This window comes from Orcinus orca, chromosome 7, assembly GCF_937001465.1.
Source record: "Orcinus orca chromosome 7, mOrcOrc1.1, whole genome shotgun sequence".
Lineage (NCBI taxonomy): Eukaryota > Metazoa > Chordata > Mammalia > Artiodactyla > Delphinidae > Orcinus > Orcinus orca.
The window spans coordinates 12,164,813-12,308,991 of NC_064565.1; the positions used below are offsets into that span (position 1 = coordinate 12,164,813).

The window sequence follows — 144,179 nt, forward strand, 5'->3', positions numbered from 1 at the left end:
AATAGACTTTAAAACAAAGACTATTAGAGGAGACAAAGAAGGACACTACATAATGATCAAGGGATTGATCCAAGAAGAAGATATAACAATTGTAAATATTTATGCACCCAACATAGGAGCACCTCAATACATATGGCAAATACTAACAGTCATGAGAGGGGAAATCGACAGTAACACATTCATAGTAGGGGACTTTAACACCCCACTTTCACCAATGGACAGATCATCCAAAATGAAAATAAATAAGGACACACAAGCTTTAAATGATACCTTAAACAAGATGGACTTAATTGATATTTATAGGACATTCCATCCAAAAACAACAGAATACACATTTATCTCAAGAGCTCATGGAACATTCTCCAGGATAGATCATATCTTGGGTCACAAATCAAGCCTTGGTAAATTTAAGAAAATTGAAATTGTATCAAGTATCTTTTCTGACCACAACACTATGAGACTAGATATCAATTACAGGAAAAGATCTGTAAAAAATACAAACACATGGAGGCTAAACAATACACTACTTAATAACGAAGTGATCACTGAAGGAATCAAAGAGGAAATAAAAAAATACTTAGAAACAAATGACAATGGAGACACGACGACCCAAAACCTATGGGATGCAGCAAAAGCAGTTTTAAGGGGGAAGTTTATAGCAATACAATCCTACCTTAAGAAACAAGAAACATCCCAAATAAACAACCTAACCTTATACCTAAAGCAATTAGAGAAAGAAGAACAAAAAATCCCCAAAGTTAGCAGAAGGGAAGAAATCATAAAAATCAGATCAGAAATAAATGAAAAAGAAATGAAGGAAATGATAGCAAAGATCAATAAAACTAAAAGCTGGTTCTTTGAGAAGATAAACAAAATTGATAAACCATTAGTCAGACTCATCAAGAAAAAAAGGGAGAAGACTCAAATCAATAGAATTAGAAATGAAAAAGGAAAAGTAACAACTGACACTGCAGAAATACAAAAGATAACGAGAGATTACTCCAAGCAACTCTATGCCAATAAAATAGAAAACCTGGAAGAAATGGACAAATTCTTAGAAATGCACAACCTGCCAAGACTGAATCAGGAAGAAATAGAAAATATGAACAGACCAATCACAAGCACTGAAATTGAAACTGTGATTAAAAATCTTCCAACAAACAAAAGCCCAGGACCAGATGGCTTCACAGGTGAATTCTATCAAACATTTAGAGAAGAGCTAACCCCTATCCTTCTCAAGCTGTTCCAAAATATAGCAGAGGGAGGAACACTCCCAAACTCATTCTACGAGGCTACCATCACCTTGATACCAAAACCAGACAAGGATGTCACAACGAAAGAAAACTACAGGCCAATATCACTGAAGAACATACATGCAAAAATCCTCAACAAAATACTAGCAAACAGAATCCAACAGCACATTAAAAGGATCATACACCATGATCAAGTGGGGTTTATTCCAGGAATGCAAGGATTCTTGCATAGGCAAGACATATTCTTGCATAGGCATAGACATAATCAATGTGATAAACCATATTAACAAATTGAAGGAGAAAAACCATATGATCATCTCAATAGATGCAGAGAAAGCTTTCGACAAAATTCAACACCCATATACAATAAAAACCCTGCAGAAAGTAGGCATAGAGGGAACTTTCCTTAACATAATAAAGGCCATATATGACAAACCGACAGCCAACATTGTCCTCAATGGTGAAAAACTGAAAGCATTTCCACTAAGATCAGGAAGAAGACAAGGTTTCCCACTCTCACCACTCTTATTCAACATAGTTTTGGAAGTTTTAGCCACAGCAATCAGAGAAGAAGAGGAAATAAAAGGAATCCAAATCGGAAAAGAAGAAGTAAAGCTGTCACTGTTTGCAGATGACATGACACTATACATAGAGAATCCTAAAGATGCTACCAGAAAACTACTAGATCTAATCAATGAATTTGGTAAAGTAACAGGATACAAAATTAATGCACAGAAATCTCTGGCATTCCTATACACTAATGATGAAAAATCTGAAAGTGAAATCAAGAAAACACTCCCATTTACCATTGCAACAAAAAGAATAAAATATCAAGGAATAAACCTACCTAAGGAGACAAAAGACCTGTATGCAGAAAATTATAAGACACTGATGAAAGAAATTAAAGATGATACAAATAGATGGTAGAAATAGATGGAGAGCTGTACCATGTTCTTGTATGGGAAGAATCAACATTGTGAAAATGACTCTACTACCCAAAGCAATCTACAGATTCAATGCAATCCCTATCAAACTACCACTGGCATTTTTCACAGAACTAGAACAAAAAATTTCACAATTTGTATGGAAGCACAAAAGATCCCGAATAGCAAAAGCAATCTTGAGAAAGAAAAACAGAGCTGGAGTAATCAGGCTCCCTGACTTCAGACTATACTACAAAGCTACAGTAATCAAGATAGTATGGTGCTGGCACAAAAACAGAAAGATAGATCAATGGAATAGGATAGAAAGCCCAGAGATAAACCCACACACATATAGTCACCTTATCTTTGATAAAGGAGGCAGGAATACACAGTGGAGAAAGGACAGCCTCTTCAATAGTGGTGCTGGGAAAACTGGACAGGTACATGTAAAAGTATGGGATTAGATCACTCCCTAACACCATACACAAAAATAAGGTCAAAATGGATTAAAGACCTAAATGTAAGGCCAGAAACTATCAAACTCTTAGAGGAAAACATAGGCAGAACACTCTATGACATAAATCACAGCAAGATCCTTTTTGACCCACTCCTAGAGAAATGGAAATAAAAATAAACAAATGGGACCTAGTCAAACTTCAAAACTTTTGCACAGCAAAGAAAACCATAAACAAGACCAAAAGACAACCCTCAGAATGGGAGAAAATATTTGCAAATGAAGCAACCGACAAAGGATTAATCTCCAAAATTTACAAGCAGCCCATGCAGCTCAATAACAAAAAAACAAACAACCCAATCCAAAAATGGGCAGAAAACCTGAATAGACACTTCTCCAAAGAAGATATACAGACTGCCAACAAACACATGAAAGAATGCTCAACATCATTAATCATTAGAGAAATGCAAATCAAAACTACAATGAGGTATCACCTCACACTGGTCAGAATGGCCATCATCAAAAAATCTAGAAAGAATAAATGCTGGAGAGGGTGTGGAGAAAAGGGAACACTCTTGAACTGCTGGCGGGAATGTGAATTGGTACAGCCACTATGGAGAAAAGTACGGAGGTTCCTTAAAAAACTACAAATAGAACTACCATATGACACAGCAATCCCACTACTGGGCGTATACCCTGAGACAACCATAATTCAAAAAGAGTCATGTTCCAAAATGTTCATTGCAGCTCTGTTTACAATAGCCCGGAGATGGAAACAACCTAAGTGTCCATCATTGGATGAATGGATAAAGAAGATGTGGCACATATATACAATGGAATATTACTCAGCCATAAAAAGAAACGAAATTGAGCTATTTGTAATGAGGTGGATAGACCTAGAGTCTGCCATACAGAGTGAAGTAAGTCAGAAAGAGAAAGACAAATACCGTATGCTAACACATATGTATATTCAATTTAAGAAAAAAAATGTAATGAAGAACTTAGGCGTAAGACAGGAATAAAGACACAGACCTACTAGAGAATAGACTTGAGGATATGGGGAGGGGAAAGGGTAAGCTGTGACAAAGCGAGAGAGAGGCATAGACATATATACACTACCAAATGTAAGGTAGATAGCTAGTGGGAAGCAGCCACATAGCACAGGGAGATCAATTCGGTGCTTTCTGACCGCCTGGATGGGTGGGATAGGGAGGGTGGGAGGGAGGGAGACGCAAGAGGGAAGAGATATGGGAACATGTATATGTATAATTGATTCACTTTGTTTTAAAGCAGAAACTAACACACCATTGTAAAGCAATTGTACTCTAATAAAGATTTTTTTAAAAAAAGAAAAGACAGTAGTGTACTGGCACTGCAACAGAAATATAGATCCTTGGAACAGGATAGAAAGCCCAGAGATAAACCCACGCACATATGGTCACCTTACCTTTGATAAAGTAGGCAAGAATATGCAATGGAGAAAAGACTGCCTCCTCAATAAGTGGTGCTGGGAAAACTGGACAGCTACATGTAGAAGAATGAAATTAGAACAATCCTTGACACCATACACAAAAATAAACTCAAAATGGATTAAAGACCTAAATGTAAGGCCAGACACTATAACACTCTTAGAAAAAAACATAGGCAGAGCACTCTTTGACATAAGTCACAGCAAGATCCTTTCTGATCCACTTCCTAGAATAATGAAAATTAGAACAAAAATAAACAAATGGGATCTAATTAAACTTAAAAGCTTTTGCACAGCAAAGGAAACCATAAACAAAACAAAGAAAGCCCTCAGAATGTGAGAAAATGATTGCAAATGAAGCAACTGACAAGGAATTAATCTCCAAAATATACAAATACCTCATGCAGCTCGATATATAAAAAAAATGAACAACCCAGTCAAAAAATGGGCAGAAGACCTAAACAGACATTTCTCCATAGAACATATACAGATGGCCAAGAAACGCATGAAAAGCTGTTCAACATCACTAATTATTAGAGAAATGCAAATCAAAACTACAATGAGGTATCACCTCACACTGAAACTTTTAAGATAATTGTAGATTTACATGTAGCTTTAGAGGTAATATTGAGAGATCCATGGACCCTTTACCCAGTTTGTTGTAAGGTAGCCCCTTGGAAAACTACAGTACAATATCCTAACCAGGACATTGGCATTGATACAATCCACAAGTCTTAATTAGATTTCCCCAGTTCTAGTTGTACCCGTGTGTGTATGTATGTGTGTGTGCATGTGCATTGATAACACAATGTTATCTCATGCAAAGGTTCATATAGCCACCACCTGAGTTGAGGTATAGAACAAGTTCCAACAGCACAAGGATCTCCTGTGTTGCCCTCTAAAAAAACAGTTTATTGAGGTGAAATTCACAGAAAATAAAATTAATGCACTGGGAGTTTGGGGTTAGTAGATGCAAACTATTACATATAGAATGGATAAACAACAATGTCCTACTGTATAGCACAGGGAACTATATTCAATATCCTGAGATAAACCATAATGGAAAAGAATATAAAAAATGTATATATGTGTATGACTGAGTCACTTTTCTGTACAGCAGAAATTAACACAACATTTTAAATCAACTACACTTCAATAAAAAATGAGAAAAAGTAAAATAACCATTTTAAATTGGATAGTTCAGTGGCATTTAATGCATTTACAATGTTGTATAACCTCCACCTCTATAAAAACAATTCCATCATTCCAAAGTCAAATTTCTTGCCCATTAAGCAGTTTCTTCTTACACCTTCTCCTTAGATACTGGCAAGAATCAATACGTCTTCTGTCTCTATGGATGTATTTATTCTGGATACTTACATAAAGAGAATCACACAATATATGACATTTTGTGTCTGGCTTCTTTCCCTTACCATTATGTTTTCAAGATTCATCAACATTGTAGCATTTGTCAATATTCTATTCATTTTTATGACTGAATACTATTCCATTTTATCTATAGATCACAATTTGTTTACCTATTCATCTGTTGATGGACATTTGAACCTATATGAATAATGGTGTTATGAATATGCTTATATATGTAACAGTATTTGTTTTCAGTTCTTTGGGGGCACGTATATACCTAGGAATGGAATTTTGGATGATATGGTAATTTAATGTTTAAAGTTTTTAGGAAAGGCCAGACCATTTTCCACAGTGGCTGAACCATTTTACATTCCCACCAGAAATGTGTGAAGGTTCCAATTTTTCCACATCTTTGGCAACACTTTGGGAGATTGTTTTTCAATCTTATTTACTTGTTACAGGTTGTATTAATCTGCTGGGTCTTCAACACACGTATTTTGAGGGGGGACAAAATTCAGTCCATAACCAGCATCTATTCAGATTTTTAATTTCTTCTTGAGTCACTTTTGGTAGTTTACATATTTCTAGGAATTTGTCTATTCATCTAAGTTATCTAATTTGTTGGTGTATATTATTCATGGTATTTTCTTATAGTCCTTTTAATTTCCGTAAGGTTGGAAATAAAGTCCCCACTTGAATTTCTGATTTTAGTTATTTGTGTCTTCTCTCTTTTTTCTTTGTCAGTCTACCTACATGTTTGTCAATTTTGCTGATCTTTTCCAAGAACCCACTTTTGGTTTCATGGATTCTATTGTTCTTCTGTCCTCTATTTCATTGACCTCTGGAGGAGGTAGTCAGGAATGTTCCCAAAGGTGATGGCACCTGGTTAAGTCCAGAGTGAAATGGGGGGGGGAGGGACAGTTCTCTACCCACAAGGAGGTCCCAGGCTGGTGGGGAAGACACAGTGCAAATCTGGAACAACGTGAGGAGGTTAGCGTCCTGATCTCAGCCTGAGGCCCCGTGGCCCATGCAGCAGCCTCTGTGCACTCTCTTGAGTAGAGATGTGGTCTGTTGACCTTCACAGCTGGCGGTATCCCATTGTAGGACCAGACACAGTTTACATATCCAGGCTCCTGTGACAAAAATGTGGTTGTTCTAAGTTTGGAGGTACTACAGACAGTGCTGGAATGACCACATCTGAAAATGTCCTTTGGTGCATGTATGCACACATATCTGTTAGGAATATGCCTATAAGTGGACTGGATATGTTCAGCTTGAGGAGATACAATCTTCCAAAAGAGGTATGGATTTATTTATTGGTGAATCAACCTAACTTCCTCAGTGCTCTAACTGGAATTGTGGCAAAGCCCTCAATCCACTAGCGGTCTTGGTGAAGCTTTTTACCAGTCCCCAGATCAGCCCAGTGGGCATGTGAAGGCCATGTGACTTATTGGAAGGAACATGAAAGGGATTTGGAGCCAGAAATATCTGGGATTGACTCCTGCCTCTGTCACTGACTAGCTGTGGGGCCCTGAGCAAGTCACACAACTGTCCCAAGTCTACTTCCTCATGATGAAGCCCAATAGCATTCAGCTGTTGAAAGGAGTTAAATGAAATTGTGTGAACAGTGGGCCTGGTGAAGGACCTAGCTCATGGTGAGTGGGCGATAAATGGCCACTGTCAGTCATGTTGTAAATGCTTTTTGCAGGTGGTGACCCAGGAGGTGAGAAGGGCTTCAAGTTAAAATCACAGGTGTGCAAGTGGCCAAAGCTGCTCTCATAAAGGCCATGCACCAAAACCCAGGCAATTGAGCTTGGAAAGGCTCTGAAGTTCTCCTTCAAAGCCCAGTCCTTCCTATTTTACACCAAGTCCTAAGAAGTTTCTATTTCTTTCATCCCCAGTTCACAGCTGATTAGTAGAAGGCATGATGACAGTGGTGGAGGTCATTATGGGGAGGGGTTTGCCACCCACAGACATTCAGACAACAGTGGGCAACTTTAGCTGAGGGTCGGAAAAAAGGAACTGGCCAAAAAAAAAAGGAAAGAAAAGAAAAGAAAACCCCTATGCCCATGGGCACGGCCATGCCTCTGCTCCTTTGAATATACTCAGCACATCCACATTGGCTGGAGCAGGAAATCTTAAAATGCTGCTGCAGCCCCTTGGCCTCAGGGCATCCTTGGGCTGGCTGTTTGTCTGCCTCAGTGGTTCTTCCAGTGTTTTTGCCCATCAGACTCCATCTTACATCCCACCTGCATTTCCCCACAATTTTGTCTTGTACCAGGCTCTGAATTCACGTTCCTTTTGTACAACACTTTGAGGTTTGCCCTTCAGCTCTACTCACCATAAGTAAGAATCTCCTGGTGCAACCCTACCTCTAGGCTTCCCTGGTTCTCCAGGTAGTGCCAGCTACCAGACAGCCTGCTGAAAAAGGTAACAGTCAGTCATCCCTTTAGCGGGTCAAAGGTGCCCCTCACTGCCCCCCAAAATGTCCAGGAAGAGCACAGCACCATTGTGGTAACTCAGAAAAATGACCCTTAGTCACAAAGATGTGTGAAGTTGTGTGTAGGATGTAAAAAGGCAGGGTGGTGTGGGGATATTTCCACCCACAAAAGTAAAAGAGAGAAGAAGTTTTGAATCATCAAGAAATCATTTTTTATTATTTGGCTTCTACTTGGCCATATCTTACTTTACAGAAGGTATTATGGTCTCCATTTGCAATATCAGAACCTGTGGACTTCTTAAGGGTCTGGGACATGCAGGATGTCACAGAGCTGGTCCTCGTGGCTGGAGCCCAGAGCTGACCCCCAGTCCAGGGAACCACACTGCTGAGCAGAGCTGTCCTCTGACCTGTATCATACTCTGAGTGTGTGTGCACATGTGTGTATGTGAGGTAGCCGGTCTTTGGGAGTCCCAGTGCTGCAGGGTCCTAGGAACCCAAAGGAGCAAGACCTGGATATCCCAGGAGATGCAACAGGAGATGACAGATGAACACAGGACTGGGGAGGGGTTGGCAAGAAGTCCTTTATGAGCATCCACCCTAGGGCACAGTCTGGGAGGAGACAAGCTGTAAACTACAGAAGCCCAAGGCTCAGTCATTAACCATATTCAATACCCACTGGCCAAAGGTGATGTGCATTTTCAGAGAGGTGAACAAATTCATCAAAGGAGTGGAGTTTTGCTCTGTTGTATCATAGGGGACACCGTGTCAGTATAAACAGCACTGGCTGGAGGAGACGGGCAGAATTACAAAGGTAGGTGAGCCTTCCCAGGGGCCCCACTCCTAGGAAGCCTCCAGGCGTTTGCTGCCTGTGCCCTCTTCAGGCACAGATGCTCTGCTTTTCCACTGTGACTGGTATTTGGTATTACCTGTACTCAGCACGTCTCTGTTACTGAAATACCCACAGCCCAGCGCCAGCACACTCATGTGAGGGGGAGCTCCAGCTGGGATTGGGGCCCCAGACTTTGTAGCTTTTGAGGGGACCAGTGAAAAATGGATGGATTGAAAGGATTTCCAACTCTTAATTTTGCCAAATTAAGACTTTAAAAAAAGTTGACTATTTCACATTCTTTTCCCATTTAGATTATTACAGAATACTAAGTAGAGTTCCCCGTGCTATACAGTAGGTCCTTATTTGAAAAAGAATAGATATATGTATATGTATAAGTGAATCACTTTGCTATACACCTGAAACTAACACAACATTGTAACTCAACTATACTCCAATATAAAATAAAATTTAAAAAAAATTGCCTATTACTAACTATAGCTAATCATTTCTCCAAGGGCATTTTGGCACTAAGAGAAAGAAAATAATATTTCAAAATAAAGGACAATCTTTTATGTTAACTAAATAGGCTAAATTTATATTTTCTTTCTTCCTTTTTTCTCATTTCTCCAGGGTCAGTGGATAGTTCACCATGAAACAGGACAGCTAAGAGGACTTCAGGCTGCCCCAGATTCAAACCCCTAGCCTCAGAGAATGTACCTTCACCGGGCACAGTACTTTCACTGTATTTTACTTCTCTGAGCGCAATAGTCAGGATTCTCCAGAGAAACAGAACCAACAGGGTGTGTGTGTGTGTGTGTGTGTGTGTGTGTGTGTGTATTCCAAAGGAAATTGGCTGGCAGTATTCCCTCTTGCTTGGAATTTCATCTTTGTTCTCTTATGCCCTTCAACTGATTCACCTGCATTGTGGAGGGCAACCTGTGTTACTCAAAATCCACCAATTAAAATGTTAATCACAACCAAAAAACACCTTCACAGAAACACCTAGAATAATGTTTGATCAAATGTCTGTGCACCGTGGCCTAGCTGAGTTGACACGTAGCCTTAAGCATCACACTGAGCTCAGTTTTCCTGAGTTAAAAATAAAAATAATAATCCGTGTAAATTGGTTAAAAGGACTTCATACAGGCTGTGCCGGAAAGCCTGCCTAGCTTCAGAGGCCTGGCTACACGAGCTGTCCTTCCTCCAGGCTCCGCAGACCCCTGCAGACAGTCAGTGGACCCTAAGCTCCTGAGGATTCTAAGCTCTGAGCTGTTTCTTCCTTCTTTTTTTTTTTTTTTTTGAGGTACACGGGCCTCTCACTGTTGTGGCCTCTCCCGTTGCGGAGCACAGGCTCCGGACGCGCAGGCCCAGTGGCCATGGCTCACGGGCCCAGCGGCTCTGCGGCATGTGGGATCCTCCTGGCCCGGGGCACGAACTTGTGTCCCCTGTATCGGCAGGCGGACTCTCAACCATTGCGCCACTAGGGAAGCCCTATTTCTTCCTTCTGATCAACCCTCCAGGGTTTGGCCCCAGGGGCCTCTGCAAGGTCTGTGCTTGACTCTTCACAACTCTCCTGTGTTGCGTGATTGGCCCACTTCCCTCATCCAATGATGCTTATTTGTGCAGTCAGAGCCCAGCACAGACCCTGACACCCAGTGCGTATGTGTAGAATGACTTAAGACCTGGATGAATGAGGGGATTTTAGGTGGAATTTTGCTCCTCCATCAACTGCTTTTGAAAAGCTAGACTTCCTTTGCACCAGCCTGTTTCTTCCTTCTCCTGCCCTCACAGTGGGACTTGTGTTCTGTGTTCTGAGCAATCACACTTGCCTCTCCCAGGCCCCCTCCCCCTGGGTCCCACGGAAGCCTCTGTCACTTAAAGGCACCAGGTATATTCCCTGTTTACCTTCTGTAGCACCTCACAACTTCAGGAGTCCTGTCCGACCCTGCAGAGCTGCTAAGGTCCATCTACACCGGGTGCTGTCACTCCTTGGGGCCTCACGGACACACAGCGTCCTGATTCGTCTTGGACACCTACCCCCTGCTCCCCAGACCCTCCAGGCACCTCTTCATGATCCAAGATGACCGCTTTGTGTTGGCCGATAACTTGGTTTCCTGCTTTGCTGGGACTCCTGCTTTCTGGCTAGTTTCTCCTGCTGGCACCATAAACTTTCTCACCATCTTCACCAAGCGTTTAGAACTCACTGGGAAGATGGAGAGATGATATCTCGCCTCTCAGTCTCTCTCTTAGGACCCTAAATGTCAGTGAGTGCTTACTGTCGTTTCTCCCACCCCTCCAACTCGGAACAAGCAATTTAAGGCGATCCCCATGCCCTCTCACCCCACCTGAGCCCTTGCTGTCTTGCTGAGCATGATGTGATGAAAAAGAATAGGATAAAGCAAGTTCTCTGGGACTTTGGATGAATTACTTCACCTCTTTGAGCCCCAGAGTCCTTGTCTTCCATCCCTACTATCCAGTGGAGTCACTGCTAGGAAGACATGAGTCACTGGACATTCAGGTGCCTGGCACAGGGCTTGGCACAGAGAAGAGGTACAAGGAAAGACAGTTTCCATTACTAACCATGCCTCCAAAAATGCATAGTGCCCCTTCCATCGTGCCCCCACTGGTGTGGAAATGAACCTTGGTGCCCAGTTCATGTGCATCTTACCCCATACCTGCCATAGAGGCTGAGCATGGGATGGAGCTGTCTTCCTTCTCCCAAAGCAGGGCAAGGTTGGGATGGGACTGTGGTGGTGTGAAGAACAAGGGTCTTGTCTTTCTCTTGGAAGTGGTGTTGATGGAAGGATGCCAGCCCGGCCCCCGGCCCCTCTGCTCACTGCAGCCGCTGCCCACCCTCCTGATTCCTCTAGCATACTGAGGTGGGACCTTGCTCCCTTGGGGTGAATTTAGCCTTTGCAGCGGCCTCTCATGACTCACACAAGCAAGCCTTCCCAAAGGTGGCCTGGTTTTACCCTGTAAACCTCCCATCCTGTTCCTGGGGCCCTTCCAAACCAGCTCTGCTCTTCCACACGAGGTTCTGCGCTGCCGGCTGAGGTGCGTATTGGTGAGGACTCCCCTGGTGGCCATTCAGCTCTGACCTCGTGGCCCAGCAGCAGCTGGCCAGTGGAGGGCAGAGGACTGCACAGAGGACCACCGCATCCCTGCCCACCCCCAATGTTCCCATCGTGCACTTTTATTGAACTATTAAGACTACATTATGAAAGAGAACTAATTAGAGGAGAGACAGCCTTGAACAGGGAAAAAATAGAGACAGCCAGAGAGGCAGAGCCGACTTGATTTTGATTATTTATTCAGTGGTGGAAGAAAAAACGTGTGCAGTTAAGCACTTACTGGACATTAGGGGCTCGCCATTAGAGCTTCTGCTTCAAGCGGAGAGTGTGTTGCAGGCTTTGGGGTATATTAATGCCATCTGCAGAGAAGGCCTGGGGTGCTGGTGGAGAATGCCTACTAGGCCCTCAGAGCCAACAGCCCAAGTCCACCTCATTTCTGTGGATGGGGAAATGAGGTCCAGAAGGGGGCGGGCCCAATGCCTCTGCCTCTGGGGAACCCCACCTTGTCACTGTAGCTTTTGTTCACAGCAGTTGTAGAGCGTATCACATGCAGTTGCATTACTTGTCTGCAAGTCTGTGACAGCTTGTGTCCTGGGCGCCCAGCACTGGGACTGCCATGTAGTAGACCCCCGCTCAGTAGTCATCTTTTAGTTGACAAAGACCATCTTGAGATGGCTGATTGACTTTTGTATCTCCATTTCCTGACTGGCAGCTCTTGGAGGCAGGGACTGAATCATAGTCACCCCAATGTTCCCAGCCTGGCACATGGCTGGGATCCAATAAGTTGCTCTTATTATAATGTCTCCATAGCTCTTGCGGGGAGAGAAGACTGAATCCCGCCAGCTATGGAGCAGACAACCCACAGGTGTGAACTGTTCACGTGGAGGCTGGAGGAGCCCAAGGCTCCCTGGGCATCAAGGAGCAGACTGAGCTGCAGCTTTTCTGGCAAAACACATGGCAGTTCCCATCTGGGATTGGGGTGTGCACGCTGACACCTGCTAGGGTGGGATGGAGCTCTCATGATTTTTATGTTTGTTTTTTTATTTTTTTGCGGTACGCGGGCCTCTCACTGTTGTGGCCTCTCCCGTTGCAGAGCATAGGCTCCGGAGGCGCAGGCTCAGCAGCCATGGCTCATGGGCCCAGCCGCTCCGCAGCATGTGGGATCTTCCCGGACCGGGGCACGGACCCGCGTCCCCTGCATCGGCAGGCGGACTCTCAACCACTGCGCCACCAGGGAAGCCCATGTTTTTGTTTTTTAATGGAAGTAAAGTTGATTTACAATATTATATTAGTTTCAGGTATACAACATAGTGATTCAATATTTTTATAGATTATACTCAATTTGTAGTTACTATAAAATAGTGGTTATGTTTCTTATGCTCTACATTATCTCCTTGTGTCTTATTTACTTTATATCTAGTAGTTTTTACCTCTTAATTCCCTTCCTCTATCCTGCTTCTCCCCCCACAGCTCTCCCCACTGGTAACCACTAGGTTGTTCTCTGTTTCTGTTTTATTTGTTTATTTGTTTTAGTTTTTAGTTCCACAGACAGGTGAAAACATACAGTATTTGTCCTTCCTTGTATGACTCACTTCACTAGGCATAATACCCTCCAGGTACATCCATGTTGCTGCAGGTAGCATTACTTCATTCTTCTTCTTTTTTTTTTTTAATCGAGGAGTAATATTCCATTGTACACATATACCACATCTTCTTTATCCATTCATCTGTTGATGGACCTTAGATTGCTTCCATATCTTGGTTATTGTAAATAGTGCTGCTAAAAATACTGGGGTACATGTATATTTTCAAAAATAGGGTTTCTAGGAATTCCCTGGTGACGCAGTGGTTGAGAGTCCATCTGCCGATGCAGGGGACACGGGTTCGTGCCCCGGTCTGGGAGGATCCCACGTGCCGTGGAGCAGCTGGACCCGTGAGCTGTGGCCACTGAGCCTGCGCGTTCAGAGCCTGTGCTCCACAATGGGAGAGGCCACAGCAGTGAGAGGCCCGTGTACCACAAAAAAAAAAAAAAAAAAAAAAAGGGGGTTTCTGTTTTCTTCAGATATATACCCAGAAGTGGAATTGCTAAATCATACAGTAATTCTATTTTTAGTTTTTTTTTTTTTTTTTTTTTTTTTTTCGGTACGCGGGCCTCTCACTGTTGTGGTCTCTCCCGTTGCGGAGCACAGGCTCCGGACGCGCAGGCTCAGCGGCCATGGCTCACGGGCCCAGCCGCTCCGCGGCATGGGATCTTCCCGGACCGGGGCACGAACCCGTGTCCCCTGCATCGGCAGACGGACTCTCAACCACTGTGCCACCAGGGGAGCCCCTATTTTTAGTTTTTTGAGGAACTTCCATAGTCTTTTCATAGTGGCTGTACCAGTTTGCATTCCCACCAACAGTGCACTAGGGTTCTCTTTTCTCCACATCCTCACCAACATTTGTTATTTGTTGTCTTTCTGACAAGACCATTTTGACAGGTGTGAGGTAATATTTCATTGTGGTTTTGATTTGCATTTCCTCATGGTTAGTGATGTTGAGTATCTATTCCTGTGCTTGTTTTCTATCTGTATGTCTGCTTTGGAAAAATGTCTTCTGCCCATGTTTTGATTAGGTTGTTTTTTTTTATATTGAGCTGTATGAACTCTCTCTATATTTTGGATATTAACGTTTTATCAGACATACCATTTGCAAATATTTTCTCCCATTCAGTAGGTTTTTTCGGTTTGTCAATGATTTCCTTCACTGTGCAAAAGCTTGTAATTTTACCTAGGTCCCATTTGTTTATTTTTTCTTTTATTTTCCTTGCCTGAGGAGACAGATCCCCAAAAATATCCCTAAGACTTATCTCGAAGGTTGTACTGCCTATGTTTTCTTCTGGGAGTTTTATGGTTTCCGGTCTTACATTTAGGTCTTTAATCCTTTTTGAGGTTACTTTTGTATGTGGTGTGAGAGAATTTTTGAATTCACTCTTTTACGTGTAGCTGTCCAGTTTTCCTAGCACCAGTTATTGAAGAGATTACCTTTTCCCCACTGCATATTTCTGCCTCCTTCTTCATAGATTAATTGACCATATGTGCCATGGGTTTATTTCTGGGTTCTCTGTTCTGTTCCACTTATCTATGTATCTGTTTCTGTGCCAGTTACCATACTGTTTTGATTACTCTAGCAACCTTGTGACAATTTTGGAACAACTATAACATCTACAAGGCCATAAAAACCATTGACTTTGCTTGGTGTGAGTTTATGGCTGTCACCATGAATGGGCTTTGGAGGAACTTTTTTGTTTTGTTTTGTTTTTGTTTTTGTTTTTGTTTTGCGGTATGCGGGTCTCTCACTGTTGTGGCCTCTCCTGTTGCGGAGCACAGGCTCCGGACGCGCAGGCTCAGCGGCCATGGCTCACGGGCCCAGCCGCTCTGCGGCATGTGGGATCTTCCTGGACTGGGGCACGAACCCGTGTCCCCTGCATCGGCAGGCGGACTCTCAACCACTGCGCCACCAGGGAAGCCCCGGAAGAACTTTTGCATGCAGTTTGTTCATGATTTTTGTGGATTTGAGAAGGTGGATGAGGAGTCCAAAGAGGCTTCAGCAACTTAGTGACCCTCAGCAAGAAGCTGGATCTAGATCCGCAAGAAGACAATTTCATTGAACTCCTTGCTGTGCAACACGAGGAGCTTACTAATGAAGACCTGCTGGAATTGGAGGCCCAGAGGAAGGACGAAGAGTGACAAGAAGAAGAAGAAGTAACTGAAGAACCAAAGAGATTCACAACACAGGAAATGGCATGGGTGTTTTCTTTATTTGAGGAGGTACTGTTAGTTTTTGAGGCACAGGACCCAAACACAGAACGATACACAAAGGTTACAGCAGCTGTTCAGAGTGCAATCCAGTGCTACTGTGTCATCTATGATGAGAAAAAAAGAGCTACTACCCAGATATCATTGGATCATTTCTTCAAGAGGGTAGATAGAATTGAATCCAGCAAGGAACCAGAACCTGTGCCATCAGCGTCAGGCATGAGTGACATTGCATCTTGCCCTCCGTCTCCTATTGCTGGGGATCCTTCAGCTCTACCATCTCCCACCTCCTCTCCCTCCTCCAGTCAGTAACTCTTCCTGCCTGTTCACTTGATTCCAGCCCCTGGATGCCAGCAGTTGTACTGTACTACCACACTTTCCAAGGTACTGTACTGTAAGATTAAAAATGTTCTCTTTATTATTACTTTGTGTTTGTTTCTTACATATTATTTGTGTGAAAAGTGTTATAAACCCATTACAGAACAGTACTATATAGCTGATTGTGTTAGTTGGGTACCTAGGCTAACTTTGTTGGACTTACGAACAAATTGGACTTAAGGACGGGCTCTCAGAATGGAACTTGTTCGTATGTAGGGGACTTACTGTAGAGTAGTCTTGGTTGTAGGTGTTTCCCTTTCAGGACTTGAATCTATCATGCCACTCCTTTCTGGCCTGCAATATTTCTGCAGAAAATCAGCTGATAGCCTTATGGGCTTGTATATGACTCTTTGTTTTTTTCTTGCTGCCTTTAGAATTCTCCCTTTAACTTTTGCCATTTGAAGTATGATATGTCTTGCTGTGGGACTCTTGGGTTCATCTTGTTTGGCATCTTTTGTGTTTTCTGTACCTGAAAATCTGTTTCCTTCTTCAGGCTTAGGAAATATTTTCAGCCATAATTTCATCAAATACATTTTTACCCCTTTCTCTCTCTCTCCACCTTCTGAGACCCCTATAATGTGAATATTAGTACACCTGATGTTGTCCCAGTGGTCCCTTAAACTATCCTTATTTTTTAAAATTTGGATTTGTTTTCATTGTTCTAAATGGGCAATTTCCATTATTCTATCTTCCAGATCACTTATGCATTTTTCTGTACCACTTAATCTGGTGTTAATTCCTTCTAGTGTATATTTCATTTTAGTTATTTTATTCTTCATCTCTGTTTTTTAAATTATTTTCTAGTGGTTTATTAAAATTGTCACTGTGTTCATCTATTCTTTTCCCCAGTTCAGTTAGCATTCTTCTTCTTCTTATCGCTTTGAGCTCTTTATCAGGTTAATTTTTTATCTCTGTTTCGCTAGGGATTTTTTTTTTCAGGTCTGTTTTCTTGTTCTTTCATTTGAAACGTATTCTTCTATATTATTTTGTTTAACTCTCCCTGTCTCTATGAAATTAGGTGAAACAGTCACCTTTCCTGGTCTTGCATGTGTGTCCTTGTGTGGGAGCATCCCTGTGTGGTCTGCACGTGACCAGTGGCTTTGAAGGGAGAGCTGGGTCTGAAGTGGGCACAGCATGTATCTTCCCTTGGGGTGTGCTTGTAGTCACTACCTTGGTGGGAGGTAAGGCTGGACTTAGAGGGGCTAGAGCCAGATGCAGGTGTGAGCTGGGCTTCTGCTATGCTCAGTGGCTGTGATTACCCTATCGGGGGTGGGGTCAGGACCCAAGGCATTGCAGCAGGAGCCCTGAGGGAGTTGATTTTCTGCTGAGTGTGATGACAGTCTCTGCCTTGGTTTGGGTTATGGCCAGGGCCTGAGGGCTTGGGACTGCACTTCTACATTGGTTTCACTTTTTTAGTTGGTGTATGTGCCTTGGTTAGAGGCTGGGTCAGGGCTGGAGAGGTTGGGGCCACACTATTGAGCTGGTTTCACTCCTGCCAGTGATGTCAGTCTCTGCGCTGGAGCTAGTTTCCTTCCTCCCAGAGGTGGGCAGGGACATGTGCACTGGCGATGGCTGTCTCCACCCTGGTCAGAGGCTGGGGTCCAAGCTGGCTCTGTTCCCTCCAAATGGGCACACTCTTATTGGCGATGGCAGCCTTTGCCCTAGCAGAGAGCAGCTCCGGAGCTAGAGGGGCTGGAACAGGAGGCTGGTATGGGCTGGGGGGTGCACTGGGGTGATACTGGCAAGCCAGCCAGAGCCCCAGGCAGTTTTTCATCTGCTGCCTCCATGCCATGACTGGAAGTGATCAAGTCTATGTGTGTGCTCTTCAAGAGCTGAGTCTCAGTTTCTTACAGTTTCTTTTCAAACCAGCTAAGGAGCTTATCTTGCCAGTGTTAAACCCTGGGCTGGGGTGCCTTATATGTGGCTCAGACCCCTCACTCCCCAGGGAGGATCCCAGCACCAGTGGTATCCTCTCCTCTTCTGGGTCCCTCACCAGGGTTATGCTTCTCCACCCTTCCTACCAGCTTTCATGTGGATCCTTTTTTTTTTTTTTTTTTTGCGGTACGCGGGCCGCTCACTGTTGTGGTCTCTCCCATTGTGGAGCACAGGTTCCGGACATGCAGGCCCAGCGGCCATGGCTCACGGGCCCAGCCTGCTCTGCGGCATGTGGGATCCTCCCGGACCGGGGCACGAACCTGCGTCCCCTGCATCGGCAGGCGGACTCTCAACCGCTGCGCCACCAGGGAAGCCCCATGTGGATCTTTATATATAGGCTTGGTTGTAGAAGAGTTGTCTTGCTAAGTGTCATGTTGATTTCAGTGAGAGTTATTTTACATGTAGTTGTATTTTTGATGTGTTTGTGACGGGGAGGTGAGCTCATCCTCCTCTCCCACCACCCTGATTTCTCTGGAGTGCTCCTATTTCAAGCCCACAACCCAGCGTGCCACCGCCACTGTGATGCTCATTTGAAAACTCAATACAGTAAGTCCCCTACACATGAACGTGTTCTATTCCGAGAGTGCATTCATAAGTCCAACAAAGTTAGCCTAGGTACCCAACTAACACAATCGGCTATATAGTTCTGTACTGTAATAGTACATATCACACAAATGATATGTAAGAAACAAACACAAAAAATAAAGAAAATATTTTTAATCTTACAGTATCTTTAAAAGTACAACAGTATAGTACAGCAGCTGGCATACAGGGCCTGGCATTGGGTAAACAGGCAAGAAGGCGCTACTGACTGGAGGAGGGAGAGGAGGTGGGAGATGGTGGAGCTGAAAGATCGTCAGCCAGAGGAGATGGAGGGCAAGCTGCAATGTCACTCCTGCCTGACGTGGATGGAATGCACATTCGCACCTTTGAAAGTTCGCAACTTGAAGGTTCGTATACAGGGGACTTACTATAGTGTCTTTTTCTAGATGCAGTGGCCGCTGATGGCTAAGCAGGCCCCATGTGTTTTATGATGTTAACCCTGGTAACACTCTCTGCTAGCCCCCCTCCTCCTGCAGAGAAACGATCTCCCCAAGGGCAATGAGGGAGAGTCAGGGCTGGATCCCAGAAACGGCCCACCCAAGCCAGATCTCAGTTCAGCTGATGTCCACTCATCCCTCCTGTTCTAGTCCAGCCACCAGGAAGGACCACTGAGCCTGAGTGGGTGTGCCACATGCCCTAACATCCCTCAGCCCTGTCATTTCTTCCTGCCTTCCCAGCCTCTCATCTCTGAGCCTGAATATTTGGTCCCTGTGCATCTAGGGAAGCTCTCAGGCCTTCTAGCCTTGAGCCTGGGTCTTTAGATTCCTGTGTTGTTGGGTTTTTCTGCTCTGGCCATGAGCACTTCCCTAGTGTGCTAGTCCATCTCTAGTGGGTTTCAAACTGGAGCTGCCTCAAAATTACCCAGAGGTTCGGATTCAAGAGGTCTGGAGAGGGTCCTTGTACTTTACCATGGATGCTGGTGCTGGTGATGCAGGAGTGGGGGAGGGGGAGAGCCAGGGCCTGGCTCCACAGTTCCCTAACTGTGTGATCTTGCATAAGAGCCAGAAGCTCTCTGGGCTCACTCTCCGCGTGTGTAAAGTGGGGATGCCCACACCTGTCTCATGCCGTTGTTTCTGGAGGAGGCAGCGGTGATGGGGACTTCCCTTTGGTCCTCGGGCAGGTGCACCCTCTCTGTCTGGGTCTTCAGGTCTCCGCGGTGTCCACGTCCCCAAGATGGGCTATAAATGCCCCTGGCGCTCCTCACGGGGTCACACTGTCTTCAGGAAAAGGGGAGGAAAAGAGACGTGAGGATAAGAAAATTCTTCCACCCATAGCCTGACTTTCCCGTGATGAGAAAATCTAACACCAAACCTAACCAACAGACAAATCATACAAATAACAGCAGCTACCGATCCATCTCACCTAGCAGGAGGCACTGCTGTAAGTCTATGTTTCGTCACTAATCCTCATAACCCTATGATGTGTGTATTTTTATCTCCTCCAGCTTTCCAGGGTGCTGTCTTGAGCCCAAGACCATGTGGTGAAGCCAGAAATGGCAGCCAGATGGCCTCTTTTGGGGCCTGGGGTGACCACACCCCTCACTGCCTCAAGCTGGGGCTCCTAGACGTGCTCATGGCTACTGTCCTCCCTGTCCTTCCTCCTGAGATGGTCCTTCTGGGAGGACTCAGCACACAGCAGCACACCCTCCTCCGGCCCTGCCCACTCCCTTTCCTGTGACCTCAGACACCCTGCTTGTTCCATGTGGGTCTGAATTAGGCATTTCCCCCCAGGGATGTCAGTTTTAAATTCTATTTGACCAAACTGAGTCCCCTGGCATGCTGGCTTGGTGGCATCCCCAGCCGTTTTTCACCTTTCTTCTCCCAGGAAGGGTCAGTCTAGGACCCATTTTTGGACCCAGCTTCTCCTGGAATCCGTAATGGATGGCTCATAGGAAGAGAATGAGACAGCTCACAGGAGCTCCTAGATTATAACTTCTCCTTGCCCCTTGACTCTGAAATTGCAATAATGGCTACCTAGATGCTGTGCTTGTATTCATATATCTAAATCTGTTATTTTACAAGTGAAGAAACCCAGGAACAGAGATGTTGTGTAACTTACCCAAGGTCACACAGCTAGTAAGTGGCAGTGCTGGGTCTGGCTTGAGAGACCAGAGTCTCAACCAGCATCTGTCCTGCCCCATGCTTGGCCCCTGCTGGCAAAATGCCTTGTCAGTCTTCCATTTTTCTTGGGAGGGAAAGTTTAGAAGGCAAGTCCTTCCTGGGGTGGGCTGTCTGACTCTTCCTTCCTGGCTCCTCCATCACCCTCCCAGCTCTCATAGTGCAAGGCACTGTGTCCAGGTCCCCCAGCTTCTCTGCTAAGGGGCTCTGTGTGAGTTTCTGCTCACCCTGGGGTTGGGTTGGGGTTGGGGTGGAGGGTTTGGAGCAGCAGTCGAGGATACAGGCATGATTTTGAACATTGCGAGTTCTACGAAAGGTCTCCCCATTGACAGTCTCTGTACTTTTCACAGATGTCCTGCGATTCCCCTCTCTGACTCCACTTCATCCTGTTGAATCCCGTGGCTCTCAAGGGAAAGAAAACTCTTTACTCAAGAAACTCACTTTAGATCCTTTGTAGAACAAAGCTTTTCTGGCCTTAATGGAAAAAGGGAAGCAAAACCAGCACCCAGAGCAAGGGTTTCTTATTAGCCATGCGCTTAATGGGACCTGTTTAGAATCATGCACTGTTTCCAATGTCTGCATTTTTGGAAGTGCCCCCTCCAGATGGCAGTGCATGCTGGGCTTCTAGAACTGGTCCATGCTGGCCACTTTCACTGAGGGTCTGGGCCGTGTGTGTCTTCTGGGCTTCTCAGATGGGTGGGGCTCTGGGGCAGGAGAGTAAACCCTGCTTTGCAGAAGAAAAGATGAGGCAGGAAGGGTAGCTGAGACCAGGGTTGGGCCAGGATGGGAGGAACTGGTGACATCTGAGGACCCCTCAGCTCCTAGCTCTCTAAGACATGACCTCATCCAACTCTGACAACACCCTGTTCTGGAAGTGAGGAAAATATGCCTCAGAGAGGTTTAGCAGCTCTCCCAAGGTGGTTTGGCCAGTGAGGAACAGTCTTTCTGACTCCACGGCCAGATGTTCAGGGCTTTGCATGCCAGCTATCTCCAGGTGGGTGTCGGCTTTCTCTCCCTGGAGAGTTTTGCTTTTCTCTTCACTGGTGAAAGGCTTTGTATGTGAATTCAAAGAACAAAGTGAGCGTCAGAGGAAGAGGATATTTTCTCTGGAAAAGGCAGAAAACCCCAGCTTGGAGTCAGCAGCCAAGAGCTGTCAGTTCTGACAAGACAGTGGTCACGATTTCCCCTCCGTAGTCTCAGGACCCAGGAGAGCCTTGGCAACTTTACAAGAATAAATGATGGAGAGAACCAATGGCTCTCTCCACCTCTGCTGCTCTTTCCTGCCCCTCAGCCTCATGCCCGCTTAGGGAAACAAAACGGCACCAGCAGTGACAATAGAGGCACACACGCATGCACATGCACGCATGCACACACACATGCACGCAGTTGCACACATATGTACACACATTCTTGCACACACATGCGCACACAGATGTGCACACACATACTTTACAGGACATGGAGGGTCTTGTGGTTTGGAAACAAAAGAGGAGGAACTGGGAAGATCTCAGTGGAGAGGACCCTGAATGCTTGACCTCCAGGAGTTGGTCACCCTTGGTTCCCATCAGACGTTGCTTCTTCCGTAAGCTCATCTTGTGCCCCTAAATATAAGATCCATGAGAGCAGAGACCACTATTCACTGCTGCATCCGTGAGGCCCAGAAGAGGGCTTGACATCACGTGGCATTTTTAGAAAACAAATGTTTTTTTCACTGACCATAGCTGTCTGCAGGGACCTTGTGTGGGAACCAGGACCTGGGGATCGGGTGTCGGGGCTACAGGTTTCTCCTGAGATGAGCTGGCAGAGAGCTGAGATGAGCTGTTCAGGTGCACAGAGGCTGCCTCAAGCTCAGAAGCACAAGGGTGGGCAGAATAGAATGGGGTGGCTGCCTGTGGGCCTGGCGGGTTGATGCCCAGGAGGATGGAGAGATTGGAGCAGGGCATGAGGTGACGGGAGGTGGGGGTGAGGTGGGTGTCACTCTCCTGCTGCCCGCCCACCCCCCCGCTCCTCTCCTCATGCATGCCCCCACCCTTGTTGAATGTACCCAAGGCTTGCAACCCCTTCCTCTTTCTCCTGAACTCTTTGGGCTGTTGGTGGGATGCCCTCCCCCCATTAGAGGTGGGAGAAGCCAGGGAGGTGACCCAGTTCTGCCCCCCTTGAGTCCACTGCACTGTAGAGACACTGCCTCCTACCTCCCAACCTCTTCAGCTTTACTTGTTTGCTGGATTTTTTTTGCACCTTATAGTGGAAAATTTTTAAACATTTACAAAAATAGAGAGAAAGTATAATGAACCCCCTATGCCCATCAATGATTTTTTTCATGATTCTTGATATTTGCCAACCCTGTTTCATGTCTTTCACATTTTTCCTGGATGGTTGTAAAGCAGACCCCAGACATTAAGTCATTTCACTTGTAAACATGTGAATAGGCATATTTTGTTGATAAGGACATTTTCTTTTTAAACATAAAGTCAGTCACCCTACCCTCATCTGGCTGGGAATGTCTCTTCAAAGCTGGACACCAACAATCCCTCCCGTTTCTACCCCATTCCTCAGGAGTGTGAAGGCTGGGCCCCATCCCTCGAATCTCGGCCAGGCTTGTGACCTGCTTTAACCAATATAACGTGATGGAAGGAACACCACGTAATGTCCAAACCCAGGTTAACAGGCCTTGCAGTCTCTGCGTTTTCCTTCTTGGGACCCAGTTGCCATGTAGTGAATCTTGGTCTGGAGTATAAATGCTGAGATTCCATGAACAGAGGGAGCCAGATGGCTACAAGAGCCCCAGCCACCTCTGCAGAGGCATCAGACATGTGGATGAAGTCGTCTAGAATGTTCCTGCCCACCTGGGCTCCCAGCTGAGTGGAGCCACATGAATGACCCCAGCCAGGACCACACTCAGTGAAGAACCCCTCAGGTAAGCCAAGCTTCACTTTGCAGAATAAACGGTTATCCTGCTTGAAGCTCGACAGTTAGGGTGCGTGGCCCAGCCCATGATGTGAGCTGTTCACAGCAGCCCCTTCTTTGCTAAGGGAGGGATTCTAGGCTGTGGGGAGGCCGTGGTGAGGAGGTAGCTCTTCAACCAGGCAGGAAAGGGTCTGGAGAGGGTGCATCTCCCTCCCAGGGAGTCCTGACTGGGCCAGGCAGGCTCTGGCTCCTGCAGAGGAGGTGCAGGGTCCTTGCAGCCTGGCCCCCAGGGATCCCCCTGCCAGCACTGGCTGAGTGCTCTTGGGCCGGCCACTTCACTACTGTTAATCACAGTTACCTCATCTCCAAAACTGAGGAAACATGGCTTGAGTCCTGGGTCTGCAATGAAGATGAGACAAGGACACAGATGAGGGAGCGGCAGTTCCTACCCTGAGTAACCTTCCCATGTTGTGACCTTCTAGGGAGCTGGGATCCAGGAGACCAACAAACCAGCTGAGATGTGACTTGGGCTCTTACTGAGTCCAAGCTCACTCTGCTTGCTGCACGACATGTCAATAAATTGGGAGATGAGGTGTTGAGGCAAGGAATAATGATTTTATTCGGAAAGATGGCAGACGGAGAAGATGGCAGATGGAGAAGATGGTAGACTAGTGTCCCCAAAACCCATCTGATTGGAGGCTGGATGCCAGTTTCTCTTATAGAACAGAGAGGGAGAGGTGGTGAGGAAGTAAAGTAAAAGGCCATTAGTCTTGTAAGATATCTCCTTTCTTGGCCCTCATCAGGGAGGGGATGTGTTAGTCTCTTCTTTTCTGCAGCCATTCATAGTTGGGCAGGGTTCCCTGTGACAGGTCATTATGTATGCTTACAGCTATAGACAGCATCCTTTTAGTGATTTATAATAACAAAAACAACATAAAGCAAAGGTTAAAGTAAAAGAAACAGATCCAACATGGAGTCAGATTTCCCTCTTCCCTGCTACAATTCCCTACTGTCAATGTCCATTCCACAATCTTGTGGGGAAAAGGGACGATGACCACTCTTGGTTACTTCCTGCTGTGTAGGGGTAATGAGGGGTGATTGTAGAATGCAACTGATCAGCCTTGGGCAGGGGATAATTCTTAGAATTGTTAATGCAAGTTCATGTGCTGGACACGCAGTGAGGCCAAACAAACTGAAACATCAGAGTTTGGAGCAGAGAAAGGTTTATTGCAAGACCATGCAAGGATAAAAAGTGGCTCATGCCTTAAAAAGCCTTGAGCTCCCTGAAGGGTTTCAGCAAAGCATTTTTAAAAGCCAGGTCGAGGGGGTGATCAGATCGTGAACAATTCTCTGATTGGCTGATGGTAAGGCAGCAGGGTGGTGTCAAAGGGGTTAACTTTATCAGTCTTTAGGCTCCAGGAAGCCTGGGGGTTATGTGCTTCTGGTCATCAAGTAGTTAATATCTTCCATTTGGTGAGGGGTTTTCACATCTGCAAAACAACTCAGGAAATTTGCATCAAATACTATTATCTATGTACTTCAGAGAGCAGCTAAAGCAGGGGACGTGGGGGAAGGTCTGTCCCAGGAAGGCCCCGTAGGGTCCTGCTCAGTTACATAATTTTTAGTAAATAGTACAACTCTCAATTATTTGAACCTGATGCTCTGTTGTTCAGTAGAACAGGATTAAACAAGTAGATTGACCCACCCTTCTCAAGCTGTAAAGAAACTGCAGTCTCAACACCTATCGTTTTTGAAGAGCAACCTTAGGTCTTCTAAAGGTTCACAAACCCACTGCTCTCCAAGCCTCTCAGGAGTTGCGTCATTTTAGATGATGGTGGTGCAGGTTTAATGCAAGTGTGATGAATCCAAGGCTTTATCCCAGCCGATCTGACAGATGAATGCATGGTGAGTAATACCATGTGTGGTCCTGTCCACCTTGCAGTCAGCTGGTGCCCAGGCCTTTGTTCTCTCCAGGTTTTAAGGAGGACTTGATCTCCGGGTCAGAAATGATGTAGGGTACTTCAGTTGGATAGGCAGATCTGCTGGAAGCAAACTCATGAGCAGAGGTTAGCATAGTGCCTGAAGCTTTAACATAATTAGAAACAGCTGGGTCTTTCAGAGCATTTACAGATTCCCCTGTCCAGGCAGACACCTGGAATGGCCTGCCATACAATATTTCAAAGGGGCTTAATTTAAGCCTGCTTCTGGGAGCCACTCTGATCCATAGCAGGGCAACTGGCAATGCCTTATCCCAAGTTAAATTAGCTTCTTGCCATGTTTTAGCAACGCTCCTTTTCAATGTATGATGCATTTTCTCACTTTTTCCTGTTGATTGTGGTCTCCAGGGTGAATGTGACTTCTAATCAATTTGCAGCACTTTACACGCTTTTGGAGTTATGCTAGAGAAAAGAGCAGGTCCATTATCACTCTGAAGGGTGTTAGGCAGTCCAAACCGGGGAATAATTTCCTTAAGGAGGACTTTAACCAGTTTGGAGGCTTTTTCTGTTTGTGTGGGATATGCTTCCACCCATCCTGAAAAAGTGTCCACACACCGGCAGGTATCTGAAGTTTCCTGCAACTCGAGGCATTTGAGTAAAGTCTATTTGCCAGTCCTCGGTGGGGCAGGTCCCTTTGTGCTGGGTCCCCATCTGGGAAGGTCTGACAGAAGCTTTGGGGTTATTTTTAGCACAAATCATGCAATTCCGTGTGACTCACTGGATGGTCTTTTGTAGGTGAGGTCCAAGTATATACTTTGGAATCCATTGCAGGCATCTCTCCCGTAATGTGTACTGTCATGAATGTGCTTCAGCACAGTGTCCAAGAGGGCCTCAGGAATCAAAACAGTTCCTTGTGCATTACATTTCCAGCCAGGTGAGTTATGGCCGAAGTGAAACCCCACTCTTTGGTCCTCTCCTTGTCCTTTTCTGAATACACTGGCTGATATTTTGACAAGTCGACCTGTGGGAGAAGTGACCCAGTCATGGCTTGATAATCACCTTCCTTTGCGGCTTTCTTTGCAGCTTGGTCTGCTAATCAATTGCCTTTTATTATATGAGTCTCGCCCTTCTGGTGGCATGGGCAGGGCATTACAGCCATTTGTGAGGGCTTATGGACTGCTTCTAATAGTGACAGGATTTCAGAAGCATGTTTTATGTCTTTATTGTTTGAAGTGAGAAGCCCCATTTCTTTCCAGATCACTCCCTGAGCATGCACCAAAGAGAATGCATAGTGGGAATCTGTGTATATATTTACTCACTTCCCTTTAGCAAGGAGCAGGGCTCTTGCCAGAGCAATGATTTCTGACTTCTGAGCTGAGCTTCCTGGGGGCAGGGCTTTTGCTTCAACGATCCTTTTAAGCGTTACCACTGCGTACCCGGCACGTTGCCTACCTTGGTCCATGAAGCTGCTTCCGTCGGTGAGCAATTACATATCTGGCTCAGCCCAGGGTTGGTCCGTTGTGTCCGGTCTGCTGGAATACAGTAGCTCGATGATGTATAGGAGTCAGGCTGTGAGGATTGTACAGCAGCCATCGGGAGCAATGTGGCTGGATTTAGGGCTGAAGTGACTTGAAGTCTTATGTTGGGATTGTCCAGGAGAATGGCTTGGTACTTTCCCATTCTCCAGGAAGTCAGCTGATAGCCGGCTTTCTGTTCCAGCAAAGAAAGGACACGTGAGGAACATACACAGTGTTCGCAGTGGTGGTTTGCCCCAGGGTAAACTTCTCACCTTCCTGAAGTATATCCCAAGTAGCTGCTACAGCTCGAAGGAAAGGAGGCCACCCCTTAACAGTCTGTTACAGTTGTTTTGAGAAGTAGGCAGTGGGTGGAAGGATATTCCCCAGAGTTTGAATTAACACCCCAAGGCTTATGCCTTGTCTCTCATGGACACACACTTTGAATGGTGTCTTTAAGTCCGGTAGTCCCAAAGCCCGTGATGAGACTAACTTCTTTTTTATTGTTTCAAAGGTTGTTTGGCACTCTAGCCTGCAATTACCTGCTTTCTGTCAGGCAAAAGATCCCGCTATCCTTGGGAGAGGACAAAGCCCAGATAAGAGATTTGCTGTTTGCCTATCTAGGTCTTTTTCTGGGGACATTATATCCACAATTAGCTAAATAATTCAGGGTTCTGATGGTATTTTGTAGACATTTATCATATGTAGGGCTCGCTATGAGCAAGTCATCCACATAGTGGAGCAAGAGTCCTTCGTCCAATATTAAGTTTCTAAGGTCTTGAGCCAACATCTCCCCAAACAAGGTGCAGGAATACTTGCTTATTTAGGATCTTTATTGGAGTATAATTGTTTTACAATATTGTGTTACTTTCTGCTGTATATAAAAGTGAATAAACTATATATATATATATATATATATATATATATATATATATATCCCCATGTCCCCTCCCTCTTGTGTCTCCCTCCCACTCTCCTTATCCCACCCCTCTAGGTGGTCACAAAGCACCAAGCTGATCTCTCTGTGCTATGCGGCTGCTTCCCACTAGCTATCTGTTTTACATTTGGTAGGGTATATATGTCCATGCCACTCTCTCACTTCATCCCAGCTTACACTTCCCCCTCCCTGTGTCCTCAGGTCCATTCTCTACATCTGCGTCTTTATTCCTGTCCTGCCCTTACGTTCATTAGAACCATTCTTTTTCTTTTTTAATATTCCATATATATGTGTTAGCATACGGTATTTGTTTTTCTCTTTCTGACTTACTTCACTCTGTATGACAGACTCTAGGTCCATCCACCTCACTACAAATAACTCAATTTCATTTCTTTTTATGGCTGAGTAATATTCCATTGTATATATGTGCCACATCTTCTTTATCCATTCATCTGAAGATGAACACTTAGGTTGTTTCCATGTCCTGGCTACTGTAAATAGAGCTGCAATGAGCACTGTGGTACATGACTCTTTTTGAATTATGGTTTTCTCAGGGTATATGACCAGTAGTAGGATTGCTGGGTCATATGGTAGTTCTATTTCTGGTTTTTTAAAGAACCTCCATACTGTTCTCTATAGTAGCTGTATCAGTTTACATTCCCACCAACAGCGAAAGAGGGTTCCCTTTTCTCCACACCCTCTCCAGCATTTACTGTTTGTAGATTTCTTGATGATGGCCATTCTGACCAGTGTGAGGTGATACCTCATTGTAGTTTTGACTTGCATTTCCCTAATGATTAGTGATGTTGCCCATCCTTTCCTGTGGTTGTTGGCAATCCATATATCTTCTTTGGAGAAATGTCTATTTAGGTCTTCTGCCCATTTTTGGATTGGGCTTTTTGTGTTTTTGATATTGAATTGCATGAGCTGCTTGTGTATTTTAGAGATTAATCTGTTGTCAGTTGCTTCGTTTGCAAATATTTTCTCCCAGTCTGAGGGTTGTCTTTTCATCTTGTTTATGGTTTCCTTTGCTGTGCAACAGCTTTTAAGTTTAATTAGATCCCATTTGTTTATTTTTGATTTTATTTCCATTTCTGTAGGAGGTGGGTCAAAGAGGATCCTCCTGTGATTTATGTCAAAGAGCGTTCTTCCCATGTTTTCCTCTAAGAGTTTTAGAATATCTGGCCTTACAATTAGGTCTTTAATCCATTTTGAGTGTATTTTTGTGTATGGTGTTAGGAAGTGTGTGCACTTCATTCTATTACATGTAGCTGTCCAGTTTTCCCAGCACCACTTATTGAAGAGGCTGTCTTTTCTCCATTGTATATTCTTGCCTCCTTTATCAAAGGTAAGGTGACCATATGTGCATAAGATTATCTCTGGGCTTTCTATCCTGTTCCATTGATCTATATTTCTGTTTTTCTGCCAGTACCATACTGCCTTGATTACTGTAGCTTTGTATTATAGTCTGAAGTCCAGGAGCCTGATTCCTCCAGCTCTGTTTTTCTTTCTCAGTATTGCTGTAGCTATTCAGGGTCTTTTGTGTTTCCATACAGATTGTGAAATTTGTTGTTCTAGTTCTGTGAAAAATGCCATTGGTAGTTTGATAGGGATTGCACTGAATCTGTAGATTGCTTTGTGTAGTACAGTCATTTTCACAATGTTGAATCTTCCAGTCCAAGATCATGGTATATCTCTCCATCTCTTTGTATCATCTTTAATTTCTTTCATCAGTGTCTTATAGTTTTCTGCATACAGGTCTTTTGTCTCCTTACTTAGGTTTATCCCTAGGTATTTTATTCTTTTTGTTGCAGTGGTAAATGGGAGTGTCTCCTTAATTTCTCTTTCAGATTATTCATCATTAGTGCATAAGAATGGAAGAGATTTCTGTGCATTAATTTTGTATCCTGCTACTTTACCAAATCATTCATTAGCTCTAGTAGTTTTCTGGTAGCATCTTTAGGATTCTCTATGTATAGTATCATGTCATTTGCAAACAGTGACAGCTTTACTTCTTCTTTTTTGATTTGGGTTACTTTTATTTCCTTTTCTTCTCTGATTGCTGTGGCTAAAACTTCCAAAACTATGTTGAATAATAGTGGTGATAGTGGGAAACCTTGTCTTGTTCCTGATCTTAGTGGAAATGTTTTCAGTTTTTCACCATTGAGGACAATGTTAGCTGTGGGTTTGTCATATGTGGCCTTTATTATGTTGAGGAAATTTCCCTCTATGCCTACTTTCTGCAGGGTTTTTATCATAAATTGGTGTTGAATTTTGTCAAATGCTTTCTCTTCATCTATTGAGATGATCATATGGTTTTTCTCCTTCAATTTTTTAATATGGTGTACCATATTGATTGGTTTGTATATATTGAAGAATCCTTGCATTCCTGGGATAATCCCCACTTGATCACAGTGTATAATCCTTTTAATGTGCTGTTGGATTCTGTTTGCTAGTATTTTGTTGAGGATTTTTGCATCTATGTTCTTCAGTGATATTGGCCTGTAGTTTTCTTTTTGTGTGACATCTTTGTCTGGTTTTGGTATCAGGGTGATGGTGGCTTCATAGAATGAGTCTGAGAGTGTGCCTTCCTCTGCTATACTTTGGAAGAGTTTGAGAAGGATAGATGTTAGCTCTTCTCTAAATGTTTGATAGAATTCGCCTGTGAAGCCATCTGGTGCTGGGCTTTTGTTTGTTGGAAGATTTTTAATCACAGTTTCAATTTCAGTGCTTGTGATTGGTCTGCTCATATTTTCTATTTCTTCCTGGTTCAACCTCGGAAGTTTGTGCATTTCTAAGAATTTTTCCATTTCTTTCAGGTTGTCCATTTTATTGGCATATAGTTGCTTGTAGTAATCTCTCATGGTCCTTTGTATTTCTGCAGTGTCAGTTGTTACTTCCCCTTTTTCATTTCTAATTCTATTGATTTGAGTCTTCTCCCTTTTTTTCTTGATGAGTCTGGCTAATGGTTTACCAATTTTGTTTATCTTCTCAAAGAAGCAGCTTTTAGCTTTATTGAGCTTTGCTATCATTTCCTTCATTTCTTTTTGTTTTATTTCTGATCTGATCTTTATGATTCTTTCCTTATGCTAACTTTGGGTTTTTTGTTCTTCTTTCTCTAATTGCTTTAGATATAAGGTTAGGTTGTTTATTTGGGATATTTCTTCTTTCTTAAGGTAGGATTGTATTGCTATAAACTTCCCTCTTAGAACTGCTTTGCTGCATCCCATAGGTTTTGGGTCACCGTGTTTTCATTGTCATTCATTTCTAGGTATTTTTTGATTTCCTCTTTGATTTCTTCAGTGATCTCTTCGTTATTAAGTAGTGTATTGTTTAGCCTCCATGTGTTGTATTTTTTACAGATTTTTTCCTGTAATTGATATCTAGTCTCATAACATTGTGGTCAGAAAAGATATTGATACAGTTTCAATTTTCTTAAATTTACCCAGGCTTGATTTGTGACCCAAAAAATGATCTATCCTGGAGAACATTCCATGAGCACTTGAGAAGAAAGTGTATGCTGTTGTTTTTGGACAGAATGTCCTATAAATACCAGTTAAGTCCATCTTGTCTAATGTGTCATTTAAAGCTCGTGTTTCTTTATTTTGTTTCATTTTGGATGAGCTGTCCATTTGTAAACGTGAGTATTAAATTCCCCTACTATTATTGTGTTACTGTCCATTTCCCTTTTATGGCTGTTAGCATTTGCCTTATGTATTGAGGAGCTCCTATATTCGGTGCATAAATATTTACAATTGTTATGTCTTTTTGGATTGATCCTTTGATCATTATGTGGTGTCCTTCTTTGTGTCTCTTAACATTCTTTATTTTAAAGTTTATTTTATCTGATATGAGTATTGCTACTCCAGCTTTCTTTTGATTTCCATTTGCATGTAATATCTTTTTCCATCCCCTCACTTTGAGTCTGTATATGTCTGTATTTCTGAAGTGGGTCTCTTGTAGACAGCATATATATGGGTCTTGTTTTTGTATCCATTCAGCCAGTCTATGTCTTATGGTTGGGGCATTTAATCCATCTATATTTTAGGTAGTTTTCAATATGTATGTTCCTACTACCATTTTCTTAATTGTTTAGGGTTTGTTATTGTAGGTCTGTTCTTTCTCCTGTGTTTCCTGCCTAGAGAATTTCCTTTAGCATTTGTTGTAAAGCTGGTTTGGTGGTGCTGAATTTTCTTAACTTTTGCTTGTCTGTAATTGTTTTAATTTCTCTGTCGAATCTGCAAGAGATCCTTGCAGTGTAGAGTAATCTTGTTTGTAGGTTTTTCTCTTTCATCACTTTAAATATGTCTTGCCACTTGCTTCCGGCTTGTAGAGTTTCTGCTGAAAGATCAGCTGTTAACCTTATGGGGATTCCCTTGTATTATATTTGCTGCTTTTCCATTGTTGCTTTTAATATTTTTTCTTTGTATCTAATTTTTGATAGTGTGATTAATATGTGTCTTGGCATGTTTCTCCTTGGATTTACCCTGCATGGGACTGTCTGTGCTTACTGGTCTGGATTGATTATTGTCTTTCCCGTGTTAGGGATTTTTTCAACTATAATCTCTTCAAATATTTTCTCAGATCCTTTCTTTTTCTTTTCTTCTTCTGGGACCCCTATAATTCAAATGTTGGTGGGTTTAATGTTGTCCCAGATGTCTCTGAGGCTGTCCTAATTTTTTTCATTCTTTTTCCTTTATTCTGCTCTGTGGTTGTTATTTCCACTATTTTGTCTTCCAGGTCACTTATCCATTCTTCACCTCAGTTGTTCTGCCATTGATTCCTTGTAATGAATTTTTAATTTCATTTAGTGCTTTGTTCATCATTGTTTGTTTGCTCTTTAGTTCTTCTAGGTCCTTGTTAAATGTTTCTTGTATTTTCTCCATTCCATTTCCAAGACTTAGGATCATCTTTTCTATCATTACTCTGAATTCTTTTTCAGGTAGACTGCCTATTTCCTCTTCATTTGTTTGGTCTGTTGGGTTTGTACCTTGCTCCTTCATCTGCTGCTTATTTCTCTGTCTTCTCATTTTGCTTAACTTACTGTGTTTGGGGTCTCCTTTTCACAGGCTACAGGTTCATAGTTCCCATTTCTTTTTTTGGTGTCTGCCCCCAGTGGGTAAGTTTGGTTCATTAGCTTTTGTAGGCTTCCTGGTGGAGGGCCTGGTGCCTGTGTTCTGGTGGGTGGGGCTGAATATTGTCTTTCTGGTGGGCAGGGCCATGTCCAGTAATGTGTTTTGGGGTGTTTGTGAACTTATTATGATTTTAGGCAGCCTCTCTGCTAATGGGTGGGGTTGTGTTCCTGTCTTGCTAGTTTTTTGACATGGGTCATACAGCACTGGAGCTTGCTGGCTGTTGGGTGGAGCTGGGTCTTGTTGTTGAGACAGAGATCTCTGGGAGAGCTCTCGCTGATTGATATTACCTGGAACTGGGAGGCCTCTGCTTGTCTAATGTCATGAACTTGGCTCTCTCACCTCAGAGGCTCAGGCCTTACACCAGGCCAGAGCATCAAGACCCTGTCAGCCGCACGGCTCCAAAGAAAAGGGAGAAAAAAATAAAGAAATAAAAAAATAATAATAAATTTAAAAACTTATAAAAAAATAATAATAAAAAAGAGAGCAACGAAACCCATAAACAAATCCACAAATGATCACAAGCTCTAAAAACTATACTAAGGTAAGCATAAAAAGCAGAAACAAATCAGTTGCAGGCGGCAAACCCCAAGTCCACCGTGTCAATTTTGGGATGATTCATTGTCTATTCAAGTATTCCACAGATGCAGAGTACACCAAGTTGATTGTGGGGAATTAATCCACTGCTCCTGAGGCTGCTGGGAGAGATTTCCCTTTCTGTTCTTTGTTCGCACAGCTCCTGGTGTTCAGCTTTGGTTTTGGCCCCACCTCTGCGTGTAGGTCACCCTCAGGCATCTTTTCCTGCCCAGAGAGGACAGGGTTAAAGCATCAGCTTATTAGCTGGCTCTGGCTCACTTATGCAGGTGGGTGAGAGGGGAATGGTAGTTATAATTGGAATTCAGGGGAGTGTGTGGCGGCAGAGCCTGGCATGATGTTGCAGCAGCCTGAGGCACACCATGTGTTCTCCCAGGGAACTTGTCCCTGGGTCACGGAACCCTGGCAGTGGTGGGTTGCACAGGCTCCTGTGGGGTGTGGATAATGACCTGCGCTTGCACACAGGATTATTGGTGGCTGCATCAGCATCGTTAGGTTTCATGCCCGTCTCTGGGATCCAAGCTGATAGCCATGGCTCGTGCCTGTCTTTGGAGATGTTTAGGCGGTGCTCTGCCTTCTGTGGGCAGACGAGGAAGGAATACCCTCCCCTTGTGCATCCCGAAACAATGGTCTCTTGCCTCTTAGGCAGGTCCAGACCTTTTCCTGGACTCTGTCCCAGCTAGATGTGGTGCACTAGCCCCCTTCAGGCTGTGTTCATGCAGCCAACCCCAGTTCTCTCCTGGGATCTGAACTCTGAAGCCCAAGCCTCAGCTCCCAGACCCCACCTGCCCTGGCGGGTGAGCAGACAAGCCTCTCAAGCTCGTGAGTGCTGGTTGGTACTGATCCTTTGTGCAGGAATCTCTCTGGTTTGCCCTCTGCACCCCTGTTGCTGCACTCTCCTGTGTGGCTCTGAAGCTTCCTCCCTGCCACACCCCTGTCTCCACCAGTGAAGGGGCTTCCTAGTGTTTGGAAACTTTTCCTCCTTCACAGCTCCCTCCCAGAGGTGCAGGTCCCTTCCCTATTCTTTTGTCTCTGTGTTTCCTTTTTTCTTTTGCCCTACCCAAGTACGTGGATAGTTTCTTGCCTTTGGGGAAGTCTGAAGTCTTATGTCAGCGTTCATTAGGTGTTCTGTAGGAATTATTCCACATGTAGATGTATTTTTGATGTATTTGTGGGGAGGAAGGCGATCTCCACATCTTACTCCTCTGCCATCTTGAAGGTCCCCGCTCAAAGTAGGGGAATCCTTAAATCCTTGAGGCAGGACTGTCCAACAATACTGTTGGGCTACCTGTGTTTTTGGGTCCTGTCATTCAAAAGCAAAAGGTTGCTGTGATTAGTCTGCAGTAGGAATGCAGAAAATAGCATCTTTCAAGTCCAGGACTAAGAACCAGCCATATGTTCCCAGAATAGCTGTGAGCAGTGTGTGGATTAGGCACCACAGGGTGTAAGTCTTGGATTACTTCATTAATAGCCCTCAAATGTTGGACAAAGTGATACTCTGCTGAGTTTGACTTTTTGACTGGGAGGATAGGGTTTTTATAGGAGGACCTGCGAGGTTTAATCAGTCCTGTTTTCAAAAACTTCTACAGAATTGTCTGAATTCCCTTGCGGGTCTCTTGTCTCAGAGGATATTGTTTTAGATTAGGTGTCCCACGGGATTTGTATTGGTCTTGCGTTTTTGGCCTTCCCTGGAGTGCCATCAGCCCCCACTTCTTGCCTTACCTTTTTGTAAACCTCAGGGGGAAAGAGCTCTGTCTCCTTTTCTAGGGTTTCCATGAGTGCCATTTGTAGGTTAAAAGCATGCTCCAGTGGGACCCTGATATTAAGCTGTTCTGGTGGAAATGTTACTTGAACATTTAATTTACAAAGGAGATCTTGACCCAAAAGGCGGATTGGACACTCTGGCGTATATAAGAAGCTATGTTTCAGGGTGAGGTCCCCTAGTTGACATTCTAGAGATTTTAAGGATGAACGGTTTTGTACTTCTCCAGAAACTCTGGTGACCAGACTGAGATGTTCTCTGTGCCACCTTGGTTTTTACCAGAGAACATCCCCACCAGAGCCCTACCCGGTTATGGCCCCTCCAGTTCAGTGGCAGCCTTTCTGCCCTCAGGGTAAGAAGCAGTTAATCTGACCTAGTCCTGCTGCAGCCCTGAGCCAGGAGGACACGGAGGGGTTTCCATGGGCACTCCCGGGGCCCATGCGAGCTGCACTTGCCTCCTTACCCAGGCTTCCTCCTAGCAGCTAGGAACTTGACTGCAGTGGCTGCCCCTTGTCATCAAAAAAGAAAAAATGCAACGCTTAGTTTTGCTAAGGTGTGAAGGTTTTGACATGTTAATACCTGGCCAAAAAGGTCTCAACTTTGTAAAAGTGAAACCCCACAACCCAGATTGGGACTTGAACCCACTGTCTTTTAATTGAGATCACACACCTGGTCTCAGGACTTAATGAAGCGCAGGTTCTTTTGTGTCTGTACACAGAAAGAATTCAGTGAGAGACAAAGTGATAGAAGTAGAAGTAGATTTATTTAGAGAGATACACATCCCACAGACAGAGCGTGGACCATCTCAGAAGGCGAGAGGCACCGACATATAGGGTGGTTAGTGTTTATGAGTTGGATAACTTTATAAGCTAATGAGTGGCAAGATTATTCCAACTATTTCAGGGAAGGGGCAGGGATTTCCAGGAATGGGCCACCATCCCACTTTTTGACCTCTTCTGGTCTGCCTCGGAACTGTCATGGCAACTGTATGTCATTTAGATGCTGATGTTTACAATAAGCATATAATGAGGTTCAAGGTCGACTAGAAGTTGAATCTTTCACCATCTCGGACCTAGTTTTTCCTAACCAGTTTATGCCATATCCTCAAGGGCTACGTAATTCTTTTAAAGGTTGTGCCCTGCTCCCTCCCCTCCTGTTTCAAAAGGGCTAGGAGACCAGTCAACTGGAGCCAGAGTGTGGGCCTGTCCTCCTCCCTTCCCTCCCCCGCTCCTTTCTTCCTCTCTTTCCGCTCAAACCTACATAGCATGTCAAGTCTCCAGCAGCCTCTGTATTAATCTCTGGGGATTTAAAAGTGAATAAAAACATGTCCCTGCCCTTACATTGTGGGAGACAGACATTTATCTGAACAATAGTCTTCTGAATAATAACGCAGAATGCCTATAGTGGTAGAGAAATCCTCAGTCCTCTGACAGCATAAAGGCAGGAGTGAGGTGGTTTGGGTGGGCCAGGGAAGTTTTCAGGGTGGGAAGGAGCTCCTGTGGGTGTCATAGGAAGAGCAGGTGTCAGGCATGTGGGCCAGAGAAGTGTGATTCCTGGTAGAGGATCCAGCCACACAAAGGCAGCCCCGGGCTCATATCTGTGGTATCAGGCATTATTATGATTGGCTTGGAAACCCTCATCCTTCACGACTCATCCCCAGGCTGCCTTTGTGTGAAGTTTCCTGTGATTTCCCTCGAGGCCCCAGAGTACCAGTGCACACATCATGCACAGAATGGAACAAAACCGGAGCTCCCAGGGGAGGTGGCCACTTCCTGTTGGCCTCAGTTCTCAGCCCACACAGAATGCATTTCCACACGGGGTAGGTTTGCCCTGTAGGGTCAGATTACAGTGAGATCCAATAAGGAGCTCAAGTTTGGGCTTTTTCTTGTGGGAAATAGGAAGTTGCTATAGGAGATTATGTGCAAAAGGGATGTAAGCAGAGAGGGTAGGGGGTCCCTGGAGAAAGAGAACCAGGCATGGCTTCCTTGACATAAGAGAAGTCATTTTGGCCTGAGCCATTTGGGGATCTAAGCCTGGAAACAACATGTGTCCTTGAACAGGTCTCAGTAATCCGTGGTCTTAAGGAAAGTGAGGGAATGCAGGAACAAAGGAAAAGCAGTCAAGAAACAATAGTTCAATGATAAAACAGAGTCCTAGTTCCTCCTCGAGGCATATCCCTCAAAATCTGATACAGTCTTTGAGTTCTGCAGGAACCAAGGTCCCCACTCAGGTGGAGGATGGAAAGATGATGTTGACCCTCCTGACTTCAGTCAACTAAAGCTTAGACTCTGTCGACCTTTGCCCCAATTCTATGCTGAGTTCTCCTCTGCTCAAGCCCCTTCATGAACGTGCACGTACCCTTAGCTTAAAAGGTCCCCAATTTTGCTGTCTGGGGAGACGCTGCTTTGGGAAAGATCCCCAGTGCTCTCCTTACTTGCTGCAAGTAATAAATGCTTCCTTCTAGTCTTTGTCTGGGTTGTGTCTTTTGACTCAACACCCACCAGAAGGTTAACCAGTTTTTGGGTTAACAGGGACATTGTCAGATTTTATGTTACAGTGATTTTTTTTGGAGGGGGGCACGTTACGCCGGAGGCTTGGATCGCTGGGCTGGCTCTTACCTCCTTCTCTGATCTGACACTTTGTGTCCTGAGCCTTTGTGACGGGCAGGAAGGGACAAGGGAGGGATTGGGCCTCATCTCAGGGAGGGAGGAGCAGGGAACAAAGGCCAGGAGGATGAATCTGAAGACACATATTAAAAAAAAAAATCTCTCAGGATGCTTTGGGCTGAAAGCAAGGAGCTCCGGCTGCAAATGGCTTTAAGAAGAAGGACTTACACCATATGCTGAGGCAGAAGCAGAGCCACGAGTGGTCTCAGAGTTTGTGCACTGGCTCCAGACATCCTCGGAGACCCAGGCATATTCCATCGTTCCCCTCAGTTATCCTCTCCCCACCAGGGATGTTTCCCCAGTGGTTGTGTTAGGGGAACCACTGACTGAAACCGCCCATCCTGGCCAGGCCCGATAGCAACCACTTGCATGAGTTCTCTTACAACAGGAGGTCCTGGTGAGGAATGTGGAACTAACGAGCTACCACCAACCACAAGAATTCGGCAAAGGTCAAAAGGAGAGAGGAGATGCCAGTCCATACCTCCTACCAACATCCCAGAATCCTCCTGGCTGGAATTCATCTCAGCTGAATTATGTGTGCGCCACCAGGAAGGAGCCTGAGTCAGAATGATTGGTCAGAGACAACCCGGAAACTAACCCCATCACCATAAAACCTGAGACTGTGAGTCACGTGGCAGAGCAGTTCTCCTGGGTTCCCTTACTCTCTTGCTCTCCACTTGGGCTCCCTTTCCCAATAAAGTCTCTTACTTGGTCAGCACATGTGTCTCCTCGGACAATTCATTTCCGAGTGTTAGACAAGAGCTCACTCTTGGACCCTGAAAGGGGTCCCCCTTCCTGCAACAGTTGAGGGAAGACAGCAGAAGAGAGGGAACCTTCTCAGCCACTCTTTATAGTAGAGAAAACCTCCTTCCCCAGGAGGCCCCAGCAGAAGTCCCAACATGTTGTCATTGGCCAAGTCTGGCTCCAGCGCCCAGAACTCCCCAGGCAGCATGGGAAGGTGGGGTGTGCCATTCTCCGCCACTGGAGCCAAGTGGGCTGTGCACGTGGAGAGCAAGGTGGGGAGGGGTGGCCCTCAGTCACATCCCACACACCAGCAATCCTGCAGGGTTCATTTCTGTGTCTCCCCATTGGGATTCACAATGGAATTCTCACAACAATGGGGAGAATCCTTTTAAAGGAATAGGGGTGCCGAGGAGTCAGCATCCTCCATCCCAGCTAGACTCCGTGGGTCTCAGGAACAAACCACTGAGTGTCTGGTCCACGGTCCACTGAGCTGGAGAAGGCTGCTGATCCTATGGGAGGAAGAAAGGGGGCCCCCAGGTGCTTCCCTGGGATCGTGAGTGAATCAGGGGCTTAATCAGCCACGAAGCAACATTCTCAAGTGGCAGTGCTGAGCCATTAGGCGCAACTAATAGCTGCCTGTTTTTGAAAGATGCTAGGAACCAGACAGTGAGGGAGTTCTTTGCATGCATTCCTGCTAATCCTGATTGTGCACACGTTACCCCTACGCCTGACTTGCCAAAAAGGACTAAAGGTTTCCTGTCACCTGTTGACCACCAGCTCCTTCTCTGTTCTCTCTAGCCGCCACCCCCAGTTTCTCCGTGTGACTGAATTTGTACAGGTGCCTGATTTCTCAGGAGGGAGTTGCTCTTATTTTAGGCTCTCCCTGGTCTAGGAGCTCAGCCTGGAGCTGCACAGGTATCCTTGCTGGTGTTTTGTTTTGTTTTTCACTATTGTTGGTGTTTTCTGTGAGCGTTCAGGTGGTCTTTAGCAGCCGGCCCAGTGCCCATGGAGTACGGGACCCCTTATGTGAGGAAGGGGGGGGTGTGCTAGAACTGCAGTCACTCTGTGGGGTGCTGTTGAGAATCCCCAGAGACCAACCTGGCCAACTCTTGTCCCCTTTCTCTGGCGTGTGGCCTTGTCTGTTGGTCACCTTTGCTGCCCTCTGGGCACTCTGACCACCGCCCTACCCTTCCCTCCCTGAGCACGGACACAGGCCCCTCCCTTGTGTCCCCAAAGCACAACTAATACCATGCTGGGGCAGCTTACAAGACTCCTCTGAGGCTTGGGCATGGCCTGGGAGATGACATACAGAGGAGGGGAGGGCCACGCTGATTCTCAGGCACATGAGCAGAATATCTAAGGAAGAACCTTGTTGGGTGCCATGTGGACTAACGGGGGATGAGGCTGAAAGTGAGAGTTGCTTTTTGGTGTAAACTTTCTGAATTTTGCACTTAAAATTTTTAACCATGCGTATCTATTCCTTTTTCCAGCTCACTCAATCAGTTAAACAACCAATAAACAAACAGGCACTACTGTGTCCAGAAGCCCTTCCCAAGGGTCTTCTTCTACGTCAGCCTGCGACCCTGAGATCCCCTGCTGAGTCTCCAGGGCCCCAACACAATGTCAGGAAGAAAAGCCACAGCACCCTGTCCTGACCTCCTGCCCTGGCTCCTCTCATACATGTCCTTGGTGTCCCCTAAGATGTTCTTGACCCCTGGGCAGATGGCCTCTTACACAACTATGCAGTATACCTCTCGTTGGTTCATCTCTTCTTTCCTAGGAGAAGATTTAGGCTTTATGGCAAAACTAAAAGTTCCACTGAAAAGTCTGCCTCTGTTTGGAGAGGCCCAGTGGCCAAAAGACAACTGAGAAAGTGCTGGCAGCCCCAAGACTGCAGTTTTTTACATTTCACATGGGGTCCTGGAGCTGAGGGACCCGGGAGGTCTCAGAGTGCAGCCAGCCCACTGTACTGATGAAGACATTGTGAGTCACAGGGAAGATAGGGCTGGAACTTGAATTCCACTCCGCCCCGCCCCCCCCCCCCAACTGGAAAACCCTGGTGGCCCTGTCATGGGCTGGGCTCTGGGCCCTGACATCCCGTGCGCTCTGGTTCCACCTCCAGGCTCCCCCGGGGGCCGCGTAACAGCCTGGAGTGGGCTCCAGGGCGGAGTATTTCTGGAGTGGGTGGGAAGGGATGAGAGATCCAAGTCTGACCTGGGCAGAGGTTTGACAACTGGAAGGTACTGCATGTAGCCCTGCAGACCTTCCCCACAGGGAAGCTGCGGCGGCGTTTTCGGTGGGTGCCAGCTCTGAGGGGGCAGAAGCAGGAGCTCTTTGAGGTGGGAGCCGGCCGGCCCTACAGGCTCGTCCACAGCAGCTCTCAGACGGAGGCTGCACGTCTGCAAGAAACCAGGTTCAGCCAGGGAGTGTGGAAGGCACCCCAGCGGTGCTTGCTGAGGCTGAAACAGCGCACAGTCAGGCGTGGGTCCAGGTGACACTGAGAGTCAAGAGTGCTAAGCACCGGGACTGCATCCTGCCATGTCCTCCATCTGCTTCCTTTTCGGCCTTTCCATGTTTCTTCAGGGCAGTGCTTCTTAATTATGGGTGATGTCAGAATCACTAGCGGGGTTATTTTCCCCAAAATTGACCTGCCAAAGCCCACTTCAGGGATTCTGATGTTGGAGTCTGAGGTGACAATTTTGAAATTCCCCCTGGGTAATTCAGGTGAATGAGCCCATGGTCCTCAAACTCTGCCTCTTTCACACAAGGCGGGGCGGGGGGTAGAGGAAGGGGGCAGGGTTGAGTGGGCAGAGCACCGGCTCAGGGCTCAGGATGCGAATCTCCGCCTTCGTCCCCTTATCTCTGCCCGGAGTGCCAGCTGCTCTCAAGGTCCTACCTGAGCCTGTGCAGTTCACCTGGAACACACTCTGCTCATTTCCATGTTCACCCCTTTGCTGCCAACATTCTTGCAGCTGCAAAGTCTGATGCTCTTCCTCCTTAGGAAACCTCCCTGCTAACTTCCCTCCAACCCCCTGACTTCCTACTACATTCACAAACTACACCCCTGGGGGGATATTCGCTACGCCCACTTCACAGTTTAAAGTCAGGGGGCTCTTGCCTCTTACTAGGTCCTGTTTCCATTTCCTAGAACATCTAGCTAAGGGCTATACTTATTGAGCAAATGGAATAAGAAGAAATGAATGTCCATGGGAATGAAATGTAGGTAGAAAGAGCAAATGAATCAAGAATGAATAAGTGATTGCAGACTCTCCCCAACCTCTGCTGAAAATAGACCAAACCTGGTCACTCTCTCATATTCTTTCCCAAACCTCTTCCCTCTTCGTAAGGTGGTTGAGGTTGGGGGTGACAATTTTTTTAAAAAATTTATTTTATTTTTGAAGTATAGTTGATTTACAATGTTGTGTTAGTTTCTGTCATACAGCAGAGTGATTCAGTTTTTTATATATATATATATATATATATATATATATATATATATACTTTTCATGTTCTTTTCCATTATGTTATTACAAGATATTGAATATATTTCCCTCTACTATACAGTAGGTCTATTTTATATATGGTCTATTTTATATATGGTCTATTTTATATATGGTCTATTTTATATACGGTAGTGTGCATCTGTTAGTCCCAAACTCCTAATTTGTCCCTTCCCCCACCTTTCCCTTCTGGTAACTATGAATTTGTTTTCTATGTCTGTGAGTCTCTTTCTGTTTTGTTAATAAGTTCGTTTGTATCATTTTTTAGATTCTACATATAAGTGATATCATATGATATTTGTCTTTCTCTGTCTGACTTACTTCACTTATTATGATAATCTCTAGGTCCATCCATGTTGCTGCAAATGACATTATTTCATTCTTTTTTACGACTGAGAAATATTCCATTATATATATATATATATTCCATTATATATATATATTTTATATATATATATATACATATATATATATATATATATCACATCTTCTTTATCCATTCATCTGTCGATGGACATTTAGGTTGCTTCCACATCTTGGCTGTTGTAAATAGTGCTGCAATGAACCTTGGGATGCTTTTCGAATTAGAGTTTTTTCTAGATATATGCCTAGGAGTGGGATTGCTGGATCATATGGTAGCTCTATTTTTAGTATTTTAAGGAACCTCCATACTGTTTTCCATAGTGGAGGCTCCAATTTACATTCCCACCAACAGTGTAGGAGGGTTTCCTTTTCTTCACACCCATTTCACCATTTGTTATTAGTAGACTTTTTAATGATTATTTTGACTGGTGTGAAGTGGTACCTCACTGTAGTTTTAATTTGAATTTCTCTGACAATTAGCAATGTTGAGCATCTCTTCACGTACATATCAGCCATCTGTATGTCTTGGAGAAATGTCTATTTCGGTGTTCTGCCCATTTTTTTTTTTTAATTGGGTTGTTTGTTTTTCCTTATTGAGTTGTATGAGCTATTTGTATATTTTGGAAATTAATCCCTTGTCTGTTGCGTCATTTGCAAATATTTTCTCCCAGTTCGTAAGTCGTCTTTCTGTTTTGTTTATGGTTTCTTTTTTTTTTTTTCTTTTTCTTTTTTTTTGCGGCACGTGGGCCTCTCACTGCTGTGGCCTCTCCCGTTGCGGAGCACAGGCTCCGGACGCGCAGGCTCAGCAGCCATGGCTCACGGGCCCAGCCGCTTGGCGTCATGTGGGATCTTCCCGGACCGGGGCACGAATCCGCGTCCCCTGCATCGGCAGGCGGGCTCTCAACCACTGCGCCACCAGGGAAGCCCTATGGTTTCTTTTGTTGTGCAAACTTATAAGTGTGATTAGGTCCCATTTGCTCATTTTCATTTTTATTTCTGTCGCCTTGGGAGACTGACCTAAGAAAACATTGCTATGATTTATGTCAGAGAACATTTTACCTATGTTCTCTTCTAGGAGCTTTATAGTGTCATGTCTTATATTCAAGTTTTTAAGCCATTTGAGTTTATTGTTGGGTATGGTGTGAGGGTGTGTTCTAACTTTATTGATTTACATGTGACTGTCCAACTTTCCCAACACCACTTGCCAAAAAGACTGTCTTTTCTCCATTGCATATTCTGGTGTTCTTTGTCAAAGATTAATTGACCGTAGGTGTGGGGGCTGGATTAATTTGATCTGATTTGATCTGTTTAGTACTTACTGACTGAATCTAACCAGCTCAGATAGGCCCCTTGAAGCCCCCCATTTGGTCATATGTGCCCCCTTCTGTTGCTCAGCAGTCGGCCTCGTTGTGTATCTGGGCATTGTCTGCTCTTAGGTCGTTTGGGGTGACATTCTCAGGCCTGAGATTCCACCAGCAGATTACCAACCTCTTCTGCTTGCTTATTCCGGCTGGCTGTTACCAGTGCTGGCTGAGCTATTTATACTTTGTTGGTCAGCTGCCTTGGAACAATGCACAGTGAGCAGTTTTATCCTTTGGCTGACTTCTCTATACTCTGTGTGATGGAAGGAAGCTTGAGAGGAGTGGGGTGGATGGAGCCCCCGAGTTGGCACCCAGATCTGTAATGCTGCAGATTGTCCAGCACCTCACTATCTGGAAAATCGTAGGTTTTTCACACCTCAATGCTGTGTATTCCTTGACCAATACATCCTGAGTCTTTTCAAGTGTACTAAAGGATTGAAGTGGTCACCAAAAGCCTTAGAATTGGGGATACTACTAGGTTATCTCAACGGGGTAGTGACAGGTAGAAACCTGTGGGAGATAACCAGGTGGCTCTTCCAGCTCAAAGACCTGAGGTTAGATGCAAGAGTCTAAGTGTGATGCCATCACCTTTATCCTTCCATCCCCATCCCTACTGCCTCTCTGCTGCCATCAGACACCACGATCACCACTATCAGAACCCATCCTAACCCCAAGACTCTCACCATCACCAGTGCCACCACCATCATGAATACCCCCTCCCAACCCCAAGACTTCCACCATCACCACTGCCACCAACACCATCAATACCCCCTCCCAACTCCAAGACTCCCACCATCACCACTGCCACCACCACCATCAACATCCCATCCCAATCCCAAGACTCCCTCCAACACCACTGCCACCACCACCAACACTCCATCGCAATCCCAAGACTCCCACCGTCACCAGTGCCACCACCATCATGAATACCCCCTCCCACCCCCAAGACTTCCACCATCGCCACTGTCACCACCACCATCAGCATCCCATGCCAACCGCAAGACTCCCATCATCACCACTGCCACCACCAACACTCCAACCCAACCCCAATACTCCCACTATCACTGTTGCTTCCACCAACATCAATACCCCATCCCAACCCCAAGACTCCCACCATCACCACTGCCACCACCATCATCAATACCCCCTCCCAACCCCAAGTTGGGCAAGTCACCACCCTGCCATCATCGGCAGCGGCAGCACCCACCCCAATACCAAGGCTATTGCCACTACCATAACCATCAGCAGCCCTGCCCCCACCTCAACCCCAAGACTGCATCATCACCACCACTCCCATTTCCATGGTCACCTCAGCTGTCTTTACCATAATGCCTGTGGCCGAAGAGCTGGAGGGCCTTTCCCATACCACATACCTTCCTAGGCTTCACTTCTCTTTCTGCATTTCCCTGGAGGTGTTTGTAAAGCCAACTGCATTTGTACAGTGGGAGTGTGTGGGATCATGAGGTAGATGGGGCTGGATGATAACACTGGTAATTCCTACTGGCCCTAGACAGCACAGTACCTTGAATTCTGTACTCGTCAGTGTGAACTTGATGTCCAGGTTAGTTTTTTGAGTTCAGAGAGCTTCCTGAGCAGAAAGTTACATTAAAATCCCAAGAACCACAGGGGATTGAAAGTCAAGGGTTATTTAACCAATGGACACTCACTGGACACCTGTAAAGGAGTGATCTGAGGGAGGTGGGCAGGGGAAGGCAGGAACAATGAGCAGGGCAGACTGCGAGGAGGTGACCTTTGAGTGGGAAGGAACCAGTCATTTGTAGATTGTGCGAAGAGTGTTCCCAAAAGAAGTGTTAACAGGTGCAAAGGCCCTGAAGTGGCTCAGAGCTTAGCTTTCTTGAGGAATAGAGAGGCACTGATGGCCACCGTGGGCTTGTGCCTTCTCATTTACTAAAGAGTGACATAAGACGTTGCAAGGGTTGAATAAGTAATATGTCCTCAGCGCATGCTATCTTACTGAGCACACACTATGTACATGGAAACATCGAGACCCGCTGTTATTACACTTCTTTGCCTTTTAGAAACCTTTACCTCTCTTCCTCTTCTGCCTTCTTCTGGCAGTTCATGATGGTTTGGGGGGTGGTCGTGACTTTTATGAAGTAGTTGAGTGGGACTGGGAAGGCACAGGATAGTAGGTGAAAAGCAAATTAGTACATTCCATTCGTTTAGAAATGGTGAGAAGTCATATTGAGGTGGGCAGGCCAACACTGCTCGATAAATAAGACGTACGAATCTGTATTCATGTCCTACCAGATCCTACTAGTGAAAACATACCTCTGGGATATTTACTAACTGTTTCCTGAGATATTATGGTTCTACCTCTTAGAGACTTTTTTCCTGTGTTCTCAGAACAGGGAATTAGACATTGCTGGCCACACACCTCCAAGGCACACAAAGCAGGATACTTATCTGTCATAAAAAAATCCTTGTGTTTTAATTCTCCGTATGTAAAATATAGATCCCAGAGTCCACCTTCTGTAAAAAATACAGAATTCCCTGCTTTGGGTACTAACTGCTGACCTTGAGTTTGAATTATTGGTGGCCAGGATAATGGATATCCTAGAACAGCTCTTGCAGGACCAAACACTCAGCAGGGCCAAGCCAGCATCACATTTAGTGACCTGGGTAGAATATAAGAGCTGACAACTATTCACTTCACAATGACATCTTCACCTATATTCTTTTGGCACAGACTTTTTTGCTTGTTAATCATGTAGGATCAATCTTTCCTTCCACAAAGTGGCACGCTCTCTCCCAAACTTCTTGAAATGCACGGACCTCCTGGTCTAGCTCTTTATCTTCCACAAGAAACAGTGGAGAGGCAGTGATAAATGGCAGGTGACAAGGGTGTCAGGGAGGGAAGTGATGGGGAGAGGGAAAGCTGGGGTCAGACAGGAGAATGAACCACCTAAAGCAGGCAGCCGTTGCTTGCTTCTGGCAAGTCAGGAGAGACAAACGGCCAGAGTTTCTGGCTGTTCTAATTTTCCAAGGGAATCCAAAAATCCAGATATTTTCTGGTATGTCCCCTGAGTTTTAAATATGGGCAAGTAATTCGAAGTTTTACGAAACCCTGTGCAGGGCTGAATCGAGAGGTCCACAGTTGAATGTGGAACTCTTTTCTGGAGGGTGAGAGAGGAAGGATTGCCAAGTGCCTCTCATCACTTTTCCATGTGCTATCCACAAGGACAGAGCCTGTGCCACCTATATTTGTGGGTCAGCTTACCCCGGTCCTCCACAGAATTTCACTTATAAAACAGATTCCATGAACTTGGTGGAGGGTCCCATGTGAATCATAGAGGAGGTGGGCGGGGCCTATCCTTGAAGAAGGGGTTGGGTGCTGGGCTGGGAGGGCCTGGAAAATCCTTGATGGCAAGAAACAGAGGGACTCTGCCCGTCATGATCTGAGTGCTGCGTCCTTCCAAAATTCATATGTTGAAGCCGTAACACCCTGTGTGGTGGTATTTGGAAAGGGGGCTATTGGGAGGTAATTAGGGTTAGATGAAGCTATAGGGGAAGAAGGATTTTGCCTCTATTCTCCTGGGTTTGATAGCTGGGTCTACAAAATAAACTTTCAACAGTCAGAAAAGGTATGCACATTTATTAATTTTTAATGTCATGTGCCTAGAACATCACATGAAAAAAAGTGAATACTCAAAAGAATGGTGAGATTTGAGAGCTTATGTAGTATTTTAATAGGGGAAGGGGAGGAGGGGTGGAAGCCACTTGGAGGAGAGTAAGTGATTTTCAGGAAAGAAGAATGGGGCCCTAGAAGCATTGATGGGAGGTGTGATGGTTTGTGACTGTCTGTCTCGATGTGATGTAACTTCCGGTCAATTCCCCTATAAGGAGTCAATTCTCCCTGGTTGATAAACACCCAAGGAGGAGATCTGTGACAATTGCGTTCCTTTTGGAGGAGGCTTGGTCTTTAGACAGATTAAGGGAATTCAGAGAAAGCCTCTCTCTGCATTTGCTATTTTTCAAATGTCTTCAGCTCAAAATATTCAATATGCCAAAGGGGCATCTTTTGGGGTGGCACGTTCTGAACACTCCTTCAAGGACATAAGAGTGAGGCCCTCATAATAGGATGAGCACCCTTATAGGACACCCTCACCCTCTCTAGCTCTCTTGCTCTCCCCCCACTGGGGGATTAATGCCAGAGACCTGGGGTTTGGGTTCTATAACTGGCAGCACTGACCATCGAAACTGATGTCTTTTGCTTGCTTTGCTAACTCAGTGCTGCTTTGGAGCAAACGTGGTATTATTGGCTGTTGTGCTAATGATCCCTTTGTGGAGATGACATCAGCAGCTTCCAAGAACACAGGACTTGGAGGAACCGTATCTGACAGTGATGAGTGCTTTGATTGACCAGTCTCTGGTGAGGTCTTTACCTTTGCTGGAGCAAAGCCCAGGCTTTCATTCAATCCCAGTTTCCTGGGGTCAGTCTCAACATTGAATGGGAAGAGACGGTGTTTCTTGGTCACACATCAAGACTGCAGCTCCTCACCCAGACCTCTGGGTCCTGGTAATGTGCCCCCAGCAGGTTGGTGTCCCAGGGCCTTCCACGTGCCTGGAAAAGGCAAAGGCTGAGGGAGGTGGTGAGTGCTGGGAGCTGAGCTCCCCAGTTTCTGGGGGAAGAATTCCATGCAGGTTCAGGTCACCCTGGGGAGGGTAACCTTGTGAGGCTGTGGTTGGGACTCTGCAAACCGCATTTCTGCTTAGCCAGCTATTCCTTGTTAGGATCTGTCCATCTTGGGCACTGCAGTTCAACTGCGTGGCTGGAGGGGGAGAAGGGGCTGCCTCCTTATCTCCTGTGGTCCCCCGGTTCCTGGGAGCATCACTTGGCAATGCTTCTTTGCCAGAGTGGCGACAGTTCCCTCCTGTGGCAGCAGCCGCAGCCAGTTTGCAGTTTCCACCCCCTTCAGAACCACCCTAGTCTTGCCTTCAGATTCTACAGCACCATGGAGAGCGGCACCTCCTTAGGTCCCAGATAGCAGGAGCCCTCCGATGGGCTCAGAGACCCCAGCACCAATGGCCAAGATTAGGAAGTCCCGATAAAGATCAAGATGTATGGAAAATGCATTTTTTATTTCCTCAAAAGTCCAGCTTTTCTCAAACAAGAGCAATGTTAGTTCTGTCATAAATTAGGATTCTTGTATGTGTGGGTCTGTTACTTGGTTCCCTCTCCTTTCCATTTGTCTTTTCACCTCCCCCTGTACCAATACCTCATGGCCTAATTACTGGAGATAAAGAATAATTCTTAATATCCTATGATCAGTTAAGTCTTCTCGCCTAATTTTACTTCTTCAGGACTATCTTGGTTATTCTTACTCTTTCCACTTCTATGCAAATATTACTGATAGAAACATATATTAGAAACAGATCAAGTTACACAACCACAAATCCAACAGAACACAACAACAACAACAACAAAACACACATCTCAACCGCTTCTGTGTTTTGATTGGAGTGCGTCAAAGACACACATCACTGAGGTTTTTTAATGTCTTTTAATTAAGTTTCTAATTTTGTCCATATAGGTCATCTACTTCCTCTCTTAGATTTTTTCCTATGGACTTCACATTCTCAGGACAATTTTCAATGATACTTGTAAAAGTAAACTTTTTAAACATTTGTTGTTAGTATAAAGAAATGCAATTTTAGAAACTGACCTTTAATTCAGTAATCTTGCTAAACTCTCTTATTAATGCAATGATTCATCTGTAAATTCTTGGGGTTTTCTGTATTATCAGTCATGTTGTCTGCAAGTAATGACTGTTTTGGTTCTTCTTGTCCAATGCTGACATTTCCCCCCTTGCCTTTCTCTGCCCTCTGGTACCTCCAGTACGATGTTCAGTGTAGGTGATGATAGTGAGCCTTTCTCTATTCCTAATCTTAAGGAAACACTGTTATAAGTTCGCATTATCAGGTTGAGTAAATTTCCTTCTATTTCTACCTTGCTAAGAGTTTTTATAATGAATACATGCTAAATTTTATGAAATGCTTTTTCTGCACCTTATAGATAAGCCTATGACTTTTTTTCCTTTGATCTGTTAATGGATGGCTTTCATCTGTTGATTTTTTAAAGTGTTAAATGAACCTCACACTCCTAGAATAAACTCAATGTGGTCAAGATAGATAAGCTTTCATATGTTTTGCTGAATTTAGTTTGCTAATATGTGTTTAGGAATTTCTTTTTTTTTCTTTAATAGTGATCTTGGGGTCTTCTTATTTATTTATTTTTATTTTATTTTTATCTTTGGCTGTATTGGGTCTTCGTTTCTGTGTGAGGGCTTTCTCTAGTTGCCGTAAGCGGGGGCCACTCTTCATCGCGGTGCGCGGGCCTCTCACTTTCGCGGCCTCTCTTGTTGCGGAGCACAGGCTCCAGACGCGCAGGCTCAGTAGTTGTGGCTCATGGGCCTAGCTGCTCCACGGCATGTGGGATCCTCCCAGACCAGGGCTCGAACCCGTGTCCCCTGCATTAGCAGGCGGATTCTCAACCACTGCGCCACGAGGGAAGCCCTTTAAGAATTTCTTACATCTACATTCACGAAAAAAAGATTGTCTGTAATTTAATTTTCATATACTTCTGTGGTTGGATTCTGGTATCCGGTTTACACCAGCCTCATAAAATGAGTCTACTGCCTTTTCTCTGGAAGAGTCAATAAATTTAGGATTGTGTATCTCTTGGATACTTGGTATAGCTCTGGTGGTCTCTCTGTGGGAAGGTTTTAACTGTTGGTTCAGTTTCTGTAATGGTTATAAGACCACTCAGATTTTCTGTTTTCCCTTTTTCCTTGGTATTGGTAAGTTACATTTTTAAGATTTTGCACATTTCATATAAATTTTTAACTTTATTGGTATAATGTTGCTCATAATGTCCTTGTATTGCCTTTTTAATATCTGCAGCATTTAAAGTTATGTTTTCTGTTTTACTCCTAAATTACTTATTCATGCCTTTTCTCATGTGTTTCTTGATTACTTTTGCCTGAAGTTTTAAAATTGACCTTTTCAAAAGAACCAGTTTTTGACATTATTTTTCTCTCTATTGTATGTGCTTATTTTTCATTAATTTTTGCTTTTGCCTTTGTATACTCTTCTTTCCACCCTCTTTGGGTATCTTTTATTGTTCTTTCAAGTCTGGTGCTCGGTTCATTAAATTATACTTTCTTGTTCCTAATATTAATATTTACTATTTTATCTCTATGTCAAATTAACATTTCATTACATTTTGATATATAGCCTTTTATTATCTTTCAGTTTTAAATGTTTTCTAATATTCATATGATTTCTTATTTGACAGGTGTTATTCAAAAGTATGCTGTTGAATTTACATGTTTGTTATTGATTTCTAACTTAATTACATTGTGGCCAGAGAATGTAGTTTGTAAGATACTAGGATACCAATCATTTAAAAGCAGTTGAGACTTTTCTCTCTCTCTTTTTTTGTCTTAATATGTGGACAATTTTTGTAAATATACCATGTGCACTTGAAGAAAATGTGCATTTCTCAACTGTTGAATGCCATGAATATTAATTGATTATCTACCTGTCAACTATCTATCATCTCCCTCCACCTACCTACCTAGTTACCTATAACTATCCATCTATCTGTCTATCTATCTCTTATCTATCTATCTATCTATCTATCTATCATCTATATTTATCATCTTCTATCTAATCTCTGTTATATCAAGATTGGTGTGTTTTTCAAATCTTTTATATCTCTGTTTTATGAAAAATTTTGTTGCTTATTTAATCTTGTTATTCCCAGAACAGTGTGTCAATATCTCCTAAAATACTGGGTTAGCCAAAAAGTTCGTTTGGTTTTTTCTGTAAGAATGAACATTTTGGCCAACCCAATAATTCTGGATTTGTCTATTTCTCCTTGCAGTTCTATTATTGCTTTATATATTTTAAAACTGTATTTTCATATGCATTCAAGTTTATAAGTGCTGTAGTGGTTTTGGGGGGAATCAATATTTGCATGATTTATTTTTTACTGTTTTATCCTCTCTGTGTCAATATGTTTTAGACTTATTTCTTGTAAACAACATCTATTTACTTTTCTATTTTGATAATATGTTCTTTTAAATGGAGAATGTAATAAATTACATTTATTGTAGTTCTGATATAGGGTTGTGTTTTTTTTTTAATTTTTGACCATGTGGCTTGTGGGATCTTAGTACCCTGACCAAGGATCGAACCTGTGCCCTCAGCAGTCCTAACCACTGGACCACCAGGGAAATCCCTATATTTCTGATACAATTGAATTGGTTTCCAATAACCTACTTTGTATTTTCTGTCTGATCTTCTCTATGTTTATTTTTCTTGCTTTCTTTTGAATTGATTGAATATTTTTCTCACTTCATTTTTGCCTCTAATGTAGAATTTATACATTTTTTTTCTGTTATTTTACTACTATTTGTGTTTAACTTACCAAAATCAAAATTTAATTAATATTATTGTCATTTTCCTAAACAATACAAAACCCAAGTATATTTTAATTTTAACTCTCCTTTCTAAATATGGTGTTGATGTCCATTATTTCAGTTTTACTCTACTTCTAAGCACATAAGAGATTATTATTATTGTTTTGTAAATTTAGCTTTTGTTTAGATTTACTTATATATTTACCACATTTTTTGCTTATCATTTCATCTTGCATCTTACACTTCCCATTTGGATTCTTTCCTCTTCCTGATGTATTTTAAAATTTCCTTTAGTGAAAGTTTCCTGTTTGTCTGAAAATGTCTTTCTTTCTTTATATTCTTGAAAGATAGTTTTGATAAGTATGTAACTCCAGGTTGACAGTTTTCTCTTTCTCATTTAAAATATTATTTCTTTTTTCAAATGGTTTCCTTCTTTTTTTTGTTGAGGAGGGTTTTTTTTTGTCAAAATAATTCTTCATACTTTTAAATTTAATCTATATTTTCTCTCTCATTGCTTCTGATTGTCTTCGCTGTTAGCAATTTGACTACAATGTGCCTAGGTGTGGGTTCTTTGTATTTATCCTCCTTGGGAATCTTTGGTATTCCTGTACTCTGAAGATCGGTGTCTTTTACTGATTCTGGAAAATTCCCACCTACCTATTGCCTCTTTCCATTTCTCTTCTCCCCTTTTAGAAATCTGATGAAATGTACATTAGCTCTCCTTACTCAATCCTCCAGTTATCTTTTGTCTCTTGACTTCTCTTTCTATCTTTTTGTTTCTATTTGTCACTTCCTGGATAATTTTTGCTCAGCACATTGTAGATAATTCATTGCCTTCTGACTTCCTTTGCTGCTGTTAAGAAGTCAACCACTAGCCCAGTTGTTATCCCTTTGGAGGCAATCTCTCTTTTCTCTGATTTTTCTGTGGCTTTGCTAGGATATGTCAAAAGGTGAACTTAATTTTGCTCGTGCTTCATGGTGCTCAGAGGGCCGGTGTTCTCCAAAGGTCTTGCTTTCTGAACTATGGGTCTCCCTTCCCAGGTGAATACCTTTACTTTCTCTTACCCAGCCAGAGCTATTTCCTAGCAAACAAGCCAGTCCCTCTCTGAATCTCTGATTTTTTTCTGACGCCACAGAAATGTTTTCCTTGCTTTCTCCCTTCTGTGCTTTATGTCTTATTACCATATGTTTAGAATAGTTTATGCATCTAAAGAGGGAAATTGTACCATCTCAACTGGAGCGTTACTTCTAAAATTATCTATCTAAAAGCATATAAAAATGATATTAAAAATAAAATAAGGGGCTTCCCTGGTGGCACAGTGGTTGAGAATCTGCCTGCTAATGCAGGGGACATGAGTTCGAGCCCTGGTCTGGGAGGATCCCACATGCTGCGGAGCAACTAGGCCCGTGAGCCACAACCACTGAGCCTGCGCATCTGGAACCCGTGCTCGGCAACAAGAGGCCGCGATAGTGAGAGGCCCGTGCACCGCGATGAAGAGTGGCCCCTGCTTGCTGCAACTGGAGAAAGCCCTTGCACAGAAACGAAGACCCAACACAGCCAAAAATAAATAAATAAATTAATAAACTCCTACCCCCAACATCTAAAATAAATAAATAAATAAAAAATAAAATAAAATAAAATAAATGACCTTTCCTATGCTTTGTGAGCTTGGGGCCAGGATTTTCCTTGTCACCTAATCTGAGAAAGGGATGCAGGCTCATGTGCTATAGGCGTTTTTGTGTTGGTGGGAGCTAAAGTATTAGTAGGTGAGTGGTAAGGAATTACCCAGGGAGATAAGGTGATATACCCAGGGAAGGTATTTGCATGCTGTTAACTCCTTTTCCAGAGATAGTGTATTCTTCTCAGTTAGAGACTTTATAAAGTGGTGGGGATTTCCATCACTTTGGCCTGAGGAGGGGGATGATTCTATCTAGTCCATCTCCCCAAATCAGATTAGGCCCGTCCCTGCTCAGAATTCTCAAGCAAGTCCCATTGGTGGCAGAGTGAAAAGCACCCTTCATAGCTTGATATTCAAGGCTATTAGTGAGGTTTCTCCTTGCATTCTCCAGGACCCTGGGCATGCCAGACCCATTTATGTCTACTCACCCGTCTCTATCTGAAATTTCTTTTTCTTAATTCAATTAACCAGTAACTCAGTAATTCCTACTTACCTTTTCAGACTGACAAGCAGAATTCTTCCTCCAAGAAGCTTTACTTGACCAACCCCTCTCTTCCTTTCTGCCCACACCACAATTTCTTTCCCTTTCCTTCTATTTTCTCCTCCTCATCCCGCTGGACACGTAAGGAAACATCCTGTGGTCCCCTCTCTCTATTTAGCAATATGTGTTGCTTTGGCGTTCCTTTCTATCAATGTCTCTGTCTGTGTGATCTGCTTGAGAGCAGACCTTCGTCTCTGTAGACCCAGTGCACACACAGGGCCAGGCACATAGGAGGTTCTCTGCACATGCTCTGTTACTCCTACCATGGTGGCAGGTGGCACTCTGCCCTCTCAGAGCCCCACAGGTCCTGCTTTGCCAAAGCCAATGAACAAAGATCTCTGACTTGCCTCCTGGGCAACACCATCCCTCAGGGTTTCCCACTACCATGAGAACTGAGTGTCTGCATCTAGGTAGGATGTTTCTGGAAGGCAGTGCCTTCCCCTCCTCCTTTGCCTCCTCCCATACAAACACCCCTGGGAAAGCAGGGAAACTGTAAAGGAAAAGATGTCTTATGGTATCTGAGAATGTACTTGCCTGGCCTCTGAGAGTTTACTTGGGAAGGCACTTACATCAGTCAGAATAAATACCAGCTCAGCAGATAGGAAGCCAGCTCAGCAGATAGGAAGGCTGACGTGGCTGCCTTGGGGTGCAGATGAGCTCACTCACCTCATGTTAGACAGGGAAGGTCTCTGGGTACTCTTAGAGCAATTCTCCTGCAAGCCCACAAACCTCAGCTTCCCAGAAACTCACTGGAGCTCTTCCATATCAGATCATCAGTTTCTAAAAAACCATGCAGTGCATGGGCTGAAGCCTGGGTTCCAATCCTGGCTCTGCCACCTTATGCTATGCAATCTGGATGAGGTTCCTCATGTGTCTCTGTCTCAGTTTCCTCATCCATAAAGTGGAGAGAAAATAATAACACTTACCTCAAAGGATCGTTGTGAGCATTCAGGGAGTGAATAGGTAATACCTAGTATGTAGGTATGTCGTCACTCACCTTCAGTGCATTGTGTTGTATCAGACAAGCCTTTATCCCATCTCTCTCGGTCTCCCCACCAAGGACTAGATCACTTTCGCCTGGCCTTGATTATAGTTTGGGTGATACTCATGTACCGTTTCTCTGCTTGGTTCTAAAGACCCCTCCTGGGTAGACAATCTTCACTGGGGGGATTCACACAGGGACTCACAGGGAGGACTCAGCGGGAGGGGTGGGCTGTAAAATACTCTGCATCTATGAAAATGCCGCTTCTTGGATGAGGTTCATTTAGCTTATGCTGCTTTTTTTTCTGATTATATATTTTTGGTAGAAGACTTAGAAAGTTTATGTGATGGGAGGGAAATATCCAAAAACAGTGATTCCTACTTATTCCTGTTTGTGAAGAAGCTCTGCTTCAGAAGCCGAGGTCCTTGCAGAGCTCTGGGATGGAGGGAGATGCCTGGTGTGCAGACTCCCAGGGACCGTATGGGCCTTGAAGTACTGCATGTGACCCCTTTGACAGCAGGTAGACAGCAAGTGGAGGGGTCCATCCTGAGGGCAAAGAGACAAGAGGTCACAGGGAAGATCCACATTCCAAAGGGAGAGGTGTCTCAGAAGAGCTTCCTTGAGTTCTTTGGAAACGTCTCTCATTGGTCTTAACCTGAGCAGTTACTGTTAATGTGCAGGTGAGTTTTCCCATCTTTTCTGTGCCTTTTTAGTGTGCTTGTGTTTGCACTGGGTATGTTGTGTATTTTAATGTTTTTCACGTAATGTCACATCACGAACATTTCCCCAACTTATTAAACATTCTCTGCAACACCATATCATCACTGCAGAATATCTAATTGCAAGTCTACATCATAATTATCTTAACATTCCCCTAATGATAAACACTTAAACTGTTCTATTTTTTTCCTTACTGTAAATAGAGTTATTATGGGCCTTTTTAAACTGAAATCTTGGCCTGTATTTCAGGGTATTTTCTCAGAACAGACTTTTAGAGGTAGAGTTTCTGGGACAAAGAATGTGAACGTTTACAAGATTCTTGGTGCACTGCCAAAGGCATTGCCAGAGAAGTGATGGGCAGGTCTGCACTCACCAGCGTGTGCCCATTGGATGCTTAGTGGCTTTGGGTAAGCTTCTTTTAGGTAATCTCTGTCTTAGTTAATAAGATAAAATGTGATATATATGCGTATGTATGTAAACGTGTGTGTATATTATATATATATATATCTTTGATTAGTAATGCAGCTGCACATTTTTTTTCCCTCTTACAATCATTTTTTAATGGCAGGTGATTAGTAGTGGGTAGAATAAACAAGTTAGAGAGCTTACTTCTCCTTCCCTGGGGGGTAGCTGCTGTTAGCTACCAAGAATTCCAACTCAGCTTGGCTGTTTAAACTCTCCAGCTTTTTTTTTTTTAATCAAACTTGTCTGTAGGGGGAAAATCTCTCTGTATAAGCAACCAAAAATAACTTTGTGATGGCACATTTCAACAGGCTGTTGACAGGGGTGAAAAGACCTTCTCTTCATCCTGAGCATCTCCATGTCCCAGGGCACTGGCTCCTTCTAACAGTTTCATGAAGAAGGGATGGTAGGACTCTTCATCCCCTTTTAACTAATGAGGAAATCAAGGCTCCAAAAGGGGAGCCTCCTGAATCTGCCCCATGTCATCTCCCAGGAACCAGCTCCTCTTCTGCAGTTAGTAACAATCAACTGAAAGACCCAACGGGTCCCTTCCATTGTCAGACCATGGCTGGATGTAGGGAGCGGGGCAGGGTGGGGAAGCCCAGTCTGGCTTCAGTGGGAGAGTGTCATCCTCAACTGGCAATGCCTGCCAGGGACACAGGTGTGGGAGGACTTTCACAAGTACCCAGTGCTGCCTAGATGCCCAGTACCACCCAGGTGCCCAGTAGCTGCCCAGGTGCCCAGGGCCGCCCAGGTGCTGGTATTTATAACATAGGTGGAGCCTGCCCCTCTTGTGTCTCTAGGATCCCATTTTTTCTTCTAGCAGAGAAATTAGAAGGTTGGACCTAAGTACCCCTATTGGTTTCTGTGACCTTATCTGGACCATGTCCGGTCATTTTGCCTGACTTCAAGCACAGCCTCTTTTCTGTATCCTAGTCCTATGTGGCCAAGATGGTGTTCTGAACTGAGAAGGGTGTAAGAGCTGAGCCTTTGCAAATTAATGAAATGAGAGACATCTCCCTTCTGTGCCCTCTTGTCTCCACCGTGCCCTCCACCACACAAATATACCTCATCACCTTGTGCTGCTCTCCTGCCTCCAGGCTCTGGTGCCCTGAGTCCCCCACACAGGGAAGAGGGGATGTGTACAGCCTCGCCTTCCCCTGTTTCCCCCATGCCAGAAAGGGTACGTGTGGCAGAGACATTTGCAATGTTTCTTCCTAAAGAATAAAACTTGAATTATGGCATTTCTGACTTCCTTGGGATTGAAAGTTTGGGTAGAAGCCCTTCTGTGGGCATCTCCAATGCTGTATAGACAGGCTTTAAGAGGTAGCCCTTCTGAATCCTTTGTTTTTATTTCCCCTCTGGGGTTCTAGCTAGGTATCTTTTGTCCCAGCGGAATTGCAAACATGTCTTTAGGAAGCTGAAGACCTTGGTTCTTTCTGTGCAGATTTTAGTGACAAAGGTGGATGAAGAGTCTTCATCCATAAACCCAACGCATATCTTTTGAATTTTTGTTCTGGGGTCCATAGTGTTCTGTACACGTGGCAACCTACAAAGCAATGCAGAGACAGGTAGATTCATAGTTGTGTCCAAAGAGGATTTTGCTTCCATCCTGAGGGATCTGTTATAATGTGCTTCTCCTTATTCAAGCCTCGACAATTTCTAGGCCATCTTTCTCCTCACAGTACACCTCTAATTCACCTCAACATTGGCCACCAAAGTGTTCTGCAAACCAGACCATATCCACACCCTGTTCCCTCCCGTAAGTACCTCCGAGGGCTTTCCACCACCTTTGGGGCAATAACCAGACTCCATAGTACGGCAGCCAGGCCCCTCATTACCTGGTTCTTTGCAGTCTCCGGGTCCAGCCTCATCCCTGGTCACTTCCACACATGCCTCAGCCTCCAAAAATAACAGCTCACTTGAAGTTTCTGGAACTCACCTCTATTTCTCTGTATCTTTCATCTCTGCATTTGGCTGACTCTTTCAGAAGCAGGCTCAGAAGTCCTCCTTCAAGAATCCTTCTCTCAGGGACTTCCCTGGTGGTCCAGTGGTTAGGACTCTGAGCTTCCACTGCAGGGGGCATGCGTTTGATCCCTTTCGGGGAAGTAAGATCACGCAAGCTGCGTGGTGAGCCAAAAAAAACCAGAATCCTTCTCTGACCTCCCACAGGCCTTTTATTTTCTAATTGAAGTATAGTTGATTTACAATGTTTTGTTAGTTTCAGGTGTATAGCGAAGTGATTTAGTTATATACATATATATATATATATATATATATATATATATTCTTTTTCAGATATTTTTCCCTTATAGGTTACTACAATATACTGAATATAGTTCCCTGTGCTATACAGTAGGTCCTTGTTGTTTATCTATTTTATATATAGTAGTGTGTATGTGTTAATCCCAAACTCCTAGTTTATCCCATCCCCCCTTTCCCCTTTGGTAACCATAAATTTGTTTTCTAGGTCTGTGGGTCTATTTCTTTTGGTAGCCTTCCACTGTGGCCCTTCACAACTTGAGCCGATTCAACACGCTTCCTGTGGTGGTGGGCGTCCTCCAGAGCCGTGGAGTCCTGATAGCCTCAAAATCTCTGGCATTGTACCCGCAGCGTAGTATAAACTCAGAGAACATTTGTGGAATGAATGAAGGTGTTTCCCTCCCTGGATGGTGGGGTCTGGGTGCTCACCATCATTTTGTCCTAACATCTCCACTTGTCACCCTTAGAAAACAGTATCTGATGAACAACGGCCGTGGACTAAACGGTCCTTCCCTAGATCACAGTGTATTTGCCTCTGAGGCATCGAAGGGGCCCACAGGGTGCATTCTCTTGACAGGGTGAATGCAGAACTCTTCCCTAAGTCCTTTTGAGAGAAAAAGAAGAATTCCAGCTAGTTGAAAAATAAGAGTTGGCTGAAGGGTTTGGCTCGAAGTTAGAGACGGGAAGGTCTGTATATCTTAAGCATCCTTGGAGATCTAGCATGTTGGCAAGAGAGACCTCTCCATCACAGGACGACCTCAGAAATAGAAGCTGGCAAATTTCATCCAAGTTCATTGCCAGGGCTTTGGATTTATGAATTCACCCATGAACTAAGACTTCCCACCGTGTCTGCCTCTATTTGTGATAGCAAAGCAGCGAAAGCAATCACCCCCTCAGCCATCTCCCTCATACACTAACAAAGAGGGGCAGAAAAGTCTTCTACTTTAAACTCCCTCATGTGTCTCAAGAAGCAGAAGATGCTTTCTGGGAATCCCCTGGTGGTCTGGTGGTTGGGACTCCATCATGCTTTCACTGTTGTGCCCGGGTTTGATCCCTGGTTGGGGAACTAAGATCCCACCAGCCACACAGCACGGCTTGGGGGGGAAAGAAAAAGAAGCGGAAGTTGCTTTCTGATTTGCTGCTGAGAAGGCAGCAGTCCAGCGGTTATTTAGCTCGTTGCTAGGGGGTCATGCATGTGCACACTTATTCACAGGTGTTTACGGAGCACCCTCAGTCCCAGGCACGGGGTTAGGCAGTGCTTACCATGTTGAGAGACAGTTCTCCATGGGTCTCTCTCATCCCTCACATCGTGTCAGTGAGGCACAGGCTGTCCTTTGTTCTGGACCATCTTTGCAAGGATGTTTGTGGAACAAGTGGTCTTGGAGGATGGAGACAGTGCTTCCCTCCAGAGCGGAGGGTGGGCATGCTTACTTCCCATTATAATGGACTCAACTTCTCCTAGCCAGCACTTGCTTCCAGAACTTAACCCACTCATGTGGACATGCAGCCATCTGGGACCATTCACATTGCCATGTGGGATTTGGGGACAAAGAGAACTGATGAAAAGATGCTGGTATTCATGTCCCGGTTGTGCCATGAGTGAGGAAGCCCTCGGTCTCTGAACAAGGACTCCTGTGCCTTCTGTCCACACCCCTGGAAGTGTTACAGAATGACCTGTTAACTCGAAAGCAGGTAAAATCTCAGCGCCTTCACCGTTCCCGACAAGCTTATTGCCATATTGAATTTTATATTCAAAACACTGTAAAATTAAAATATTTTTATCTTCACTTTGTTCTTTCGAACTGAAACAGAGAAGTTAAGTAACTCTTCCTGGGTCGCAGAGCTAGTTTGTGTCACAGGGGAGATTTTTGTTCAACTCTCTCTGATTCCAGAACCACTCTCTCTCCGTAACATGTGGAGCTGTTACACTGAAAGCATTAAAGTGCCTGTAGGTTCATTGTGGCCCTGGGCCAGTTAAAATCCTCTTGGTCCCTTAAAGCATCCCTGTTGCCATGATGATAAAAAATACTCAGCGAGGAGCGGCAAACAGTTGAGCAGCCTCTCCTCCAAAGGAACGTAAACAAGATAAAATCATCATGAGTTCCTTCCATGGCAGAAAAAGTTCTCTAATATTTACATAACGATTGGCTCGAAGCCCTGACCTACTGCCCTTTCTTCTGGTGAGAGGACGAGATCCATTTCCCACCCAGCAGCATGGGTTGAGTCATGTGAAATTCAGACTAAACAACAGCGTCGCCGGAGTGAAGGGGGTGCTCAGGGTGACGGACATCTCGGACCCTGGGCCGCATCCAGACCTTGATCTGCCCTTAGAACCCTTGTACATTTCCACGGTGCATTGCCACATCCTTATGATGGAGCCTGACCTGTTCCTTCAGTGGCTCCTTGTTGCCCATGGGACAAAGGCCACGGTCCATCTCTGGTCTACAGTGCAACTCACTCAAGCCTTGCTTTCCCTCTGAAGCCTTTCCTAAGTCCATGCCATCCCCCAAGTGGAACTGGCCCCTCCCCACTTGGTGTCCACATTATCTATATCATTTCTCTTACAGCATCAGTAACACTTTTCCATGTACACTTATGTGCTTATCTCCTCCACAAAGCCACGCACCCTTAGAGCCAGGGCCTGTTATATTCAGCTGTGTCACCCTCACACTTAGATAGGTACCTGTCTGTGGGTTGCAGCTATACACTCTGACACATACAGACATATATGATCCATCTGTTTCTGGGTCTGAAATGTCATCATGAAATATGCTTATTTTTGAATTGAATACTTTTTAAAAGCACAGATCACCCAATAAGGGCATGTATGAATGACATGATGTCATCTAGTTGGTCATTTTCCTCTTGATAAGAGTGACCTGGGTGGCAAACTTCGGGGATGCTTGAGGTGTGGGTGAGGTATGATGGACCTGAAAACACTTACTGTCTCTGTCTTGCTAATCGTCCTGCCCAGGGCCAGCTCCCATGGCTCTGAGCTGCCTCCGTCCTTGGCCAGTCCTCAGTGGGAATGGGGATGCTGGCACGGGAGCCCAGGCCGTGGCTGGCCGGGCCTGCTGGACGGCAGAGAGCGGGCCTGGGTGCCCTGGCCCCGTGGCCTCCCTGAGTCCTGCTGCCACCTGCTCTGCTCCCAGGAAGAACTCCCGCTGATTCACCTCAGCCTGTGGAGGGCAGGAGGCTCCCTTCCCCAGTCTACTGGCCAGACAGGCCTGCGTTCAGATGCTCCCTTGGCCTTTAGAAGCTGTGTGACCTCCAGCAAGTCCTTCCATCTTTCTGAACCTCAGCTTCTACAGGTCTAAAGGGAGGATGAGGCAGTCCTCCTGGGAGGTTATGGTGAGGATGACGGAGGACCATGTGCAAAGAAGCTGGGGTTCACATAAGAGTGTCCCCTCTTCTTCCAGCCCTCCCCCCTTCTATCCCCCCTCTCTTCCTTCCCCCTCCACTTCCCTCCTTCTCCCTGAACAGCCCTTGGAGACTCGAGGTGTGCATACTTGTTCTTATTTGTCCTGATTACCATCTGTTGCAGGCCCGCTGCATGGAAGCTCCAGTGCCTTGTTGGGGGATGGATCAGAGATAAAGTAAGCATTCTCCCTGCCCAGTGGGAACATTATTTATTTGCACATCCGTGTGTACTGGTTGCTGCGTGCACGTGTCCGTGTCCATGCACTCACTAAGTTGCTCTGCTCCTTGGTATGGCAGCCTCACCTATGCAGTCAGCCTGTGACCTCTCCCTCCTGGGTGGCGTCTGCACTGAGCCTCCTTGGCCAACCCGGCCTTGCAGCTTCCATGTCACTGAAACAGGAGGGAAGGGGGCAGGGCACAACCTCTAAAAGAATGACATAGCCCTTGAGGACACGACCTAAACTGGTTAGAACCAATTAGGTCCAAGATGGCAGAAGATTTGACTTCCAGTGGACCTTGAGACTCATTTTACGCTCATTGTAATACATCAGCATCTAAATGACACACCCACAGGAGCCATGACAGTTCTGATGCCGACCATAAAGGGCCAAAAAGTGGGTGGTGGCCCAGTTCCTGAAAATCTCCACCCCTTCTCCAAAATAGTTGGAATGCCCCTCCCACTTATTAGCCTATGAAATTACCCAGCCCATAAAAACTAACCCGCCCCCCCATATTTTGGGGCCTCTCGCCTTCTGAGACAGACTTCACTCTGTCTGTGGAGTGTGTTTCTTCCAAGGCTGTTCTCGCCTTTTGAGATGAATCACATTCTGTATGCGGAATGTATATCTCTCTAAATAAATCTACTTCTTACTTATCATTTTGTCTCTCACTGAATTCTTTCTGTGATGAGACATAAAGAACCTGAGCTTCATTAAGTCCTGAGACCAGGTGTGTGATTTCAATTAAAAGACAGTGGGTGTAAGTCCCAATCTGAGCTGTGCAGTTTCATCACCACTGCATCTTATTCTGGCTGGGCCTGGGACCCAGTGGGCTGGGGAGCAGGCTGTGCTTCCATAAAGTTTTCCAGGACACTGGGTAGGCCAGGGGGATGAGGCTGAGGGGAGGGGAGGGAAGAAGTGAGGTGCCAGGGAGCCCAGCTTCTGTGCGCCAGTTCTCAGACTGCAGTCAGTACAGTCAGACCTGGGGCTGTGGAGGGAGGGAGGGAGGGAGGGGTGACCAGTATTCCTCTTCCCACACAGGTACCAACCCTCAGGGAGGCCCAGGGGCTCATCCTCTCCCTGGAGCCTTTTTAAAGGAAGGCACTTCTGAAACAGCAGGACCCTGTGGGGCTCCTGGGCATGGAAGCCTTTCTGTGTCCCCCATTTCTTTTTGGTAGGGAATAGATTCCAGCCTCCATGACCTTCCCTGAGTTCCAAACGGGAGTTTCAAACAGCTGCTAATCAGGGAAGGGAGGGGATGCAGAGACAAGGGAGGAGCAGGTAAGAAACAACAGTGCAGCCCTGGGGCAGGGTCCTGGTTCTGCCTCATGGGATACACACAACAATATCTTTGAGCTGTTCTGCAGAACTAAAACCCCCAACAAATGGAAGATGCTAACAACTTGATGAAGCATTCTTCATTCCAGAGAGAAGGTCACAGTTTGATATCCTTGAGAACCACAGAAGCTCATCAGGAGACCACCTGAGGCCAGATTAAAGGAGCGCAGGCCCTGCACACACCCTGATCCTGATCAGCAACCCTGGCCTTGAACCATTGCTGGAAAACTCCTCACCAAATCCTGCCACCACCCCCAGGTTGGGGCACACAATTTTTGAGGGCAGGAGCCCTCTGTGTCCCCCTCTGCCTGGCAAAGCAATACAGCTATTCTTTTCTACCTCACCCAGAACTCTGTCTCCGAGATTTGATAGGGCACCGGTGTACAGAGACCGGGTTTCCAGCACCACTTCTGTGTGTGGGCTCTGGGTGTTCCCTCTGTGCCCACTGGACAGTGATCTGTGTTCAAACTCCTTGCAGACGAGGCCACGTGCCCACGTATTCTCAAAAACCTAAAGTGACGTCACAACAGAAAGGAATGTTAGAAGTCATTTAGTGTTTCCTAAATGTGGGGGACTCTCGGCCCACAGCTTGCAACAGGTATTCTGGGAAGAAATGGAGTCTTCGCCAAATACATTTCGGTAGCGCTGTCTGACTCTCCCTGCCCTGCCATACACACACTGGGATACCGGAGATGCTGAGGAGACTTGGCATTAGTTTAACTTCCCTTAATAGGCCGTTTTCCAAACTTATTTGCACAGGGAACACCTTTTTGGTTTGGGCTGTTTATCGCCACTTTGCCAAACTGGTGTTCTATAGCATTTTGGGACATGGATACAGCCAAACCTTTTATTTTATAGATGAGAAAGCGGAGGGCCAGTGAGCTTGGTCCTCTCACCCCCACTCCGGGGAAAGGCCTCAGCTTCTGAACACGTCTCTTCCATCTCTGCTTCTTTCCTTCCCTCTGCTTCTCTCCCTGTGACTTCCAGCTCCCTTAGTTGGCAGCCATCCCTGCCTGAGCTTGGATCCCATTAGTTCTCTAAGGAGAGTCATAGGAGACCTTTTTGCTGACTCCTTGTATAGATGGCTCCGCCTCAAGAAACCTGAGCCCTGAGAAGTTCCTGGCCACCTGGGCTGCAGTCTTTAATCTTGGAACTGCTGGTCTCCAGGTGAGGGATCGCTGAGCTGCTGGGAGTCTTAGAAAGACTCTCATGCAAGAGGATGGTCAGTAAGTTCACTTTAACTCACGGTTGCTCCTGAGGAAGTGTTTAAATATGACTCACTGACAACATTTCATTGACTGATAACATACCCACTATACATCCAACACCAGTTATTGACATCCGAAGACAATTAATGCGGAGCACACGACACATTTGTTCCTGCCATCAACCCTGGGAGTTGGCCAGGGAGGTCAAGCGAGTTGCCCAAGATTCCAGGACCAGGACAGGGGGAGCCAGGGCCCAAGCCCAGGGAGCAGGGCCCTGCAGTCTGCACTCCAGCCTCTGGGAGCCATTATCACTAATGTTATCATGGGAAGGATGGGGTGATGCTGTGATTCATAAGAAATATATATTTGCTCATTCAGATGACCAAAATATATTTCTCATATGTATTTATTTGGTCTTTGTAGACTGTTCCTGGCTCATAGCTTCCAAAACCCTTGGAATTTCCTAAGTGCTGAGAGTGATAAATGTGTCTTTTGTTATTTGAATGAGGTGATTTTTGGAAGCCCCTAAGGTTGGGGGCTGGTTGTCAGGGGAACCAACCACCTGACTAGAGGTTTGTAACTTTCAGTCTCGCCCCCTTGACTTCCAGGCGGGAGTAGGGCTGGAGGTTGATGGTCAATCATCATTGACCAGTGATTTAGTTAATTATGATTATGTAATGAAGCCTCCATAAAAACCCAAAAGGACAGCTTTTTGGCCCTTTTTCAGAGAGCTTCTTGTTGGGGGAGCCAGAATGCTTCTGTGCCACTGTGCTGGGGCCCTGTTCAGGACCTCACCCTACACTATCGCTTTACCTGGTTGTAGATTCCTAACCTTTAATAACCTTACATATATATATATTTTTTTAATTGAAGTATAGTTGATTTAAAATGTTGTGTTAATTTCTGTTGTACAGCAAAGTGACTCAGTTACACACATATATTCTTTTCCTCAGTTACACACACATGCTTTTCTGTATGCTTTTATGTGATGGTTTATTGCAGGATACTGAATACAGTTCCCTGTGCTATACAGTAGGACCTTGTTGTTTACGCACTGTATACATAATAGTTTGCAGTTTGGGGTTCAATAACTTTTGATAATAAATCGGTAACCTGTGAGTAAACTGTTTTTTTCTGAGTTCTGCAAGCCCTTCTAGCAAATCAATCGAACCTCTGGAGGGGGTCGTTGGAACCTCCAGTTTGTAGCTGGTGGGTCTGTCACTGACATCTGTGGTGAGGGTGATCCTGTAGGACTGAGCCCTCTACCTGTGGAATCTGATTCTGTCTCCAGGGAGACAGTGTCAGCATTGAGTTGAACTGCTTGTTGCTGCAGGGAAGCCTCCTCTGCACGTTAGAATTGGGCTTGGGGACCCTTTTCCGATGGGGTTCACTCGTATTTTTAGCAGGTCCATTCTTTCTAATACCAGGCATTCAGGAACAAATGCTTCAGCTAGTGCCTTGGGGGCTGGGGCAACCTATTTCTAGAGGGACACTGCACTCGTGCATCTGTTTCCTGAAGCTGTGCCCAAGTGGGGAAGACGCATGCTGGTCACTGGGCCCTCCCTCTCTCCCTCCCTGGTGGGGGCCAGGAGCCATCTGTACAGACTGTGTTCTCTGACAACCGCCCCGTGGAGCCTGAAGTGGCCGTCCCAGTATCAGCGGGCGGAGTCGATCAGAGAACACAAAACTGCATGGATAACAGGTAAGCCCTGGGCAGCCTTTATCTTTCCCTAAACAATCACAGTCACGTCATTTGACTCTGAATGCTCCATTACGTTTCAGATTTATTTCCAATCATTGAGAGCTGCATCCATGGGAGACAAAGGTGCCTTTGAGCTCCGGCACCTGCTGTTCCCCTCAGATGTCAAGGGCTGACGTTTGATGTCTTTATCCGCAGTCGGCGTGATGATGACTCACTCCTTGCTCCCCACTCCTAGGCCCACAGCCCCATTCACACCCAGCGAGGACTTCCATGCCCCACACGCAGGTGGCAACGTGCGCGGCCCAGGGGGAGCCGACCTCCTCCCTCTCTTCCCTCTGGCAGAGCCTGCCTGGGTCCCTGGGAGAGGCCTCTGCAGCTGGGTTCCTCCTTCGCTCCCTCCCCCACTGGGCGGCACCCAGTGTCCCAGGCGAGGTGCGTGTCTTGGGGTGCGGGGGGCGCTCGCGGGCTGCCTGGTGCTGCAGGTGGGGGTTGGGCTTTCTCTCCTGGACGGGGAGGCGTTGGCGGGAGGTGAGTCCTGGTAAAGTCCTTCAGATGAAGTACTCCTTTCTGCTGCTGTCACCGTTGTCCTGGAGGGACGGGTCGTCCTGCAGGGCCGCGTCGGCGCTCTCGGCAAACTCCGTGCCCTTGGCCTCGTTGGTGTGGTACGTGCCCTTGTGCCGGTACATGTAGTGCAGCATGAGAAAGAGGAGGCAGACCAGCACGAAGGCCACGGCCGCGATCACGCCTGCAGGAGCGGAAGCACAGGGCTCTGTGTCGGGGGGAGAGGCCGGGCTGGGATGGGGGAGGACGCAGGCGGGACCCACAGGGTTGTGCTGGGACAGACACGCTGCCGGCCAGACACCAAGCCCAGACAGGCTGGCTCCTTCCTGCCTCTCTCTTGCCCTGCCCAGGGCACTTGCCCCTCCCCTGTGCCCATCTAAGCTACCCCTGACCTCCCCTCTCCCTCCGGGCAGCATCCTCAGACTGAGGCTGGAATCTTATCCCAGAACTGACCCTGCTCCGAGGCGCTCCTGTCCGCTGAGGGAGGCAGACCTAAGTGAACCATCCACGGAACGCAGCTCGCGGGTTTGCCTAAAACTGATAGGTTCACGGGACTTGGAACTTTCAGGGATTTTTTTTTTTTTTAGAGATAAGTTTAATTCAAAGAATTAGGTATTTTATATATAGCTATTAAAAAGGTGGAAAAATTATTTTATAAAGACACAATCATTTTTTAAAACCTGGCAAATTCAGAGAAACACAAATGGACGTTAACATGTCCTTAATCCTTCGGCTCAGAAATCACCGCAGTTAACAATCTGATATCTTTCCCTCCCAAGAAGCATTCATGTTTAATCGAAGGTCTCCTTCAATCTTCAAATGAATGGCCCTCTCTAAACCTTTGTAACACTTTAGCATTTAGAACTTGCAATCATTTTCAAACTCTTCTTACTGGAGTCCCTCTGGCCGATTTACGGTTCTCCAAACACTTTTTATTTGACCAATTTTCCATGTCTTTGCACATGTTCTCTCTGCTGAAAATATTTTCCCCTCCCCTTGCCTTCCTGGTAAACTTGGATGCTGCCTTCAGAATCCAGCCTCTCCCACCTCCTCTAAGAAGACGGCTTTGCCTTACTCTCCTGGCCCTGCAGAGCAAATCACTCCATCCCTTAGCATTTCTGCTGTACTTTGTAAATCTGATAACTGAGTTTTAGAAGCAGGACAATCCCAGCTGAGGGGTTTCCTGGGCATGGGATTGAAGTGCGAAAACCGGGAAAGTGCCAGGAGCGGGCGGGGGCGAGGGCTGCCCCTGGAGAAGTGTGGTGTGTGTGCCCCTTAGCCCACAGCTCCCCTGTGCTCCGGGAGGTGGGGTCTGCAGGAGGGGCTGGGAGGTGTGGCTAGACGGCTGGTCAGAAGGAAGAGGTCACTCAGGCTTTGGAGTGATGGGGTGAGAGGGCAGGACCAAAGAGTTTGGGTAGGACTAACGGGTGGCGCTCTCACGTGGGGAGGTTCAAGTGCAGGTGTTTGCTTTGAAACCCCAGAACAAACCCTCTGCCTTGACTTAGAAGGTGGGTTTACTGGGGGAGGGGCCTTTGGAGAATATGTAGAGGTTACAACCGTTCCCAAGTCCCAGCTTTGGGACAATTTCCTCAGCTCCCCGCGGCCTTTAGGGGACACTTCTGTCTGCATGATGTTAATGGCATTGTCTAAGAAAAAGAAGGTCCGGCTGTTCAGTGAGTAGGAGAACATCAGGGTGATTGCCTGCTTTTATTTATTTATGTCGAAACGTGAAGTTCCCTGAGCTAGGAATGAGCTAGGGAGAAGTGTGAAGCTCTGAAGGACACGGCAAGCTATAGCTCACAGACTTAGTCTGTCCTGAAACACAGTTTGGGTCACAGCTGTGACCAGTGGGGGCCAGTATGGGCTTCAGAGCAAGGCTAGGGCAGGGTTAGGATGGAGAGACAGGGGCGTGAGACCTACGACAAGAAGCAGTGTGGCTTGATGGAGCCGGGAGAGAAGTCAGGGAACCCTGGTCAGCCCCCAACCCCACCCCTCCCTCACCAGAGTGGCTCTCCCTCCAGCCCCGCTTCCCTGTGCATCTAGGGCCCTGACAGGCCCTGATGCAGATGCCTTGGCACCTCACCCACCAGGATGCTGTGTTGGACATTTTCTTACAGAGCCAGAGTCCCCCGGTCCACCTTCAAACCACCTTTGAGGGAAGGAAAGCAGGGCCATGGCAGGTCCTGCCCTTAGTGTTTCCTCTGACCCTCGTGGCTGTTTGAGGGGCCCCCGGACAGCGTACCTGCAATGACGGCGATGTCCATCTCCCTCGAGGCCATCCCGGGGTCGGGCTCTGTGGACAGAACAGAAGAGCCTGAGGTGAGAGAGGACGGCTGCCCATGCCCTGCAGTGTCTCCGCCGAGCTTGCACCCTCTGCTCACAGGTGCACTGGCCCAGGGTGCATGGGAAACTGCGTGGCACGCAGACAGGCCTCTGGCCGGGGCTGCACAGGGCCAGGCCCAGGCTCTCCATGTCCGCTGACCGTTGCTGGAGAGCATCGTGTCACTCCCAGGGCTATCAGACACCATTATGGCATCTCCAGGACTGAGCCAGCCATATGTGAGGGACCTCTGCTGCAACCCTGACCCAGACCCCTGCCCGCACCTGCAGGTGCTCACCAGACACCTGTGGGGGTGTGAGGGCAGGCACGACTGTGTTTAGTGCAGTGTCACCTGCCTCTTCAGGCCTCAGCTTTTCTCATGATGATGGTAAAAACAGACCACCTGTGGGGTGTCTACACATGTCAGGTGTTGGTTTAGTTGCCATCCATCTAGTATACCAGGTACATGGTATTATTAACCCATTTCACAGGTGGGACACTGAGGCTCAGAGACTGATGTGCCCACCGTCACACAGCTGGTCTGGTGGGCGAGCTTGAGGCCGGGACTTAAGGCTGTGCTCTCTGGGGGACACTTTCTCTCTTCTCACTTGAAGACGCCCTTCCCAGGAGGGCTCCTATCCAGGGATCTCTCCCTAAGACCCTCCACAGGCCTCTGCATCCTTCTTCTGAGGGTAGGGCTACTCTGTGGTGCTATCCAAGTTACTAAGTGCGTTTTTCAGAAGCTCAGTGGTCTAGCCAGAAGGCTACGATGTCCAGGAGAGCAGGAACCTCTCCTCTGGGATATGTGTGAGAGGAAGGATTTATTAGAGCACGGAAATATCAGTGTTCACATGGAAATCCCATGTTCCCATCAAGGGCTCCACGTATTAAAACAGAGAAGGCTGCTTCATAATAGTCATTTCCGCTCAGATAATCACTTTAATTATAGCGTGATGAGGTCATTCTCCCCAGCGCAGCTGCCAGATGCCTCTTTCTGATAAGAAGCTGGCTGGTGGTGGAGGGAAGTGGGGGCTCCAGGCTTGAGACCCAGAGGAGGAGAGCCAGGCTGGGGGCTCTGAGGCCAGCACAGAGCCTAGAGGTGGCGGAGAGGAGAAAACAAGGCCTCAAGTCAGCAAAGAGACAGAGCAGGTATCAGGGCAGGGAGAGGGAAGTACAGACAGGAGAAGGTCAAATGGATGCTGGACTTTGCAATCCAGGGTGGTCAAGTGCAGCCTGGGACTTAGTATCTAGCACACAGTAGGTACTCTAAACATTTACGGAATGCATGATCGAGGGGATAAATGCACACAATAAATGAATGCATGCAGAGGCCAGAGTCCTAGAGCTTACTCCATCACTATGCACCTCCCATTTCAGCAAGAAAGAATAGCCCCTTCCTTAAGTTGGCATGGATGGTTGTAGAAGCTCAAATACCCAGGATTGCTGTTAGGAATTTACCAGGTGAAAGCAAGCCTTTCTTAAGTCAGTTTGTCCAAGGCAACCAGCATTAGAAAGGACTGCTATTTCTTCTTCTTTTTTTTTTTTTTTTGCGGTACGTGGGCCTCTCACTGTTGTGGCCTCTCCCGTTGTGGAGCACAAGCTCTGGACGTGCAGGCTGAGAGGCCATGGCTCACGGGCTTAGCTGCTCCGCGGCATGTGGGATCTTCCTGGACCGGGGCACGAATGCATGTCCCCTGCGTCGGCAGGCGGACTCTCAACCACTGCGCCACCAGGGAAGCCCTGCTATTTCTTTTTTTAAAAACAATTAGCAATTGCTTACCATGTGCCAGGTACTGTTCTTAGCACTTAATGTGTTTTAACGCAAATAGTCCCTATGACAATGCCATTCAGTAGCAGTTATTATTGTCCCCTTTTTACAGATTTGGAAGCTGAGTTCCAGAAAAGTGTAATTGATTTCCCTGGGTCAGAATCTCTCCTGTTTGAGCCGGAGCAGCCTAGAGATGACATGCCTAACCCTGCAGGGCCCTGCTCAGTGGTGAGCCTGGGTGAGCTGGGTGAGGACCAGAGGTATTTGGCTTGGATCACTTGGGGTGAATTTCTTGGCTTGGGCGTAGGGACCAGAGCTGAATTTGTTCAAGTTGCACCATGTGACCGGACTCCAGGGTAGTGACACTTCAGCCTGGCCAGACCTGCCACCTAGGTCAGAACTGGCACAGAGGAGGAAGCTTGGGCATGTCTGGGAAGGTGGGGATGGTATAAGACAGTGGTTGTCAAAGTGTGGTCTCTGGAACAGCAGCATTTCCTGGGAGCCTGTTAGAAATGCACATTCCTGGGCTCCACCCCAGACCTACTGTACCAGAAGCGCTGGGGCTGGGGCCCAGTAATCTGTGGTAACAGTCCTGCAGGTGATTCTGATGAATGCTCAGGGTTGAGAACTGCTGGCGTAAGAGAAGGCTTCCCAGAGAGGGTTTATCAGGATGGGCCCTTTAAGGATGAATAGGAGTTTGTGGCACAACAAGAGTATAAGCATTGAGCTTCCCTGGTGGCGCAGTGGTTGAGAGTCTGCCTGCCGATGCAGGGGACATGGGTTCGTGCCTCGGTCCGGGAAGATCCCACATGCTGCGGAGCGGCTGGGCCCATGAGCCATGGTCTCTGAGCCTGCGCATCCGGAGCCTGTGCTCCGCAGCGGGAGAGGCCACAACAGTGAGAGGCCCGCGTACCGCAAAAAAAAAAAAAAAAAAAAGAGTATAAGCATTTCAGGCAGAGAGCTTAGCCCCTACAACAGCCCCTCACCTTTGTCTAGTTCTCAGTTTTCTCCCCAAATGACTGCTTGCCATCCATGGTGCCTAGGGTCCTGAAACTTGGGCTTTGATCTCTTGCTTCTGGAGATGCTGCAGTGAGAGTCCTCACTGGCTACACCACCTCATGCTGTTTCAGCCAGCATCAGTGATATGGGATATTTGCAGAAGGCTAGTTGGAGTGAGCTCGAATCCCTCCCAGGAAGTTGATGGGTTACTGTGCGATTGGATTACGAGCCTGGAGTGAGAGTCCACCCCTTGCTGAGTTTCAAGGGTAAGTAGGAGCTTGGGATTAGAATCACTCCGAGTTCAGGAACTGGGATTGGGGGCCGATGAGCAGCTTGAGGCGGGTGGATTTTATGGCAAAGAAAGGTGTTATTTATGGCCAAGTGTGCATCTGAGATCAGAACAGACAGCGGTCTACTCCTGAGATTGGACAAGCATGAATGGCCTCCACCCTTTTTGTAGAGACCCAAAGTGCCCTGTGCGTTTCCGTCCTAGCTCTCCTCAAGATTGCAACGCCCCCGCCAGAGAGAAAGCTCTTCGAGTCCCAGGACCGCATCTGTCTTACTCACAGTCCTGCGTGGCTGGCACGGAGTAACAGTTGTTGAGAGTTATTTGAAAGCCCAGTCCTGTCTGGGGAACAGAGGATGAAACTGCGCCCTGCACTGTCCACATCACTCTGATGACCCTTGGGTTCAAATCCTGGCTTGACTGACTTAATGGCAGCGTATTCGGTAAAATGCTTAATACAGACTGGCTTTAGTTTCTGTGTGTGTAAACAGGGATAACAAACCCACTTTGTGGTAAGTGTTAGAAATGATACACACACACGTGATAAATACTGTATATATGTTATATAGACAGTTACTATGTGGTACGTAGCTCAGAACAGGTGTTTTTGAGTTGTAGCCACCGCTTTGATTGTGAGTCATTATTACTCTGGCTTGCATGGAATTCAATGCCATTCACCTAAGGGACCAGTTCCCAGATGCCGTGGGTCCAGGCAGATGCTGGATGCTGGTCGTGAATTCCCAGCATCGTCCAGCTGACAGTCAGAAAGCACCGGATGCTCAGTGCCTCTCTTTCCCGTTTCACTGCAGGGACCAGGAGAGCTTCCAAGAAAAAAAAAGTGAGTCTGTGACCCCAGGGTGCTTACAGTTTCCCTGGGTGGCGTGACTGTGATGGGTGACTTATTTAGGGCAGTGTCTGTCACACAGGAAGCCCCAGGTCACTGGTGGGTGACAACCAGCTAGAGAGAGAAAGAGGCAATGAGAGAAAAAGGGAAGGAGAAATAAAGAAAGAAACCAAAACAGGAAAAGAGAGAGGAGACGGAGAAACTAGCATAGAAACCACGAGGTCCATCGTGGGCAGTCGGGATACTGTTTAGGGAGATCTGATTTCTTTTGTGCACACACACCACAAGCATGTGGATCTGAGTCACAGTGTAAAGGGGGTTTCTTACTGAGGGCGGCATTTACCACGATTTTTGGAGACTGTGATTTAGACCACAACACGACAAGAGGGAATACACGAAACCCTTTGTGTCCTATAGTGTCGGGTTCAAGGGTAGCCCGTCTAAGAGATCAAGCAAGGAGCAGGCAGATGGAGAACAAAGCACGGCCTCATACCGGTGAAAGCTGATCTAGGTGATGGCGGCCGAATGGTCAAACAGCCTGATACCTCTGGGCTTCTGAACACCCCCGTGTGGCCACCCAGCTGCAGGCCTTGCCACAAGGCCAGGGCCAAGGGCAGGGACAACAGATGTTTCCCGTAGCTGTGGATCCAGAGAGGGAGAGGAAGGGAAGGGCTGTTCCTGCCCCCAACTCACATGCAGGGAATTCACCACCTCCCATAGAGGCATGGTGGGGAGTGAGGGCAGGGATCAGGGGGGGAGGCTGACGCTCTCCTAGAGGCCTTGGGAAATTTCAGGGGTGGGAAGAATGTTCCAGGACTAGGGAAGTTCTGACACAAGTCCTGGGGGCTCAGCCTCAGTGGGGGAAGCAGGGGGAGGACTTACTAGGCAGCAGGCTCTGGGTGAAGTAAGTTGCCACTTACATTCCTCACAGCAAGCGAGTCAGAGGGAAGTGTTTATCTCCAAAGAGCTTGAGCAAGTGGTCGACATCTCACAGCCCAAAGAGGCAGAGTCTGTGTTGTAACCTGGGATCCCCGGCTCTAAAATGTGTGCTCTCTCCAGAGTGCAAGATGCCATGGTTGGGAATGGCTTCTTTCCTGTGCCGTCTGCAACGTGGCAGCAGCCAGAGCCCTGCTGAGCAGGGTGGTCCGCTGCGTGTTTCCTGGTCAAAGGCAGCACCCCTGGGAGGTAGCAGGGTGCAGAGGTGCTGCCCCTCCATGCAGGCGACAATCTCCACTCCAGCTGGCAGCTTGGGCACCGCTAATAGGATGCAGCACTTTAGCAGCAGCTGGATCCTCGGGGCTCCAGCGGTGCTTCTCAGATGTCAACAGAGAGCAGTGCTCAGGCACTGGCTCCAGGGACACAAGTCAACCCTCCTGTTGCCACCAAAAGCCTTGCTTCTCTTGTGTTTTCTGATGAAGCTGTGCAGGGAACTTCTTTTTCCTGCAAGGGTTTGTCTTCAGCACCTCCTGACCCACCTCTAATGGTTTTTCCTATTGCCTCAGGGGTCCTGGAGGAAGCACCCCATTCCTGCTTCCCATCTCCCACCTGGTCCAGCCAAGAGGAAGAATTCAGGCACGGGGCAGAAGACTCTGGGAAGAGTAAGATTATTTAAGCCTTAGTAGCACGAAGGGAAACGCTTGTTGACCAAAAGGTTTGTCATCAAGTCCTTGAAGAATTCATGCCATGACAACGGTGTCAATGCCAGCAATTAGCAGACGTGGCAACCGCATCTCTTGCTTGATGTTTGCTCTGTGCTACTTACACTGAGAGCCTTCTTTTTCAGGGGGCTTCGTGGGTGATGGCTTTGCGTGAGGCTGACTTGGGTTCAGAGGAAGGACAGGAACGGTTGTGGCCCTAGATAGTTCTCCTTGGCTCACACTGGAGTTTCTCCTTCCTTTTCTAGATTCTGGCCTCAAAGGCCTGATGCAAGTGAAATAGAAATCAGCTGACGATTGACGTTTACTAACTGACTTTCCTTTGTGGTAAGAAAAAGGTCAAAGACATTTGCTTTTCTTTGATGGTCTGTTGTTATCTCACACTGAAAGGGTGTAGCATTCAAGCTACAACAGGGGAAGAATGGGTCTCAGAATATAAGAGCCCCAAGGAAAGAAACGGATAGCTCGGTATCCACTGTCCATCTCTCTTGCAAGACAGCCAAGGTTGGCTGGGCAGTTAGCATTTGCCCAGCCCCAGGCTTCACCGGATGCAGAGAGGATGAGGTCTGTCCCCAGAAGGTTTAGGACTTGGTTGAGGAGACATGACACATTTACATGAAAAGTTAGACTCTGTGTGTTTAAGTGTCAAAATGAGCAAGAAAGACGTGCCCGGGAAACAGAGTCACAGATGGAGAAACCAAACTTATGGTTACCAAGGGGGAACAGGGTGGGGATAAATGGGAGATTGGGATTGACATATACACACCACTACATGTAAAATAGATAACTAGTAAGGACCTACTGTGTAGCACAGGGAACTCTACTCAATACTCTGTAATGGTGTATATGGGAAAAGAATCTAAAAGAGAGTGGATACATGTATATGCATAACAAATTCACTTTGCCGTACACATGAAACTAACATAACACTGTAACTCAACTACACTCCAATAAAAATTAACTAAAAATAAACTTTCTTTAGCACCTGCTACATCCCAGCAACGTGGTGGATAGTTAAGGCAAGGCCCCTGCCTTCAAGGAGCAGACCGTATAGCAGAGACAAGGACGTCTGTGGGTAACTTTGGAAAGGGTAGGTTTCTGGGTTCTCCCGAAGGCTTCCTGGAGGGGGTGGTCCCCAAGGCTGGCCTGCTGAGATGCTGAGTGGGTGATGCCAGCAGCAGTGGTAAGAGAAGGACGTGGAGGGAAAGCTCACGGTGGGTCATCGGGTGTCGGGGTCTGGGCTCCCGGCAGCTGCAGGTTGTATGCTGGGGAGGGGCGTTACCTGCCTGCAGCTTCCAGCAGGTCACCCTTCCTATCTGTGCAGAGAGCCTGTGTCGCCTTCCCCGGGCTTGCAGACCAAATTCTCCACACAAAGTACCCGGCCAGGCGAGGCCAATGTGAATTTGACCTGCCTTTTATCAGAATGTGCCTGCCATTCTCAAGGTCAAAACTATTGCCCTCATGGTCCCTGTGTGTCACCTCATAAACAGTCTCCCCGGGCCCAGGGCTGCCAAAGTGCTGTGCAATGCTATTACACTGCTCTGAAACCCCATCCAATGATCCAGCCACGCTTTCCTCCTCCTGGCTGTGATGCTGCCTTCCCTGTTGCCCTGGTGCCTGATGCTGCTATATAAAAACAGGCACAGATGTCTGGCGGGTACCGGAGCCTTGCAGGCTGCAACCTGCCAGCCACATCAAAACACTGGTGGGTGAAGTACTGGGGCCTGCGAGGGGGCAAGGAGAGGTAGACTCCCTGCTCCGGAGATCAGAGCCATTCCCGGCATCAGTAAACTGGGGAAGATGCAGCCTGGGGGCAGAGGCAGGAGAGGGTGTCTTCCTGCCTCCGGATCCTTTGCTCAGGGAGTTTTCGTACTCAGGCATTGTCGTTTGGGGGATGTGCTCAGGGGAGGGGAACTGAAAGCTGAGGATGCTGTAACTCACAACCCAGAGTGTCCAGGCTTTCCTCCACCTATATGTCCCTGCTATTACCCCTGAGCTTTTTGTTGTTTTTAAATAGAGCCTTATTCCAATACAATGACCAGTCTGCCTCAGTTGAGCTACAGAGTCTAAGTAAAAGGAAATGCTGCTTTGTCTGTGTTCCTGGGGCCAGAGTATAAAAAATGGAGCCCCTGTCTCCCCAGCCCAGGATGGTGACAGCAGTGGGAGTCAGCAAGAAGCCCTAAAGGGGTGGGGGGAGGGCGCATCTGGGGAGACAAGGGTCTGCTGAGCAACATGAAGTCGCCACTGTCCACATACGGACGCCCCTCTGAGAGAGGGAACCTTGTCAGCTTGGGCTGTGTGGGGTTTGGGGCTTGTTCAGGAGGCAGCAAATATCCCCACGGCACAGAGTGAGGAAAGGGAACCACCGCTCCCTCCCCACACCCTGTGCCCACCGCCTCCTGAGGACCTGAGGGTTTCTAAGAGAATGGAATTCAAAAGAGACAGGAAGAAGGGGAGGAGAAGATCCAGTCCGGCTGCTGTGCCTGGTTCTGGGGAGGATGCTGGTGCTCGGTATCCGTCCGCTTCTCAGGCTGGGGTAGCGGGGGTGCTGGAGAGGTGTCTGGTTCAGGAGGCGTCAACAGAAGCTCAGACTTGAGACAATGCCAAGACCACGGAAAGGAGCTCAGCAGGTTTGCTCTTCCCGGGAGGAGGAGAAAGCCTGCCCTGGAAACAGCTGGTGTGGCTTCAGCTCACTGGGAGAGGAGACCCAACTATTTAACTTCTGATTTGCACCTGTCCCTTTATCAAGCCCACTGATCTTCACATTGAAAGGAGAACAAGTTTAAGAGGAAACGGAAGCTGAGGAGGAGAGGAGGCGGGTGTTACCCGAGAGTGAGATAGCGTCCCTGCTCTGCCCAAGGTCGGGGTCCAGGCTCTGGAGGCCCTGACACCCCACCGGGAGAGGGACCGCCTGGAGCCCTCCTATCCGTGTGTGCACGGGACTGCGCTCAGCCTCTGGGGTTTGTGTGATGTCCGGGTCAGTGTGTGGAGCTGGTGTCAAGGCCTTTTATGCCGTGGCCGTTCCCGGCTGATGGCCCTCTCCTTCATCTTACTCTGTCCAGCTAGGTCGAGCGGCACCTCGGAGGTGGGATTTGTCATCACGGGCAGTTCTGCAGCTCTGTCCCCGATCCCCACCCAGATCCAGCCCATATTCTAAGCCTCAGGCTCCCCAGGCTTGGCTGGGCTCAGAGGTCCCCAGACACAGTCCATTCCCAAGGCCCCATGTTTCTCCATCCTCCTGAGAGGGGCTCTGCCTACTCAGAACTCACTCCTCGACTCCCCTCTGGACTCTTACATGTGCTTCAGCAGCTCACACAGCTCTGACCTCTGATCCCTAGAGGAAAAGAATGCCTGATCCCCAGGGCGGACACACATGGAAAGCCTGGCACGGAACGAGGGTTCAGTATGGCGGGTCCTCCAGAGAAACAACATCCTTCACGTCTCTGTTTCTCTTTCAGGGCTAAAGGGAGACTGGGAGCCTGGCAGCATTTGGGAGGAATTTGCTAAATTATGGATAAAGAAGGAACAGATAAATTACTCACCATCCACTGCGTATAAGACGCAAGGCCCTAAGGAGGGAAGGAATTAAACACCCTTAGGAGTCTTACTTGTCTTCTCAAATGGCACGTTACCCATGCTTCCCATCTCGAGGTAGGATGACACCTATGGCATAGGGCAGACTTTCACAGGCAAGTTACCCCACGTCTTGGAGCCTCCTTTCCTGTCTCTGTTACACAGAGATAGTAAACCCCCAGCCTAACAGGACTGACAGCTGAGGCCCTGGTCCTCAAACTTGATTGTGCATCAATAGTGCCTGGGGCATGGGATCTGTTCCATCCCAGCTTCCTGGGTCACTGCCCCCGCCGCCCAGATTCTGAGTCAGCAGGTCTGGGTTGAACGCGAGATTCTGCATTTCTCACATGTTCCCAGGCAATGCTGCTGGTGCAGGAGCCTCCCTCTGAGAACCGCTGAGCTCATGACCGTAAGTGCTGCTTATAGAGCACGAGGTTCCATTCAAACACTGTTACACACCTCCCTTTGCAAGGGTGTGATATTAGGCTTCAGTAACTAGAACTGGGGGGGGGGGGCCTGGTACCCCCTCAGCAATGCAAACAAGCAGCCACCGTCACAGCTGATCTGGTCACGGCTTGAGCTCAGCACCGTTTCTTTCAGGACCAGATGATGTAGCTGGAGACCTGGCACAGTAACACACTCTGAGAATTTGTCACCTCTGCTGGCTCCCCTGCCTGGCTGGGCGAGGGGACAGGGACACTGTGGCAGGGTCTGGTAGCTGCCCGCACCCTCTGACCAATGACCTGTCAGGAGACTGCAGCCTTGCTCTCTGGAAATTCTGAAAGGGCCCTCAGCTGCCCACGTGTGCACTTAATGCACTGAGACCCAGGGAAGGAAAAAGAGCCACTGCTGATTCAGCAAAGTACACCTGGGCTCCCATGATGCGGCAGGAAAGAGCTTCTCCAAAGGAAGGTGTCTGGGGCACCAAAATGGCAAAGGAAGGAAGTGGATTCTTGGAGATATGGGGCTGGCCAAAAAGTTTGTTCGGGGTTTCCCATAAGATGGTATGAAAAAAACCCAAATGAACTTTTTGGCCAGCCCAATATGTTGAGGCACCAGAAAAGGCACTGTGTATCTCAGTCAGCATCGCTTGGCTTCCCAGATCTCAGCTCCACTAGAACCGGCTAAAGCTCAGAAGACTCTGGACATGCTTTCTCCATCCCCAGCTCCATCCGGATGTGGGAAGACCGAGAGTACACAGAAAGCTCCCCTGCCTACTGGTGAGCTGAGCATGGCGGCCAGGCACAGAGTGGACGGGAGCAGCACGAGGGGCCGTCCTGCAGGGCGACTGAATCCCCGCCCCACACCTAGACCACCTTGGGAAGTACCAACCCCAGTCTCCTCTTGTGTCCAATGTGGTGGCGCTCCTCTGTAGGGTCCTTGTGAGCTAGTACGTGGTGAGCACCTAGGACAGCGCCTGGGGTAGACTGGCCATTTGACTGTCACTTATTATCCTTGTCCACAGTGTTGACACAGCTTCGGTCAAAGTGGGATTCTCACAAATGGGCAACTTTCATTCTCTCATACGCTCTATGGCCAATGTATCACCCTGAGCATCAAACACTCCATTTCTAGTCATTGATCCAGAGAAATCATCTGAAACGGGAACAAAAATTCGTTCTTGGCCAAGTGTATTGCCATTGGGTTTAAACTGGAAAATAAAAGAGGACAGTCTAAATGCTCCACGTCGAGAAACTCGTTCTGTCAATTACGATACACACACAGGACAGAATGTTCTGCAGTTACTGAAGGCATGGGTGGGAATTCTGAGCGACAGGAGGAAATGCTTACAGTATGATTTAATGGAAAGGAACAGGACTCTAAATATAAACTATGTTAAATATACAAAAAAAAGGCTTAGTAAAAGGAATGAAAGGAAATATACTTTCCTGAGATGGTGGCTTTTGGGTGGTTATGGGTGGGGGCTAGGTTATGGGGGTATTGTTTTCTTCTGATATACAGTTTTCACACACATCCACACCCACATATACATTCATGCACACACATGGCCTCCCATGACCCGCAGCCCTGCCAGTGACCCCCCTGGGCTGACGCAGGGGCTCCTCTAAGGCACGGTCCCCAGCCTTCACTGGCGGGCCTGTGAGCATCTCTGGTTGGTGACAGTTATGTCCCAGCCAGGGCCAAGTATGTGGCTGGTGGGTAGGATCCAGGTATGATGGAGAAGACAGTTCTGTAAGGAGAAGCTGTGCCTCCCAGTGAGATTCGGAAGCCTAGGAAATGGGCCAGCAATGCTCTTTTCAGTCCTCATTTCAGGCTGGGGGACCAGCGTGGCGACCAAGAACTTGACCTCTCCAGCTTAGGGAACAGCAGAGGCCAGGGTTCTAAAGCCTCTCCCTGGGAGCACCCTGGACATCTGGCTGCTATGACACTTTATCTGAAGAGAATGTCACCTCCTCCACAGCCCTGTGAAAGCAGGACCAGCCCCCTGCTAGATCTGTGTTTGTGCCTTTGTTTGTTCTCCCATTCACACCCCAAGGCTCCGCGCTCCCCTGGCCTCCACTTCTCCAGGGACCATATTGCCTGGGGCTCTCTTCCCTCTGGAAACCCTCCTTTCTGGATATGGATAATGATGTAATTGCCACCATTTGGGGGCTTGCTTTATAAGTGCATGTATTGGTGCGATTTCTTATAAGAACCTCCGAGGTAGATGCTATAATGCCCATCGCTTTACAGTGGAGGAAACTGGAACTTGCCCAAGGTCACACAATGGTGACAGGAGAGACTGGGATGGGGTCTGACCCAGAGAGAAGACGGCCGGCTATGAACCAGCAGGTGGGCCCCCCACCAGACACCACGTCTGCTGGTGCTTTGATCTTGGACTTCCCAGCCTCCAGAACTGTGAGAAATACACATCTGTTGTTTTAGCCCCCAGTCTGTGGTATTCATTATATCATCCAGAAAGGACTACTAAGGGCTGAAATAAGGGAGCCCGGCAGACATCGGAATGAGGAGTGTCCCAAGCAGACACCAGCCAGGCGATGTGTTCCTGGGTAACCCAGGGACCGTGTGGTTGCTGCAGGGTGAGTGAGGGGCAGAGTGTAGAAGGGGCAGTGACGGCACGACAGGCTGGACCCTACGGGCCTCTGCGAGGGATGGGAGGCCAGGGCGGGGGTCCAGAGGGAACTGTATGAACTGTGTGTGCTTGAGGCCCATCACTCTGGCTGCTGTGCTGAGTGAGGACAGACCCTGGGTGAGGATGGGAGAGGTTAGGACCATGGTCCAGGCAAGTGCTTGGACCAGAACCATGGTGGTACAGGTGATGAGGGACAGGGAGATTTTGGATATATCGGGACTGTGGGGCAACTTGGGCTTGCTGACGGATTAGATGTGGAGTGTGCAAATAAAGAAAAAAAAAATAGAAGAGTCAAAGTTTGGGCCTGAGCAGGAAGGATGGAGTTGTGGTTCACTAGAAGGGGGGCCCGGGGGCAAGTTCTGGTGGGGGGCGACATCAGTGCTGGCTGAGGGTGTGTTATGCTCAGGGAGCCTGTTAGATGAGAAGTGCACAAAGGTTAGTTTCGAAGACTAGTTAATAAATCTATTTTCTTTTTCTTTGCACAGAAGCTGGTAATCTAGGACCTACGTGTGAACAACTTTATATATGAATATTTTTAGTGCTTGGTTTACTTGGGTTGGTATGATATATTATAGTTAAGTTCCTTGAACACTGTGGATTCCCCTAATGTGTATGAATGACTGAGGCTTTGTAGATCAAGGGACTTTTCCTCCCTTGCTTGGGGAGAGTTCAGGGAGAGGTGAGGGCTGAGGGAGGGGCTGGGCGGAGGCAGTCTCTAGCATCTTGATGGTATTCACAGACCCCTGCGAGTGTGAATGAAGGAGAGGACCCAGAGCTGAGCCCTGGAGCTTGGACACGTGGAGCCCAGGACGAAGCAGGCAGTGAGCCAGGAGGAGCCCAGGGGGAGCGGTACCTGGGAAACAGGGCCACCCACCCCTGCAGAGGCTGGGCGGCCCCATCACAGCTTTCCTCCTGCTCTGTCTACAGCTGCCCGGTTCTCCCCGGGGCCTGTGTATGTACTAGACTCCACCTCGTCACACACTATATACATCACTGCTGAGACCTCGCCCCTCTCTCCTGCGTCATCAAATCGGCCCCCCCAGCAGATCCCCCCTGAGCACGCTGTTCTCCAAACTGAAGAAAAGACAAAACTCCCTTCTTCACACCCTGTCTCTCTCCCACTCCTGGCCCCTTTCTCTGCCCCCCTGTACAGCAAAGCTCCTCAAAAGGATTTCTATACCTTCTTTCCATGTTTCAGGTACTTATTTTTTCAGTGAAATAAGCTGCCTTGATAATGTTGGTGCTTGGAGGGGTGAGTGGGGGAAGCAATTGGACAGAGAATTCAGGTTTGGGATCACACCAACAGGTGGGACCAGTCAGTGTGAGGATGTGTGTGTGTGAGAGAGAGAGAGAGTGGGGTGTGCTCCCAGCCATGGTCAGCTGTTTGAATTCAGGTACACAAGAGGGGGAAGAGCTGTATTTATTGATCCAAGCCTGGGCCAGTAGGAGAAAAGGAGAAAAGGTTAAGAGAGTTCATTGGACATTCAACAGAAACCATCTGGGGATACAGCAGTAAACAAAATAGCTGAAAGTTCTTGTCTCTCTGGAGTTTACATTCAAGGAGAAGGATACAGACAAGAAAAAGGAGAAATAAACAAGCTATGCAGTATACTAGATAGTGCAAAGACAGAAAACAAAGCAGAAGAGAGGAGGGGGCTGTGAGTGGGAGTCGCAAATTTAAATACTGTGGCCAGGGAAGGTGGTATTTGACTTAGCCCTGAAGTGGGTAAGGGAGGGAATATCTGGAGAAGAGTGTCCCCCATGGCGGGAACAGCAGGTGCAAAGGCCCTGGGGTGGGAGCAGCCCCAGTGTATTTAAGGACCAGCCAGCAGGCCAGTGTGGCTGGAGTGAAGTGAGCCCGGGGTGAGCTGTAGAAGATGCAGTCAGAGACTTAAATGCGGCTGGATCATGGGCCTTGAGAGCACTGGACGAGCTTTAGCTCTTATTCTAAAATAGACGGGGGCCATGGAAGGATTCTGAGCAGAAGAGTGACATGAACTGACCGTCATGCTGTCAGGTGCTCTGGCCGCTGTGCAGGGGAAGGGGACAAGCTGGGGGCCACGGTACCATCCAGAGGAGAGAGGATGGTGGCTCGGACTTCAGTGGGAGAGATGAGAGGTGGTGGGTTTGGAATGTCTTTTCTAGGGACTCTGATGAGGGGCTGTGGAGTCTAAGATGCTCAGGGGAAGAAGTGAGGCGATGGAGGGCGGTGGACGGCAGGAAGCGGTCAGGTACTGGATTCGCGGTGCCCACGCGGCTGAGGAATTGCCAGAGTGGAGATGTGAAGTCAGCAGGGGCCCGAGCTAGAAGTGCCAGGAGCTGTCGGGGAGCAGGGTGGTTGAAGTGGAGACGCTGGAAGTCTCCGGGCATGTCTCGTTCTGCTTACGACTGCAGGAGCAAGAGCTGATGCCCAAAGCGGGGAATTGAGGTAAGTGGAGTGTGTAGGGGGGCGGGATGCTGGAGGTGGTATCTGAGAGAGATGGAAGATGATTGCCTGGTGGTGGAGAGCATGATACGCGCATCAGGGAGAAAGGAATAACAGTTGTCTCCAAGTGGCCCATCTCCACGCTGCGCCTGGTGGCAAAGAGCGGGAGGGAAATGGTCACCACCTAAGAGGGCCAGCAGTGTCCTGAGGAGCCAGGCGTCTGCTGCAGGAGAGGGAAGGTGTGCTCAGTGGGGAGGGGGTGGGAGGCTGGGTGGTGCAGCCTGTGGTCCCCGTGGGCTGAGATGGCAGGGAGATGGCAGGTCTGGGGATGGGGGTGACCGAAAGGCCTGGGGGTCCAGGCGTCCTTGGCATCTGTGTGCCCTTCTCCCTTCCCTGTAGCTTTTCTCTTCTACATCATTCAGTCCCCAGGACTGACCGTCTGGGGATTCAAGGGCTAATAGCACTGGCGTCAAGTCCATGGGGCCTGAGAATCTGGGTTGTCTGTCCCTTCCCATTGCCTCGGTGTTGGGGACCAGCTAGCCACATCAAGTCCACGTCCCACTGCCCAACATTTCAGAATCTCTGGACTCTTCCAGCCCTCATTTCAGGTAAAAATCCTCTAAATTTGTCTTTTATCGTTGTTTCTTGTGTGTAGTGAGCCAGGTGGCCAGAAGGAAGCTCCTGAGAGGTGGAGGTGCTGCACCATGCTATAGATGCTCCTGCTTTGTCATGGCATTCAGGTCACGTCACCTCCTCTGAGAAGCCGTCCCGGATTTCTGCATGGGGCTTGTGTGCTCCTTCCTCTATTCCTGCAGGGGCAGCAATCGTTTTCGTATATGTTTTAGGCTTTGCAGCCCACATATGGTCTCTGTTCCACATCCTTCTTTGTTTTATCAGTTCGTTTGTTTGTCTGTTTTTTTTTTACAACCCTTTAAAAATGTACAAACCCTTCTTAGCTAGTTGACTGTACTGAAATAGGCCACAGGCTGGGTTTAGCCCACAGGCTGTAGTTTGCCGAATAACTCGTTCAAATCATCATTAAAGTGCTTTGCTGTCGTCTGTCTTTGCACTCATTTTTGAGCTACTAGAGGGCGAGGCTTGTATCTGACCCCTCACCATCTGACACAATGCTAGGTGAATGAATAAGTGATGTTGCGTAAAATATCCTCTGACATTTCCCAACTGACTCTTCTATCATTATTTTTTCTACCTACCTGCCTCTCACATGTTAAATAAATAACCTCCTTAAGAGTCTCCAAGCCAGCTATTAAACAGTCACTCCACAGATGTACGCAAAGCTCCCAGTGATATAAATGGCTGTCATTTATTAAGTTCTTTGCTGGCAGCCGACTGTTGTAGAGGTGAAGCCAACATTGTGTGTGTGTGTGTGGGCATGCGTGCGAGCGTGCGTGCCTGTGCATGTGTGCATACGCACACGTGCTCACCCGTGTGATTCAAGTACAGACCACTGGGCCTCTGTGCATCCCACGGTCACGCTGACGTGCCCTCCATGGTCCCAGCTCTCCAGCTGGATCAAGTACGCTAATCCTTACCACTTCTCCAAGGACTTAATTCACTTAAAAAATCATATAATTGCATTTTCAGCATAATTAGGTACCTAATTACATGACTAAATGTCCTCAGTCAGGCTGCATGTGTAAAGAATGAGGATGTAGTTACCACGTTTTGTTATGAGGTTTCCAGGAGGCTCATCAGTTGGTAAATAGGAGGTAGAAAGTGTTTTTCTCTTCCCTTCATGGGGTTTGACAGGCAGGAAAATGAGCAGGACAGTGAGAGTGGTGGGAGGTGGCTGGGGACTTGTGCTGCCCTGGGATCTCGGTTAAAGCCTCAGGAGAGACTGTCAGATGAAGGCATGGAGTACTCGCAGTCTACAGACAGACACTAGCACTCCCCTCCCCTCCAGCATGTGCTAACGGGAGGCCACAGTGACCTAGAGACACAGGACCTTCAGTTCATGGGCCCAAAAGGTGAAGATGGAGCAAAGGATCCTCAGCGGAAGGAAAGCGTGTTCCTCCTCCACTCCCTGGAATTCTTCTCCTCCCCTCAAGCCAGGGTAGGGGCTGCACTAAGAGTTGCTGCGTTCTCCCCACTCTGGGTGGAAGGGTCCTGAGCCTCAGCATTCCTATGGGTGCAATGGGGCCATGAGTGAGCCTGCCGCTGGGGGCGGTTGTGAGGATGACATGAGATGATGTGTATGATGGTGTGGGATGAGTCTGTGCGCCATACACATGAGCTGATACTGAGTGATACCACTGTGATTTGTTTTTTCTGCTGAGATAGTGTTTGAAAAGCGTGCTAGGAAAGAGAGGGTGCATTCTGATCTAAATACTGGGAGCGTGTTGCTTGGGGTGGTGGTAGAGAGAAGGGCGAATGTACGTCAGCAAACTGCTCTTTACAAAAATTGTCTGAAAGTGCTTCAAGGGGGCCTCTTGTTGTGGGTGAAGGGAGCATGGGTTGCAGTGCCAGAGAGATATGGCTGTGAGTCCAGGCTCCTCCACTATGATGTGCAACCCTGTTGCATGTGACCCTCTCCAACCCTCAGCTCACTGATCTGTAGAGTAGGACACACCTGCCTGGCTCCCAGGGGGGTGGTACCCAACACATGACAGCTCTTCTTATTATCCACATTTATTTAAGAATAGCTCCTTCTCACACACACCCACACAAATACACATACACACACACTTGGCCTCTGGATGCAGGGTCCCTAGGGGGGGAAGCACAGGGGAACAGTTCCTGTGGCTTGGGGGTCAGGGAGTGCTTGTTTATCTCCTGAAAGAGTTGGGCTTCCTGAGTACTTCCTCTGTGCTGTTAGCCCTCTTCTGTCCTCTGGCTATCAGGGCAGGAAATGGGTTTCAGGAAGTCACCAGTTCACCTCCTCATTTTGCATCAGGCAATGGAGCTAGGAAGTTGCTCACCCCTGGCTCAAGCCCCTGTGCTGTCTCAGTGCTCGGGAAGGAAAAGCCATTTCTCTTCACTGTTCCTGCCCCACCACCCCTCTGTCCCATCCTCCCACTGTTTTCCTGGCTGTTGAAGATACTCTATAATATGTCTCAATCCATCACCCTGGAACACTCCTGCTCCATTTTCCCAGCATCTCTCTCCCCTAAAGGTCTTGTGATTTATGTTTCGCCTACATTAATCTTTTAAAAGCAAAGAAGCCATAAACACACACATAACTCTTCCTCCTGTCAGTTGAAATCCCATGACACAAACGCAATGCCATCTAAATTAAATGTTTCTTTCACAGAAAGTGATAAATGCCCTGGAGACTAATCAAAGAAAGCCAACAAACTTAGAGTTTGTTTCATTTCAGAATTTTGTAGGTGGTTTGTTTAAAGTCCAACAACTGGTTAACATCTAATGACTGATGGGAATGGTGAGTTGCACCCTCCTACTGTTTTAATGCAGCCAATATAAACAGGATTCATTACCCATCTTGCCCCATCAGGGATCTTGGCACCTCAAAATTGGGTTTGAAATCTAACACGTATTATGGGGAGAAGGGTAAATACAAACACAATTTATTATTCTATTGGACTGGTGTACTAATTTCTTAAACAAACCAAGTAAGAGAGCAAAAACAGTTACCCGAAAAGACATTAGCCAGTTACAGGGTTGGATCTATTTGAGTGATCAGGACTCCAAGATAAGCCAGATGGTCTAAGACAATATAGATTTCAAATAACTTTATCCTTATTACTATGGATGATTTTACATTGAAACAAATGTTATTTTTAATTTTACACCTTTCAAGTAACTATTTGGAATAGAAGAAGGAAGGAAAATATGAATGACTAAATGCAGTACATGTCTTGAGTTTATTTTCCTCTCCTCCTTTTCCTTGTCTTATTACTTCTTCTAACATCACTATCCCATTCAATATCATTAATAAACTTTATCATTCATCTGCTTGGTGAGTAATGAGCAATGAACAGTCTTAAAGGTCAGGTTAGAGAAGCTGAGTCTTCTCTTGTAGGCAATGAACAGGTGAGAGATTATAGAAAAAGGGAATCTCTAGAAATTTTGTAGCACAGGGATGGAAAGGAGGAGAACTTTCTCTCTTCTAAGTTTAGAAGAGTCATTGGGACCTATCAAGAAAGGATCAGCATGGCACAATGAGCAATCAACAGGGCTGAGAGTAGTGGACATGGAGAAGGTGGTATGGGTGTGAAGTGGGGGCTCCAGGAAGGCACACCTGACAAGGCTGGGAGTCTTGAGGGTTAGAGAGTTTGAGGTTCTGGAAGGAGTGTTGTTAGCAGTTAATGAAGGAGACATCAGTGTGTTGGAGCATTATGAAGAAGGATTTATTGTTTTGTATTTAAATATATCCAATTATTGAATCGTTTCTACAATTACATCATTTAAAGCATTAAAAAATTAAGATGGGTTTCAGATTTTCACATTTACACAAAAAATAAGTTTTTCACTACTGTGGGTGGCATCCATGAGATAGATGGAAAGGATAAATAAAGGGGAAATCTCAATAGGTTCCCCAAAGATGTTTTTAAGACTGGAAATGCCCCATCTACTAGAAATCTTTGTAGTTAGGGACCTGGCCAGGGGCTCGAGATGGTGGGCTTGCTCACAGCAGTAGGAGCCTCTGACTCACGGTCCTCAGCTCTGGCTGGACATTAGCATCTCATGGGACCCTTTAAAAAACACCCATGTCCATGCCCTGTCCTCCTGGGGTTGCCAGAAAAAACACAGGATGCCCGTTAAATTTGAGTTTTGGATAAATAACAACGCAATTTTTAGTGTAAGTATGTCCCAAATATTGCATGCCACCTCCACGGACTATTCAGTTCTTTTGTCAACTTAGCAGATGCACTGTGAGTTTCCTAATAGGGATTCACCCAGAGGAGAGCACTGGGAACTCCCGGGCCTGAGCCCAGAGCCATAGCCTCAAGCAGTCGGAATTCCCACATTGTCATCTCACACATTCACAACCTGCCTGTCCCTTGTCAGCCCCTTGGAGGTCACACGGACTCCAGTTCTATTTTACACCCCCAGGTACTGGCTCATGCTGTGCCTTCTGCCTGGAATGTTCACTCCACCTGGCTTATCTGGTGAATGTCCACACGTCAATCCACTCTGGTCCAACACCACCCATGGAGGGTGTCTGTTCTGACCTTCCAGGAGGAAGTGACCTCCTGTTTCTATGGACAAGCTCATCAAACACATCAAAATAACTCTGGGGTACCGGGAGGGCTGTGGCATCTTCCTGTGGGTGTCTGGCATTTTGCAAGGTGACCAGCACATAGAAGGTGGTCATCAAAAGCTTACTAAGTAAAAGTTCCTCCCAGCAGTCCAGTGAAATGCAGCAGGAAAAATCATCCAGACAAGTAGTGACAAAAGCAGGAGCGTGCAGTGATCGCTAAACCAACCAAACTGAAGTGAGCACCTACGAGGTGTCAGGTGCTTGCTTGTATCTCCCCACACTGCAGAGAACATGTACACATGCTGGTCCTCTGGTTCTCATGATTACCCATGGATGCTTTGACTGATTTCAGGAGAGAGATCGGAGGGGCCCCACTCCTTCTTCCCCAGACACCAGCTCACGTGAGCAGCCAACCTGGCTGGTCCTCCTGGCCTGCTCCTCAGCCTGCCTTTTCTCTGGCCTTCAGCGTTTGTCAGCCTTGCTGTCTGGGAAGGCTGGTTTTTTGATATTTCAGCTCTAATCTCAGGCCTTTCAGGCCCTGTCCATCTCAGGGCCGACCACCCACAGGGTCCTGCTTCAGGGACTGAAAAGGCAGGAGCTGCTCTGCCCAGCTATGCTGCCAATCCTTTCCATGACGTTTGCTTTGACAGCACTCCTGCAAACCATCTGAAGGCAGCTGCACCCCTCTGCACCCATCCCGCGGGCCCCCTCGGTGGCTGCACCTCCAATCACTGGCCCATAGTGCCAGGTGGCCCTGCCTGACCACCCCACATGGAAGGCTACTGTCTCCACCGGGTCTTGGAGGGACCTTTAGCCCTGTGTGCATCCATGTGCGTAACGGCCTGGAGCAGAGGGCAGCCAGGAGATCGGCTGGGCTCCTGCCGCTGCTTTTTATGGGTCTGCTCTGTGCTGGGGCTTCACTCACATCATCTCACGCTCAAGATGCTTCTCACTCAAAACCCGCTCTCATGGGGCAGCCACAAATCACAAGTACCTCTCATGAGCTGAACTCCCCCGAACAACCTTGCTAGCCGGGCATCTCCATCCTTTCTTTCAACAAGAAAAGACTGAAGCTCAGAGACAGTAGCCAAGGACAGAGCCAGGATTCAAACCCAGACTAAGGCTCTACTGCTGACCCTGCCGCCAGGCCCCGGCCCAACCTTCCAACGTAGGGCGGACCCTGGTGGCCAGTCGTGGCGAGATGCCCTCCACCTGTGAAATCCTGGGTGCTCCCAGCAGGGCACTGGACACAGGGATGACCAGCCCATGTTATAGATGGGACAACTAAGGTCAGAAAGCCCAAGTCACTTTTCACAAAACAATCAGCTAGCCCAGTCTGTCCTACTCTAAGGACAAGGAAGTTTAACAGTGACCCAAGCTTAAAGGAAAAGAAGTTAAGGTTTGAAGGTAGAATTTCTGTCTTCCAGTGGTGTGTGTGCAGGGTCGGAGGAGGGATGAGCTCCTTGATCTCCTTCAAATCAGAGTTTCCAGGAGCAGGCTGGGCAGCCTGGGCTTTGGGGGCTGCAAACCTGCTTCAAACCCGATCACACCACATTAGACCAAATGCCTTAATCCCCCCCCACACCCCACACCCCTTTCCTAGTCTCAGTGTCTTATTGGGAACAGTAGTGCCTCACAGGGAAGGGCTCAAACCACACACTTGATCCCGATACGCCCCTGGGAGGAGCCGGCTCCCACTGCCATGTCCGGAGCCCTAAGGCCTCCTGAAGCCCTTTCTCTCCATCAGCCTCCATGCCAAAACTTTGTCCCCATCAGGTCCTGTGGCCTGTGGTCACTGGAAGTCGGCTCTCATGTCTAAGCAAAGAAGCTTCCTGGGTCTCACTGCCCACACTTCTGACGGGTTGGGCCCGGGGGGCAGGTTGAGAAAGCATCTGGTGAGCGCTGGGCCCAGGACCATTTTATCAGCACCAGGCCAGCCCAGTGCTGGCACCAGATCCCCTGCTGCTGCCTGATAAGAAGCTCAGCTCTGCTTTCTTGAAACCGCCGGAGCCTTATCGGAGGCAGACCTTGGGTGAAGGAGCCATTTCCATCAGCGTGAATAAAGGGAAGGAAAAAAAAAAAGCCGGAAGAAATACAACGCCTTTGCACGCAGACACAGCCAAGCTATGTGCACTGCTGCTACAGGGCAGCACCACGGGCGACCCCGCTCAGGAGCGAGGCGGGACCTGAGCTGAAAGCAAAGAGGTGGGCTCCCTGAGGCTGCTGCCGGCCAGGTCTCCCCACCTGTGTGTGTTGAGGGGGGCAGGCCATGCTTAAGCATGAAGCATTTATCCCCTTAGATTTTATATTTTTATTGAAGCAGAGTTGATTTACAATGTTGTGTTGGTTTCAGGTGTATAGAACAGCGATTCAGTTATTATATGTATATGTGTGTGTGTGTGTGTGTGTGTGTGTGTGTGTGTGTGTGTATGTATATATATAAATTCTTTTCCAGATTTTCCCTTATAGGTTATTACAAAATGTTGAGTAGAGTTCCCTGTGCTATACAGTAGGTCCTTATTGATTATCTATTTTATATATAGGAGTGTGTACATGTTAATCCCAGACTCCTAATTTATCCCTCCTCCCTTTCCCATTTGGTGACCATAAGTTTGTTTTCTGTCTGTGGGTCTATTTCTGTTTTGTAAATAAGTTCACTTGCATCCTTTTTTTTTTTTTTTTTTAGATTCCACATATAAGCAATATCATACGATATTTGTCTTTCTCTGTCTGACTTCACTTAGTGTGATAATCTCTAGGTCCGTCCGTGCAAATGGCAGTATTTCATTCCCTTTTAGGGCTGGGTACAAAAGCCCCTTAGGTTTGTAGCACATAAAGTGCATGGCATCATGGGGGGAGGCTACTGCCTGCCTGTAGGTGAGCCTGTCAGGTGCAGAGTTTGGAATCGAATGACACCTGGATGTGGGCCTGCCTCTGCCATTCGCTGTTGGTGTGGCCTCGGGACAGTCACTTTATCCCCTTTCCAGGAACACTCAGGGGTTGTGTGATACCCCGACCCCTCTTTTAAGCGGTGTATAAGAGCACTCCCCTCCCCAGTGGGCACATGGACAGCCCGCCCTGGCACCTTGGCTTAGAGAGACTCAGGAGATGCTGACGCCCTCTCCACGCCCTCTCCACGCCCTCCGGCCTGTATCAGGCTGCAGTGAGGACCTGGCGAGATAAGAAATGTGCTCCTGCCTCGGTATGTGTGAGCAGTTCCGAGTACAAACGGGTGCCCGGGGGCCCGACTTCCAGCAGGGCTGTTCATGGAGGTGAGAAGCCAGTCACTTGAGCAGCGCCTGGATTCTCGTGCTGGGATCACGTTATCCGAGGACAGGAGGCGCCCAGAATGAGCTCCTGGGTCGTGTTTACGTGGCCCTGGTCACTTAACTGGATGGCTCCTGGGGCTAGTCAGAAGACTAAACACAACAGTGTGTAAATATAAAGCAGACGAGAATAAGCTCTCAACCTCCGTTCCTGCCGTATGAACCCGGCTGCTGGAGGGACCTGCCTCTGCAGTGAGTTGTATTAATTTGTGCCTCTGACATAGGGGTTGTAGAGAGACTGAGGCGGAGAGTCCTGGCTTCCAATCTGAGCTGTAGGAGCCTGTGCTGGCCACCTCTCCGATCTCAGGGAGAAAGAGCCTGTGTTTCTAGGCTGTTCTTTCATACCGCTGGGGATGCAGGCACACGTGTGCACACACGGACAGAGGCCAGCTTTCAGAAGCCTTTCTGGGATTGCCAGTTGTGTCTTCTGGGTGAGGCTGAGGTGTCTGTGGGGACGTCCTTCCCCAGGCAGGTGGCAGCATGGGCCCCAGGAGCCTGGGGCTCTAGACCACCCTTGTCCACACCCTTTCCTGGTTCTCTTCTCCACCCCTGCTGGCCAGACCCTCCACCCCTGGGGGCTGCTCCGTGCCCTCTGCTGGGCTGCGTCCCCGGGGCTTCCGTGGACACAAAGCTGCAGGGGAGGGACCAACGCACGCCCCCTCTGGCCCTGGGTGGGGCTCTGTCCCATCTCTTCCCGCTCCCAGCTGGTCCCCAAGGGTCCGGACTGCCTGTGACGGCAGGTACTGGGGACCCCACATCCACACTCATTCTCTGTAGAGCCCGGCACGGTCCTGTGGAAAAGCTCTACATGAAAGTGCAACTAGCAGTTTCAGAGAGGCTCTGAAAGCCGGCCTCTGTGTGTGTGTGTATGCGCGTGTGTGCACATGTATGCCTGCATCTGAGGCGTCTTTCAGGGCAGCTGAGAGCAAACGGGGCGCTTGGTGAAGTCCCCCCATCTCCCCCTGCATCTCAGGCACCCCTTGGGAGTTCTCCGCCATCCTCTTCCCTCCCTCTCAGCTCCTACCCCGTGTCACGGCTCACTCAGGGACTTGCTAGAGTGTTAGCAGAGATGCTGAAGGGCTCCTCTCTCGGGGTTAGAAGCCTTCTGGCAGGGGAGACTCAGGAAGATGCTACAGTGGGTACTGGGACACAGTCCCATCGTCCCTCTGCCGCCTTATCTGTCTGACTTCATCTCCTAGTTACCACTTTCCACTCTCCTCTCCTCAGGGCACTGGCCTCTGTCAGTTCCTTGAGCAGGCCAAGCCTGCTCCTACCGCAGGGCCTTTGCACGTGTTGTGCTCTCTGCCTCTTGCCTCCTCTCAGATATTCCTGCGTTTGGCTCCCTGGCTTCCTTTAGGTCTTTCCTAAACATCACCTTACCCAGTGGAGATTCTCTTTAAAATGGCAGCCCCTCTCGTCCCTCCACCCTCTGTCCTTTCCTGGCTTGATCATCCTCCCTGCACTTAGCACCATCTCACCTACTGAGCATTCTACCCACTTGTCTTGTGTCCATCTGTCTATCCGCACTAGAACATAAGCTCCCTTTTGGGATGACTGTTGGTTTGTCCACTGTCACATCCCCAGGGCCTGACACACAGTTGGTGCTCAAAACAGGCTCATGGACCGTGACGTCTGAGCTAAAAGCTTGCTGGTGCCGGTGGCAGAGGCAAAGAGCATGGGTGTAGACTCAGGGAGACTACTGTTGAACTCAGGATCCACTGTTTTATAACTGGTGAGGTGTGGACACACTTTTCCCCCCTGAGACTCCATAGACAATCTGAAAAGAGGGATAATAACCTCCTGAGATGTGGAGAGATGTCAATAAGTTTGATAAAGAAGATGTGGTACATATATACAATGGAATATTAGCCATAAAAAAAGAATGAAATAACGCCATTTGCAGCAATCCCACTCCTGGGCATATACCCAGAAAAGACAAAATCTCTACTTTGAAAAGATACATGCACCCCAATGTTCATAGCAGCACTTTGCACGATAACCAAGACATGGAAACAACCTAAATGTCCATCAACAGAGGAATGAATAAAGAAGATGTGATACACACACACACACACACACACACACACACACACAATTGAATACTACTCAGCCATAGAAAGAATGAAATAATGCCATTTGCAGCAACGTGGATGGACATGGAGATTATTATACTGAGCGAAGTAAGTCAGAGAAAGACAAACGTCATATGATATCGCTTATATGAGGAATCTAAAAAAACGAATGATACAAATGAACTTATTTACGAAGCAGAAACAGACTCACAGACTTAGAGAATGAACTTACGGTTACCAGGAGGGAAGAGTAGGGAGGAGGGATAGATTGGGAGTTTGGAGTTGACATGTACACACTGCTGTATTTAAAATGGATAAACGACAGGGACCTACTGTATAGTACAGGGAACTTTGCTCAATATTATGTAACAACTTAAATGGGAAAAGAATTTGAAAAAGAAGAGATACATGTATAACAGAAGCACTCTGCTGTACACCTAAAACTAACACAACATTGTTAATCAACTATACTCCAATATAAAATAAAAAGTTAAAAAAAAAAGTTCAGGACAATACTCCTGGCCCAACACCAGTCTGGGTCCTAGTGAGAAGCCCTGTTTTCTGAATGAAGCGGGACAGATGGCAGGTCCCGGGAGAGCCTGTCTGGTGTGTGGCCCTTTTTCCTACACCTGTCTAGTTGGGGTGAGGATTTTCTGCAGGGCAGCAGGAGAGCCCCGAATGCCTGTGTCTACAGAGGGGGTGACAAGAGGTCAAGAGAAGGTGAAGGCCAAGAGAGGGATCCTCCCTTTGGCAGCTTGGGTGGATCAGGTCGGGGGGAATGAGACCCTCCGTCTGCACCCAGGTGAGAGCTGGGCCTGGCCTGATGGGCTTCCCTGGCTGCTGCCTGGTCCCTGGCCTCAGCTGCAGGTCTTTCTTCCGTGGCTTCTCATCTACCCATGAGGCTATGGTTTCCCCAGAGAGAGGTGCAATGGGGCCAGGTAGGCTCTAGGCCTAGAAGTCGAGCCATTGGAGATGTTCCTGTTGGTTCAAGACAGAGGTCAGAAAACTTTTTAAATAAAGGGTCACATAGTAAATAGTTTAGGCTTTGTGGGCCATGTGGTCTCTGCTACAACTCTGCCATCGTCCCATGAAAGCAGTCATGGACACATGCAAACAAATGGGTGCAGCTGTGTTGCAATACAACTTTACTTATAAAAACAGGTGGCAAGTGGATTGGGCCTGTGGGCCTTTGTTTGCAGACCCCTGGCTTAAGCCCCTGTGTCACTGAGTCTCTCTCTTCCCTCTCAGGCTAACATTTGCATTGTGCTTGCCCCCTGCTAGGCCTGGGCCATTACCTACATCTTCTCATTTAAGGTGCCCACGGGGATGGAGCCGTTGAGTGGCCGATCTGCAACTTGAACCCAGGTCTGTCACGCTCGCAGACTATACTTTCAACCTGTGTGATCATTAGCTGTTAGAACGCAGGCCACTGTCCACTACTGTGGCCACTTTATATAGATTCCAGAGTCTGGCCACACCCAGGGCTCACTGCATCTTGAACACCCCATGCTTTTGAGAGGATGCAGGCACCAGGGTAGTGGAAGCCAAAGAGGGTGACGTCACCATCCCAAGTTCACCTGCACTGGTTAGTGGTGGGGTTAAGACAGTGGTTGGAGAGGTGGCATGGGCTTTAAACCTTGCACGGGGTTGAGGCCATCTCTGCTGGTGAGGGATGTGGCCCGGGCCTCTCTGACTGGGCCCTGGGTACCTCCCCTGGCTGACTCCACTGACTGGCAAGGCCCCGTCATAGAGAGTCTCACCAGGGAATCCTGAGCCCTGAGATGTCAGGTCCCAGAACAAGATAAATGGCCTATCCAAGTGGTCACAGCCTGGCTACACCAAGGGCTTGCTCCAGGGAGGCCAGTGGAGGTCTGGGCAGCGTCCTGCTGTGGTACAAGGGTCCCTGAGCAGAGCTAGTTGGCTCAGGAGACGTCAGAAGCCGAGTCAGAGGAGAACTCCCACCCTCTGCTCATTTCTCCTCAGGGAGGGCCCCACTCAAGGGAGCTCAAAGGAGAACCATGGGGCCCCTGGGCAGGAGGCAGGACAGTGAGAGGTCAGCCTTTTATCTGTGTAGACAGTCAGGCCTCTGTTCCCAGAGCCCCAGGGCAAGGAGGGCAGGAACTCAGATAATTGTGCCTTCAGGGCAGTGTGACCCCATGGCTTTTACCAAAAGCACAGAGGATGGTGAAGATTTGGCCATAGGCCAGAGCCTCAGGAAATAAACAGCCCTGAGGTGCCCTTGTGTGGGAAACACAGCCTTCCAGGGTGTCTGAACTTGGAAGGGAAACCATGGATTTCATCTGCCTTTGACTGCATTGTCCTCAAAGATGTATTCTGACTTTCTCTAACATTGTTTGCTTTTTCAGTGAGTGACAAACATCATTTCACTCAATTGAGTTCTTTAAAAATAGCATGTTCCAGAAGATCTTTCCAGAAGCTCCAAGATTCTTAAATAGGAAATGACCTAGGGGTGGTGACCAAAGCCTGATATAAATAAGTGTAGTTTAAAAGCGCATTGGAACCAACTTTCTTTCACTCCTGTGAAAGAGAATTTTGTTCCCCTTTGAAACTCCCCATTTCCTACACATACAAATGGTGGCGGTGAGCAGGGCTTAAAAGACAGCCTCAGGGTTGGAGCATCTGGGTTCAAATAACAGCCCTGCCACTCCCAGCCCGTCCTGCACCTGGAAGATGGAGGCTGCATCCACAGACCCAACTCACAGTGAGGGATGAGGGTGACGAGGAACGAACACTTCGAACCAACATCTGCTTAGCGTGTATGACACACCAGACCATCCCTGCTCATAGCAGGTACCCCGTACACTTGCAGTACTTTTTGTATTTTTACATCCTTGCCACTTGTCTTGACTTAAGTCATTTCCCAGAGTTAGAATGTTCTCAACAATCGGCATTGGTCTGTGAACTAAATATTGCCTGTCTTATCAGTAAACAGAGGACGCTGCAGCCATCAAGCCACCACATTACAGACGGTGAGCCCTGAGGAACCTCAGGATGGAACAGGACGCCCGCCATCCAGCAGTCAGCCGCTGCGGCCACCCGCAACGATGTACCCGGAGGAGACTCAGGATGAGAAAGCACAGGACACTGGCCCCAGGGAGCAGAGGTGCGAATCAAAGGAATGATTTCAATGAGCCTGGACTCTTGCCTCTTCCCATACGTAGAAAAGTGCTAAATTCATTAACCTGAGATGTCTGGTTTTCTTTGATTAACAGTAATCTTTTGATGTTCTGACTACCTGGTCTTTTGTTGCGAAAACTCCTATATATCCTGGCTCCCCACCTTGCCTCTTTGGAAAAGTTTCTCAGAATTAGCTGAATGCTGTGTCCTGGGCTTAAGTCCTCAGATTTGTCCATTGAATAAAACATAACTCTCAACTTTTAGGCTGTGAACTTTTTTAATTTTATTTTTTTAATAAATTTATTGATTTTATTTAATCTATTTTTTTGGCTGCATTGGGTCTTCATTGCTATGCATGGGCTTTCTCTAGTTATGGCGAGCAGGGGTTACTCTTTGTTGTGGTGCATGGGCTTCTCATCGTGGTGGCCTCTCTTGTTGCTGAGCACGGGCTCTAGGCATGCGGGCTTCAGTAGTTGTGGCATGCAGGCTCAGTAGTTGTGGCTCGCAGGCTCTAGAGCACAGGCTCAGTAGTTGTGGTGCATGGGCTTAGTTGCTCCATGGCATGTGGGATCTTCCCGGACCAGGGCTCGAACCCATGTCCCCTGCATTAGCAGGCGGATTCTTAACCATTGTGCCACCAGGGAAGTCCCGGTTGTGCATTTTTTTCAGTTGACAGGTCACTGACAACTTCTTCAAGTACAAAGTCTTAATTCAACAAGATAAACCTATATCTGGTTAAGGAGAAATTCACCATAATTTAATATCAGCTGTCAATATTAGCTAGTTTTAGATAGCAATTTATATTTGAGAAGTTATCTTACTTTAAGTTATTCTTTAAATATCTAGGTATCTTCTTTAAATATAGAAAAGACACAGGCAATTCGATCTGAAACCTGAATTCCTGTGATAAGAAATTTCTCACTAGGAGGATGGGATGATTTTTATTCCTGTCATGATGTGTGTCTTGCTGCCCCAAGAAGCCCAACGATGCTTTGAGGGCAGGGATCTTGTCTTTAGACTTTCTTTGTCTCCTCCTGCACCCCTAGGGCAGGTGACAAGATGGACACATCGTAAGCCTATGAATTTCTGCTGATGAACCACACATGTACACGGTGGTTAGTAAACATTTGTGGATAAATTGTTTCCCTAATGGAACTATCCATCTAGTTTCTAACTTTTCAGATTTTCTTCATGGACTCTTGAAGTTTGATAAGAACCTCTCTCAGGGAATTGATTGGTAAAGTGATTGACAGCTGGGTGTACACTGCAGTCTGGCTGTAGGCAAATAATTGAACCACAGTGAAGGCATTTTATGGCTTCATGTGATGGAAATGTCTAATACGGAAGGATCCTCTGAGATGCAAGCCCCAAAGCATCATCACTGACGATGAATAGTGCCCGGACATCAGTCGGCCGTCCTGGGAGGCACCAGCTAGGAGGCTGCAAACTGCGTTACGTTATGTCCAGCGATGACTTGAGGGTGACCCTCACAAGGGGGCCCTGGAGTGGGGTCACCAGGCCTCTTCTCCCCCACTCCACTATAACAGATGCGTTTTTATTGCTTTCATGTTTCCAGACTTCATCTAAGAATTTATTTTGTAGAAATGTCATTTCTCTTGAAAAGAAATGAAGTGGAGATTTGTAGCTGTGACATCGTTTTCTAACGTGTGTGTTTTTCGGGGTGGGGACCCCAGATGGGAAGCCACTGATTTGGGAGATTGAGGGATGTGTGGCTTTCATTCCTTTTGGTGACTCTGCAGTCCCAGCATTAGCTCCTCTGCACCACCCCGTCCTGTCCCCACTTAAGAACCTGCTGAGTGAGTTTCCATGGCAGAAAGAGTGCACCCCCAAGGGAAGCAGAGACCCGCACTCCACGCACGACAGCTGGCTGTGTAAACTCTCCTAACTTCTCTGAGCTTTGCTTTATTCACCTATCAGAGGAGGCGAGTGGTGCCTCTTTCCTTTTCATTTTATTTTTTATTGAAGTATAGTTGATTTACAAGGTTGTGTTAATTACTGCTGTATAGCAAAGTGAATTAGTTATATATATATATATGTCTTCCTTTTCTAATATTCTTTTCCATTATGGTTTACCATAGGATACTGAATATAGTGGTATACAGTGGGAGAACAGACTGGTGGTTGCCAAGGGGGAGGGGATTGGGGGAGGGATGGACTGGGAGGTTGGGGTGAGCCGATGTAAGCTTGTATGTAGACAATGCATAAACAGCCAGTAGGGACTCTTGAATGAAGAAAGGAACTAGATCTGAAAGTGCCTAGCAGAGGAGAACATACAGGGCAGGAATGGTCCCATGACTGGTGATACTTCAACAAAAGACAATGCCGCCAGCCCAGGGGTGGGTCTGTGGTGGAGGCATGCCAGAAATTGGCCAGGAATTGGTGGAGGCGTTATTCTCTCCTGGTGCCCTGGCAGTGACCCTGAGAGGCAGCTGCCCGCTGCCTCCCCGGGGAAGAGTGGGAACTGTATGTGGGTTGGCCTCAGCTGGCTGCACTTGCCCGGTCACAGCCCAGCCCTCGTGAGCCTTTCATCAGCAGCTGCTGGGCCGCCAGGCGGGGGCCAGCAGAGCAGAGGGGAGCCGGCACAAGTGGCCCAGGGTGGGGTGGATAAAGAATGGCCTTTTCTTCTGAGGCAGGAGAGTGACCTGAGGGCCGCGTGGAGCTGCACAGAGGGGCAGGGGGTCGTGGGCCAACCCCTCCCAGCAAGGTGGGCAGCCACATCCCAGAGGCAGAAGGACACACCTGGCTCGAGGCTGGACAGTGCAAGTGATGACCAGTGAGGCCCCGGGGGAATAACCTCTTTGAACCCCAGTTTTCATATTTCCATGGAGCTCATAATATCCATTCCTGGAGTAATAATAGCTACATCCAGGTAACATCTTCCGGTTGAACAAGGTACCATGTGTATCCTCCCCAGGTGTGGCCAAGAGGACTCCCCACACCGCCTCTGCACCTGTGCTGAGATCCACCATCCAGAGAGATCAGTGCGACCTCAGCAGGCTCTTCGTGGCTCCCCCCGGGCCCCTCGCTGTGTGGCCTCTGTACACTGAGGTCCTCCGTCTTTATCTCTGCCTGGGTCTCTTTCTGAACTGCTTTCCAGCTGTCACCTGGCTATCCCATGGGTACCTGAAAGTCACCTCTGCTCTAGAGAGAATCTTCCTATATCCCTCTTCTTGGTCTTGTATATATAATCGTACAGTGAACAGGAACTGCTTCTTTCATAATGAAACAGGGCAAAGGAAACTTACTTTTAAACTTTGAAGTGAAGAATAGCTTAGCTTCCTCACTTAAAAAAGCAAGAGGATAAGAGAAATACAGAGATAGACATAGAGATAGAGACAGAGATAGATAGAGATAGAGATAGGAATTCCCTGGTGGTCCAGTGGTTAAGACTCTGCACTTCCACTTGCAGGGGGCACAGGTTCGATCCCTGGTTGGGGAACTAAGATCCTGTATGCTGCGTGGCCAAGAAAAAAAGAGAGAGAGAGAGAGAGAGAGAGAGAGTCCTGGGTATCCTCACGCATTTCCTTTGGATTCTCCCAATCTCCTGAGGGTAAAGGCAAAGAGCAGGCACGGGGCAGACACTGCAGCTGCCCAGCCCAGGGGCCCTGCCGTGGTTGGGCTGGGCAGCACTGCTGGGGGTGGGGGAGTGTGCGGATTTGAGATGGAAGCCACGCAGAGGAGGGTCAGGGCTCTGGGCGCTGGGCAAGGAGAGCGGCCTGGCCGTGCAGGGACCAGCGGGCACCCAGCCCCAGGGCCTGGATGGGCTGAGCCAGGGCCACAGGATGGCCTTCGTGGGCCTAGGTGGTCTGCCTTCCTGGTCTCTTCTCCCCCCAGATATTAACAATTGTATTTTAGAGGGGCATTGATATAAAGACAAATGCAAGGTTTAGTCTTAAAAGTTCATTTTTCCCATTTGATTTTAAAAGAACCAAAGCTTTGTTGTGGTTCTCTGAAAGCTCTAAGTGTTGTGCCTGATGTGTGAGGCGGCCCTGGCTAAGCCCCTCCTAGAAACACCTGCCGTGCACGAGTGAGGGGTCTCGGCTGTCGGCAACGCACATTGCCTCTTGAGTTTCTGTATCATCACATGCAAAATGGAGATAAAAATACTTGCTGTAGGGCTGCTAGAGGGTGAAATGAGATAACTTAAGCAGAGCGCAGCCGACTTTCTACGCTTTGAGTCAGGGAGACAGTCGGTCAGGATACTTTACAGAATTTGTAGAAAAGAAAAAAAAAAGAGAGACTAAAATTTTAAAAAAATGACAGCTTGGGATTTTCAGCCAAAGCTGAAATGAATTCATTAAAATGAGAACTTTGGCAGGAGCTGAAGGAGGGCCATTCAAATGACAAGTCAGTCCCACGGCACGATCAAAGGAGAGAAGGCCCAGCTTCCTTGCAGGAGTTCGAGCACGGGGAAGAGGCTGGAAAGGGAGAGAAGGGGCCCCTCCCAGGAGAGAGGGGAGGCCCAGCTCTGCACCCATCCAATGGCAGCATCAAGGGAAAGAGAAAAACGCTGGTGAGAGAAGACACTGAAAGATGGAGCGTCTGCAGGACAGATGGGAGGGAAGGGGCCCCATGTGCACACAGGTTGGGGTGCACAAGGCATGCCAGGTGGGGAAAGGTCAGTGGGCTGAGCCAGAGGCCACTGTGGGCCACCGAGGGGGCACGGCTTACACAGGATTGGGAGAGGACGCAGGTGAATATGGGACCGATAGCACCAGGATTGTCTACACTGGTTGGACCTTCACATCCCTCCATTCCTCCCTCCATCCATCCATCCATCCATCCATCCATTCCTCCATCTATCCATCCATTCATTCATTTTTTTTAAACATCTTTATTGGCGTATAATTGCTTTACAATGGTGTGTTAGTTTCTGCTGTATAACAAAGTGAATCGGCTATACATATATCTCCATATCCCCTCCCTCTTGCATCTCCCTCCCACCCTCCCTATCCCACCCCTCTAGGTGGTCACAAAGCACCGAGCTGATCCATGAGTGTTTTTAAGGAGGCTACTCTTCCCCAAGACAGCCGAGACCCCTACTGTTAAGGGGCTGGTGTTCAGGTGCGGCTGAGGAGGTGGGGCTGGTAAGGAGACTGAACTGCAAAGGGTAAAAGGTTTGCTCAAATCACATAGTTGGTGGGAGAGGACACATGCTCTCTGCTGCTCTTTGACCACCTTGCCCACTCTGATAAATGCAGGAAGGAACAGAAGCCTCGGAGGCAGCCGTCCTAGCTCAGAAGGGAACAGCATCCCAGGGCTATTGCAAAGGCAGCTCCCCTGCTGGGTCTGAGGGCCTTGCCCACCTGGAACCCAAGGACCAGGGCAGACTATGCCTCCTGTCCTTGGTATTATTTTCAGTGGCAAATGAGCAAACAGGGACAGGAGGAGGGCATGCGGAGGGAGCTGGGCAGTGGGGAGTGAGCCTGAACTCACTGAGGACACCCTCAAGCACTCAGGCAGGGGCAGTGGTGAACTCGGACCAGGCCCTATACTAGGAGTTTTATCTATGAGCTGAGACGCCAAGGGGCTGGCGCCATGTTCAAGAACACGGCCAGGTCAGAGCTGGTCCTCATTCAAGACCAAATCCTGAGCTCTAAAGCTGGTATTCTAACCTCCTCATCACTAGCCAATTGAGGCCAAGTGTATTTGCACTAAATGTCTTCAAAAAGTACAGCAGGGGGAACTGAGCTTGAAGCCCCTGCTTGCTAAAGGCTGTGTGTATTGTGTCCGGTTCCAGCGAGAGTGCTTGGGGAGCATCTCAAGCGAAAGGGCCTTTCATAGCCAGTGGACTTTGCTGCCTGGTGAGCACAGAGGTCACAGACCGGAACCCAACGCAGAAGGCAGGCAGGCAGGATTGTTTACCTGGTTTTGATCTGACAAACCACAATTCCCTTCACTTTAAGACACTGCTGAGAATACATGTGCCCATAGCTATGGGTAAAATAGGACGACTCTCCAATCCAGGGTCCAAGGGGGGAGCGCTGGGGCCCAGGGTCAGCTGGCAGCCACATACGTGAACCCTCATAAAAGTGGGCGTTGTATGAAGGAGAAGGAGGGTAGGAGGTCCCAGCTGTGCTCCCTGCAAGTGGCATGCCAGTCTGTCCATCACAGTGGAGCTAAAATACCTCCATCAGGTGTGGTGGGTGCAGTGAGATGATGGGGCAACCTTGCCGAGAGCTTGTCCCTCCCAAGGGCCCCCAAATGCGCGCCTCCTTCCCTCAGAGACCTGGCAGGGGTCAGAGGTGTATCCACTGAGCCCCAGAGAGTATGCCGACTGCAATGTTTTGGCAATAAGAGAAGGGATATGTGGCAGATACAAGACAGGGATGATAATAAAAGCATCATAAAGAGTTATTCATCCCAGTTGTTTTAAATTCCCAGTCTGATAATTCCCACATCTCTGCCATGTCTGGTTCTGGTTCTGACTCTGTCTCTTCAAACTGTGTGTTTTGCCTTCTAGTACGTCTTGTAATTTTTCTTGGCAGCCAGATGTCATATACTGGATAAAAGGACCTATTGTAACGGGGTGGCGAGATGTGGGGGAGGGGAAGCACCCTATGGTCCTAGGATGAGATCTGTAGCCCATCCCTCTGGAGTGTGAACTTCACAAGTGTTCCTCCATGTTTTTCTCTCCTTGCAGGTGGGCCCAGATGGCTACAGTGAGCTGGAGTTGGGTATTTTCCTTCCCCCAGGTCAGTTATGCTCTGATAGTATCCCATTGGGTTCGGCTCTGGTTAACTAGCTTCCCTGAGGCCAGGCTTTGTTAAGAACAGGTGCACTGGTCCCCTCCTTCCTGCCGGAAACTCAAGAAGACTTTACTCCGATATTTACCGTGGGCACCTGCTCAAACTCCAGGAGGTGGATCTCACAGTATTGCGGGGGGCCCCCAGTGACTAGGTCCCCTTGCAGTTTTTAACTCTCAGAGGAGTCCACGCTGAGCCTCCAGCAATCTGTCAGTCCTAAAGAGTCATGAATGAGAGCTGCAGAAGATGTTGGGCCAGGAGGAAGGGCAGGGCTGCAGAGTCAGGCAGCCAATGATGCTCTGACACCAATCACCAGGCGAGGCAGGTGGGTGGCTGTCTGTGAGCACAGGGAACCAGAACACAGGCTCTCCGGTGGCTGGAGGGAGGGTTGGGGGCAGCTGTGTGAGGCCGGGTCTGTGAAGGAACCTAGCACCTTGGGCTCAGGCTCTTGCTGGGGTGAGAGAGAACTGGCCCTTGACAGTATCTGCCTTGGCTAAGATGCTGCACACTAACATTCCTTCTGAAAGGATGTACCCAGATTAAAATTTATAATGACTAAGGGCAGGAAGTGGCGCTCCTGCAGAGGTTCAGATTACATAATGATCTGAAGAAAGCCCTAAGCAAAGATGGGGGAGGGCGGGAGGGGGAGGGGAGGGAGGAAGGAGGGAGAAGATGAAATACCCGATCAGTGCTGAGCGGGAAGGAGAGCTAGGCTGTGATGGCTGGGGCCCATCAGCGTGTTCTGAGAATCTGTTTTGGTTTGACTCTTTGTCCATTTCAATTTATTTTATACTCTGCCCTCCAAGTTCTGGAATAGGAGCTATTGAGCAGATGATTTTTAAAAGGGGGCCTTTGGGCTTCCCTGGTGGCGCAGTGGTTGAGAGTCCGCCTGCCGATGCAGGGGACGCGGGTTCGTGCCCTGGTCTGCGAGGCTCCCACATGCCGCGGAGCCGCTGGGCCCGTGAGCCATGGCTGCTGAGCCTGCGCGTCCGGAGCCTCCGCAACAGGAGAGGCCACAGCAGTGAGAGGCCCGCGTACCACAAAAATAAATAAATAAATAAAAATAAAAAATAAATAAATAAAAGGTGCCTTTGGCCTTTGGAGCGGACATGGGCCTGGAGGTGCTGACCTTTGGGTTGTCTGTGCAGCCACCTGTTCGTGTTCAAGTTGCTGGCTAAGCACCTCTCTGAGCTAGGCCCCAGTGCGGGGGGGACAGGTGGGGTCACAGAGCTTCTTGGAAGTCAGAATTCCTGGAAGGCAACAGACTCAGAAATCTGTCGGGGCTACAAAGTGTCCCCAGGGCCAGGGTGGGTGGTTTTCTAGTGTCAGGAGGGCCCAGGGAGGCCTTAACTGACCAGTAGGTGTATGTGTGCAGGGGGCGGTACCCAGAGAGCCCAGGGGCCTGAAGCGGGCAGGCATGAGGGTGAAGCTGGAGGGACAGGGTGATCCAGGCACAGAGAGGGGCTCTAGGGGATGTCAACCTGAGCGAGCTGTGGAAGGCAGGGTGGAGGGCAGCAGGTGGCCCAGTGTGGGTCAGGCCCGACCACAGAGATGAGAGTGATGGCGGGTAGCCACAGGCCAAGGTTAGACCACAGGCCTGGCTGAAAAACTGTGGAGTCGTTAGCGGGCTCTGAGTGTCTGTGCAAAGCCATAGCCATGCTCTCCTGGGCACAGTTCTCACAGTATGTGGGCAGCAGAAGGCCCTGCCTGGCACACAGGGCCAGCAGGCCCGCATGCACCCTAACACCCCCCTTAGTTTGGCCTCTGTTGGCTCTGGGGCCTCACAGCCTGTGTTCACAGCCTGGCTGTGCCCTCAGGACCTGGGAGCCCTGGGGAAGGTCATCATCCTCCAGCCTCCAGGGCTTCATCTGCAAAACAGGGGAGAATATGCCTGTGAGACCAGGCTGTAGAGGAGTGACCCATGCAAGGTGGGACCACAGGCCTTGGCATAGAGGTACTGACGTTGTTCTCACATTATCCAAAGCAAACCCAGCTGCCGTCTGCTAGGGAGACTTTGGAGGTGACTAGCACCTGCAGGCTAGGTTTGCTTTGATGAGTTCTGTTAACAACCGTCGCAAATAACACTATCACTGGGCATGGTGCCAGGTCCTTAGTCTCTTGTTCATCACGTGACTCCTGCCAAGTCACTGTTATCCTTCCCACTAACAGATGAGAAAACTGAGGCTCCGAGGTACTGTGCACCTCCCCAAAGCCAGTAAGTGTTGGGGATGAGATCACATCTGGTCTGACTCCACAGCACAGCCCAGTGTGGGGCTCTGGTCCACTCTCTTACTCATCATGAGAGAAAGGACACATCATTTAACTTCTGGGGTGTGTTTCCTCACTGGTTAGGGACCTGGTAGGAAGTGGGCAAAGGCCATACAAGGTATTTCCCAGCAAAACAAATACAATATCTTACAGAGGTACAAAAACACGTGTAATTACAGAGGCGCACTCAAAGGTGACAACATGGTTTACTCATCAGATTGGCCAAGATAAAAACCACACAGTGTGAATGAGGATGTGGGGAAATAACGATTTTCATTGGCTACCGGTAAGGGTTAGAAATTTATGTGACCTTTTGGAGGGTAATTTTTCAGTATCTACTAACATTGTAAATGTACATACTCTTGGTCCCAGAAATTAAATCCTGGGGGAATTTATCCTAAAGGTATACAAACACATGCATGCAAAACCCTACTTACAAGGGTTGTCATGACACTGTGGTTAAAAAGAGAAATTAAAGACTGTACACAACCCAGATGTCCATTTGTGGAGGAATTGGTTAAATAAAATAACCAATTCATTTATACTATTCATGCTGTGCAGCCCCAGAAGGATGAGTCTATATATGGTGATAAGGTATAATCTGTAGGATATGGTCTTATGAACAAAAAAGATGAAGTCGCATATGTGTTTCATTTTGCCAACGAAAAATTAATTGTATTACATATAATACTTCTAGAAGGAGTCTCATAAATAAATAAAGTTACTGCCCTGGAGGTGGGAAGAAAGCTATTCTTTTCTATTATGAACTCTTCAGGCATTGTTTAACTTTGGTTTGTACCTTGTGCTTACTGGGCCTGTTGTGTTTGCTCACTCTTTGAAAGGTGTTTTGGTTGGGGTCTCCAAAGGGCATTTGATGGACTATATACCTGCCACCCAAAGAGGCAAACTGACTTTACTTGCCAGGCTCTCTGTGCTAGTGAAGGGCCTCTCTCTCTCTCCCCATGGTGAATGGGCGGATGCGCTCCCACCAAACACAGAACACCTCTTACCCCTCACTCCTGTTTCCCAGAGGGCACTGCAAGTCCCCAGAAATAACTGCGCAACTCTGGGCACCCTTGGAAGGTCCAGCTGCTGGCTGTGCCGAGGCCATGTGACTCCCAAAGCCACGGATATCTGAAGGGGTTGCGCAATGGCTGTGATGGAATGTCATCTGGCACTGAACGAAACCCTCCCTGCTTTGCCCAGAGGTGGCACATTCTATATAAAGCTGCCAGACCTGGCCATCTCCTTGCTGAGCCTGACCCCTTCCCTCCAAGGGCGAGGCAGTGGATTTCTGCACAGGACTCCTCCGCAATAACTGTGGCCTCTGGGCTTATGGCAGTTGGCTGAACCCATAAGCCCAAAGGCTAGGCTAGGGGAGGCCTGGCCGGGAGGGAGCAGAGGGTCCTCTCTGTTCTAACGTCTGGTTCTGAGGGGCAGTGATGTAAACTGAGACAGGATATAGACACATCCTGCCTGAGTCAGCAGCACGAAATAGGGCCCCATGGTTCTCCCATGGCAGAGATCCTGCCAGAAAGTAAATCCTAAGGGTAATCTGGAATGGTATGCAAGTAAGGGCTGCATCCCCATCAGTTCCGCAAGGGAAGTATTTGCAGTCATTGGTCAAGGTCTGAAACTTGAATCCTAGAGAATTGCTGTAGGGGGAGGACGGGGCGGGGCGGAGGGGGGGGGGGCTGCGGTCGGGGGCAGGGCAAGGCTCCCTGAGCAAGCCTGTCCTCTCCAGACAGGAATGGCTGTAGGCCTGCACTTCCTCGGTCCCTGAACTGGAATAATTACAGTGCCTTGTCCCCTTAACCCTGGTCCCGACACACACACACACACACACACACACACACACACTAGTGTCTGACTCACCCTCACACACACATACACACGCGTCAACACTGACTCACACAAGCTCATGGATCCACAGTATGACGTAAAACGAAAATAAGGATGCCCGACATTTCTCAAGCACTTAACACGTGTTCATCTCTGCGCTGAGCCACTGACATGCACTTAATTCTCACGACCCGAAGAGGCACACTATCCTGTTATTCCCACTTCGCGGATGATGAAACTGTAGCTAAGAGAGGTGGGCTTGCCCCCTTGTGACAAGAGGTCCCGAGGCAGGCAGCAAGGCCCTGACTCCACAAGGAGCTCTGTGCACACCCAGATGGCGCCGAGCACCTCAGCCACCCGTACACACGTGGCCGTGTACACACAGAGGCGCCAAGCGTGCAGATACAGACCCAGCCGCGCTCACCCAGGCTCAAGTTTGCCGCCTAAGGCCACACAACCTTGCTTTTTTTTTAAAGACGTATAAACCCATACCAGGATCATATTAATTACGTAACGTGATTACATGATAGACTCAGAATGTCTCCTCTCTGACAGTTCCATACGATCAGACCTAACCAGGGTAGGAACAGGAGGGATCATCATTCTTTTTTTTTTTTAAATAAAATTTTACTTCTTTAACTGCAAAAGCCCTGTGGCGGGGGAGGCCCAGCAGTGTTTCGGAACGTTGCTTTTGAGATTCACAGAGAATCTCACGGCGATTTCCTTTCCGCAAGAAAGCATGTGCTGGTTTTAGAAAGAAAGAAAACAGCCTCTGAAGAATTGCAACCGCTCAAATGGTCACGGCGAGCGGATCCCTGCAACATGGGCGTGGGCGTGTGGCTGGTTCCCGCCCAGCCCGGGGAGAGAGTCGGGAAGTTGGCGGAGTTAACTCAGAGTTTCTGCGGACGCGCCTCCACCGTCCTGCCCGGGCAGCTCCGGCAAACAACTTGTGCTTTCTCTCTGCGCTGCTTACCGATCTGCCTCTCTCCCTTTATTCTCTTAGGGGAAAAGTTCTGGCCACACGCACATCCCCAACAGCACACAAAGAAACAGAAAGCCAGCGGATGGCCGCGGGGGCGGTGGTGGCCTCTCCAGGCCCAGGGCGCGCGGAACCCGCGTATGAGGCTCGGGGCTCCGGACCGGGACTCCGCGATGCCCGGGGCGCTGTGATGTCCGGGGCCCCGCGATGCCCGGGGACGCGGCCGGGCGGGGCCCTAGTCCCCCAGGAGGCCGGGCGCGGCCGGAACCCCGGGGCTCCTTGGCCCCCCCCCCCTCCCCGGCTCGGCCCCCGCGGACCCGTTCCCGGGCGAGTACTCACCTTGGCGGGGCGGGGGCGGCGGTGTGACCTGGGGGCTGCTCATCGCCGACCAGTGCGGGGCGCGGCCCGGGGGACGGTGGTTGACCCTCAGCAGCCGGGAGGAAGCAGCACCTGTGTCACACTCCTCGGCGCGGCCCGAGGGGAGGGGCTCCGGCCCCGAGATAGGCAGACTTCATTTAGTTTTTTCTGCAGACTTGGCTGGTGGGGTTTCCACCCCCTTTTTTTTTTTTTAACACAGACACCCGCCCACTTCTGAACTCTTCTGTGCTCCGACTTCCCTGCGCAAGAATCGCATTTTTCTAACTAGTTTCTGTTTCCATCTGAAGCTACCACGTACAGAGGTTGTGGTTGAGATTTACCCCACGTGTGGGCTGAAAAACTCCCAGATGTGACATAATGCCTGCCCCGCCACCATCCGGGACGGTGACCAAATACAGCCAGATCTGAGGCCTCTCAGATCCGCGGAGCCTTTGTGGCCTGGGAAGAGTTCCCGGCTTGCTGGCCCCTTCTGGCGCACTGTCCCAATCCATGGGCTAATGTCTGAGAAAGAGTCTTAGGAAAAAAGGACTGCTGGACAAAGGCCTGTGACTTATTCGGACCACCTTTGTTTGAGGCTTCCAGACAGTGTGGAGTTTGTGGAGAATTCACTTTATTAGGCAATTAAAAACTCGACCTGGATTTTGACACTGGTTAGTTAAAGGCAGTCTACCCATCTCAGCCAAAAAGAATGGTATGTGATATGCAGCATTAAGTTCTCCTCGCCCTGCAGAGAGAAAGGCAGGGAGCTTGAGAACATGTCAACCTTGTTTTAAATCCCAGTCCCAGGAAACGCCCTGTCCTTCTCCTGTCTCGTGTCTGATCTTTCCCGTGGTGCTTTTCATTGCTGTTTACCTGAGAGTCCTCATCTCTGCTGCAATCCCAGGGCACCATTCCAGCTGTCTGTACAACGTGTGTGCTGTTGGGAGTACCCTCTGGATTGAACACAACTCAAGGCTGCCCCCTGGAGGTGTGCGATGCAGGTGCTCTGCCCAGTGCCTCCCAGGCTGGACCACTCCAGGCATCTTTATTAGAGCTGCCTGTTTGACACAGTGGGAAACTGTTCCTGATTCTCTTAAGTTAGATATTGCTTATAGATCTTTAATCAGACTTCCATGCTCAACATGTCCATGTTGACGTGAAGTGAACTATTCACAGAATGTCTTTGGCCAGGTGTGGAAATTTTGAGTCTCAGTTTCTTCATCTGTAAAATGGAGACAAGAACACCTACATTCCAGAGTTTTAGAGAGACACTGTCTATAAAATAACAGTGGGGCAGAAAAGGCATTTAGTAGAGGCTGGCAGTGATTACTGTAACCATGTAACATTTTGTTTTGTAATAGATATAGGTCCATGTTGGATAATAGTATCCGCTGTGTTCAGAGTTCATAAATAAAACAACTTCAATTATCCGAAATGCAGCTGGGGAGCTGAAAGGAAGCCAAAGACCGGCCAGGTAACTGAAGAATGAGTCTCTAGGTCATCCTGCCTCATTTATGGGAGAATTTCTCAGAGGCTCACTTACAGTTAACTGGCCTTTAGACATAAGCATAAGAGGTTTGTTTAATTAATTTCTTGGGGTAGGACACGTTAAAAGCACCAAAAAGTAACAAGAATTCCTTATAGACAGGAAGCCAAAAACTAAGCAACTAACTAAACGACTGAACAGCAAAGGTAGAAATCCAGACAAACTATAGAGCTCAGATACAAGAACAAAGTAGCATTTGTTATGCAACTAAAAACATCTTCACTCCATCCTTAAGTGGAGGATGTGACTTCACTGTGGGGTACCGAGGAGCTAAGGCTTTGGGACTCTATCTGGGTTTGAGTCTTTATTGCCTTCTAGCTGAGTAGCCATCAGTATTTTACTTAACTTCTCTGAGCCTCACTTTTCTCGTCTATGAAACTGAAGCGATCTGCAAAGTTGTTGTGAGTGATACATTAGACAATTAATCATTCATGGGATAGTGCGATGTCTTACTCAGTACATAGAAGTTAAAGATATCGGTCCCCGCCCCCTTCACAGGAACACTCGGTTTATATTAAGGACCCCAGGCCATTCTGAAAAGAAGGTAAGTAGTATTTAATAGTGAGTAGTTCAGCTAGCAGGGACACACTTGGTATATTTTAGAAGATTTAACCATGGAAGTGTCTAATTTTAAAGAAATGAGGGCTATTTTAAAAACGTAAAATAATTATATGAAACATTAGATTATATGGCAAGAGTCTGACATTGAATCGCAGAAACACACTACTAGTGTGTCTTCATGTATAGGATGTTTATTAATGGAGTAAAGAACTCAGCTACATCTTGTAACAATAAAACAGTTCTTATCTCACTTAATTCCCATAAATACCTTCAAAGAGGATATTGCCAAGAACCCATTTTTAAGGTGAGAAAACTGAGGTTGGGAGCAGTGACAAGAACTTGTCCAAGGCAGTGGAGCCAGGATTGAGACAGTATAGTACCTTGAAAAGTACAGCAGTACAGTACAACTACTGGCATCCAGGGCTGGCATCGAGTAAAAAGGCAGGAAGAGTTACTGACTGGAGGAGGGAGAGGAGGTGGGAGATGGTAGAGCTGAAGGATCCTCAGCAATAGGAGACGGAGGGCAAGCTGCCATGTCACTCACGCCTGACGTGTATGGCACAGGTTCTGGTTCCTTGCTGGATTCAATTCTATCTACCCTCTTGAAAAAATGATCCACTGATGTCTGGGTAGTAGCTCTTTTCTTCTCATCATAGATGACACGGTAGCACTGGATTGCCTTTTGAACAGCTGCTGCAAACTTCGTGTACCATTCTAGGTTCGGGTCCTGTGCCTGAAAAACTAACAGTGCCTCCTCAAGTCAAGAAAATCCCCTGCCATTTCCTGTGTCATGAATCTCTTTGATTCTTCAGTTACTTCTTCCTCTTGTCTCTCATCCTTTCTCTGGGCACGTTTGCATCTTTGAAAGTTCGCAACTTGAAGGTTCCTATGTAGGGGACTTACTGTATTGCAGATACAGTAAGTATTTTTTCCCTTTGGGTCTTTTTCTGGTTCTTTCTCACTGGCACAGAAATAGTTTGACTTATCTGATTGGCAAGTTGGCAGCTTTTAAGAAAACTAGACTGCGGCTCTGTATATTTTAAGAAGAGTGGAGAGAAGAAACAGGGGTTTGATTCCGTCACAAACTGTGAGTAATGTGTGTGGGGAGCGGAGTGGAGAAGGCGGGGTGCAGAGAAGCACAGAGAGACCTAGGGTGGCAGGATCTGCAGCCCCCCAGGAAACTCTCAGCAGCACACAGGTCTTTCTGAGGAGAATCCTTCAGTGAGACAGTGTGAAGGCTGAGAGGGAGGACACCTAAGGTGGGTCGCTAACACTGAGCTGCTAGCCCCCTTTGGTCCAGACTTTGCTAAAGGCTGGCTCTCAGTTTTCCAGGCAGAGAGGAGTGTGCCCCATGTTCAAAGTCGGTGAGGCTGCAAGACCCTGAGCTACAGCCCATGCCCCTAACTTACAGTGCACCTCATCCAAAGGCAGATCTTTACGCATCCATAATGGCCTGTCTCTGGAAGTTTCCAAACCATACCTAGAGAAGAGGGGCAGCACAGAAACCCAGCAGGAATACCAGGTGGTCTGGGATAGTTTGAAGTGACCCTAGGCAAAAGCTCATCCATCAGGGACATATCTAAAGGCAACCTGTCATGGGCTAGGATGGAGATGCTAGGAAGCTTCAGGCTGGGAACAAAAGCAAGCAAACAAACAAAAAAAAACGACAGAAAGAAAGAGCACAGAGAAATGTGGGAGTGAGGGGCTGGCTTGAATCTTAGAAGAGTCCATGAAAAGGGCACAGCCTGGAGGTCAGCCTGGGTGATTCCCACACTGTAGGGAATGTGTGAATTTCCAGGGAAACATATCCCAGCGGGCACAGGGGCAGATAGGGACAGTTTCCTGAGCACCTAGAAAGTACCAGTCCTGATGCTACATGAGGACCTCTCACATGTGATTATCGCTCATGTCACAGTGTCCTTACAGGGCAGGTGGCGCTTTGCTTTTGTTTGTTTTTCCTTTTCCATCTTCTTCATTTTACAGGAGAGGAAACCGGAGACCAGAGAGGTGAAGAAACTGTTCATGCTCTCACAGCTACTCAGGGACGGCTCTGCTGTGGTGGAAGGGCTGCCAGGTCACCCTCCTCAGCACCCCTCCTGCTCAGCCCTGTGTCCTGGTGACTCCCTGGTTTCCTGCTCAGCTTGATGGGGGTCTTCGTATCGGAGGCCCCAAGACACAAGGAAAGAGGAAGAGAGTTGCTGGACAACTTTCCAGTGGGTCCCATCAGAACACAGGGAAATAGAATCTTCCAGCACTTAGTGAATTACAAACTTCCAGGGAGTCCTGTTTGGGTCACAGCCCTTTCCCTCCAGATATAAGTTGTTGGTATGAAACTGAACTAAAAAATGACTTCTCCAGTTGCTCCCAGTTGAGCTCTTGGACCCAATAAGGGAAGAGACAGCTTCCTCCTTTGACTTTTTGTTGTGGCTTTTATTGTCTTGGGCCAAGAGGAGGGAGGAATTCTGGGCATGGAGCTCAGTGACTGGGAAGAGGGAACTGGAGTGGTGACGCTACTTGGCAAACGTTTGCTGTGAGCTCTGTGCAGTTTACCTCATTTCATCCCCAGAGCAATCTCACGAGCAAGGAAGGACCAGGACTGGAAAGGTGGCGACATGACTTCTCATTTGTGGCTCACCACTTGCCACTTTGCTAAGTGTCTGTGCCTCCAAATTTTCTCACGTGCAAAATGGGGCTAGTGATGCTTACATCTGGTGTGCTTCTAGGGAGTTGGTGCAGGTCCCCTTTGGAAGCTCACACATTCATTAAGATAATAAAGACAGGGCTTCCCTGGTGGCGCAGTGGTTGAGAGTCCGCCTGCCAATGCAGGGAACATGGGTTCGTGGCCCGTTCCGGGAAGATCCCACATGCCGCGGAGCGGCTGGGCCCGTGAGCCATGGCCGCCGAGCCTGTGCATCCGGAGCCTGTGCTCCACAACGGGAGAGGCCGCAGTGGTGAGAGGCCCGCGTACCGCAAAAAAAAAAAAAAGATAATAAAGACAAAGGACTGTAGAAAAAAAATTTAAATATCATGTGAAGTAAACACACACATAGACATAAATGTGCCATGATCACTGCTAGATATAATTGGTCCAATTCCAGATGGGAATGGTCATGGCAAGGCCCTGCAAACATGGGTTTATCTATTTCTCCCCTTTATAAGTTTCTTCAGGAGGATGGCTCAAGACAACCAATTTAGCATATTTTATACTCTCTCACTTTTGATAGCCCATTACAATTATGTGAAAGGAATAATAAAAGAAATTAGCTTCCTTGCAAACTATTCTATATAGAATGGATAAACACCAAGGCCCTACTGTGTAGCACAGGGAACTATATGCAATATCCTGTAATAAACTATAATGTAAAAAGAATATGAAAAAGAATATATATATATAGGTATAACTGAATCACTTTGTTACACAGCAGAAACTAACACAACATTGTAAACCAACTATACTCCAAAAAAAAAAAAAAAAAGAAATTAGCTTCCAAAGTGAAGAGGCTTTAAGGGGGTCCTTCAGCATGTATGAGATTTCAAGAATCCCGGGAGGTTGGATGGGGTGTGAAGCATGTTGAGGGGAGGAAATAGGGAGACGGAAGCTCCAGCCCAGAGAAGCTCAGGGGGAGGCTGGCGGGGGGGTGGCCATGGTGGTGTGGGTAGGATGGAGAGGGTGTGTCTAGGTCTTCCAGAGACACAGAGGTTTAGGCTCAGAGTCAGCAGGCTGGAGGGTGGGAGTTAGAAGTGGGGTGGAGACACGGAGATTTGTGGAAAGTCTATTTGGGGTAGGAGCAGCCCCTCCCCCTCCTGATCTCAATCACCCCACAGAACCTTGGCACAGGGACAAAAAACATGTGGCTGTATTTAGGAATATTAAGAAACCGTGTAGGGCTTCCCTGGTGGTGCAGTGGTTGAGAGTCCGCCTGCCGATGCAGGGGGACGCGGGTTCGGGCCCCGGTCTGGGAAGATCCCACATGCCGCGGAGCGGCTGGGCCTGTGAGCCATGGCCGCTGGGCCTGCGGGTCCAGAACCTGTGCTCCGCAACGGGAGAGACCACAGCAGTGAGAGGCCCGCGTACCGAAAAAAAAAAAAAAAAAAAACCGTGTAAGTGAACCAAGGCTGCTAGTGTGAGAAGGAGTTTTTTTTCAGTAAAACCCTCCTCTTTCTGGGATTTTGGGGACCCATAGCCTGTCAGGAAGCTTCTTTTCCACACACCCTAAAACAGAGACCACATAATTCAGAATCACAGATCTCACAGCCAGATTTTTCCTCCCCAAAGAAAAGCTGATCAGGAAGCAGATAGATTCAGCAATAGAAGATTAAGTTCTTAACAATCCTTTGGAATAATCAGCCTGGTCTTTCATTTTTAAATGTTGATAGACAACTGTATATGACAACCAAGTCACATATAAGAGCCAGAACGTGGAAGAAAAAGGCCAAGTTGAAAAAAAGAAAAAAACTAAGCTCAGCTAAAGAAACAGAAATAAATAAGAAAATAATTTAAAACAAAGGAACAAGGCAGAATCTTAATATGTTCAGAGATTTGGGAAAATATTAAAACTATGAGATAAGAGTAGTGTGCTATGAAAAGGAAAAACAAATAATAAGCAAGAATTCTCAAAAATTAACAGTATAATGGTCGAAGTGAAAATTCAGTTAAAGAATTGAAAGTTAAAGCTAACGAAATTCTCCTAGACTCAGGGCAAAACAAGAGAGAAAAGATGAGCCATGACTTAGGAGGTCCAACTAGTGTGAATTTCTCAAAGACAGAACAGGGAAGATGGAAGGGAGAAAATTACACGTAAATTACATGAAGGAGCTAAAGAAAGAGGAAATAGTCCAGAGCTAAAAAAGGAATATAGGCCTTCAGACTGGAAGGGCTGAATTTAAAAAATGCATATATCTCTATTTTATATAATTTCAGAGCAACAATGATGAAGAGAACATTTTTAAAAGCTTTCAGAGACCAGTGGGTGTGGGGTGAGCCACAGGGGCACCTTCTACAGAAGAGTAAAATCAGAAAGGCATCAGAACTCACATCAATAGTACAGGATGCTAAAAGACAACAAAGCAGTGCTTTCAAAGTTCAGGGGGTGGAGATGCCCTTGAACCTTTACTCTTACTCCTGGCTGAAAGAGCAATTGACTACCAGAGAAGAATAAAGACATCTCTGGATACATACAGACTCAAAACATTGAGTTCTTAAAAACAGAAGAAAGTTCTTGGAAGATAAAATTTGCCAGAAAAAGGAGAACACCACGACAGAGGAGCCCTAGGATCCAGGCGATGGTGGGTGTGGCTGGAGGGCAGGGAGGTTCCAGGCTTTCCTTTCCTTCTGGGGGTTCATGAACTTCAGGAGGGGTAACGCAGTAGGAGAAAAGATGCCTGAATAGCTGGATACACCTTAAAATGTCATGAAAATGCGTACATAGCTTCTCCACAAGGAAAAAAAAATGTTGGCTGAAACCCCAGGGAGACAAACAAAAATCTGTACAAATAAGTCATGGTCCAAATATGAAGCCAACTAAAATATGGCATCATTTGGGGTCATTTATGGAAGATGAGAAAAGATCATTCATTTTGCCACAAGTCTGGGGACATTCTCTTTTGAAAAATGCTGGGACCAAGATGTTGGACCCCAAGCACAGGAGGCATAGATCACCCACACCATAGGGCTCTGCAGTGGAAATGATTCTGTGGCTACCACATGAAGGCATTGTTAATTGGTATTCAGGTTCAGAGTAAGCCTATAGGAAAAAAATAACATAGAAAACAATTGGGGTCAGGGCACAGACTGCAGTTTTTGATAACATTTTGCAAGTGCATGTCAATCGGTGATGGAGGTGGAGGGGAAGGATGCTGGTATTTTTGATTGACACAGAGGGCATGGGGGTGGGGATTGCATTTGATGACACAGGAGTGCACCCTACACATTTCCTTAAAAGTTGCAAAGACAATCAACCAAGAGAAAACTAAACATAATGATACAACTATTCGATTTTTGAAGTAAGAGGGGAAAGGAAATGGGGGTGGTGCCACAGTGCTAACCTACCATTGTTCTCAGGACCCTGGAGTGACAATGATGAAAGGCGTGGGCTCACAGAGAATTTTGAGCGTGGACTGGGTTAAGGGCCTCACTCCACCTGCCTCATGGGGGTGCCTTCTTTGGCTGAACCTAAATGTACACTCTGCTGATAAGCCCTCACAGGCAGTGCCCTTCCTCTGGGCATGAGTAAGGGGAGGATGGATCTGGGGTGGGCGTAAATAAAGAGTAACTGGCATGAAAAGTCAATATGCGTTGTCTGAATTGGCGAGTGAAAAACTGAGATAATTAATGTTTTATCTAGGAAAATGAACTCACCCACTGCAGACCTCCTATTAGCGATGGTGAAAGAGCCTTTTGAGAGCAGGCCTGTGCATGGGGGAGTATGTGGTGGGAGAGGGCTGCTTTTCAAACAAAAGCCCTCTGTAGTAGTATTTGAATTATTATTATTATTTTAATTTTTGAAGAACACTTGGGAAAACCTAAAATATCAAAAAAAACTTCAGCTGGCTGAGAAAATGGGTTTGACTTAGCAAGATGAAATTTAGCAGCAGTTAATCTGAGTCTCTGAACTTGTTTCAGTAAAATGCACAAGGAGGCATAACTTAGCTCAGTCTCCCAGCTTCTCCTCTGCATGATTTAAGGGGAGGGGTCACCAGGGGCCGGTTCACTGTTGGGGAGGGGAGTGCCATGGAGGTGGGTCTCAATCTCTGTGATCTCCTTGAAGGACTGGTCCTGAGCCTCCCCACCCCCCAAGCAATTCCAGGTGAGGCTCTAAGTAGAAATGGTAACCCACCTTCTCCCAATGGACCATCCAGTTGAATACCGTTGTGCATTCCTGCTTTACTTGAGTCATCACCCAAAGGTCAAGCTTCCCAGTGTCTTCATCCCATCCAGCTCTTAATGTGACTCTGTTGCCCATTCCTTGTGATTCTCCAAAGCCTTCCACCAGCGCTCCAAAGCTCACAGTCCTACCAGCCAATTTCCCTGTATTCTGTAAATTTTTGTTAAATGTTATCTTTATTTTCTTGCTTCTTCAGGATCCAGCCTTTCTTTAAGGACATTTTTCCCTCTTTAGTCCTCTCAAGTCAAGATTTTTTTTAATATTGTTTGCTTATATATCTACGTGTATGTCTATGCCTATATCTGTATCTATATCATCTACATCTATATCTCTATAGATCACATCTATACTTAGGAAGATGGCTTTCCAAAGTGCCCATTTCCATGGTCACTAGCAGTGTATGGAGTTCTTGACACTCTACATCTTGAACACTTGGTATTTTGAATCTTTTAAATTTAGTTTTCCAGTTTGGTGTGTAGGACTATTTCATGGTGTTCTTCATTGGCATCAGTCAATCAATCAATCAGATAAGATGATCAATAAAACTGAGTGCCCTAAGAAGCTGGAAAGGGCTCATGGGCAGTTAGATGGGATGCTGGAACTGGGCTTGCCATCTATCTCTGACATGGACTTAGTGACATTGGATTAGATACTTCCTCTCTTTGATCTGTAGCTTTCTCCTATGTAATGTGGGCATAACAACTCCTACCTGACATATCTGTAGTGAGAATTAAAAACAATACATACATATATAAAGTGGCAGGGAAATACTAAGTACTCAATAAATAAGGATGCTTTTTCTTATTATCTTTACTCATTGGGTGGTAAAAGCCACCAAAACATAAAAAATCAGGAAGAGCTCCAGGGGACTGTGAGAAGGCAGCAGGGGTCTTGAGAGTTAAGTTTTGAATGACCCCCTGTGAGAGCTTGTACTATTATCCAACAAATATTTACTTTTCCCTTCCCCAGCGTGAACCCAGTGTACTGCCCTGCCCTATGGGTATTGGGCTAGCTGTGAGATTTGTTTTGGCCAATGGAATGTAAGTGGACATGACCTCAGCCACATCCCAGCAGAGGCTTGGAATGTGTGCACATAGTTTGACTTGGCCTCTGGTCCTCCAGCCCTCCACCATGAATGAGCATGCCCCAGGCAGCTGCTGCTTCTTCAGTCTGAGCCGCGCTTCTGGAAGCCTCACTGGCTCTTCCTATGCAGTTTTGATGCCTTGATTCAGCTGTGTACGATAGCTGAGAATTGCTGGCTGTGATGGCTGTCTGAAATGTATCAGGATTTCATTGTCTATGGCAATAATAAAAAAAAAATAAACGGAATAGATTTTTCTTACAGATAGAAATTAATATGACAGTGGACAGATCATGTTCCTTGATAAGTATATTTATCCTCGAAGCTGTTAGTGCTTGTTTTCTCAGAAACACAAAACAATAGATAAAAACGATCTGTTTTGAGAAGAGAAAAAGCAGCTAAAGTAAATGGCACCGTTTTAGTTGTAGTTTTCTCTGTACTGGTGAAGCTTACAGAGTAGAAATAAATTCCACAAAACTGGAATTTTAAAGGGTGGAAATAAGCAAGATGAGAATATAGAAATATTTGTAGAACAGTAAACTTTAGACATCATCTAGTGACACCTTCTCATATACATATAATAAGGAAAGGGTTAATAGTAGACCCTGCCATCCACCCATCTACTTGCCTATTCATCTATCCATCCATGGGTCCAACAATTCATGTATTCAACAGCCATTCACTGACTGTCCATTGTGTGCCAGACACTGATAGGTGTGGAGGATACAGAGAGGAATCAGATAAAGAGGGGCCTCGAAGAAAAACAGAGACAAACAGTGGAGAGAAACACTTGACCGGAAATTCCCACATGGTGCTCCAGATTCTGCCTAGATATCTGGGCAGGGCTCTTTCTTTGGGAGGCTGGAGCAGAGTGGACAGTGTTTCTACATGATGTCCAGACTCTTTGAGATTAAGTCTTGTGGTTCTTCCCCAAGCCCCACAGCAGTTGGCACTGTGGAGCCCACAGAGATGGAAGGTGATTGAAGATACTTGGTGTGAATGTAGTGGAATCTTCTCCCATAGGTAACAAATTTTACGTGACTAGCACAGCCCTGTTGCTTTAGCCATCTGGTTCCATGTTATGACCCTTGACCCACCTGGGCAACACATTCTGATTTACACCTCGTCTCCTTCATTCAGTCATTCTTTTTTTAAAAAAATTTTGCCTCTTCTATGTAGCATGTGAGGCAAAACAAGCACTATATTCCTTTTTTTTTTTTAAGCTTTAATTTCCTACTTCAACTATCATTCAGACTGGGATATATCTATTACCTTTATGTCATTTGGAGAATTATATGAGTTAATACACATAAAGCACTAAGAACAGAAACTTAGCTAATATATCTTTGTGTGCTTTTATGAAAATTTCTGAATGACAGAGTCTTAACCATGGGATTGCTGAATCAAAGAATAAATAAATCTGAAACACAGAGAGAGACCTGCCTATTAACAATTTTCATTCCCAAGTCCTTAGGATATGAAAGTCCCATTTTTGCCATCATAGATCAATGATGTATTAATTTGTAACTTAATGCAATGTATAAAAAATAGCATTTTATTGCTATTTTAATTTTGCATTTCCTTGACTAAAAACAAGCCTGCACATCTCCAGATATAGTCTTGTATTTGTGGTCTCTTTGTGAATTGTCTTTTAGATCCTTTGTCCATTTTTCCTTGGTGGTGATTCTCTCTATTCTTATTGATTTGTTAGAACGCTTTATATATTGTTAATAATGATTATATCTTGTTCTGGGGATTACATGAGGGTATACGCATGTAAACACCCATAAGGATGTACTCTTAAAATTTGGGCACTTTACTGTATGTTAGCTATAATCCAGTCAAACACTTTAAAGATAGAAAATCAGACAATAGAAACAGACACACAGAAAATTCAAGTATTGGGCTTATTAGACATGAACTCTATAATTATACGTTCAAGGAATCAGCTAAAGTGGAGATTTTTATCAGGAAACTACAAAGAAGATTATATGAATATTATAGAAATAAAAATACAACAACCTATATTAAAGAACCCAACAGATGAGTTTCACAGCAAACTGGACAAACAACAGAATTAGTAAGCTGGAAATCAGGTCAGTAGAAAATGAAGAGACTGAAGCATGGAGAGAAAAAAAAGATGCAAAATACAGAAAAAGAATATGAGCCATGTGGAGCATGGTGAAAATATGGAGCACAGAATTATAATTGGAGTCCCAGAGAGAGAAGAGAATTAAATGGTAAAGAAGATATGCTTGAAAAGTCATGGCTGATAATTTTCCCCAAATGACAAAAGACATCAAGTCACAATTTCAAAAAGTGCTATAAAACTTAAGTAACATAAGTGCAGAAATAAACCTATGTCTAAATCTATCACAGAAAGACTGGTAAGAACAAAAGACAGAGAATCCTAAAGGCAGCTAGAGGAAAAGGACATGTTACCTTCAAAGGAGCAACAATTAGACTGAAAACTGACATTTTTTTTTTCTTTTGGCAGTAGGATTAAACTGGATTTTCTTTTTGTCTGTGTACATTTTAAATATCAGCAGAAAATAATATAAAGCTGCTATATAGGGGAAAATCCAGGTATAGAGGCTAGAACTATATTTCAGTGATATGGCTCTTCATGGAAATGATTTTTCCAAATCATCTCAACTTTGCAAATTGTCTGTAGATTAATTTATATGCCACATAAGGAAAACCATTAAAAAGTCCACAAATAGCAAATGCTGGAGAGGGTGTGGAGAAAAGGGAACCCTCCTATACTGTTGGTGGGGATGTAAGTTGGTGCAGCCACTATGGAAACAGTATGGAGTTTCCTTAAAAAACTAAAAATAGAACTACCACATGACTCAGCAATCCCACTCCTGGGCAATATCCAAAGGAAACCACACATTGAAAAGATGCATGTACCCCTGTGTTCATAGCAGCATTATTCACAATAACCAAGACATGGAATCAATCTAAATGTCCATCAACAGATGAATGGAGTGGTACCTATATACAATGGAATATTGTTCTGCCATAAAAAAGAATGAAATAATGCCATTTGCAGTAACATGGATGGATTTAGAGGTTGTCATACTAAGTGAAGTAAGGCAGAAAGAGAAAGACAAATATCCTATGATATCACTTATATGTGGAATCTAAAATATGACACAGGAGGACCTTCAAGATGGTAGAGAAGTAAGGTGTGGAAATCACTTTCCTCCACAAAAATACACCAAAAATACATCTACATGTGGAACAACTTCTACAGAACACCTACTGAATGCTGGCAGAAGACCTCAGACTTCCTAAAAGGCAAGAAAATCCCCACGTACCTGGGTAGGGCAAAAGAAAAAAGAATAAACAGAGACAAAAGGATAGGGATGGGACCTGCACCTCTGGGAGGGAGCTGTGAAGGAGGAAAAGTTTCCACATACTAGGGAGCCTCTTCACTAGCAGAGAACTGGGGGTGGGTGGGGGGGAAGCTTCAGAGCCACAGAGGACAGCGTAGCAACAAGGGTGCAGAGGGCAAAGTGGAGAGATTCCTGCACAGAGGATCAGAGCTGACAGGCACTCACCAGACTGAGAGGCTTGTCTGCTCACCTGCCGGGGTAGGTGGGGCTGGGAGCTAAGGCTTGGGCTTTGGAGGTCAGATCCCAGGGAGAGGACTGGGGTTGCCTATGTGAACACAGCCTGAAGGGGGCCAGTGCACCACATCTAGCTGGGACGGAGTCTGGGAAAAAGTCTCGACCTGCCTAAGAGGCAAGAGATCATTGTTTTGGGGGTGCATGAGGAGAAGGGATTCAGAGCACCATCTAAATGAGCTCCAGAGATGGGCGTGAGCTGCAGCTATCAGCTCAGATCACAGAGATGGGCATGAAATGCTAACGCTGCTGCTGCAGCCATCAAGAATCCTGTGTGCAAGCACAGGTCACTATCCACACCCTGCAGGAGCCTGTGCAGCCCTCCACTGCCAAGGTCCTATGATCCAGGGACAAGTTCCCTGGGAGAACACACGGTGTGCCTCAGGCTGTTGCAATGTCACGCTGGCCTCTGCCACCACATGCTTGCCCTGCATTCCAATTATAACTGCTGTACCCGCCCCCACCCCCACCATGAATGAGCCAGAGCCCACTAATAAGCTGATGATTTAACCCTGTACTGTCTGGGTAGGAACAGATGCTTGAGGGCGACCTACATGCAGAGGCGGGACCAAAACCAAAGCTGAAACCCAGGAGCTGTGCAAACAAAGAAGAGAAAGGGAAATCTCTCCCAGCAGCCTCAGGAGCAGTGGATTAATTCCCCACAATCAACTTGGTGTACCCTGCATCTGTGGAATACCTGAATATGCAATGAATCATCCTAAAATTGACACAGTGGACTTCAGGAGCAACTGTAGACATGGGGTTTTCTGTCTGCGACTGATTTGTTTCTGATTTTTATGTTTAACTTAGTATAGCACTTGTTATCATTTGTTGATTTGTTTACTGGTTTGGTTGCTCTCTTCTTTTTAAATTATTATTAGTATTTTCTTTTTTTTATTTTAATAACTTTTAAAATTGATTATTGTTCTTTTTTTTGCTTTCTGTTTTTCTCCCTCTACTTCTGAGCCATGTGGCTGACAGGTTGGACAGGCCTGGTGTCAGGCCTGAGTCTCTGAGGTGGGAAAGCTGAGTTCAGGACACTGGACCAGCAGAGACCTCCCAGCCCCATGTAATATCAATTGCTGAGAGCTCTCCCAGAGATCTCTATCTCAACGCTAAGACCCAGCTCCACCCAACAGCCAGCAAGCTTCAGTGCTGGACACCTCATGTCAATCAACTAGCAAGACAGGAATACAACCCCACCCATTAGCAAAGAGGCTACCTAAAATCATACTAAGTTCACAGACACCCCAAAATACACCTCCAGATGTGACCTTTCCCACCAGAAAGACAATATCCAGCCCAACCCACCAGAATACAGGCACCAGTCCTCTCCACCAGGAAACCTACACAAGTCACTGAACCAGCCTCACCCACTGGGGGCAGACACCAAAAACAACAGGAACTATGAACCTGCAGCCTGTGAAAAGGAGACCCCAAACACTGTAAGTTAAGCAAAATGAGAAGACAGAGAAATATGCAGCAGATGAAGGAGCAAAGTAAAAACCCACCAGACCAAACAAATGAAGAGGAAATAGGCATTCTACCTGAAAAAGAATTCAGAGTAATGATAGTAAAGATGATCCAAAATCTTGGAAATAGAAGGGAGAAAACACAAGAAACGTTTAACAAGGACCTAGAAAAACTGAAGAGCAAACAAACAAAGATGAATGACACAATAAATGAAATTTAAAATTCTCTAGAAAGAATCAATAGCAGAATAACTGAGGCAGAAGAATGGATAAGTGACCTGGAAAATAAAATAGTGGAAATAACTACCACAGAGCAGAATAAAGAAAAAAGAATCAAAAGAATTGAGGACAGTCTCAGAGACGTGTGGGACAACATTAAATGCACCAACATTCAAATTATGCGGGTCCCAGAAGAAGAAGAGAAAAAGAAAGGGTCTGAGAAAATATTTAAAGAGATGATAGGTGAAATTTCCCTAACAAAGGAAAGGAAATAGTCAATCAATTCCAGGAAGCACAGAGAGTCCCATACAGGATAAATCCAGGAGAAATATGCCAAGACACATATTAATCAAACTATCAAAAATTAAATACAAAAAAAATATTAAAAGCAGTGAGGGAAAAACAAGAAATAACATACAAGGGAATCCACATAAGGTTAACAGCTGATCTTTCAGCAGAAACTCTGCAAGCCAGAAGGGAGTGGCAGGACATATTTAAAGTGATAAAAGGGAAAAAATCTACAATCAAGATTACTCTACCCAGGAGGATCTCATTCAGATTCTATAGAGAAATTAAAACTTTTACAGATAAGCAAAAGCTATGAGATTTCAGCACCACCAAACAAGCTCTACAACAAATGCTAAAGTAACTTCTCTAGGCAGGAGACACAAGAGAAGGAAAAGGCTTACAATAACACACCCAAAACAATTAAGAAAATGGTAATAGGAGCATACATATCTTTAACTACCTTAAATGTAAATGGATTATGTGCTCCAACCAAAAGACATAGACTGGCTGAATGGATACAAAAACAAGACCCGTACACATGCTATCTACAAGAGACCCACTTCAGACATAGGGACACATACAGACTGAAAGTGAGGGGATGGAAAAATATATTCCATGCAAATGAAAATCAAAAGAAAGCTGGAGTAGCAATTCTCATAACAGAAAAAATAGACTTTAAAATAAAGTCTATTACAAGAGACAAAGAAGGACACTGCATAATGATCAAGTGATCAATCCAAGAAGAAGATATAACAATTGTCAAAATTTATGCTCCCAACATAGGAGTACCTCAATACATAAGGCAATTGTTAACAGCCAAAAAAGAGGAAATCGACAGTAACACAATCATACTAGGGGATTTTAACACCCCACTTTTCCCAATGGACAGACCATCCAAAATGAAAATAAATAAGGAAACACAAGCTTTAAATGATACATTAAAAAAGATGGTTATTGATATTTATAAGACATTCCATACAAAAACAGCAGATTACACTTTCTTCTCAAGTGCTCATGGAACCTTCTCACAGATAGATCATATCTTGCGTCACAAATCAAGCCTTGGTAAATTTAAGAAAATTGAAATTGTATCAAGTATGTTTTCCAACCACAATACTATGAGACTAGATATCAATTACAGAAAGAAAACCTGTAAAAAATACAAACACATGGAGGCTAAACAATACACTACCAAATAACCAAGAGATCACTGAAGAATTCAAAGAGGAAATCAAAAAAATACCTAGAAACGAATGACAATGAAAACACGATGACCAAAAACCTATGGGATGCAGCAAAAGCAGTTCTAAGAGGAAGTTTATAGCAATACAGTTCTACCTCGAGAAACAAGAAACATCTCAAATAAACAACGTAACCTTACATCTAAAGCAATTAGAGAAAGAAGAGCAAAAAAAACCTAAAGTTACCAGAAGGAAAGAAATCATAAAAATCAGATCAGAAATAAATGAAAAAGAAATGAAGGAAGCAATAGCAAAAATCAATAAAGCTAAAAGCTGGCTCTTTGAGAATATAAACAAAATTGATAAACTCATCAGACTCATCAAGAAAAAAAGGGAGAAGACTCAAATCAATAGAATTAGAAATGAAAAAGGAGAAGTAAGAACTGACACAGCAGAAATACAAAGGATCATGAGAGAGTACTACAAGCAACTATATGCCAAATATTGGACAACCTGGAAGAAATGGACAAATTCTTAGAAAAGCACAACCTTCCAAGACTGAATCAGGAAGAAACAGAAAATATAAACAGGCACTGTGATTAAAAAATCTTCCAACAAACAAAAGCCCAGGACCAGAAGTCTTCACGGGTGAATTCTATCAAACATTTAGAGAAGAGGTAACACCTATCCTTCTCAAACTCTTCCAAAACATAGCAGAGAGAGGAACACTTCCAACTTATTCTATGAGACCACAATCACCCTTATACCAAAACCTGACAAAGATGCCACAAAAAAGAAAACTACAGGCCAATATCACTGATGAACATAGATGCAAAAATCCTCAACAAAATACTAGCAGACAGAATCCAACAGCACATTAAAAGGGTCATACACCATGATCAAGTGGGATTTATCCCAAAAGTGAAAGGATTCTTCAATAAACACAAATCAATAAATGTGATAAACCTTATTAACAAATTGGAGGAGAAAAGCCATATGATCATCCCAACAGATGCAGAAAAAGCTTTTGACAAAATTTAACACCCATTTATGATGAAAACCCTCCAGAAAGTAGGCATAGAGGGAACTTACCTCAACATAATAAAGGTCATATATGACAAACCCAAAGCCAACATTGTTCTCAATGGTGAAAAACTGAAACTATTTCCTCCAAGATCAGGAACAAGACAAGGTTGCCCACTCTCAAAACTATTATTCAACATAATTTTGGAAGTTTTAGCCATAACAATCGAGAAGAAAAAGAAATAAAAGGAATCCAAATTGGAAAAGAAGAAGTAAAACTGTCACTGTTTGCAGGTGACATGATACCATACATAGAGAATCCTAAAGATGCTACCAGAAAACTGCTAGAGCTAATCAATGAATTTGGAAAAGTTGCAGGATACAAAATTAATGCACAGAAATCTCTTGCATTCCTAGACACTAATGATGAAAAATCTGAAAGAGAAATTAAGGACACATTCCCATTTACCACTGCAAGAAAAAGAATAAAATACCTAGGAATAAACCTACTTAAGGAGACAAAATACCTGTATGCAGAAAACTATAAGACACTGATGAAAGAAATTAAATATGATACAAACAGCTGGAGGTATATACCATGTTCTTGGATTGGAAAAATCAACACTGGGAAAATGACTCTATTACCCAAAGCAATCTACAGATTCAATGCAATCCCTATCAAACTACCACTGGCATTTTTCATAGAACTAGAACAAAAAAAATCACAATTTTTATGGAATCATAAAAGACCCCGAATACACAAAGCAATCTTGAGAAAGAAAAATGGAGCTGGAGCAATCAGGCTCCCTGACTTCAGACTATACTACAAAGCTACAGTAATCAAGACAGTGTGGTACTGGCACAGAAACAGAAAGATAGATCAATGGAACAGTATAGAAAGCCCAGAGATAAACCCACACACATATGGTCACCTTATTTTTGTTAAAGGAGGCAAGAATATACAGTGGAGAAACGACAGCCTCTTCATTAAGAGGTGCTGGGAAAACTGGACAGCTACACATAAAAGAAAGAAGTTAGAACACTCCCTAACACCATACACAAATTAAACTGAAATTGGATTAAAGATCTAAATGTAAGTCCAGACACTATAAAACTCTTAGAGGAAAACATAGGCAGAACACACTATGACATAAATCACAGGAAGATCCTGTTTGACCCACCTCCTAGAGAAATAGAAATAAAAACAAAAATAAACAAATAGGACCTAACGAAGCTTAAAACCTTTTTCACGGCAAAGGAAACCATAAACAAGATGAAAATAAAACTGTCAGAATGGGAGAAAATATTTGCAAATGAAGCAACTGACAAAGGATTAATCTCCAAAATATATAACCAGCTCATGCCACTCAATATCAACAAAACAAACAACCCAATCCAAAAACGGGCAGAAGACCTAAATAGACATTTCTCCAAAGAAGATATAGAGATCTCCAGCAAACACATGAAAGAATGACCAACATCAGTAATCCTTAAAGAAATGCAAGTCAGAACTACAATGAGGTATCACTTCACACCAGTCAGAATGGTCATCATCAAATATCTAGAAACAATAAATGCTGGAGAGGGTGTGGAGAAAAGGGAACCCTCTTGCACTGTTGGTGGGAATGTAAATTGATACAGCCACTATGGATAACAGTCTGAAGGTTCCTTAAAAAACTAAAAATAGACCTACCATATGACCCAGCAATCTCACTGCTGGGCATATACCCCCAGAAAACCATAATTCAAAATGATACGTGCACCCCAATGTTCATTGCAGCACTATTTACAATAGCCAGTACATGGAAGTAACCTAAGTGTCCATCAGCCGATGAATGGATAAAGAGGATGTGGCACATATGTACAATGGAATATTACTCAGCCATGAAAAGAAATGAAATTGAGTTATTTGTAGTGAGGTGGATGGACCTAGAGTCTGTCATACAGAGTGAAGTAAGTCAGAAAGAGAAAAACAAATATTGTATGCTAACACATATACATGGAATCTGAAAAAAAAAAGTTCTGATGAACCTAGGAGCAGGACAGGGGCAGGACAGTAATAAAGATGCAGAAGTATAGAATGGACTTGAGGACACAGAGCGGGAGAAGGGTAAGCTGGGACGAAGTGAGAGTGTGGCATGGACATATATACACTACCAAATGTAAAATAGATAGCTAGTAGGAAGCAGTGCATAACAGAGAGATCTGCTTGGTGCTTTGTGACCACCTAGAGGGGTAGGATAGGGTGGGTGGGAGGGAGACGCAAGAGGGAGAGGATATGGAGATATAGATATATATGTATAGCTGATTTACTTTGTTATACAGCAGAAACTAATACAACACTGTAAAGCAATTATACTCTAATAAAGATGTTAAAATAAAAATATGACACAAATGAACATATGTACGTAATAGAAACAGACTCACATAGAGAACAGACTTATGGTTGCCAGGAGGGAGGGTGGTGGTGGAGGCTTGAATTGGGAGTTTAGGATTAGCAGATGCAAACTACTTTATATATAATGGATAAACAACAAGGTCCTACTGCGTAGCACAGGGAACTATATTTAATCTCCAGGAATTAAAGCAGAATGGAAAAGAATATGAAAAAGAATATTTATATATATGTATAACTGAATCACTTTGCTGTACAGCAGAAATTAACACCACATTATAAATCAACTATACTTCAATAATAAAATTAATTTTTAAAAAAGTTCCAAATGGCCTCCAAAACATTAAATTGAATAGGGACATTCAAAACTTCAAAAAAAAAAAATTAAAAAAAAAAGAAAATCAGGCCTTCTTTTTGTTTTAAAAAGCATATACATCTAATCAGCCATGCTAGTTTTGATTCAGAGGAACTGGTGTCTGTTCCTCTTCCAGGAAGAGTGAAAGACACCTGTAAGTCTGACAGCAGCTCAAGGGAACACAAGGAGAATAAGTGCTGAGCTTCAAAGGCAATTATTTTGAAGGAAAAAAATAACTTATTTGGACATATATGTTATAACGTGAGATAACTTATTTTAAAAAAACTAATAGACTTTGTTTTTTAGAGCAGTTATACATTTACAGAAAAATTAAGCTGATAGTACAGAGAGTTCTATAAACACTTCCCCCTACACACAGTTTCCCCTATTATTCACCTCTTGCATTACTGTGGTACATTTATTATAATCAAACGAATATTGATACATTTTTATTAACTAAAGTCCATAGTTTAAGTAAGGGTTCACAACTTGTGTTGTACAGTTCTATGGGTTTTGACAAATGAATAATGTGACTTATCAATCATTACATTATCGCACAGAAAAGTTTCACTGCCCTAAAAATCCCCTGTTCTCGACCCATTCATCATCCATGAACCCCTGACAGCTACTCATCTTTTTTGTCTCAGTAGTTTTGCCTTTTACAGAAAGTCATGTGCTTGGAATCACACAGCAGGTAGCTTTTCCAGATTGGCTTATTTCTCTTAGCAATATGCATTTAAGCTTCCATCATGTCTTTTCATGGCTTGAGAGATCATATCTTCTTGTTGCTGAATAATATTTTATTGTGTAGATGTGCCAGAATATCCATTCACCTATTGAAGAATATCTTAGTTACTTACATTTGTGTGGTTATAAGTTTTTCAGCTCAAATGGCAAATACCTAGCAGAGCTAGATGATATGGTTAGACTGTATTTAGTTCTGTAAGAAACTGCTAAACTGTCTTCCATACTGCCTGTATGATTTTGCATCCCCAGAAACAGAGGATGAGAATGCCTTTGCTCCACTTTTTTTTTTTTTTTTACGCGCAGGCTCAGTGGCCATGGCTCACGGGCCCAGGCGCTCCGCGGCATGTGGGATCTTCCCGGACCGGGGCATGAACCCGTGTCCCCTGCATCGGCAGGCAGACTCTCAACCACTGCGCCACCAGGGAAGCCCTGCTCCCCTTTTTTAACAAGCACTTTTTTTGGTGCTTGTCAATTTTTTTTTAATTTTAGTAATCTTGAAAGGTGTGTAGTAATATTCCACTGTTGTTTTAATTTACAATTCACTAATGACACACGATGTCGAGCATCTTTTCATATGCATATTTGCTACCTCTATATTTTCATTGATGAGATGTCATCAGCTTGTTTTGCTCAGTTTTTAACTGAGTTGTTTCTTTTATTATTGCTGAGTTTTAAGAGTTCTTTGTATTTTGGATACAAGTCCTTTATCAAACATGTTTTGCAAAGATTTTTCTCCCAGTCTGTGGCTTATCTTTTTGTTCCTAGTGTCTTTCACGGAGTATACGTTTTTAATAAAGTCCAACTTAGCAATTTTGTCTTTCATGAGTCATGACTTTGCTGTTGTATCTAAAAACTCATTCCAAAACAAGGAAACTGAATTTCTCCTATGTTATCTTCTAGAAGTTTTATGGTTTTTTGTTTTAAATACATGATATGTTTTAAATAGGTCTATGATCCATTTTGAGGGTTTTTTTTTTTTTTTTTTTTGCATATGGATGTCCAATGGTTCCAGCACCACTTGTTGAATAGACTATCTTTTCTCCACTGAATTGTCTTTGCTCTTTTGGCAAAGATCAATGACTATATTTGCGTGGTTCTATTTCTCTGCTCTTTATTCTGTTCCATTGATCAATCTGTCTATTTTTCACCAATGCACACTGTTTTGCTTACTGTATCGCTATTGTAAGTCCTGAAGCTGGGCAGTGTCAGTTCTTCAGTTTGTTCTTTTCCTTCAGTATTGTGTTGGTTATTCTGAGTCTTTTGTTTCTCCTTATAAATTTTAGAATCATTTGGTCAATATCTACAAAATAACTTGCTGGGATTTTTATTGGGACCGCATTGAATTTATAGATCAAGTTGGGAAGAATTAGCATTCTAACAATATCAAGTCTTCTTATCCATGGACATAAAATATCTTTCCGTTTATGTAGATTTTCTTTGATTTCTTTCATCAGAGTTTTGTAGTTTTCCTCATAAAGATTGTGTACAGTTTTTTACATGTATACATAAATATGTTACTTTCAGAGGCTAATATAAATGGTATTGTGTTTTTAATTTCAAATTCCAACTATTCAATACCGATATATAGGAAAGAAATTGACTTTTGTATATTGACCATGTATCTGCAAACTTACTGTCTTCCCTTAGTTTTGGGAGTTTTTGGTTGATTTGGGGGATTTTCTACATAAGAAAGATGGAAAAAATTTGGAACTTCTGAGATGGTCAATTAATCCTGAAACTTATCCTATCAATGGACCTCCTGTTTTATAAGCTAATAAGTTTCTTTACTCAATAAGCTATTTTATTGGGTTTTCCCATTACTTAGCAGCAATAGCATAATCACTGATACTAGTCAAAGAGAGTAGTTTTCATTCTATGTGACCATTTTATTTAGTAAAAGCACTTTTTCTTTCAGATATTTAGAGGGGAGACTTCCTTTATCCTGAGAAACCACTTTGAGCTGTCTTTGAAGAGAAGGCAAGGGCAGGGATTTCAACTGGCCACTTGAGCTTTGAGTCCTGACACCTTGACCCTTATTTGGGCCTTTCCTCATTTCTGCCTTCTCCATCCTGCAAAATTCTCCTCCTTTCTCAGATCCTCAGTCAGGTTCTTCGCCTCGTAAAGTTTTTCCTTATGACTGCAGGGGCCAACAAACTGTTCTTATGAAGTCACTGGCAGAATTATTGTTACAGTAGACAAGATAACCTCGATGAATAAACTTGGACATCATTTTCTTATGGTTTCGCACATATTTTTCTGTTTTCAGGGCTGGATACACTCCAAATGCTCTTAGCTGCAATTAACATAATACACAACTAAGTCATACAGAGGTTTCCTGTTTATTTAAGAAGGCTGGGGGCAGTCAAGTGACAGTAAACCTCTCAATAATGTTATGAAAGAGCCAAGCCCTTTCTTTTCTTTTTGCTCCACCATCCTTTGCATATTTGCTTTTTATTTATTTTTTAAATTAACTTTTATTGGAGTATAGTTGATTTACTATGTTGTATTAGTTTCTGCTGTACAGCAAAAATGAAGCCAGTTACCCATATACCTATATCCACTCTTTTTTAGATTCTTTTCCCATATAGGCCATTACAGAGTATTGAGTAGAGTTCTTTGTGCTATACAGTAGCTTCTTATTAGCTATCTATTTTATATATAGTAGTATGTATATGTCAATCCCAATCTCTCAGTTTATGCCTCCCCACCCTTGCTTTTTGTTTTCATGCTTGTTGCCTCATGACAAGCTAACAATGGCTGCTCTGGTTAACCTCTGTACTTCCTTTATTAGAAGTCTAGAAGAAAGGTGGTTCTGGGTTGGGTGATGTCATCACAAATGCAAGTTATGCTCTACTATCTGCTCTGCCCTTTCAGCATGTTGGCCTTTGACCTTAAGCTTGTCCCCTTATGGTTGAAAGATGGCTACAGCAGCTCCAAGTTTCTCAGGTCACATACCAGAAATGTTCAAAAGCCAGAGAAAAGAATGCTCCTCCCAGATATCTCTTTTGGAATATGAAACATTTTCCTAGAAGCCCTATATAAGACATTTCTTGGTATATCTTTGTCTAGAAATTCTTAACTAATCAGAGGAATGGATTTGTATGGACTGGATAAGAGGAATGAATTTGTATGGACTGGATCCGATTAATAAAATATCGCTCCTTTTTGCTGGAAAGAGACCTCACATTCCTTGAAGTATATGGTCACCTGTTAGTAAAAGTAATAAGGAGAGGAATAGGCAAAAAAAAAAATGTCCACCATAGAAACCTTTCCTTATCCAAGGAAATATTGAGCAAGGAGGGGCAATGAAGTTGCACAGGCCTGATTTTGTAAAGATTTTAAAAATGAAAATATTCAAACAAATATTGAAATACAGTAAATACCTGCATATTCACCTTATAGAAATCAATCTATCTTTAACATTTTATTATACTTGTATTAGGATTTTCTACATAAGCATGTTGTCTATAAATAAGGGCAGTTTTACTATTTTCTTTCCAACTAAATGGCTCATTTCTTTTTATTGCCTTATAGTACTGGCTAGGATCTTCAGTAAAGTGTTAAATGATATAATGAGAACTAACATCTTTGCTTTCTTCCTGATGTTAGGCAGAAAGCACTGAGTCTTTTGCAGTTGAGTATGATGTTAGCTGTTCGTTTTTAGAAGTTCTTAAAGTTAGAAGTTCTCCTTTCGTTAGTCATAGTCTTTTGAGTTTTCCTCGGCAATGAAAGTTGAGTTTGGTCAATCTTTTTCTGCACCTATTGAAATAAGCATATGGATCTTCCCCCTTTATTCCACTACTCTTATGTTCATGGTAATTTGGGTCTCAGGTGTCTCCAGATATCTGCTCACAGGAAGGCAAACCAATACAGGAGAGGGCGCTTGCAATGAAGTGGCAGCCACCCACTTCTGTTGGTGAGCCCCTGATCCTATGCTCACACTCAGCTACATGGGAGCCTGGGAAAAGTGGTCCCTTGCTAGATAGCCATGTTCCCAGCTGTAACTCAATTAGTACACAAGAAGGGAGAGCAGAATCTGGTAGATATGAGGCAAGAAGCCATCTAGCTTCTGTTTAAACCTCTCTAGTGATGGGAAACTCACTAATGAAGAAGGCAGCCAACTTCCTCCCAACGAAATTCTGAAAATGAAATTTGCCCTTTGGGTAGGTCCAAATCTGTCTACTTATAGCCCTCCCTCCCCCCAATTCTTCTACATGTAGCACCACAGATAGAAGAAGGCTTATGTTATTTACACTGAATAGGCTCTATATCACTTAATTTTAAAACAAGCAAAGATACGTGCACCCCAATGTTTATAGCAGCACTATTTACAACGGCAAGACATGGAAGCAACCTAAATATCCAGCGACAGACGAATGGATAAAGAAGATGTAGTATATATGCACAATGGAATACTACTCAGCCATAAAAGCAAATGAAATAGTGCCATTTGCAGCAACATGGATGAACCTAGATGTTATCATACTAAGTGAAGTAAGCCAGAAAGAGAAAGACAACTATCATATGATATTGCTTACATGTGGAATCTAAAAAAAAGATACAAATGAACTTACTTACAAAACAGAAATAGACCCACAGACACAGAAAACAAACTTATGGTTACCCAAGGGAAAAGGGGAGAGGGATAAATTAAGAGTTTGGGATTAACTTATATACACTACTATATATGAAATAGATAGCCGACAAGGACCTACTTTATAGCACAGGAAACTACACTCAGTATTTTGTAATAACTATAAAGGAAAAGAATCTGAAACAGAATATATATATGTATCACTGTGTTATATACCTGAAACTAACACAACATTGTAAATCAACTATTGTTCAATAAAAAAGAGAAGACAAAATAGCATAAAACAAGTGATGATGTGAGGCCTCCACTCACAAGACCTCAAGAGCCTTCTGTTGCCTGTCTAAATTAGCCCAAACTCTTCGGCCTTGTGGGTGTGGTCTCCATATCAGAAAGAGAAGAATCCACAGAGCAAGACACCCTGTGACACTGCGTTATCATCCCAAGAGCAGGTGTAGCAGTGAACTTGACTACTGACCAGGGTCTAGGTCCTGGGGTTTACACCTGTCTTGGGAAATTCTGCCTTCTTCAATCACATCAGCTTTGTCCTCTGGCTGATTTCCACTGGATCCTATGATGGATGCAGTCCAGGACAAATATACAGGATACCCTCCACTCAGCAATATCCCTTTGCCATTTTGCTATGTTTCCTGAAATGCCAGCCTTCAGCTTTCATTCCTTTGGGTTAAGGTGTGGCTTCTTAACATGCAAATCAAAATTTAGTTTGGACTAATACATTTTCATATTGATTAATAGCTGGAGAAATTACAGACAAGCACAGTAATATTAAGTAATTTTCAGTAATTATAACCTCAGTATGATTCATTTTCTTTAAATGAGGAAAGTGTAGTTTAGAGAAGTTAAGTGGTTTGACTAATGCCACTTGGCAATTTGATAACAGGGCTGCGTAATCAGTGCTTCTTAACTTTAAATACTGTGTGTGTACGTGCATATTCGTTCATTTGTATTTTCCTTTAGGTGTGTGTTTAATTTCACAGCTTGACAAAGTGTTAAAATCAGGCCATGCGAACATATTTTTGTTGGAAGCAGGGAATGCCCTGTGGCTAAAACAGTGACCTCCTAAAGTTTGCTTCTGAAGCTCTGAGGTCAGATAGACCTCAAGTTTAATCCTGCTTCCTTTACTTACTGATCTTTGAAAAGGGATTTAGTCTCTCTCAGCCTGTTTCCCCATCTGGAAAACACAGACACTTTGTAAGCCAGGTTTCCTCAATCTCGACATTACTGACATTTTGGACTGGATCGTTCTTTGTTGTGGAGGTGGCGGTGGAGGCCGTCCTGTGTATGATGTTTAGCAGCATCTCTGGTCTCTATCTATTAAATACTGGCAGCACACAGCCCCACAATTTGTCACCCCAAATTGTGACGACCAAATATTGCCAGGCATTGCCAGCTGTCCCCTGGGGTGTAAAATCTTCTCAGTTGAGAAAGACCGCAGCAAGCATCAATGAACACATGTTCCAAGTCCTCATGCAGTGCCTGGTTCAGGGCAACTGTTCAATGGTGTCAGCACTGCTACCTTCCTGACCCCATGCCCTTCACCTTCAGGACCAATTCCATCTACCATCCCTCCTTCACGGCAAGGAGAGCCTCTGTACTCTTGTCTGTGGAAAGAGAGATTTGCTGGGTTTGGAACAGACAATGGATCAGCTTCCCGATTTTGCTTCTTAGTCACCCAAATGGGTTTAAATTGGAAAGCAAAACTGATGGTATTATTCTCAAAGCTGCCTGGAACACTGCCTTTTCCTTCACGTTTTCAGTGAACTTGTTCTCAAATTGTAGGCTCAGCTAAAAAGTAACATTTATTATGCCTTATAGCTGTGGTTTTATTTGTGGGGGAAGGCACTGGAATTTTTTTAACTCAGAAGCAAATGTATGTTTAAAATGTGGGTTTTGGGTGCAACTAGCAGATTTGGGATATATTGCAGAGCAAATCAGACCAGTAAAGGGCCACTGGTTGCTGCGTGTGGAACAAAAAGGGCCCAGAGAAAATGGGCAGAAGACCTAAATAGACATTTCTCCATAGAAGACTTACAGATGGCCAACAAACACATGAAAAGATGCTCAACATCTCTAATTATTAGAGAAATGCAAATGAAAACTACAATGACGTGTCACCTCACACTGGTCAGAATGGCCATCATCAAAAAATCCACAAGCAATAAATGCTAGAGAGGGTGTGGAGAAAAAGGAACCCTCCTACACTGTTGGTGGGAATGTAAACTGATACAGCTGCTATGGAGAACAGTATTGGAGAGTCCTTAAAAAACTAAAAATAAGACTACCCACTCCTGGGCATATACCTGGAGAAAACCATAACTCAAAATGATACATACACCCCAATGTTCATTGCAGTGCTATTTACAATAGCCAGGACATGGAAGCCAGCAAAATGTCCATCAACAGAAGAATGGATAAAGAAGATGTGGTACACACATACAATGGAATATTACTCAGCCATAAAAAGGAATGAAACTGTGCAATTTGCAAAGACATGGATAGACCTAGAGACTGTCACACAGAGTGAAGTCAGAAAGAGAAAAACAAATATCGTGTAATACCCACTTATATGTGGAATCTAGAAAAATGATACAGATGAACTTATTTGCAAAGTAGAAATAGAGACACAGACATAGAGAACAGACTTATGAATACCAAGGTGGGAAGGGGGGTGGGATGAATTGGGAGAATGGGATTGACATATATACACTACTATGTATAAAATAAATAACTAATGAGAACCTACTGTATAGCACAGGGAACTCTACTCAGTGCTCTGTGGTGACCTAAATGGGAAGGAAATCCAAAAACGAGAAGATATATGTACACGTACAGCTGATTCACTTTGCTGTACAGCAGAAACTGATACATTGTAAAACAACTATACTCCCATAAAAATTAATTTAAAAAAAAAGAAGAAAGAGCCCAGTGTGGAAGGATTTCAGAGCCTCTGCTAGCAATGCAATTCCTGAGAAGTGAGAAAAATGAAAGATAAACCTTCATGTGCAGGCATTGGTTTTGTTTTTTAATGGTGGAGTGGGAGAAAGGCCCATCCTCATGAGTGACTGAACGGATTCATCCCCCCAGAAGTGAGTGGTGCAGGTGGTCAGAGCTATCGTGGTGCAGTGGGGCTCTCAGGGCTTGGGACAACCGGGCCAGCCTGCCTGGAAAATGGGTCCAGGGCCTAGGCAGGCATCTGGCTCTGGTCATCAAAGCAGAGGCATAGCTCCAGGCTCATCCAGCACATTCCACCCAGGCAAAGGCAGATCCAGGGTGTGATTTAGAAACCATGGCTGTGAGATTAAAACTAGAAGCCATTTGGGAGGAAAAGCCCCACACAGCAGGTGCTTGGTTCCAGTGTGGACAGCTGTGTTTTTCTTAAGCTTTCCTGGAGACTCTGACGGGTGCTCTCTTTAGCTGCATGGGAATCTCAGAAGCATCATGAACTTGGGAGGCCTGTGTAGTGAACACATACTGGGCGCTGGATTCAGCCAGCAGAAACCTTTGGTGTCAACGACACCATCATGCTTCAAATATGTAATTTTAGCCTTTTTTTTAAAGGTTAACATTTAAAAATTTTATTTTTATTAAAGTATAGATGATTTACAATGTGTCAGTTTCAGGTATACAACACAGTGATTTATATATATATATATATATATATATTTTTATATATATATATTCTTCTTCAGATTCTTTTCTCTTATAGGTTATTACAACATAGGGAGTATAGTTCCCTGTGCTATATACAGTAGGGCCTTGTTGATTATCTATTTTATATATAATCGTATGTATGTGTTAATCCCAGCCTCCTATTTTATCCCATCCCCCCTTTTCCCTTTGGTAACCATAAGTTTGTTTTCTATTTCTGTTGTTCTATTTCTGTTTTGTAATTCCAGCCTTAAAATGCCTAGGAGGTAGATATTTTTGTACTTATATTACAGATAAGAAAACTGAGTCTCACAAAGGTCAATGGTCATAAACTATACATAGTAGATTCAAACTCAGTTCTGTTTGACTCCAAAATCGATGCTTTTTTCCCTCCACCCTGCAAAGACTGCGATCAGGCTGTCTGTTCTGGTGAGTAAGCCCAGATATAACTAGACTTCAGGGAGGGAGCGGTCTGTTCCACATGGGTAACAGAAGTAGGACATAGATACACCCACACCCCCAGTGCCTCTCCATTCTGATCCTGCTCAGAATCCCCTCAGAGGGCCCTCTGAGGACCCCCAAAGCCCCAGCTTACACTTGAAGCATCAGCTGTAATAAATTCCTGCAACTCCCAAACCTCAGAGCTGGCCGGCTGCACACAAATTACCTGGCGAGCCTGTTAAAATGGAGATTCTAGGACCGTACCCTGGAGTGTTTGCCCCAGGGTGGGCATGGGGACAGGGCACCTCTGGACAACCGTATCTAGGAAAAGCTCTCGGATAGCTCTGATGTGCCACCAGATCCCACTTGCTACCTTTCCCCTCTGTCCGGGACTCCTTCCAACACTCGCAGCTGATTCCTTCTCATGCTCAGGACAGCTCACCCCTCCAGCTGACTCACCATATTGATCTCCGTGTCCTCACCCTGTGATTTCTCAGGCCACCACCGCAAATTTCAGTTTCCATCTCAGCAGGTGATGAACTGGACATTGAAATCATCTGTCACCGTGTCCATCTCTGCTACTTTCTAGGACAGCAGTTCTTCATGGGGGTGATTCTACCCCTCACGGGACATTTGACAATTTCTGCAGACATTTGGTTGTCACAGCTGGGAAAGGTGTGCTACTGGCATCCAGTGGGTGGAGGCCAGGGATGCTGCAGAACTTCCCACAATGCACAGAGAACGATCTGGACCCAAATGCCAATGGTGCTTAGGTGGAGAAGCTCTGTGATCAAATCTCTCCTCTCTTTTGTCTAGCTGTGCATCCCAAGCAACTTTCTTACATTCTTCTCTGTGGCTGGCTTCTTCTTCTGTGACATGGATTCTTAGAGAGCCCCGACTTCATGGCAGTGGGAAGGAAATGAGTTAATACAAGCAAAGTGCTTAGAACAATGCCTGGCAAGCAGGGGGTCAGTGACAGTTTGCTGGACCCACAGTGCAGGCCTTAGGTGGAGTTTAAGGCCTTCAAGTCGCTCTGATCATACTCCATGCAGCATCCACTCTGCTGGACTCCAGTCCTGCTGCCTGGCTCTGTACCACCCACCAAGGATCCTCTTTCCTCTGCCCCACAAATTTGCATTTCAAACCCACCTGGCCAGTTGGACTTGGCCTTCTGTGGGTTTAACCTTGACCCACTGGTTAGGTCCCCTCCAGAGGGCCGGCCCGATGGGGGCAAGGCAGGAAGGTGCTCCATCCCTTCAGAGCCTCAGCGGGTTATTTAGGTGATAACCCCAGATCCTCCCCACCCCAGGCCTGCTTGGAGGCAGTGTTTCTGAAACCCCCTGGGTGCTGTGGGTACCCTCCAGGCTCTTCAATTATGCCCTGGGGCCTTCCTGCTCAGTCCCTTTGCTATACCTGTAACTGAGCAGGACCCTAGGAGGTCTTCCCAGAATAGACCCCTTCCATGTCCTCCACCTGCTTTTTGTCTGTAGAAAAACTTTAGTCAAAGAATACATTTAATCAGAGAAGTGAGAAAATGCAGAAAGAAAGGAAAACAGTCAAGCAAGACAAAATAATAATACTTTAGCCATTAAACAAAGTCAAGGACCTTTAGTTCTTCCTCGAGGACTATGGATAATATTCTGAGCCATGTCCTCTGAGATGTTTTGCAGATACTGAAATCCCCACCAGGTGGGAGAAGTTAACTGCATGCTGCCCACAAGCACGCAGACCCCAGACCAGTTGGAACCAGAGGTTGATGATGCTGACTCCCAGTTACCTCATCACCAACCAATCAGAAGAATGTTCACGAACTGATCAGGCCCCCCTGCTCCTTGAACCATTATTATAAGACTTTCCTGTTCCCTCCAAGGTGGGACACACAGTCTTGAGGGCACTAGCCTGCCATGGCCCCATTTGCCTGGCAAAGCAAGAAAGCTATTTCTTTCTACTTCACCCAAACATCTGTCTCCGAGATTTGATCCAGTAACGGTGTACAGAGACCACATTTCGGCAACATACCCTGGAGATACAAGGCAAAAGAAGACATACCTGATGTTTGCCCACAGGAAACTCACAGACAAGACGAACACATTGGTCAAACAGGAGGCCTCCTCAGCTGGTCAAACATCTAGGATCTGGTCCTGCAATTCTGGGGCCGAAGGTTTGGCTGGGCAGGAGGTTGCCATCTCATGGTCACTGCTACAGTAGTGGGCATAGCACCAGCCTTCCCCACAAATACCTCGCTCACCACAACCCCGGTGATGGTTCCTGTTGGCGTCCTGAGTTTTCCCGCTGGGAAGCTGAGGCTCGGGGAGGTCAAGTCCCTTGCCCAAGGAAGTGGAACCCAGCAGAGCCTGGCTCTTTGTACATGTGACATTAATCAGTGCCCTTCCCCTCCCCGCCCCACTGCCATACCCTTTCTGGCTCTTGTGCTTGGGCGCCGTGGTGCCCTCCCAAGGAGGAAATGATCCTGGTTCTTCCCAGATCCTGCCTGTCCTTCTCTGTGCCTGGTGATAACCTGGAGGCCATCCATGTGTGTATAAGGAAGACATCTGCCCCCATCCGGCCGGCCTCAACCACGCCAGCCTGCTTGCCTTGCTTGGAAGGAGGTCTGGCCCTCATCTCCAGATTGATTCCCTCCACTCGCCGATGCTGTTGACTGACTGGTTTATACACTGCTCCCCACCTTGCAAATCATTGCCTGGTATTGTCCTCAGTGCTGTCAAAACTGCTTATCCGACTAGGAAGGCTGGAGGAACCAGGCCATAAAATTAAATGAAATTACCGCAGAAGTTAGGGTGTTCGTGACAATGAGGTGGAATTATAACTGGGAGGATGGCAAGGGAGGTTTATGATGCCCCCCCCCATGCCTGCCTGCAAAGTCATTATTCAAAAGGCTCTTGTTTGCCCTGATGTCCAGGCTTCACATCGTCCTTGACAACTTAGGAGGGCTTGCTGGCCTCCATGCTCAGGTTAACAGAATTGGAACATTGGAACGGTCTCTGGTTCAGCTGGTTCAACCCTCTCATTTGTTGGGTGGGGAAGTTGAGACTCAGAGAGGTATTGGGGTCTCAGAATACGTTAGTGATGGAACCAGTATTCAAACTCAGATCCTTTGGCTCATAGCCTGGTGCCCCCTTTCCTATAATTTTGGAATACTTTTTGATATAAAAAATTGTATCCATACATCACTGTGAATTAGTATTTAAACACAAAGTTAGGTGTCCAGACACATGGACACCAGCCAACACCTCCAGGCTTTTCTCATCTCTCCTGTGGAAAGGCACTGGTTAACAAGCGGGCAGTTTTCAGGCAAAGTCACAGTTGGTTTGGAAAATGGTTAGGCCATTCCATTGCAGGAAATAAAAAGGAAACCAAAACCCCAAACAGAAAACCTAATCACCCTCCTAATTTTGAGGGCACACTTGCCTTTGGGACCTAGGATGGACGTTCTCATTCCCTTGCCCACCTCTTCTCTGCCTTCAAGAAGCCCCTTTCATGTTCATCGGTTCCCCACCCCCTCCAGGGACTCTACTAGTCGTTCTTTGAACCTGCCTTCCAGGGTTTTGTGGTGTCAAGAGGGAGACAGACAAGTGTGATATGAGC

At 46.2% G+C, this 144,179-nt stretch overlaps 1 protein-coding gene and 2 long non-coding RNA genes across 9 annotated transcripts; 2 read left to right on the forward strand and 1 right to left on the reverse strand.

The window, feature by feature from the left end:
* The first annotated feature begins 19,598 nt into the window (after positions 1 to 19,598).
* On the forward strand, positions 19,599 to 64,156 carry LOC117195483 (uncharacterized). Of its 6 annotated transcripts, XR_007478372.1 has the most exons (5): positions 19,599 to 19,899; positions 20,987 to 23,553; positions 26,276 to 26,414; positions 59,355 to 60,838; positions 62,691 to 64,156. It is a non-coding gene; the product is annotated as an uncharacterized LOC117195483 (long non-coding RNA). The 6 variants fall into 6 exon arrangements; XR_007478370.1 differs by lacking the exon at positions 62,691 to 64,156 and having other exon boundaries at positions 59,355 to 60,933; XR_004475199.2 differs by lacking the exons at positions 59,355 to 60,838; positions 62,691 to 64,156 and adding an exon at positions 53,848 to 54,145.
* A 2,941-nt stretch (positions 64,157 to 67,097) lies between these two features.
* Positions 67,098 to 110,716, reverse strand: GYPC (glycophorin C (Gerbich blood group)). 2 transcript variants are annotated; one of them, XM_049712181.1, is made up of 3 exons: positions 110,471 to 110,716; positions 69,836 to 69,886; positions 67,098 to 67,801 (listed from the first exon to the last, which is right to left on the reverse strand). In XM_049712181.1, exons 1-3 carry the CDS (start codon positions 110,511 to 110,513, stop codon positions 67,581 to 67,583), a joined length of 315 nt encoding a protein of 104 aa, XP_049568138.1. In that variant the 5' UTR covers positions 110,514 to 110,716; the 3' UTR covers positions 67,098 to 67,580. The 2 variants fall into 2 exon arrangements, with proteins under 2 accessions (XP_049568138.1, XP_033256015.1); XM_033400124.2 differs by having other exon boundaries at positions 67,098 to 67,777; positions 110,471 to 110,684.
* LOC117195484 (uncharacterized) lies at positions 75,175 to 80,744 on the forward strand. Its single transcript, XR_004475201.2, has 3 exons — positions 75,175 to 75,792; positions 76,448 to 76,555; positions 78,924 to 80,744. It is a non-coding gene; the product is annotated as an uncharacterized LOC117195484 (long non-coding RNA).
* Positions 110,717 to 144,179: the final 33,463 nt, after the last annotated feature.

What these genes read in the sequence shown, in the direction of transcription:
- GYPC (XM_049712181.1), bottom strand. Translation starts at nt 110,513, where the DNA reads ATGAGCAGCCCCCAGGTCACACCGCCGCCCCCGCCCCGCCAAG. An exon ending in GCCGCCCCCGCCCCGCCAAG is followed by an intron (nt 69,887 to 110,470) that starts GTGAGTACTCGC and finishes TTCTGTCCACAG; the next exon opens with AGCCCGACCCCGGGATGGCC. An exon ending in GGACATCGCCGTCATTGCAG is followed by an intron (nt 67,802 to 69,835) that starts GTACGCTGTCCG and finishes CCCCCGACACAG; the next exon opens with AGCCCTGTGCTTCCGCTCCT.